The following is a 144,179-nucleotide window of genomic DNA, read 5'->3' on the forward strand; positions in this document are numbered from 1 at the left end:
GGGCACTCATTTCCCTTTGGAACAGTGGTTCTCAACCTGTGGGTCCCCAGATGTTTTGGCCTTCAGCTCCCAGAAATCCTAACAACTGGTAAACTGACTGGGAGACCCATAGGGTGAGAACCATTGCTTTGGAAGAAGACATGCAAAGTAGATGTTCAGCCATTTCATTCTTTCTCTATCACCTCTTAGCTTTTTTCTACCACTTTCTTGTTCCATTTCTCCATGAAGCAGACCCACCGCTGCCTTGTCCCATGTTCTTCCTCCTCTAGTGGGGGGAGAAAACCTTTTAATTATTTTTAGCCTCTCTTATAAGTGGGATATCATTCTGACAGTTAGCCCCCCTGACCTTTTCTCTACAGATACTGGCTGTTCATTTGAACTGTTCTTTGGGGGGTTTGCCCCTTCATCCATTTTTATACATGCCCTTTTTAAATCTCAACTCATTACAAAGCTCCTTACGCCACCGTCTTTACATGCTTCTCACATTTCCTTGTTTCAATTGTTTGTAAAAGTGCCTGTGATATCTCATCTTTAAGAAACTTTCATCCACCATGAACTCTGTCCTCTTTGAGTGTTTCTGACCTACATTCAGCTTTCTATTTCTTCTGTATAATAAATCACAAAAAGAACATGTCACTTATACCCGAGGTTCCTACTACTACCATTTTATTTGCTAGTTCTTCCTTACTCGTGACAATGAGGTCCAAGATGGTTGCCAATTTTAGGGAGAAATGGGATTGCCAGCAAAACAAGAAAGGAATTTGTTGGACCTTATATTCCTGGAGGAATTTGACTTGCAGATGGTATTAGGATATGAGAGTTCTTCCATTGCTACTATCTCTCTCATTTTTATTGTTTGGTCATCTAATTTAAGGAGGAATCATCCTGCTGAGCGAATAACATGTTGATGCTATGTATCTTAAATGCGCGCACATGCACGCACACACACACACACACACCAGGCATTTCTGAGATTCTCAAGAGTTAAGGAACCAATGGAAATATATTCAGCTCCTTTCATTTCAGAGATCCAGTATGATGCAGTGGTTTGAGCATTGGGACTATGACTCTGGAGACTGGGGTTTGAATCTTCACTTGGCCATGGAAACCTTCTGGGTAGGTAAAGTAAAGGTAAAGGTTTCCCCCTGACATTAAGTCCAGTCGTGTCTGTTCTGGGGGTTGGTGCTCATCTCCATTTCTATGCCAAAGAACCAGTTTTGTTTGTAGACACCTCAGTTTCAGTTTCAGTTCTACTTTATGTAGTTGGCCCTCTATATTTGCAGATTTAACTTTTGCAGATTGCATGATTTATGGATTCCATTAATATGGTCTCCCTAGGAATCTCAAGATCCCCCAGGATGACCCTATGATCAATGTGTGGCAGAGATTGAAAACAGAATTGTGCTAGAGGACCTAGATATAACTAAGGATGGGTTCTCCCAGATTAAAACAAAATGGCAACTTTTTAAAAAAAATCATTTTTATTAGTGAATAACATCAATACATATTGACAACATTGAACACAATAGACATAACTATGAATAAAATACTAAAAGAAAAAAGAAAAAACACACAGTATTGATTCCTTGTACAGTGAAAGTGGGTGAACATGATTGTAGAGATAGCAAGATTCTATGAATAATAGGAGGAGGTGAGAGGAAAGAAGTGAGAAGAAAAAAAACATAGACACATGGCAGCTTTTTATTCACTGTTTTTCCACTTTGAGGGGAATTGTCCTGTGCACCTAACTTCAGCCATTTTGTTGTTTATTCGTTCAGTTTTTTCCGACTCTTCATGACCTCGTGGACCAGCCCACACCAGAGCTCCCTGTCAGCTGTGGCCGCCCCCAGTTCCTTCAAGGTCAAGCCAGTCACTTCAAGGATACCATCCATCCATCTTGCCCTTGGTCGGACCCTCTTCCCTTTTCCTTCCTTTTCCCCAGCACCATTATTTTCTCCAAGCTTTCCTGTCTTCTCATTATGTAGCCAAAGTATTTCATCTTTGCCTCTAATATCCTTCCCTTTGATGAGCAGTTGGTATTTATTTCCTGGGGTATGGACTGGTTTGATCTTCTTGCAGTCCATGGCACTCTCAAAATTTTCCTCCAGCGCTTCAGCCAATGTTGAACAGCTTATAGCATTATCAGTATAATGACCAGGAAATAGGAACAGTGGTGATGAATAATAAATGTAGGCTGAAGGTGCATCTATACTGCAGAATTATTACAGTTTGCAATCACTTTAATTGCTATGATTAAATGCTATGGAGTCCTGGGAGTTGGGATTTGGTGACATACTAGGACTCTTTGGTAAATAAGCCTAAAGACATTACAAAACCACAACTGCCATGATTCCATAGCATTGAGCCATAACAGTTAAAGTGGTGGATTAATTCTACAGTGTAGATACACTTTAGGAGTATATTTGCACTGCACACCAGTAGTACACATTGAACTACCATGTTTCCATCTTACAGATTCCTGCGGTTTGAAGTTCAATGAGAGCTCTGCAGGAGAACTTGAATACTACTGGAGACCTCTAGCACTGTTCATTTTAAAAAGTCATAGGCCCCTTCTATACTGCTATATAATGCAGGTTATCAAAGCAGATAATCCACATTATCTGCATTGAATGGATTATTTGAGTCTACACTGCCATATAACCCAGTTCAAAGCAGATAATCTGGATTTTATATGGCAGTGTATAAGGGTCCTTAGAAATCTTCATCAAATTTTTCTGTGTACCTTTCCATACTACATATCTTTGACTTCCTTGAATAGGAGCCATAGCTACTAAAGTGGTATCAGACTGATGTAGGTTTATTAAAAAATACACTCTAACTCCCTCCAGATTTGCCTCTACATAATTCCAAAAGCATCTCCATTGTCTCGTTTTCTCCTGCAGTCATCTGTATGCAAATGCATTCCACCCAACATTTTATACCCGTCACTCATTCCTTCCAGACTTCCCTATTAGTCTTACAATAGCTAACATTATAATACAAGGACACAAGCTATAATAAAATTCATCTAACATCATACCAATGAACAACTGGACATGCACTGAATTGCCAGAGTTGAGATGCTTAGTCATGCAAAAGGCAGAATACAAACATCAGATAGGTTATATTGTATTAATTCATAAGCTGTCCAGCTTTGGGGGGGGGGGGGGGAGAGATAAAGTATAAATAAAGCAAATCAATCATGCTCAATCTTGCTTTGAAAATACTATTTTCTCCACACAGTCTCAGTGCAAATTTTCAGCACACAAATACAATGCATTTTAGTAGTAAATCACCCACTTTTTGACATTGACAGCATCTGTAGTATTATCAAAAATAATATAGACCAGAAATAAATTTACATGCATCATTATTTGTGCTATTAGTTCTTCCAAAGGCCAATCTATGGCTATGTGCCCCATATCTGGATGGTTTACATAGATGGACTATGGTATTCATCCTTGTTGCATGTAGCTTGAGACTTATGGTGGCACTAAAGCAAACCTATTACAGAGTTTTCTTAGCAGGATGTATACAGGGGCAGGTTGCCTTTACCTTCTTCTGAGGCTCAAACATTACCCATTGGGTTTTCATGGCTGAGCAGGGATTCACACCCTGATCTCCAGAGACATAATCCTAAAATCAAATCACAACATAAAAGGAGTATTAAATTCATTTCTCCTTGGACATCCATGAACATACACTAGTTCTATGGTCCAAGAGATTGAATTGGTTATTTCAGTCAGGCTTAAAATAGTGGGGGCTGACCAAGCATGCCCTTTCAAATGGACCAACTGCAGAACTCCTTGGGAACTCTTGGCTGTTGTGGGCACCACATGCTGACATCATCAGTGACACTCGTTTGACCAGGGAGAAGAAGAGAGCCATGTGAGTAGCAGACCAATCTGCATTGTACTCCCTCCAAACTATATTCCCCAGCTTTCCTTAACATGGGGCTAAATTGGATAAACTCCTGCAATAAGGGCCATGTGTTCCTGGACATCATGAAGGCAAGCAGAAGTGGCTTCATGGTGAGTGTACTATTGTTCCCATATACACAATACCTTAGATCAGTGGTTCTCAACCTGGGGTCCCCAGATGTTTTTGGCCTACAACTCCCAGAAATCCTAACAGCTGATAAACTGGCTGAGGTTTCTGGGAGTTGTAGGCCAAAAACATCTGGGGACCCCAGGTTGAGAAGCACTGCCTTAGATCCACCTTCCCTCAGCTTGTTACCTCTGGGCTCACTGAATACTGTGATGACACCTGGGCCTCCTCTGTTAACTGGGCTATGTGCCAAGCTTCTTGCAACTGCTCCTGACACAGTAGTCGCAAGAATGGATGCTGAGCCTGAAGCCTCCTAGTCTGGCCAATTTGTTTCTGTAGCCAAGCTAGCTAATTCTCTCCCTTCTGTTTGCTTCTCTGTCCCTTTTAATCCACCTCCTGTCACGCCTTTCCAAAGTAGAATGCTATAGCCACATCATTCCACAGCTGTTGCATTTATTGTGCTGAGGGCAATAGACAGGTGAGCTGCATTCTTTCTTTTTCACCATTGCTGGTTCTTCTGATTCCTCCTGACTGACACAGAAAGTTTCTAGATTCTCTTGGGTTCATCAGCAAGTGCTGTCCTGGTGAGTCTATCCAGTGTCAGTGGATTCCAGGCAGTCATAGATTCCATTTATGAGTTTTTGAAAGCTCCCCCTAATTTGGGATAATTTTTTGTAATCAGATTAAATCTAATTTTTTTTGTTTATTTACCTGGCTATGTATTTTACTATGATTCTATTGGGGACACAGCTAATTTGTAGGCTCTACTTCTCTGTAATATTCTATGTAATATTCTCGTAAGTACAAAGGACACTTGGTATCTTTTGAGGTTTGATTCTAGGGCACACACTCACATACACACATGGATACAAGAACCCATGGATGTTCAAGACTCATTGTATATAATGATTTAGTAAAACAGATTAATAGAATCATAGAATCATTAAGTTGGAAAAATCTCGTGGACCATTCAGTCCAACTCCTTTCTGCCAAGAAGCAGGAAGATTGCATTCAAAGCACCCCCGACAGAGGACCATCCAGATTCTGTTTAAAAGCCTCCAAAGAAGGAGCCACTTCCACTGCTGAACAGCTCTCACAGTTAGGAAGCTCTTCCTAATGTTCAGGTGGAATCTCCTTTCCTGTAGTTTGAAGCCATTGTTCCACGTCCGAGTCTCCAGGGCAGCAGAAAACAAGCTTGCTTCCTCCTCCCTATGACTTCCCCTCACATATTTATACATGTCTATCATGTCTCCTCCCAGCCTTCTCATCTGCAGGATAAACATGCCCAGCTCTTTAAGATGAGTCTCCCTTATTTAAAATGGAAAAAATTACATTTGCTTTTGGAATTTTCTTTTTTATAGGAATATATTTTAAGCCATAGATAGCAGAAATCATTGATCCAGAATCCATGGATATGTAAGACCAACTGTCTTTTTAAAAAAGACTAAATGTTATCTGAATTAGGACTCTTCAAATCTCTTCCCTTCCCTCACCTGGACTTGTTTCTCATTTGTCTAAGTCTTCAGGGACACACAGTGCTCATAATAAAACATAGTATTTCAATTATTGTCTCAGCAGTGCTGTGGAGAGCAAAATAATTATTTGCTTGGTTTATATGCACCAAACCCCTCTTCCTCATCTTTCTTGTCACTGACCTAGAATATGGTATCTAAAATCCATGTAACATTTGTTCCAGTTCACATTAAGGCATAATTGCTTTCTGAATCAATGCCAACCTTTTATTTATTAAAACTCAGAACTTACTTCTACTGGAGTTTTTCAGTTGTTCAGCGTACTGCAACAGGTCTCAAAATGGAACTGCCATACCTTCCTTATATCAGGATATTTTAACTCACTTCATGAAAGACCATAATTAAGCTTCTGACCATATAAATCATGTTGCTAAGTCCCAATGGTTCTGACAATATACATGTTGTTAAGCCCACTGGCAACAAAGATCCGCATAGTCAAAGCCCTGTAGTAACCTACAGATGTGAGAGCTGGACCTTAGGGAAGGTTGAGCGAAGGAAGATAGATGCTTTTGAAATGTGGTGCTGGAGGAAAGTCCTGAGAGTGCCTTGGACTGCGAGAAGATCCAACCAGTCCATCCTCCAGGAAATAAAGCCCGACTGCTCATTGGAGGGAAGGATACTAGAGACAAAGTTGAAGTACTTTGGCCACATCATGAGGAGACAGCAAAGCCTAGAGAAGACAATTATGCTGGGGAAAGTGGAAGGTAAAAGGAAGAGGGGCCGACCAAGGGCAAGATGGATGGATGGCATCCTTGAAGTGACTGGACTGACCTTGAAGGAGTTGGGGGTGTTGAGGGCCGACAGGGAGCTCTGGCGGGGGCTGGTCCATGAGGTCACGAAGAGTCAGAGAGGACTGAACGAATGAACAACAACAAGCCCCAATGGTTAGAAGAAGCTTGAGACCTAAAACATTGATCTGAATCCATTGCCATCCCAACTAAAGTCAACTGATTGAATCAATAGAATGCATGTACGTGTTGGATTTGTGGATTCCCATTGTTTGAATGAGGCTCCTTTAGTTAGGACTAGCAATTGAATTAGGGTACTTTAGCTAGAACTAAAGCTTAGATAGGCATACTGTCTCCTTAAATCTTATGGACCATTGTACTCTCTCAGAGTGATACGCTGTTCCATGACATCTTCCAGATGCCAGACATTAAGTATATAGGGACCAAATTTTAATTTTCCCATCATGTCCCTGAGTTATGTTTCATCATTTATTATAATTAAAATGGCCAGTGCCAGGAACTCTCAAATTCTAGTATCCTTGCTACTACCAACAATCAGGGGCTGTTTCACACTGCACAATTATAACACTATGATTCCACATTAACTGCCAGAGAATCCTAGAATCATAGAGTTGGAAGAGACCTCATGGGCCTTCCAGTCCAACCTACTGCCAAGAAGCAGGAATATTGCATTCAAAGCACCCCATGGTTCTATCCAATTAATCATTGGCAGTTCTCCTTCATAGCCTGGTGAGAGTCCATCACTGTTAGTGACATATCTCTGATGCTGTTTGTACAGTTTACCATTTTTTCAATGGAATGTCTCAGAATGTCAGCTGCCTTAGAGTGTGGTAGAGTCTCCTTCTTAAGCAGAGGATGGATGGCAGTCTATCAGGAGTGTTTTGATTGTGCATTCCTACCTGGCAGGTGATTGAATTGGATGTCTCTTGTGGTCTCTTCCAACTCCTATAATTCTTATTCTTGTTCAATAAGGATGAAAAACTTTTGTACACACCTAATACACTGCAGAGCCTTTCCACAACTGTTTAAGTTTTTGTGGGGTTTTTCCAAATCAGAAGTGGATGTCTAGACAGTTTCATTTAGGGAATATGAGTAGAGGAATTTACATTTATGGTGGTCCATATGACCCCTACAGTGTCTCCAGGGTAAGAAGTAATAGCTCATGGATCCATCACAGTTGCCATAACTTGTTCCACCCCCCCACCCCCAAAGTTCCTTTTGACTTAAAAGCCTTAAGCTTTTTTTGTGTGTGTTTCCAGCTGGCTTGCCTTCTTGGTCTTGACATGATGGTTCTACCTCTTTGGACAAGTCTTCAAAACGTATTCTTCTTATGAGAGATCCTTTGAAGATATGTATGTTGCTTTTCAGCATCAGTCCTCCTCCAGGAGAAATTAGGTTCTCTTCAATGCAATTCCAGTAAGATTGAATGTCTGAAAGGTTTCCTGGCACATCCATTTGCTTTTCTTCTTCTCCATCATTGTTTCCCATCCATGGGGAGGAAGAGACGACTCCATACCACAGGCATGATCGGCCAAGTCAAACACTCTGATTGAGATTAAAAATGAAGCAGATCTGCTTAGTCAATACACAGTTCCATGAAACATTACAATTATAGAGTGCCTTACCTGCTCAGTAGACTTAATTGTCCCCCTGGGTGTTTATCCTCATACATTTTCCATGGCTTGTTAAAAATTAATAACAATACCTCATTCCAGTTTGCTTTTGATCAAACTGTAGTTCTCAAAGTGATGGGGTAGAAATGTCTCTTCTGAACAGGAGGGAGAAATCTTTGAATCTTGCTTTCTTCTACTTTTTGAAACCAAAAGTTATTTCTATCCTACTTAGGGGTGAAATATGAATTTTGATAAACTGGTTCACAAATGTAAATGAAATTTCTCCCAAATTTCTTCTTCTTTCTAAGCTGTTTTCACAATGGAGGAATTAACATTGTGACTTTTGTTTCCACAGGGCTTTGTTTTGGGTATCCTTAGGTCTCAGGTTTGCAGCATACATATCTTTGTTGATGGTGTCCAACCATCTTTTCTTTGGCTGCCCACATAGTCGTTGTCCTGCAATCTCCAAATGCAGTGCTGCTTGTGCTACTTATGTTCATTCTCTTCTCATGACATGGCCGTACCACCGTAGTTTTACTTCCTGCATTTTCTTGTGAATCACTTTTATTCCTAGTCTTTGACGGATATCATCATTTGGCACATGGCCAAGAAATGTCAAGTCGAGTGTCATCTCAGCATTTTCATTTCCATTGTGTTAAAGGCTTTTTAATATTTCTTTGTTGCTGACCAGCACTCTGCCCCATAAAGGCTACTGGGTGAACAACTGTAGTGTAGATCTTAGCCTTGAGTTGCGACTTATGGCCAACGTATGAATGAGAGACCTTCCAGATGCACTATCATCAACAGTCCTGTTCAGGTCATCATCATTAAAATGGAATCATACTGCATCAGTTCTACAATCTAGATATAATTCTAATCATCTTATGATCAACAGACCTGCTCAAGTCTTGCTGTCTCTGCCCTGTGACTTCTTTGATAGAGTCCATCCATCTGAAATGTGGTCTTTCCCTACTGCCTTCTACTTTCCAAGCATTATTGTCTTTCTCTAGTGATCTAGTTCTTTTCATGATATGGTCAAAGTATAACAGATTCAATGTACTGTTGAAGACTTTCATGGCCAGAATCAATGGGTTGTTGTAGGGTTTTTTAGGCTGTATGGCCATGTTCAAGAAGCATTCTCTCCTGACATTTTGCCTGCATCTGTGGTAGGTATCCTCAGAGGTTGTGAGGTCTGTTGGTAACTAGGATAATTGGATTTATATATCTGTGGAAGGTCCAGGGTGGGAGAAAGAACTCTTGTCTGCTGGAGCTAGGTGTGAATGTTTCAACTGACCACCTTGATTAGCATTTGATGGCCTGGAAGTTTTTTGATGTGGCTTTTTAGTGCCTGGGGGAATCTTTTGTTGAGAGGTGATTAGCTGTCCCTGATTTTTTCCTCTCTGTTGTTTTATTGTTGTAATTTTAGAGTTTTTTTTTAATACTGGTAGCCAGATTTCATTCATTTTCATGGTTTCCTCCTTTCTGTTGAAATTGTCCACATGCTTATGGATTTCAATGGCTTCTCTGTGTAGTCCGACATGGTGGTTGTGAGAGTGGTCCAGCATTTCTGTGTTCTCAAATAATATGCTGTGTCCAGGTTGGTTTATCAGGTGCTCTGCTATGGCTGACTTCTCTGGCTGAAGTAGTCTGCAATGCCTTTCATGTTCCTTGATTCGTGTTTGGGTGCTGCTGCATTTGGGGGTCCCTATGTGGACTTGTCCACAGCTGCATGGTATACGATAGACTCCTGCAGAAGTGAGAGGATCCCTCTTGTCCTTTGCTGAACGCAGCATTTGTTGGAATTCAGTTTAGCCATCTTGGCATCTAGGGACAGTTCATACTTTATTTCCTCTAGGATCCATTTGTTTGTCTTTTTAAAAGTTCACAGTATCTGTATGATTCTTCTCTAGCACTACATTTTCTTTCTGCCAGCTTTTTTCACTGTCCAGCCTGCACAACCATGCATAGAAATGAGAACTACAATAGCATGGACAATTCTAACTTTAGTATTCAAAGATATATCTTTACACTTCAGCACTTTGTCTAGTTTGTACATAGCTTCCCTTCTGAGTCCTAGTCTTCTTCTGACTTCTTGACTGCAATCTCCGTTCTGATTAATGGATTCCATACTGAGCCAACCTTTGGACATTTTTGAACTATTTGATGGCCACCGGCTCTGTTGGCCAAGCAACTGTAAGGATCTTAATTCAAAAAAGCAACTTCCCTAAGCTCTGTACTAAACACCATCCCCCAACAACAGATATGCAAGTTATTCCTCCCTTTGACTAGCATTGCGTCTGCATTGCATATGAAATGGCTTTGGATGGCTGCAACTCAGTTAAAAGGGAGCAAACACATTTGGTTTTCAATAAGCAACATCTCCCCAGATGAAAACTGCAATAAAGATAACGTATAACAATTGCCTTTAAAGAGAGCAAATAAATGTCTGCTAAATAAAATCTATAGCATAAAAAGCATATTTGTTATCAACAGCTGGCAGGAAACATGAACACTCATGCTTGCAAATATACATTGCCTTTTGAGGGCTCGTTTACAGAGCTTATTTCTAATTTTTAATTTGCAAATGCTGTTGATATTTCCAGTACCTCATTAGCATAGACTATATGCTCTGTAAATTATACAGTCCCCAGCTATGGAGAAAAGAAATTGTTCAAGGACATTCTAGGGGGGTGCCGGCACATAAACTGATATTAAGCATCAAGGCGTTTGGATCCCTGGCTCCCGCCTCTGTTAACCAAGCTCTGTTCTGGTGCACTGAGATTAAGAAAAGCCTGGGAAGAAAATCTTGGGCTTGCAGTCTCAGAGTGGAGCGTGGAAATGGAACATCTAAAAAGCACAGACACTTTGAAAGAAATGGGGGTGAATAAATCTTCAAAGGAGATAGCATGCTATAGTTGTCTGAGTGTTGGACTAGCACTCTGGGAAGACCGGGATTTGAAAGTTCACTTGACCACAGCAACACAGTGAGTAACCTTGGAGAAGTCACATATCTCTCAATCTTAGAAGAAAGCAAAGACAAATCTGCTCTGATGAAAGGCAAACCCCACTATAGCTTCACCTTATAATCATTCTAATTCAAAGGCAGAGGCACACAAACAACAACAGGGAAAGCATAACATAATGTGAACAATTTTCAGTGTTTCACTCTCTGGAGTTTGGAACTGAAGGAAAATGTCAAGGAGGGGGTGCACAATTCTTATTGGGGCAATGATGAAGCTGTGGTGGCATAATGGGTTATACCCTTGTGCCAGCTGAACTGCTGACCTGAAGGTTGGTGATTTGAATCCATGAGATAGGGTGAGCTCCCGTCTATCAGCTCCAGTTTCCCATGTAGAGACATGGGAGGAGCCTCCCAGAGGATGGTAACATATCTGGGTGTTGCCTCAGCAACGTCCATGCAGACGGCCAATTCTCCCACACTATAAGGGACTTGCAGTTTCTCAAGTTGCTTCTGACACACACAAAAAACCTTATTTGTCTTCCATTTCATTGTCTGTCTCCTTATTGCCCCATCCTAGAATAAATTATGGTATAGTTTTGGAAGCTGTGAATCCAAGTCATCAACTACTTGAAGACACACAACAACAAAAAACAGATCTTGAAAGTGTGCAATCCCTCCCCCCGCACATACACCACTTTCACAGTGCTTATTCCCCACATTATATCAGCTTATAAAATAGATATAGTAAAGTTTTTCCAAAACATACATTTGCAAGCCCTGAATTCTTTGCTTGCTTAGACTAAATGCCTCTACCACCAGCACTCAATGCTTCCTTCATGGAATCAAAACAAGTCTTTTCTCATCTTAGAGAATTCCTCATTTGAGGTCCTGCATACTGTTTATAATGTGCACATTTACACTCACATAGTTGCACAGTTATTGTTCTTCACCATCCTTGGACTGGATACCTCTTGAACCAGAGAATTAAAGACCATTTAAGCAAGAAACTTAGCCACCATTCCTTGAAACTATATTGCAAATTCCAACTGGGATGAGTAGTGTGAACCAGCTTCCCTGAATGACAATTTGCTTATTATAATCTTTTCCTGATATTTTAGTCAAGATCCTACAACACGACACTATGAACGAAATATGACACTTTCACAGCATGGCTAAAACAGCATAACATGGAACTATTCTTATAAAACTATTGGGAACGTTGACCTTACAGACTGAGATCCATAGGCTTACATAGGCTTAAATCTGCATTCATATTCCCAGGAGGTTGTGGGATGCAAACCTTCTGATGAATATCTTATGTAATTTTCAGTGTAATTGTCTATTTAATGTCTATTCTGCAATGAATAATCCACAATGGCTATTTCTGCTGCCCTAGTGAATCAGAGTGGTACATTGTAGCACCTCATGAATAATGTATTGTCGAAGGTTTTCATGGCTGGAATCACTAGGTTCTTGTGGGTTTTTTCGGGCTATAGGGCCATGTTCTAGAGGCATTTCTCCTGACGTTTCGCCTGCATCTATGGCAAGCATCCTCAGAGGTAGTGAGGTGAATAGTTACAGATTTGATTACAATGCTCATCTAGGTGGAATCCATGGAGTAGTCTGAGTTGGACAGATTCAATGAAATAAGACAAAGAATCACAAAGTTGGAAGAGACCACCAGGGACATCCAGTCCAACCCCATCCTGACAAGCAGAAAAACACAGTTAAAGCACTCCTGGTCATCCTGTCTCTGTTTAAAAACCTCCTGAGAAGGAGACTCTTCCATTCATCAATTTTTCAATGGAAAGTCAACATATAAATAAATCCAATTGATTCAATGTCTCTAGTTGGAGCATATAAAAGAATTTAGACCCACGTGAAATGGCTACTTTGTTGAAACTCCAATTATGCCCCCATTGTGATGCCAACCAACAGGATTACAACCTTTTGCTTTGGCCAGAATGGAGCCAGTCATCTTTATTAGTATGGGAAGGAGGAGAAGGAAGAAGAAATAAGACAAAGAAAAAAGAAGAAATCACTTGAAAATAGATTGATTGCAGCTATAGCAAATATGAGAAGTTTCTTCCGCCTTTTTATAATAATATAATAATAATAATTTTATATAACAATATTATAATTCAGTTTAATAGAAATGAAATTGTTTTTTTATTCCTTCAAAAATTCATTGGAGAAGAAAAATTCAGCGAGAGTTTCAAGGGGGCGGTTTCAAGCTCTTGAACTTAACTTAGTTATGAGGTGACTGAGGCATTTGTGAGTGACCTTTCTTCTATTGTATTCTCATTTCTTGAGTAATTTTCAGAGTGCCCAGTTGCCTACGCTTTAATTAAAGTCCAGGCAAGGATGTCATAAGGTAAATCCCTCTATGGGGATTTTTTTTTCAATCGAGAATTACAGGTTGCTGAGGAAGCAGCCACGTGTTGGAGAGATGTGAATTATAAAGAAGTGCACATACCGCACCTTTGTTGGCCTCTCACAATGGGTAAAATAAGCTTGAAACACTGCAAATAGAAATTTAAACATTAGTGCTATTTTTCCCTCTAAGCCTGACAAAGGGATGGTTTGGAGTGGAAAGAAATATTGGGTAGGGATTGAGAGTACATGGAAATTCATTGGACTTGACAATCTCAATGAAATTTGCATTTTCATAGCTACTCAGATTTGTTACAAGAAAATGTGCACCTAGTTTAAAGATGCAATTCTTTGCCAATTTTCTTCTTGAAGGAAGCAATGACTAATTTTAGCATTTTTTTTCTCACCGTTCGAAAGTTTTCAAAAACCATACTGTTTTTTGGAGACCGTTCACAATGTGATACGAACTCTATGCAAAATTCATATGTGGTATTTTCAAACAGAAGATGTAATCTTTTCTGCCAAAAGTAATATTTCCATACATAAATAGAATTTTTCTGCACACACAATGTTTCTGTGCAGAAGATATCCTTAAAAAAATGTCCAAAAAGAGTGGGGGGGGGGGGGCAGGGCAACATATAACATTTCCATAGAATAGATCCCAAATTGCAAAGATTCTCATCACACCAAAATTCTTCTCGTCATAGTTTCTTATCATTCAAGAAACATGTTTTTCAACTATTCTTCAAATATTTCATATACTTCTCCCAGCATATCATAGGGTTCTGTTGGGGGACATAGAAATTCCTAAATAAGTATCCATGGATATGGATTCTGTAGTTCTGCTGGGACGGCTGTACCAGGAGCTCCAACTTCCTTTTCTTTCTTTGAGTGTTTGCATGTATTCCAATGTTCCATGCACTTTGCAATAAGGTGGCTTCCTTTGGTTTGCAATTATAGGGCCAATGACCCATCAATCATTGTTAAGTTTTTGGTTCCGCCCCTTTCCCCAGAGCTCTGGGAGGGAAAAGAAAGACTTCAGGCAGTCTTATAGTTTTGGAAGCCCAGTTACAGGACGTGAGCTTTCCCCACCTGTAGAGAAGCTTCGCTTCTCACAACATCCGGGGGAAACAGCCCTAAAGCTTCTAAGGAAAACAGTTTGACAGCACAACCCTTGTTGGGGTTAAAGAAACAGCTCCACATCATTCGTGGAAAAATTCCAAAAGGACTCCAGCTGGAAAATCTACAAAGTCTTGGCTGGTAGGTCTACTCAGTTAACCAGAAGCAATTGGAACCAGGAGTAGGGCCCACACCCACAGAGTCTAGAAAACAGATTGCCCCAGGGAGTGGTTAAAAGGGGTTTTTCTCATAAAGAAAAGAAACAGTTCACAAAGCCAGTTGCCTGTCCTTTGTGGGCAAGATAAGAAGCATTTGTTTGACTCATTGAAGATCTAAAAAGTATTTGATTGTTTGTTGAAGACCTAAGCAATAATAAAGAACTTTGTTAATTTTTTTAAGCTCCTAAAGACTTTTGTATAGGAAAATCCTTAGAGCCTCTCAGCTGAGGCACCCCGGCTTCCCGCTGGGCACAAAGAGCACGCCCTGTTCAAAAGCCAATTGCTATAGGCAACAGCACAGTAGTTATGAAGATCTTACTGTATTTAGTTCATGGTTTCCCATAGTAGAATTCTGCATATGCAATCTATATAAATAAAAATGTAATGTTTCTTTGTGGGATTAACATAACTCAAAAACCACTTGACAAATTGACACCAAATTTGTACACAATACACCTATCAGGCCAACGAGTGATCATCACTCATTAAAAACACTGAAAAACACAGTGGAAGAGACTTAAAAAGCCAAAAAATAAAAATACATTATAACACATGCGCAAAATCACATATATGCACATATACACAAATATACATACACTCAAAACACATATATACAGACTGGGCCACAGCAAAGATATTCCACACTATATCTTTTTTGACATTTTTGTGACACCTTTAATTGTTCTCTTTTTCTCTCCACCTGTCTTTCAACATCTTTTACACCACTGTTTGTTCTCTAATAATATTGTATTTTTGTTATTTTGCATCTATGAGTTGCTAAAAAATGTCATTTGGCAGCTTATCCAAAAGCAGACAAGAAAATAGGCTACAGCTGAACATTTTGGAAAAAAAAAGAGTGTAAGATGGATATTCACATCGATGAAGTTCAGGCCACCCAATGAGCACCTGAACAACAATCATCGCACTGTATTGTTTTGTGTTTCATTCTTCATCCCTTTTGCAATAACGGTGTGGCCTAGTATCAATGTAATACTCCACAGATAAGACTCCAATTTGTGAGCTTCAGCCTATCTAACTGATTTGAATTCTTTTAGGCCCAGTAGATAAATGAGGTTGTAGTACATTGTGACAGATATTTTAATGAGTTTCTATTTACACCCAGACTTTTGTTGTGGTTCATAGAGTGATAACAATTCTACAAGCCAAGACATGATGCAAGCCAGCTAGGACTTACAATATATTAATAGAATGGACATTGTGGAAGTGATTGCATCCCTTATTTTCTGCAGTGTAATAGAGGGTGGACAAAAGCAACAATGAACATTGCTTGGTCTTCTGCTTAGGCTTAATTTGATTTTTTTTTTGTTCACACTTTACATTTCTGTTCTGTCCATTGGCTTTGCCTCTGTTTTTCTCATAGTTGGATAGTGTCAGCACTTTTATCAGTTCTCTCAGATACAGATACTATGTGCTATCCCATTATTTTTCCACCGAGAGAAAATGTACTGTACATCTTTACTATAAACATGGACAGAGACCTTTCTTCATTTACTTAATTATGAAAGCATAATTAAGTAACATCTCCTGGCCCAACCCTCCAAACATACATCCAACTAGAAGTAACACTGAGCAATGGAGCTCTGTTCTGGCAACTGGGGTCCAGCAGGATGTTTCCAGCCCCCCCCCCCCCCCACACACACACACACGCATACACATACACATATACACACCAGCAAATGAGGTTGCAATAAGGGGTTGGGAGAGGAGTCCTGCTTCTGGCTACCACAACCTCACTCATTGTAGAAGGAGGCCGGAAACATCATATTTCTGCACTCTGATCACCAGCAGAAAAGTCTTTCCACTGAAACCAGGCATGGACAAACTTCAGCCCTCCAGGTGTTTTGGACTTTAGCTCCCATAATTCCTAACATCTGGTAAACTGGCTGGGATTTCTGGGAGTTGAAGTCCAAAACACCTGGAGGGCCATAGTTTGCCAATTCCTGACTTAAACATTAGGACGAACTTCACTGCTTATTAGTGGAGTATGCTGCCTCAGAGTGTGGTGGAACCTTCTTTGCTGAGGAGTTTTAAGACTGGATGGCCAACTGTATGGAGTGCTTTGATTGTGATTCCCTGCATGCCATAGGCTTGGACTGTCAGGATAATTGCAAATATTATATGTATGTTTTTCAATGTGTTAATAATGTAATTCAAGATGGTTTCAGTCATGTTCATTTTTGTTCATTCGTGTAGTAGATTATTATTGTTATAGAGAGTTAAGACCTTGGCTAAAGTTAGATAAGACTTTTCGTGAGAAGAAAAGGGAGTTAACTGGCTAGTAGACAGATAAGTCAGGAGGGCAGGATGTTTCTTTGTCTGTGTGTTTAGTCCTGTACTTTTTCAGTCGCCATCTTTCCTCATCAACATGTAGTCGTTTGTATAGAAGATGCTTCCAGTAAAGCTTATTATTTTGAAACTGAAGAAGAATGCTGTGTGGTAATTGAGTCTGTGTGTTTTGGAAACCTCAAGTCTGCTGTGCCAGACCGGAGGGTCTCTCTCTGACATGGACTGGATCCCCTTTGTGGTCTCTTCCAACTCTATGATTCCATCAAATGACATACCTGTAGGATTTGGCTTTGCAGTTTGCTGAATATGGGGCAATTATAGATCTGTAACTCTTGGTTAAAACTATGTGAGTGCAGTACAACACTGATTTTCATTTCTATAAAGCCCTTTCACATTTAACAGAAGGCACAATCTGTTTTAGAGTTAGTCCCATGGAATGCAGTAGGAGTTATTTCCAAATAGGCATGGTATGGAATGTGATGTTAATGTAGTTCATTATAGTAAACTAATCTACATTAAGAGTAAAATTAAAACTCTCTGAAGCAAAAAAAGAAAGAAAAAGAAGACATTTACATTATGACATTGTAAAAAAACTCATGCCTGGTAAAGCATTTTTGAACAGAGTTCAAATTTAATTTTAATGATTTCATTTCCAAATTAATTATGTTTATTATTTACATTGCGACTTGCTTTGCAAAGTCTTAAGTACAAAATAAGATGAGTCTAGCAGCTTTCCATCAATACACAGAATACGATAAACCAAATAAAACAATAGGGTAAATGATTGGCAAACAGAAGGCCCAAGTTTTGTTCATGGTCTCCAGCGGTCATTGTGTGGTTTCAAGTTATTTGTGACTTATGGCAACCCACATTCTCAGCCCCAGATATCACAAGGCTGAAAATGTGTGACTTACCCAAGTTCACCCAGTAGAAACCCACTGAAAGTTCCAGTGGACTCCATAGTCAAAGTCCATTGCTCAAACCATTGCACCACAGTGAGTCTAAGGATTGGACAGCAGATGATGCAAGGCAAATTTAAATGCACAAAGTGGGATCACAATAACACTCAGTGAAATATGGGGAGAATGTACAAATTTTCACTCGCATGTAAAGAATATCAGGTAAAATGGCAAGAAATATTTCAGAGAAGGAAGATTTGCAGTCAAGGTGCCACCATGAAAGTCTCTGGAAAAACTTGCACCTAGATCAGTGGTTCCCAATCTTTGGTCCTCCAGTTTTTGTTGGGTTTTTTTTTTACTTCAACTCCCAGAAATCCCAGATAGTTTACCAGTTGTCAGGAATTATGGGAACTGAAGTCCAAGATTCCTGGAGGACCAAAGGTTGGGGACCACTGACCTAGATGAACCTACCCAGGCCTTAAGACAGTGGTTCTCAACTGGGGTCCCCAGATGTTTTTGGCATACAACTCCCAGAAATCCGAGCCAGTTTACCAGCTGTTAGGATTTCTGTGAGTTGAAAGCCAAAAACATCTGAGGACCCCAGTCTGAGAACTACTGCCTTAAGATTTATCATAGTCACATGTCTCCTTTTAAGTTGGCAGAGCTATTTATGTGACAGCCTCATTCTTATGGAATGCCTTACCTAGAACTAATGCTCATTATATCTGCAGATATGCTCCTCTCTTTCTGTTTCTAAATGACTTTTAATAATCAGGTTATTCCAGGTTTACTTTTAAATGAAAGTCAGCCTATCTTGTATAGATGGTTATTTTATGTAATTTTATATTATTTTTGGTTTTGTGGCTATTTTAAATGACTTACATTTTCATTGATTGGGGCTTGGATTCTACCAGCTAATCCCAATTAGAACAGATAATTCAATCAATTGTTGTCTGGCATGTCACCGCCTAGGTGAATCCTATTTATTCAATGGATCTACTATAGTTGAGATGTACAATAAAACTTGAAAGACTTAAAGAGATATATTGGCTGGAATCCTGTAGGCTAGTCCAAAGTACAGATCCAGCCCATTGACTCAGTTCTTGAATAGTAAGCCAACTCATGTGTTATTGCTGTCACAATGTGCCTTCAAAACTTTTCCAACTTAAGGTGATGCCAAGGCACATCTATTACAGAGGGTTTTTTATGTGGCTAACTGTGACTTGTCCAAGGTCTTCCAGTGGCTTTCCATGGGTGAGCAGGGATAATACCCTAGTCTTTCATAGTCAAAGTCTAACATGCAAACCATTATGTTATGCTGGCCCTGAGCCAAAACATAGGCAAATCCAATTGATTTAACAGCTCTTCTCTAGTCAAGATTAACAATACGTCTCCATTTTCTTACTCCGTGAACCACTTTGTTGAGCCTCAGGTAGAAAAGTATGGAAATTATTTCAGTAATACTGTCCCCAAATATGAAAAAACCATTCATTTGTCCTACAGCAGTAGATAAGGCAACATGGCCCAAGGTTTTCCATTCATGTACCATTGAAATGGTTTTAATAAATAGTACAGCCCCCAAGTATGAAAATCATTTATTTCTGCTTCAGCAGTAGGCAAGGCAAATGCCCCAAGGTTTTCCATTCATGTACCATTCCCAGTAATAAGCCAGAAAGTTTATTTTACTTATGACTTTTCCCCCTTCTTTCTCCCCATTGATGATTTAATTACATTTGCTCCATATTTCTGAGCCAGACACTTTGACACTTAAAAAATATTAGGAGTATAAATTAGTATGATATTTTCTCTCTCCCTCCTGAACTTGTCCTAACCTATCTTTAACTGACATATAATTCTTCATAATCTATACGTGCCAAGCTGTCTCATCTTACAAGTTGTCACATCGGCTTGTTACAAGTGGCATAACAAGATGTTTTACAACCTGGAGGTGTTTCTGTTTGCAAATTCATCCACAGCTTTTTTTTAATGAGTCAAAAAAAGAATCAGACTAAGCAACTTTTCTAGGGCAAAATAATTTCCCAAAAATAGAACAAAAAGTTCTTTGCTACTTCTTGTTCCTTCTGAAGAAGGGTTCCATACGGATCTCAGATAATTGCACCACTTTTCATACCTGGTTGTCATTCTTGGTAATTTCTTTTCTGCTCTTCCATCCATTCTGTTGTTAAAATTTTCAGGAATACGTGCTCCAGAGGGCTCAATTAAATGTCTGAACAGACAGTAGGTCTTAATACAGACTTCCTTGAAATTCAGTCTCTGTACCCTACAGTTTTTCAAAGCATGTAAAAAATGCTGAATGAATCAGCTGGAAAAACACAGACTATGTAAAGTGGTGACTCCTATCTTTCATGTGAGTGGGACAATGTATCCTCTCTGGGTTACAATCCAAACCATATTGGGTCCAGCAACTCCTGCAGGACCCAATTCTCAAAATAGGTTCAATATTTCCTTTAAATACCTCCTTTAAAGTTCAGACAGAAACCCAGACTAAATGTGTGGCCTCAATGATGAGGAATCCACTATTTAAGTATAAAGTGTCCCCATTACTTTTGGGGACTACAATCCACAGAATCACCCCCAAAAGACTATGAAAGCTGTGCTGTTGCCTCATTGGCCTGCTTTTGTTGTTGCTAACACCATAAATTTTGACTTATGGTGACCTCATGAATGAGATCTCTAGGGTAACTATCCTCAATGGTCCTGCTCAGATCTTGAAACCGCAGGGCTGTGGCTTCCTTGATTAACTGTATTCATCTGGAAAGTGGTATTCCTCTTTTCCTACTGTCTTCTATATTGTCAAGAATTATTGTGATAGCCTGAAAAATCTCTCTGCAGTTGATAGGAATGTTTTTGCTGAGGGGCTCACAAATCTAATCAGGAGGACCTTAAACCAAGTTATGTGAGGGAAGAATACAATGTTCTTGAGAGCAGAAGTTCATCTAGTGCTGGATATAATAGCCGAAATGTTATAGAGAGAACTGTGTGATTAGTAGGGGAACACAACAGTGGGAGGGAAAAATAAATCAATATACAGCTAGGTATAATGGTCAGTGGTCTTACATGTATTTACATTAACGCACAAAATATGAGTGATAAACAAGATGAACTTGTACTCTTAACACAGCAATGCAAATATGATATAAGAAGTACCATTGAGTATAATCTATTTCCTTGGAGATAGTTTCATAGTCTCAAAGGGGAAAGAAGCAACAAGGGGATCAAATATTGAAGATCTGATACTAACCAATAGTGATGACCCTGGTTAATGGGGTGGAAGTGGCAGGATTCTTAGGTGATTTCCATGTTCTCCTGGAATATGTTATACAGCAGAAAGAGGAACCCAAGCATAGTTAAGCATGCATTCTATAAGAGACCTGATTTCATGAAAGATAGGGAAATACTATATGGGATCCTGTGGTCAGGAATACGAAATTAAAAGGAGTCACTTCTCACTTACAGTGATCACAAGCCAAACTTATCATGGAGTGTTCGTAGCAAGAATTGTTGAAAAGGGACTTGTCTTTGCCTTCCTCTGAGGCTGAGAGAGTGTAGCTGACTCTATGTCACCTAGTAGGTTTCCATGGTTGAACAGAGGTTTGAATCCTGATATTCAAAGTCACATTTCAATGCTAAACAACACCAATATGTTGGCTTTCTTCATATACATTAACAAACATGTAAATAGAAATATGATACATCTCTGCAGTGATCATGACTTGGCTCAATTTGCTGCCTAAGTGGTACTGACAGATAAGGCTCCTGCTGCCTCTTTTTGTCGTCCTTCAAGCAAACTTGAATCCTAAAGCCCTTTCAAATGATTACTTCAGAGTACTGTTCTCTGTAAAAAGCGTACACCTGACCACCATAAAGCAGACAGTATTAGAAACTTTCTGCACCAAATAAGGAGAGACATAACTGAAGTTAGAAAATTATGCATAGCATGAAAATGTCGATAGATGTACTTTCAATTGCCTCTTGAAATTCATCTCTTTTCTTCCGTTTTTGGAAATTAATCACAGTTATGCTAGAGCTGTGCTGTTTTTCTAAGCTGTACCGTACTATATGTTCCTTGTAGTATTGAAAAAGAGCATACTGCAGGTGAATTCTGGTTCCTTAGTTACCAGGTAGCTGTAAAATCACTGAGCTTCTTTGTCCAAATTCATAAAGTTCTTTGGCCTCAAGCCTTTTTTCTCCAGCTCTCCCATTAGCCAGTGCTATAAATGAATAAGATAAAATTTCACTCTTTTTGCAATGTAGCATTTTATTAGTCATACTGGAGGAGGAATACAAAAAGGTACATGTGTTTTTATAATGTTTTATGCTGTTTGTACTTTATATATATACTTATGCTTTTGTTGTTAGCCGCCCTGAGTCCCTCCATGGAGGTTGAGATAGGAAAGGATATAAATGTCCTAAATAAATAAATATTGTCCTAGGTTAAGGGGTAAGCTTAGGAGATAGGATGAGACATTTTTTCTTTCAACATGTATTTTTTTAATGATTTTCCAAAAGTAGGCTAGCATACTCTTCATACGTTACACAGATGTATGTCAGACTTACATCTCTGGAACTTACTTTTTTTATCATTGCAGAGATTAGAATAATGTATCAATCACACACTGAGCAAACATTGTTATTTTGTGCCTCCAAGTCATTTCAGACTCATAGTGATAATAAGGGGATTTCTGGGGCTGAGGGTGTGTGATTTTCCCAGAGTCACCCAACAGGTTTTCATGGCTGAGCAAGGATTCAAAATCATAATATTAATCCAACACTCAAACAACTATGGTTGTCTTTAAGCTGGCTGGCTATCTTTGAGAAAATTCCCACCTCACCCAAAAAACTACCTTTTAGCTATTATAACCAACATGCACACAAAGAGGGTCATTTACTTGCTGGAGGATAATGGAGCAACCCTAGAAGCACCTTCCTATATTCCTTTCTATGCTAGATGAACAGCAATGTCATCATCCTTTAGCACTTCTGAAAGACCCTGAGAGATCCTGGAGAATCCTTTATTTTTGCACATCCAGCTAGAGAAGCATACCTATCTCCACCTTACAGCTGCTCTCTACTGGCTGTGTAAAAGGAGAGGATGCCGCAGCTAAAAGGTCAGCTTGGAGGATGGAAAGGAATTGTGTAGTAATTCTACCTGTGCAGAATTTATGATCCATCTCTCAATGCAGTGCTTTTGCCATATTTTCCATTCCAATCTTATTTTCTAGAATTAATTTTATTCTGTGATGCAAGCAAGTTATAAATGGATGTAGAAAACTATAAATAAAGAGTACAGCAAGATTTTTCAGGCCAACCATGGAGTATATTGTGGCTGTTACAAACAAGATAGTTTTCTAACAGTAACACTAGTATCCTCTCAATCCTCCATGGCCACCTAATATTCTTATCTTACTTACTTTTGCATAGTCATTTGCCCATGCTGCCAATGAAGATGAGCTGAATGATATTATAAAACTGGTTCTCAGAGGTTGATGACTTGACGACTGTCAATCCCTACTCCATAGGTGGGTTACTGTGTGAAACCTGAGTGCCAATTTTTGATTTCCCACAGGTTGCATGTGCCCAGAAGCATACCAAAATGGCTCCTCTTTCATCAGTAACCCAAAACAGGATGTTTTCACATGGATGTACTATTATCTAGGGGCTTGGATTGTGGGTTTGGGGGTAAATCCCATCTGAAAATCATGCCAAAAAACATGGGTTACTCTGGAGAATAGTGGCACGTTTTGGGGCCGCAAAAATGGGGTCCAGACCTGCCTTGAAGCCCATATTTTGTTTTTCTGCCCTACTCATAAGAAGTCCTAAGGCTAATTCAGGACATTTTACTCCCTGAGAAGGACAAAATGGAAGCCATCAAGTTTGAAGTTGGATATTACATCGCTGGCAAATAAAGGGCCATCCAGTACGCTAAGGCATTGGTTCACAACCTTTCATCCTCCAGGTGTTTTGGACTTCAGCTCCCAGAATTTTTTACAGTTGGCCAAAATGGCTGGAACTTCTAGGAGTTGAAGTTCCAAACACCTTGAAGACCAAAGGTTGGTAACCACTGGCATAAGAAAAACTTATATGGACCTGAACACTTAATGTGTGTGCAGAACTTTGGTAGCAATTAAATTCACTCACAAGGAAATCTTGGAAATTTCTTTAATGCTAGGTTGCTACTATATAGCAAAGTTAAGAATGAAGAAAACACAGGCAACTCATCAGTTTCAACCCCCAAAACCCCACCCCATCAACTCCTGAAGGTTCTTCCATCCAGCCTCCAGGCCTTCTAGTCTGAGCCGGTTCATGTTATTAGGCTTCTTCCTGCTCAGGGCCCAGGCATGTAGCCGGGGGGGGGGGGGGGCTCAGGGGGCTTCAGCCCCCCCCCCCCCCGAAATTCTCATGGTGGTTCGCGAAAAGGCCTTACTGGTGCATTATTTAAACTGTTATGTTTGTTCATATCATGATCTGATCACCATACTCAATATATCCCATATGCATGGGGGTATTCGGGTAATGATACAAAAGGTTTGCTAGGCTAGACCCTCTTTCACTCAGACTCAGCCCCCCCCCCGAAACTCAGCCCCCCCCCCCAACCCCCCCCTGAAATTTTTTTACCCCCCCCCCCCCCGAAACGAAATCCTGGCTACGGGCCTGTCAGGGCCTCCAGATGTTTTCATTCCTTGACCTTGGCTATGAAACTCATGGTATGGAGGTGTTCCAGTGTCTCAAACACACCAGATATGGATCCATAACTACGTGGCTGAACCTAACAGCTATGGAATCCAGTAAAAACAGGTCAGAGAGTGCAATATCTACTCCCAGCTTGAGTTCCCCAGGACAGTGAACTCACTGTGCTTAATGCTTGTATGCCTCAGCCTTAGAACTGAGAAATCTCAGCGGTGGTGCTAGTGACTGGTAATAACAAAAGGTGAATCTCTCTGGTGATTATTTTTCTGCTTGTCATCTTTGGTGGCTGGTGATGGATGTTTCCGGCCATTTCTTCACTGAGCTACAAGATAATCCAGGCACACCTCTTTCCTCCTGTCTGACATGATGTGATCACAGCCAGTGTCCTTTCTCTGGGAGCCAAAATAATGTATTAAAATGGTAGAGGTGTTTACACACTATAGCACTTTGGGCTGTGCATGTCCCCAAGATGGATCGAAGGCCCAAGGTTATGGACAGCTGTAGCAAATGCAGTGGTTGTCATATTTCTCTGCAGCCCCAGTCATTTTGTGTACTCTCAAGTATTGAGTTCATTATTCCGGAGTGCTTTGGGACACCTTGAAAATGAAAGGCGCTAGATAAAACCATCTTTTATTCTGCTGAGACATTGTAAAACAAACTTTCTTCTCACAGAACAATCCCTACTGGCCCCTTTTCTGTCTGTTGAGTAAATTCAGTGGCTAATGTATCTTGTGTGCATTGACAGAATCAACACAGAAGCTATTGTTTCTGTCTTCTCTAGCGTGAGGTAGATTCTCCCCTCCTCCAAGGCAATCACAAAGAGTCGGACATGAATGAAAAACGTGTATCTGAAGCCTATCGCTTTCCTTTTTACATGGACAGGATGAAAACAGCATCGATACAGGACCCCAGAAGGTTTACTCATTCACTGGAAACAGAGAGAAAAATAAAGTCTTAGAAAATGGAATATACATGTGAAGGGGGGGGGGGGGAATCATTGCAAAATCATCTGTAGCCTTGTCTGGTGAACTACTGGTGGTAGAAATGCTTAAAGAATTTGTTTTTAAGATTCTGATATGAGCTTACCTGGTTTACATTTCCTGCTCCAATCTGCAATGAAGACTGGGCAAAAATTAGCATTACACCTCACAGCCTCTGAGGATGCTTGCCACAGATGCAGGCAAAACGTCAGGAGAGAATGCTTCTAGAACATGGCCATATAGCCCGAAAAACCTACAACAGTCCAGTGATTCCAGCCATGAAAGCCTTCAACAATAGCATTAGCAAACTTTGCACACATTCATCTACTGCAATGGTTCCCAACCTGTGGTCTGTGGACCTCCAGTGGTCTGCAAGAACAAAAATATGGTATGTGGCCTTACCATTATTACACCATTACCTTGAAACTACGCAGCAACTAGAGCGACTGGTCTCACAAAACTCTAAAATAAATAATACGGGAATATCAGGAGGGGAGAGACTGACTACCCATGAAAGATTATTACTACCACATCAGATCTAGATTATTAAATATGTTTTTCTTTGGGTGAACAGATGGTGACAACTGAATTGCATATGTTCTGTATCAGAAATGCAATTTTCTAAATCAGTACCCCAAATAACCAAACCAAATCAAAAGTTGACCAAAAACTGATTCGTAACCCTTTTGGTACTAATGTTGGAGAGTGGTCCCTGGTGAAAGTGGTCCCTGGTCAAGTGGTACCTGGTCAAAAAAAGGGGACCACTGACCTATTGACTAATAGTTCATAGACTTTCCCCACACACATTTTCTTACAACTTTAAGCACAAGCAATCCTTTATCTTCTTTCCTCTCTCTCCTCTACTAAACAGGTAGAATCATACATAGGATTCTAGAGCATTCTAGAGCACGAATCCACAAGGAAACCCATAATGGAAGACCATCTTACTCGTCCAACAAGGGATCGCCTAAGTAAGTCTAGAGCATGAGGAGACCACAAGGGCTATCCAGTCCACACCCACACAGGAATATATGTACCATCAAATCACTCCTAACAGAAAGCAATCCAGACCACTATACTCCAAGGTAGGTTATTCCACAGTTCAATAACTTTCACAACCAGGAAGTTCTTCCTAATATTTAGGTGGAATCCCATTTTCTGTAGTACAAATTCATTGCTTAGTGTCCTAGTTTCTGAAGTAAGAGAAAACAAGCATGTTACCCCCTCAGTATAAGATCCTTCCAAATATTTGAACACGGCTATCAAGTCACCAACCTAGCACTTTGAAAACATGCAAATGTGAGTACATCAATAGGTACCACTTCTGCAGGAAGGTAATGGCGCTCCTTGCAATCATGCTGGCTACATGACCTTGGAGGTGTTTACAGACAATGGCGGCTCTTCAGCTTAGAAATGGAGATAAGTACCACCCCCCAAGAGTCAGACCACAACTAGATTTAATGTCAGGGAAAAGTTATACCTTTACTTTATCATGTCACCTGTTAACTTTCTCCTCTTGATGCTATGTTTGATTATGAGCAAGGAATTTTGCCAGCAGAGCTACTGGTATTATTTATTTTAGGAGGAAGACTAAGCTTGGTTTTTTTTTCCTCCGACAAACCTGGGAGGGTGTGTCCCTGCCTTACCAAATTGATAACTATGCTTGATACATCCAGTACTATCTCTTAGTAAAGGTTTTCCCCTGACATTAAGTCCAGTTGTGTCTGACTATGTGGGTTGATCTCCATTTCTCAGGTGAAGAGCCGGCATTGTCCGTAGACACCTCCAAGGTCATGTGACCAGCATGACTGTATGGAATGCTGTTACCTTCCCACTGGAGTGGTACCTATTGATCTACTCACATTTGCATGTTTTCGAATTGCTAGATTGGCGCAAGCTGGTGCTAACAGCGGGAGCTCACACCCTCCCTGGATTCGGATCTGCTACCTTTCAATCAGCAAGTTCAGCAGCTCAGTGGGCTCTTACATTTTCTAAAAACAATTCAATGTCTTTCAAACTTGTGGATGTTCTCATATAGTTCTTACCTCTTCTTACCTGCAGTTTCATACCACATTAATTGCCATTAATCCATCCCAGGAGCTAGCACATGAATTCTCTTCCACAAGAGGTGAAAAACCATTCACCAGCTAATGAACTTTGTTATTCAAACAGGTTTTTAACTATCTATGCAGAGGGCTCTTTTAAGGGAGTGGCAAAGTACTGTACTTTCAAATACTTTGAAACTGTTTTAAATTAGTAGTGATAATGTAATAACATTGCTTATTTAATTATTTTTTAAATTTTTATTGGCAGGTTTTTAGCTTTGCTTTATTTTAATCTCTGCTGTGAGTCACCTTGGGTCCCTTGTTGGGAGAAAGGCAGATTATTAATTAAAAATGTTAATTAATATTAATAGTTAAGCCAAAAAAAGTCACACTGTCCCAGGTTCATGCCAGAGGGAACCTGAAGAAGCCTGCCCCACAGAACAAAACAGAAAGAAAATTCAGGAAGGAGAGCGTTCCAAACACTACTACAGTATTATAATTGTGGTGAAAATATCTCCACTCCTTTTAAATGTTTGAAATTATTATTCCAGCAGCTCACCCAAGTGGTGAGTAAATTAATCTTTTTTTCCCTAGGATAAGCCCTGAGCTGAAATTAGTAACCTTAAGTGAAATGCATTTATTATACTTTTCACTTTATATGAGATTTGACTTACTGAATTACTATATAATTTCAGGGATGTAATCCTAATATGAGAGGGAAAACTGGATGTCTGAATTAAAAGTATAGTTCTAAATTGAAAACATAGCAAAAAGATCAGCTGACCAAACATTCAGCCATCTGAAGCTGAGTTGGAACCCATGCCAACCTGGAGATATTAAACATTACTTGGAATACCTAGCCCTCATTCTACCCCTTCCCCCTGTTGTTGTTGTTGTTGTTGTTGTTGTTGTTGTTGTTGTTGTTGTTGTGTGCCCTCTTGTCATTTCTGACTTATTTCAAATCTAAAATGTTTTACAGTAAGTTGTAGCAGGATCAAGAGTGTGTTAAGGAAAAACCTTATGATGTTAATTATTATGTGCAGCTGGTAATGTAGGTCAGCCAGCATGTTTGGGCCATACCTGGTGAGGTATAACCATATGGATTTTAGAATACAGTTTGGAGAAGCAATATGCTGTAATGCTGCTATGCTCTAACAGCTATGCCCTTTGCTATGGTGGAATAGCTATTTACACAAGGTTTATGTTTTGCTCTCTCATTTGAATGAAGATGAAGAAGCCTTATTCTGTGTTACTTACAAGGAATATGTAAGTCCGTTGCACTGTTTGATTATGTATGCAACACTGCTAGTTTATGTTTTGCCTCTGCTGATAAGAGTAAAGTTTTTCTTTTCCTTTTTTTCCTCTTGCCTGTGTGTCTTTTGCATGGGATGTGGCTAAAATCTGCTGCTGCACAGCAAGATGAACAAGGATTTTGTGGGACCGAGAATTTTGTGGGGCCCAGCATGTTTTTGCAATCAAGTGAGAAATGGTCTCTAGAGTTTCACTCCAGTGCTTCATCCACTTGCTCTTTGCTTCTTCTCTACTCCCACTTTGTGGGTCTTTTCAATCTATAGAGCTCATTGCCCTGATTTCAGTTGACAGAGCAGCTGTGTGGTCAAATCACAAATCAGCCAAGAGTGTCACATCTACTCCTTTGCATTCCTGCTTCTTGTAAGCCGCCTTGAGTCCCCCTACAGGTGTGAGAAAGGAAGCAAATAAAAACCCTCACCATGAATTTTGCTTTTATGATTTCTGGGAATTGTATTGTACATCTGAAAAACCACACGTAATAACCTTGTCCTCCATTCCTCACCAAAGTACTGGGGCCTTAGTAATCACAGAAAAGCCACTGATCACAAAAAATCAAATGCTCGTGTTTTGAAACATGTTGGGCTTCTACCATAAAACTTGAGATCAATTACATTGTCAAGTAGACTTTATTTTAAAATCATCATGAAGTTCATTTTTTTAAAAAAATGCACTACTTTTTTGCTACAAACAAAATTAAAAAAATCAAAATCATAGCCAGCCACCTTGAGTCCCCATGTGGAGAAAGGTGCGATATAAATAAAAATGATGATGATGACAATGATGATACAGCTGCTGCGAGAAGATCGCACAGATGGACTACAAGCAGAGGCACAACACAGCAGCTCAGATGATCCATTGGAACTTATGCCACAAATAACATCTGCCTGTGACAAAGAACTAATGAGATCACAAACCTGAAAAAGTTATGGAAAATGAACACATCAAACTACTCTGAGACTTCCAAATTCAGACTGACAGAGTTTTGGAGCACAATACTCCTGACCGCACAATTGTGGGGGGGGAAAGCAAGTATGGATCGTCAATGTTGCAATCCCAGGTGACAGCAGGATTGAACAAGAAACAACTGGAAAAACTTACACAATAGGAAGATTTAAAGATAGAACTTCAAAGACTCTGGCACAAACTAGTAAAGGTGGTCCCAGTGGTGATTGGCACACAGGGAGCAGTGCCTAAAAACCTGCAATTAAAAACAAGCAGCACTGATAAAATTACCATCTGTCAACTGCAAAAAGCTACCCTACTCAGAACTGCATTCATTATTCACCAATGCATCACACAGTCCAAGACACTTGGGAAGTCTCCGAAGTGTGATCAAATACAAAAGCCAGCATAGGGATCTTGTTTGCTGTGTACTAATCTCGTTATGAATCTAATAATAATAATAATAATAATAATAATAATAATAATAATAACAAAATCCGGCATATAGATCTCGTTTGCTGGGACATACTGTGCTTTTGTGTCAATAATAATAATAGCAATCACTGAATTCACCTCAAAATGAAACTGATTTTATCAAATTGCAATTGGGGTTTTTCAGTCTATCTTAACATCTTTGTGGGTAACAAGTCTAATGATGAAGTTTGAAAATCTTATTATCCAAACACCTTTGAGACACTATTAGGTTTATGAATGGCCAACACTATCCTCCCTCTTTTTCTAACCATCTGACCAGACAGCAATGGAAGTGAATGTACCTCTTTCTTTCTCAATGTCTCTCTGTGTGTCTTAGCACTTCAAATGCTGGGACATTACTATCCCAAGTTGTTTTTAAATCGGGCTGCTGGGAAACTGTCACAGAAATGACATCTGGATTAGTATACAGGTAAGTACTGCAAAATAATTCATGCCACATTCATATTCCCAATCAAGTAAATATGAGTTTTAGTGTCATTGTTAATGAGATCTCTGCTTAGTGGCTAAAATCTGAATGAAGTACTTCTGAAAATCATTCCCCCAAATGTTGAGTGCTTATCTGTTTCAGAAATCTAAGCCCAGTGAACATGGTCATTGGCTTTATTATGAATTTAGGTTTAAAACCCTTGATGATTAATCACTAGCAGATAATTATGTCTAAAGTCTTCATTTACTCACTGTTTAATCTATGTGAGATTTTGCTATCATGTATTTCTCAACCAGATCAAGTTCCTCAACCCTTGGCTGGACTTTCCCATTCATCCATCATGTACTTGCAAAGCACTCAAAACTTTGTCAGCTCTAGTTTTTTGCTTGTTGCACATGGGCAATGGGGTGTAAATATTTATGTGTGTTTCTTTGCTCTGAAGAAACAGGTTGACTTGTGATATAGTAAATATATAAATATAGATATAGAGATATATAGACATATTGTATTTATTATTATACAGTGTACATATTCCATCCAAAGTTAAGTATTTATAGATCCCATTGATTTCGATAAGAGATATTTCCATTCAGATTTTACACAGAATTCTTGCAAACCACCTTCTACCCCTCTCAGAAGACACCATCCCAGAATCCCAGAATGGCTTCTGCCCCTCCAGAGGAACAGTGCACATGATCTTCACTGCACGACAGCTCCAAGAAAAATGCAGGGAACAAAACCATCCTGTACATGGCATTCATTGACCTTGCATAGGCATTTGACAGTGAATCTCAGAGCTCTCCAGACCACCCTCCAAAAAACTGGGTGCCCTAACAAAATTGTGAACATCCTGCAGCTCCTCCATGATGACATGATGGCAACATTCTTGGACAGCAATGGCTCCCAAAGTGACCCAGGTGGAATCAGGTGTCAAACAGGGAAGTGTTATTGCCTCAACTTTATTCTACATCTTCATTGCTATGATACTTCTTGTTGACGGGAAGCTTTCCACCAGAGTAGAAATCATCTATCGGACAGATGGTAAGCTATTTAACCTCAGCAGACTGAAAGCCAAAACCAAGGTTACTACAACATCTGTTATAGAACTCCAGTATGCTGATGACAATATCATCTGTGTGTATTCAGAAGAAGACCTACAAGCCACTCTAAACACCTTTGCAGAAGAATACGAGAAGCTCGGCCTGTCATTAAACATTGAGAAAACCAAAGTGCTCTTCCAGCAGTCACCAGCCAACCCCAGTCACCAGCCAACCCCTCTCCAATGCCAGAGATACAGCTTAATGGTGTAACATTAGAAAATGTTCACCATTTCTGCTACCTTACCTTCTCCACCAAAGTCAACATCAACATTGAAATACAACACCGCCTGAGCTCTGTGAGTGCAGCATTTTTCCGAATGAAACAGAGAGTGTTTGAGGACCGGGACATCCATAGGGATACCAAGGTGCTTGTTAATAAAGGTATTGTCCTCCCAACCCTGCTATACGCCTGCAAAATGTGGACTGTCTACAGACGTCATAACGAACTCACAGAATGATTTCATCTGTGCTGCCTCCGGAAAATCCTCAAATCTCTTGGGAAGACAAGCAGACAAATGTCAGTGTGCGGGAAGAAGCAAAGACCACCAGCATTGAAGCGATGGTCCTCCACCATCAACTCTGCTGGACCGGCCACATTGTCTGGATGCCCAACCACCTTCTCCCAAAGCAGTTGCTCTACTCTGAACTCAAGAACGGAAAACAGAATGTTAGTGGGCAGGAAAAGAGATTTAAAGATGGGCTCAAAGCCAACCTTAAAAACTGTGGCACAGACACTGAGAACTGGGAAGCCCTGGCTCTTGAGGACTCCAGCTGGAGGTGTGTTATGACCAGCAATGCTGCAGATTTTGAAGAGGCATGAATGGAGGGTGAAAGAGAGAAATGTGTCAAGAGGAAGGCGCATCAAGCCAACCCTGACCAGGACCGCCTTCCACCTGAAAACCAATGCCCTCACTGCGGGAGAAGACGCAAATCAAGAATAGGGCTCCTTAGTCACCTACGGACCCACCGCCAGAACACTGACCATGGAGGATTATCCTACTCGGACAATGAGGGATCGCCTAAGTAAGTAAGTTACACTGACATTGAATCAGCAGGAAATAGAAGTGCATTCCTTCAGTTGGACCATATGTTTTTATCTTTGCTTCACTAAGGCTGCCATCCTATACACATTTTCTTAGAAGTATGCTCCACTAAACGCAATGAGATGCACTTTTGGGTAGAGGTATATTGTTGATGGTGGTGTGTGCCTTCAAGTCAATTCAGACTTATGGGGACACTAAGGAGAAGCTATCACAGGGCTATCTAAACTTCATGGCTGAGTGGATTTTTGAACCCTGTTCTCCAGAGTTGTAGTCCTATGCTCAAACTATATATTGGGTCCATGTAAAACTGTACAGTCATATATTCATTTTTATAGTGCTAAAGCCATATGAACACAGCACTCAGCGGTATTGTTTATGGCTGCAGTTTAAGAATCTTGACTTCTTTTTCACATTTCTAATCTGTTTTTCCAAGTAGAAGAACATTCAAGGCAATTTAGAATGTCAATAAAGTCATCATATTAAAGCATAATTAAAATGCAATTACAATCATCAGAAAAGTAATACAGTACCATGGACTTATCCATCCAAGAAATTTATGGTCAGCATTTCTACAGTTCTTCCCATCAGTAAGCTTGAAAGAATCTGATTTATTTCTTTTTAATCCCTTATCTTCACTTTACAGAATGTGGATAAACCATGTTCACAACCTAGTGCATGGTGCCCCCATACTAATGCAATTTGTATTGTGTGTACATAAAATACATACTTTGTTAGCAGATGTCAAGTTCATCATTTGCTTTTAAGATGACTTCTTCTCCTGAAGGTGTCCATGTTAAGCCAGAAGACCTCAATCTTACTAGTTGGAGGATATATAAACTCCTGGGAACCTACAGAAGAGTATGCTGAGCCTACTCATAAGTTTAGGTTTTGGTGCAGGACAAAATCAAAAACTGCTATTCATAGAATCATAGAATCAAAGAGTTGGACCATCCAGTCGAACCCCCTGCCAAGAAGCAGGAATATTGCATTCAAATCACCCTGACAGATGGCCATCCAGCCTCTGTTTAAAAGCTTCCAAAGAAGGAGCCTCCACCACACGCCGGGTCAGAGAGTTCCACTGCTGAACGGCTCTCATAGTCAGGAAGTTCTTCCTCATATTCAGATGGAATCTCCTTTCTTGTAGTTTGAAGCCATTGTTCCTTGTCCTAATCTCAATGGAAGCAGAAAACAAGCTTGCTCCCTCCTCCCTGTGGCTTCCTCTCACATATTTATACATGGCTATCATATCTCCTCTCAGCCTTCTCTTCTTCAAGCTAAATATGCCCAGCTCCTTAAGCCACTCCTCATAGGGCTTGTTCTCCAGACCCTTGATCATTTTAGTCACCCTCCTCTGGACACATTCCAGCTTGTCAATGTCCAACTATTTTCAAGGTTGGGTCAGTCTGTGTATGCAAAATCTGTATTTATAGAGGGTAGAGTATTTTAAGTTAGCTGGAGGCAGATAGCAACTTCCATGTGAGTATATCCATTCTATGTTCTAGTCTAAATTTTAGAGAGGTGCTGAATCTATTTTTAAAGAAGCATCTACATTGGAAAATTAATTAAGTTTAAATACTACTTTAACTACCATTTTTAATATTAACAAATCCTGGGAGTTCTAGTTTAGTGAGGTAGAAAAGACTAAAAACCTTGTAAAAATACAACTCTCAGGATTCCATAAGATCATCATCATCATATTTATTTATATCCAGCTTTTTCTCTCCACAAAAGGAAACGAGCCATGAAAGTTAAAGTAGTGTCAAAGAACATTCAATTCTACAATGTAGGTACATAATGATATAAGGTTTGATATCTTTGGACTAAAATCTGGAGCAGAATCACCACTGATATAGAAATCATGAGATGTCACATATAAGGCATGAAGCATTCCTGGGGTTTCCAGCCCGAAAACCCCACAGCAACCCAGAGATTCTGGCCATGAAAGCCTTCAACAACACATTCCTGGATTTGTTGTTCTCTGTTTTCTCTCTTTCTCAAACTGGATCAAATGCATACATAGCAACCTAATGCTGTATGCAAAGGTAGTAGATGGAGACTGCTGTAGCTGGTGGCAATATTGATCTCTCCGTGCCTTGCTTTTCAACTTTTCTGAAATATTTATATTATTTTAGGTAGTCAAGGCAAACTACTTTGATGTTGTTGATGACACCCTAGCATTTCTGCAATACATCACGTTATGACAGCACTGATGAATAGTTGAAAGTAGGTTTAAATATCCAGGTGACAAAGACGTTATCTTTGCATCTTCAGACGAGAAACGTTAAATGAAAACATAATTAAATACAAGTCTATACACCTGGAGAGTGATGCTCAATTCTTTTTATCTCATTTAAAAATTGCATTGTTATTACTTTTTGCCCCTACCAGGAATCGTGGCAATGAAGAGGAAAGACACATGGAAAGGGAGTAGAATGCATTGCCATCATCATCAGTTGGATTGTTTGCTATTTTTCCATTTATTTATGCCCAACACATCTCACAATAAAGCAGAAAAGCAGCAATGTTTGAAAAGAAACTACAGCAAATAACCATTCTACCAAGAAGTAAATACAGAATATGTCTTAACTTAAAGGAAATGTGTATATGATGGTGCTTAGATGTTATCTAACCACAACTACTTGTCCAAAATGTATAGGAATGTTTCAAATCAATGTTGCAGCTGTCAAAACTAAGCGGTGGACTTGTAAGAAAGTAAAAAGTTATTGGCCTAAGATGTACATGCTAGTTCAAAAAAAAAAGGTAGATCTTGCAATGTCAACAGAATTTTTTTGTGGAGTATTAAGGACAAAAGATTGGATAGCAAATATGGACTGCTTTTTCAATATATAATAGTGGCAATATTTGCTGGATCCTGGAAATGGTCCAAGGCACTGACAATGAAAGAATGGATAGGAAAGTTAGGCCAAATTGCAGAACTAAAGGAGAAATCAATGGGAGATTTTCTGAAAGACAGGAAAGCAGTGATGGACCTTTTGAACAACGGGAAATCTAATAAGGGAAGTAACTAATGTATATGTATCAAAATGTAACTTGAAGGCAGCCATCTTTTATTTTGCCTTTTGGGCTTTAATCCTTTGTCTCACATGTAACCAAACACCTGAGTTAATCAGAGTTTCATCTGCATATCCACACTATCATTTCCTCATGGATTGTACCCCCTTAGATTATGTCTCTGCAAAGGATTGGTTCCTCAAAGAGACCAATCCCCAACTATCATTATTCTTACCCTGGAAAATGCCTCCTGTAACATCGAGGGAACCCCTGGCCAATCCGGGGCAAATACTAGCCTGCCTCTTTTTCAGCTGGAAGTCTGAATAACTTTCAAAACTATAGAAGACAGTGATTTTTAAACAGAGGCTGGATGGCCATCTGTCAGGGGTGCTTTGAATGCAATATTCCTGCTTCTTGGCAGGGGGTTGGACTGGGTGGCCCATGAGGTCTCTTCCAACTCTATGATTCTATGATTCTATCTATAGTTTCTGCAAGCACTAGCTGGCAAGCATAATCATTCAGGCACATATTAGAGGAAAGTACTGCAAAATAATGCATTGAGTATAGAAAAGTTATTTTCCGGACTGCAGTTCTCAGAATTCTCCCTGCCAACTTGGCTAATTCCAGTTTGTTGAAGAAGCTACACACTAACAGCATTGGTATATTTTTTAAAATGCTCTGACATGGACAAAAGCCAAAATGAATTTGTTCTTGGGAAAGGGGGGGGGGCTCAGATTAAGTGATTCCCCAACAATGCATAATCACATCAATATTAGTACATAAGCAATATTATATGATGGCAGGTCTCCCTTTCTGCAATTCATACTTTGAACCATTTAAAAAAACACAAAGGAAATCCCATAACTCGGCAGTGCAAAGCAGCTGCCTCGGGCATCAGATTCTGAGTGTTACAAAAGCATCAGTGAATTGATTTTAATATATTAGCTTATTTAATTGGTTTTTTAATTGTTCTCTAACATTATAACTGCTTGATTTTTTCACTCTTTTTCTAATAATTTATGTTGGATTCTGCACTGAAATAAAAGCAGCTGTTAGTAAACTAATGAATTAATTAGGACAAGTTAGTTAATTAATAATAATTATGTTTTACTGCCAGAAGGGAGGATAGGGTTTTGTCAGATTTTCTTCCTCAGTTCCCAAATAACTGCAAAACAATACATCGGGATTTATAAAGAATATTATTTTCTTCTCTGCTCTGTTTTGGGCAATAGGGATTGAACCATTCCTGGGAAAGAGGAAGGAAATATAACTTCCCGTCAAAACTTAATGTCCCACTGTTTTCTAAAGAGAAGCAACAGGTATGGTTGTACCTTGTGTTTTGATGAAACAGAGTCAAACACTTCTTTTCAAAAGATGACTTTGAATGAAAGAAAAATTACTTCAGTGAAATGAGATCCCTGAACGTTCTTTTTGTAAGGGGTTCATGGGATGCTTCTGGTTCCTTCAAGAACTTACTTCAGTCACTAAACAAAGAGGACCTCAATGAAGAGAAAGATTGAGAACTTCTGAAGTTTTTCATAGAAACATAAAGTTAGAAGAGACCACAAGGGTCGTCCAGTCCAACTCCCTACCATGCAGCAATACACAATCAAAGCACTTCGACCTCTCTTTGAAAACCTCCAAAGAAGGAGATCCTGCTATATTCCAAGACAGTAAAGTCTACAACTGAAGAGCACATACCATCAAAAAGTTCTTCCCAATGTTTAGGCGTAATCTCTCCGTACTGAGAACCCATCACTCCATGACTTAGGACTTTATCACATGAGGAAAGCAAATGGTATTGGGGCTGAACAATAATTTTGGGCGATGGTTCCTATCAAACAATGCTGTGTGCATCGCACTACCAGTTTGTATCCTCCCTGTTATTTTCCTATCCCTTTAATGCAGTTTTTCTCAACCTTCCTAATGCCATGAGCCCTTCCTATTGCTACCCAGGCCTTTGGGTAGCAGGCTTAACAAGTAATTGCAATGCTTTATGAGAAATGATAAGGGATAGGCTTTGGACTGGAACTCTGGACGTTGAACTGATTTTGGTTGTGGTTATATTGCTGTTAAAATGTTTTTATTGGATATTTTATAACTTATTGTTTTTAAATTCATGTCAAATTTGTGTTATATTGTTTTGCTGTGTGTATTGGCATTGAATTGTTGCCGGTTGTAAGCCAGACAAGATACAAATGTTTGCAACAATAATAAATAATAAATTAATACAGTTCCTCGTGTTGTGGTGACCCCTAACTATAAAATTACTTTTGTTGCTACTTCATAACTGTCATTTTGCTCCTTTTATGAATCATAACATGAATATGTGACATGCAGAATGTATTCTCATTCACTGGATCAAATTTGGCACAAATACACCCAAATTTGAATATTGGTGGGGTTGGGGGGGATTGGTTTTGTCATTTGGGAGTTGTAGTTGCTGGGACTTATAGTTCACCAAAAATCAAAGAGCATTCTGAACTCCACCAAGGATGGAATTGAACCAAACATGGCACACTAAACTCCCATTACCAACAGAAAATACTGAAAGGGTTTGGTGGTCATTGACCTTGAGTTTGGGAGTTGTAGTTCACCTCCATCCAGAGAGCACTGTAGACTCAAACAATGATGGATCTGCACAAAACTTGGCACAAAACCTCAATATGCCCAAATGTGAACACTGGTGGAGTTTGGGGAAAATAGACCTTGACATTTGGGAGTTGTAGTTGCTAGGATTTATTGCATTCTGAACCCTACCAATGATAGAATTGGGCAAAACTTCCCACACAGAACCCCAACAGAAAAAACTGGAGGGATTTGGAATGAATTGACAGTGATTTGGGGGAGATGTAATTCACCTACACCCAGAGATCACTGAACCCAAATTAGTATGCCAAAGGGATTCCTAAGACCATCAGAAATATGTGTTTTCTGATACTCTTTGGCAGCCCCTCTGAAACCCCCTCATGACCCCCCCCCCCGGGGTCCCAACCCCCATGTTGAGAAACATTGCTTTAATGGCTCCCAATTCTCCTAGGTAAACTCATTAATGACTCCCAATCCTGCTATGTTCCCATCACATGCCTTAGTGCTATAATAAGCTTTATTTATATCCCACCCCCTCTCCTTTAAAGGACTCGGGGTGGCAATAGGTCCTTTCCACTTCTGCTTCTGGGAGAGGGATCCTCCTCCTTTCCCTTTCACTTTTTACAAGCTGACCATTTTCCTTTTATTTTATGCCTTTGCCTTTTTGTTTGGAGTCTGAAATTGCACAATTGTGCTAAAAATAAAAATAATACTTTGAAAATAAAGGATTAGAGTAGTGCAGGAAGGTGAGGTTACAAGAGTGTCTGGAAGCATGATAGCAGGATACCAGAATGCCAAATCAGTGCAATTGTACTCCTGTGATTTTAAAATTGCTCAACTCCAATTTAGTGGAATGATTTTAGGCTGATCCCATATTGAACGTGTAATTGTGGAGCATATACCCAACATTACTTCATTTTCCATAAGGCCTCTTTCAGTAGATGGAGCATTCTGCTTTCCTGTTTTGTTTTGTTTTTCTTTTTAGCTTCTGGGATCAGCAAATTTGGAAAACAACCTGCTTCCATATCCTCCAATTTCAGAGGTTCCCAAATAGACATGGGTCCAAATCCAAATCTTGATTCAGAGCTTCAAATCTTCCTGTCTCCCATTGAGACTGGAAATAAACATATGACTATAATTCTGTCTGCTCCAGCCCCAGTTATTCCAAAATGCATTATGTTTATAAGCATAATAGTCCCTGGAGATGATGCAGGTATTTCTATGTGACAAATCTAGAATGCTTAATTACATTAAGAAGGAAATAAGAGCCAGAAATGAATCTTCTTTCAAATTTTTGGCAGGATTGGATGCATCTGCAGAGATCGTATCCTTCTCTTAGCGAAAGAACTGCCTGGTTTCAGAGGAAAGATACAGTTTGTTGTTGGCAAGGTGATGCGGAGCATCTTTTCCCCCCTCCCCCAAGTATTTGTAGTTCGCCAAGGGCCGGACAATGGATTCTGTTGCTTCCTGACCCAGCACACATAACTGGGTTCCTGTTTCCTCTCTGTGAATTCTCTGGTTTGTGCACTGGACCCTGGCCCCTGATCAGGGAAATGTAGTTTCCCAAAGGACACTGCTTCACAGATCGCAACCCAGAAGCCCCCTTTGAACTCTCTTGCTTGCCCTCTCCTATTGACTTTCTGCTCCACATCCCGGACTGTTTTCAGCCACACTTTTGGACACAAACCTCAGACCAGGCTAGCTTGGAGGGACAAGCAGCCTCTAGCCTACATGCGCCTTCACCAAGGAGACTATGATTCCAACAAGAATGAAATACATTTATTATTGTTGTCTTCAATAAACTTTGCTGGGTTGGGGATGGGGATTCATTTATGGAATGTATGAAGGATATGAAGCATGATGAAAAGTATATAATGGAAATCTATCATATGAAATGTACCCTGACCCTCTCCCCCACCTTTTCTCCCTCTGAACTTTGCCCCAAAAAGAATGTGACCTGAGGTTACTGCCAAAGGAGGAAATCCCATTTCCTCAAAAGTAAATCCATATTTGCATCTGCATGGCCGCAGTTGCTCTTATCTTGAAAGTCCATTTTCAGAGCAGACAATGGACTAATGGATAAGTCAACAGAAACCCCGGAAAAGAGATTGATTAACTCAACTCATGGTATTTGTGTAGCTCCTTTGTGTCAGGGTCTCCCTGTTTACAGAGTTTTGAGATCCAAATGCCACCAATAGCCCCTTTTTCATGTCTCTACACATCCCCAACCAAGGAATCAGGAAGCTCTTTGTTTCTTCTGTCTGCCGTGTAAGAACAAAGGCTCTCAATCAGCTGGCGGACGCCTCCCAGGCGTTCCGCCCCCTCTGAGCTGTCAAACCACATCCCGCCTCCTGGCCGCTGATTGGACCATCTTCGGAGGCGCTCTAAGGGCTCTGATTGGCCCCCTGGAGGCGACAGCGCCCGGCGATTGGAGGGGAGGCGGGACAAGCGGCCAAACCTCCTCCCAGCTGTTCCAGAGCCAGCCAATCAGGGCGGAGAAAACTGACAGAAGGCGGGCGGGAGTTTCAAACCGGGTTTTCTTTGTTTTACTTGTATAAATATGCCTGAAAATCACTGTACTGTATGCTTATGGTGGAATTATCCCTGTAACGCATCCTTTTCAGCTGAATCGCAGAAATAAACGCTTCGGTCGCTGGATACCTCTTCAGCCTCTGGTGGGATTAATTCTTAATATTTTGCGCTTTGGATTGGCTTTTGCTGGCAGCTCACCAAGGTCAAAGACCCCCTTTGCGGTCTTCTGGGGCCTTCCTCGCTGGGAAAGCCCCCCAAAAAGAGCTCGATAACAAAGGTACCCTTTACATTGTGATGCACTTAAGAAAAAAGACACACTTTTTCCTAGGTTTGTTGTGAAGTATTGTTATGAAATGACATAACATAACAGCATGGCCCGAAAGGGAATAGAGAATTTGGGGTAGATCCACACTATAATACCACTTGGAAACAAGGGACAGGGTCTTTTGCATGGTTGCTCCCAAATTTTGGAACTGCCAGGATGCAATATGGTGCTGCTTTGAAGATTATTAAAGAACTTTTATGTAGTTAACACATTTTGATAGCTTTAATGTTTCATGTTTTAATTTTAATTTTATATCTATACAGGCAGGCATGTAGCCGGGGGGCCCCCGAAATTTTCAGGGTGGTTCGCGAAAAGGCCTTACTGGTGCATTACTTAAACTGTTATGTTTATTCATATCATGATCTGATCACCATACTCAATATATCCCATATGCATGGGGGTATTGGGGTAATGATACAAAAGGTTTGCTAGGGTAGACCCTCTTTCACTCAGACTCAGCCCCCCCCAACCCCCCCCCAAAAAAAATTCACACACACACCCCCAAGGAAATCCTGGCTACGGGCGGTCCAAAAGTCACAAACGGGTCCTATATCTACTGTATTTGATGCTATGGCATTGGATGCCATTTACAAGATTTGATTTTTCACACATTATGTAAATTTATTTCCTATATATACTTTATATGGTGATATGCTATGGCATTGTAAATTAAAAACAAAAATAAAGGTGTTATAAAATTTTGAAACACTTTGTGACTTTATAAGCTGACTGTTTTCCTTTTATTTTATGCCGTTGCCTTTCTGTCTGAATGCTGTAATTGCACAATTGTGCTAAAAATAAAAATAAATATTTAAAATAAATATTTCACCTTATTTTTATTCCAATTCTGTATTGTTTTTAACTTATATTGTTTATCTTATGTTGTTATGCCTGCAAAACATGGACTGTCTACAGACATCACACTCAACTCTTGGACAATTCCATCAGTGTTGCCTCCAAAAAATCAGCAAATCTCTTGGGAAGACAGGCAGACAAATGTCAGCATGCTGGAAGAAGGAAAAACCACCAGCACTGAGGCAATGCTCCTAGGCCATCAACTCCACTGGACTGGCCATGTTGTCTGAATGCCGATCACCATCTCCCAAAGCAGTTACTATACTCCCAACTCAAGAACAGGAAACGTAATGTTGTTGGAGAGGAAGAGATTTAAAGATGGGCTTACAGCCAACCTTAAAAACTGTGACATAGATATCCAGAACTGGGAAGCCCAGGCTCTCGGGTGCTCTAACGAGGTTAGACCAGCAGTGCTGCAGAATTCAAAGAGATACGAATAGAGGGCGAAAGGGAGAAATGTGCCAAGAGGAAGGCGTGTCAAGCCAACCCTGGCTGGGACCGCCTTTCATGCAGATCAAGAAACCGATGTTCTCACTGCAGGAGAACATGCAGATCAAGAATAGGGCTCCACAGCCATGGACCCACCACCAAGACACTACACTTGGAGGACCATCATCCTCAGGCTATGACACTGTTCAGACTTGTCCAAGATCACCCATTCAGATTGTTTTGCTACAGAAAAATCACACACGGTGATAATGATAATTAAGTTTTTGAAATAGCCAGTTTACTATGATAAGCAAAACTTAAAATCTGTATTATGACTGCAATTTCCAGCAGTCTCCTCCAGCATGTATTATGAGATCAACAGTCTCTAAGAACATTGGGCCATCCTAATTCTGGATTAGACTGTAACATATATGCCATTTTTCCAGCAAAAGACTGTATTCAAAACACTTGAAATGTAGAGACAATACAATTCCTTCAAAGATTAGATTAGCATTTAGTAAACATTTTAGTTTGAAAGAATTTCCGTTCTGAGCCAAATAATACCCATTTAACCCTGTATCAAAGGAACACTAACAGTAAGTGTATCATTGTCACCTGAAGTGGAAACACAGCCAGGCAAACATAAATAATGTGTTAATGCTAGTTCGACAGCCTAGACATCCATACAAATGTCGTTCACAGAAGCAAAAACAAACAAACAAAATTCAGTTTCCTGCTCCAAAGAAAGTATGGTGAAAGGAGATGAAACCTTTGGAAACATAGCAATTGTTAGGGATCAGAAAGCTGACTATTCCACATAGCAGCTATGAATTTCTAGAACCAGGTTGGGAGGAATAAAATAAACAATATGATCAACTTTCAGTTGCATGCATTATTTTTATTAACCTATGCAAATGGCACAACTGACAACACAATTGCTGAATTAACATTTATTACAGCCAGCACAGTCAGGTGAGAGGTAATGGTAGTAATGGAAAAATGCAGCAGGGCGATTTTCTAAATTATGCCAAGGAGCAGTAATGTCAAAAACAGACCACTTGTGTGAATGTTGAAAAAGATAATTTGCAAGTATATTTTATGACATGTGACATTGTTTTTAAAGTTGCCTTGATCTCACTCTTGGTAAAAGGCAGCATATAAATTAAAAGAAAAGAGGCAGGGAGGAGGAGGAGGAGGAGGAGGAAGGAAGGAAGGAAGGAAGGAAGGAAGGAAGGAAGGAAGGAAGGAAGGAAGGAAGGAAGGAAGGAAGGAAGGAAGGAAGGAAGGAAGGGGCAATCCTGAGCTAGAGCTTACTAGAAGGACAAGAATCCAGTGATCTTATGGATGTTGGAGGACTACAAATGTGATGTGGCAGCTTAAAAAACCAATGTGATTCTAGGCTGCATCAACAGGAGCATGGGGTTTAGACTGAGTGAAGTTATAGTCCAACTCTGTTCTGCTTTGATTAGACCTCAGCTGAATATTGTGTCCAATTCTGGGCACCACAAGAAGGATTTGGATAAACTGGAAGGCCTCCAGAGAAGGGCAACCACAATGATCAATGTTTGGAAGCCAGGCTGTATGAGAAGCAGGTTAGGGAGCTAAGTTTGTTTAGCCAAGGGAAGACTAAGAGGGGACATCATAGCCATGTTTAAATATTTTAAAGGATGTAATATTGAACATGGGACAAGCTTATTTTCTTCTGCTCTGAAGACCAGAGATCACCTAAGCATTAAGAAGAATTTCCTGATAGTAAGAACTCTGAATCAATGAATTATATTGCTTCAAAGTGTGGTAGAGTCTCCATCTTTAAGCAGAAGGCAGTTGCTTTTTCCTCAGGTCAAGAACTAATGTTCAATTCCTAGACAACACAGCCAGACTAGATCCCTTTCAATCTGGCTTCCATGCGGGGCACGGGACAGAGACTGTGCTGGTCTCCATCACGGATCACCTTCGATGCCAGCTTGACCAGGGCGGGTCAGCGCTGCTCGTGCTATTGGATCTCACAGCAGCATTTGACACAGTCGACCACAATCTCTTGACCCACCGCCTTGCTGTTGCTGGAATCAGGGGGACAGCTTTAAACTGGCTGTCCTCCTTTCTTCACAATCGTGGACAGCGAGTGAAGAGGGGAGGCCTGGTCTCTGAGAGGTCCCCTCTATCTTGTGGGGTTCCTCAGGGGGCCATTCTCTCCCCTCTGTTGTTTAACATCTATATGCAACCACTTGCTCAGCTGGTTCGAGGTTTTGGGCTTGAGTGTTATCAGTATGCCGATGACACTCAGCTGGTGCTGAAGATGGAAGGCCGACCGGACTCTGTACCCGATTGTTTCCATCAGTGCCTCGAGGCCATTACTGGATGGCTGCGTGCCAGCAGGTTGAGGGTGAATCCAGCAAAGACGGAGATCCTATGGCTGGGTGGACCGGGCAGTGGGGACATCCATCTGCCCACCCTGGATGGCGAGGCGTTACGCCCGTCATCGTTGGTAAAGAGTCTGGGAGTCCTTTTGGACCCTCTGCTGACAATGGAGGCCCAGGTCTCCGCCGTGAGCAAAACCGCCTTCTTTCACCTGCGGCAGGCTAGACGGCTGGCCCCCTACCTGTCCAGGGTCGACCTAGCTACGGTGATCCAGGCCACGGTCATCTCAAGACTGGACTACTGTAACGCCCTCTACATTGGCCTCCCTCTGTCGGTGATTCGGAAGCTCAAGTTGGTACAAAACGCAGCTGCTCGGCTTCTTGCGGGAATTCCGATGAGATGCCACATAACACCAATCTTACTACAGTTGCATTGGTTACCAATTGAGCACCGGATCACTTTCAAAGTGATGGTACTCACCTTTAAGGCCTTGCATGGTCTGGGGCCAATGTATCTGAAGGATCGTCTCACCCCCTACCAACCCCAGAGATCCCTCCGTTCTGAGGACCAAGATCTATTGGAAGTCCCCAGTGTCAAGACCTTGCGTCTAACGACAACCAGATGCAGAGCCTTCACAGCAGTGGCACCATCAGTCTGGAATGCTCTGCCACCTGAAGTTCGTGCCCTGCGGGACTTACCAGCTTTCCGCAGGGCATGTAAGACATACCTGTTCCGACAGGCTTTTAATGTTTGATACTGTTGTTTTTAAATTGTTTTAAATTGCTTTTAAACTTTATTAGATTTTAGCTATTCTTGTAAGCCGCTCCGAGCCCCAGGGGAGTGGCGGCATATAAGTTTAAATAATAAATAAAATAAATAAATAAATGTTGATGGACAACAAAAGAGATGTAAGGATGGGTTTAAAGCTAACCTTTAAAATGTGGCATAAACACAGAGAACTGGGAGGCACTGGCACTCAAGCGCTCTAACGGGATGTCAGCTGTTTCTGACGGTGTTATGGATTTTGAAGAGATTCAAAGAGAGAGCGAAAGGCAAAACATGCTGAGAGGAAGGTGTGTCAAGCAAATACTTGTTGTGACCACCTTACATTTGGAAATATATGTCCTCAACGTGAAAGATCAGATGAATCTAGAATAGGTCTTCACAGTCACTTATGGACCCACCACCAAGACTTTACCCTTGGATGACAATCATACTCAGCCATGAGTGATTGCCTATGATTATAATGATGGATGTCCATCTATCTGTTGGGAGTGTTTTGATTCTGTTTTCCTGCATGGCAGGGGATTGGACTGAATGGTCCTTGTGGTCTCTCCCAGCTCCGTGACTCTATGATTCTAAGGACTTTTTCACATGGGTCATTTTTCCCTCATTTTGCCGCTTTGTTTTGCTACAAGGACGGGGTCTGCCATGCACCATCACATGATGCACAGCAGACCCCACCCACATTCATAACCAAAGTGGGACAGAAGTGCCAAAAGGTGCTTCCTTCACCACTATGGGGAGGAAAATGTATTCTGGTTAGCTCCAACAGAGCTACCAGCATTTTCCTCCCCTTTTCCTCGTATGATGGGGGAAAGGGCGGTGGGCAAACATGCATTGCTGTGCATTGCCACCCTTTCTAGCATCTGATAGGGACAAGGACAGGGTGCCAATGCACCCTGCTCTGTCCCCACCATGTGATGGGGTAAGGAGGAAGGGCACGTTGGAGCACCACAAGCTGCCCTATGCGCCTTACCTTTTGTTGGCAATTGCTGGCAATCGCTGGCACAACAGCATGGCCCGAAAGAGCTATGTGAAGAAGTCATAAGTCTTATCAGGCTTTGGCAGTGTTACCATAGTTGAGGAATGCTGGAAGTTGTCGTTCACAACTTCTGGAGGGTCACTGGAGTCCCACCTGTAGGCATTAGGTGGTTTTGACTAGTTTCCTGAGAGGTGTTGCTGAGATGTCTTTTGGCATGTACATAAAGAGACCTTTATATTTGAACTATGCTTAGTACTGGAATGAAAAACATGTTTGGCATGCCAAGATGAAACATCTCTCTATCAATACCTGCAGAAATGCAAACAAATCCGAAGGTTGTATCTACTCCAGGGAAATCCACGCAGGTCAACCACACATCGGTTGGCTTTCGTACCTTTTTGGCTTTTTCCCTCTGTGGATTCTAGTCACATCACTGCCGCTTGATAACTCTCTTACTGTAAAGTCACCTTCCATGCCTCTTTCAAAACCTTGCAGCTGGGTTCTTTTTATTTTCTTATCAAGCTGAAGGGAGGGGAACCAACTTTATTACTAAGCCTAGCTGTTTTCTCATTGTTGACAGATGAATTTTTACCCATATTTCAGGGGTGGGGTAAAACACGCTGACTAGCTATTTGCATGGGAAACCTTATGGGCCTTGTGAGAAAAAAACACATGATTATGTCAAATGAATGGCTGACTGATATCCGTTGCTCAGACAGAAGTGTCCATTTCCCACCCCTTCACTTCATTTTGAATTCATATTTGCTGATAAGAAAATTGAGCGTGTGAGAGTCAGTGGGATTGTGGTATAATATATCTGTGTCTGCTTTCCATCCAAACAAAAGACATGTAGATGAAAAATACCATATATTAGCAACTGAGCAGTCATCTCTTATGGTAATGATCACAGCCCTGTCCTCCAGACATTATGTTCAATGGAGAAATGTAGTTTGTCAGCTACTAAGTACATAGTTAGTTCTCCCTTCTTTATGTGTGTTGGCAGGCCAGATCCTTTAACTCACATGAAATCTTTACATTTATTGGGCTATTGATTGGCAGAATGCACTCAAAGGCAATCCTTTTACCTTTTTGTGGTTTTCAGGAAGCAATGCTCATCAGAAATCCATGTGGCTATTTTTAAAAAATAGATTTTTTTAAAAAAGTTACATCAGGTAGACACAATTTTTCACCATGGAGTTCTTTCTTCTGCCTGGATGTGATAGCTCAGATTCGCTTTGTCCTACATTCTGTTTTGTTCTTTTTTTATTTGACAAGCTGGAATGTGTCCAGAGGAGAGCGACTAAAATGATCAAAGGTCTGGAGAACAAGCCCTATGAGGAGCGCCTTAAGGAGCTGGGCCTGTTTAGCCTGAAGAAGAGAAGGCTGAGAGGAGATATGATAGCCATGAATAAATATGTGAGAGGAAGCCACAGGGAGAAGGGAGCAAGCTTGTTTTCTGCTTCCCTGGAGACTAGGACGTGGAACAATGGCTTCAAACTACAAGAGAGGAGATTCCATCTGAACATGAGGAAGAACTTCCTGACTGTGAGAGCCGTTCAGCAGTGGAACTCTCTGCCCCGGAGTGTGGTGGAGGATCCTTCTTTGGAAGATTTTAAATAGAGGCTGGATGGCCATCTGTCAGGGGTGATTTGAATGCAATATTCCTGCTTCTTGGCAGGGGGTTGGACTGGATGGCCCATGAGGTCTCTTCCAACTCTTTGATTCTATGAGTCTATGATTCTAATTCTCGAGGTCTTCTGGGTCCTTTTTGTAAAGACAGATAGAGATCTTGTTAAGTTACCTTCAAAACCAAATCTATCTAAGACCCAAATCCAATGTTTTCCCTCTTGATTGAGCTGCTTTGGGTCCAATGGGGAAGTGCCTGGCTGCTCTTCTCTTCCTCAGATGCCAGAACAATGGCAGTTGCAACATGGAAAAATGGCCTCTCATCAGCTGCTAGGACAAAGCAGGAAGGAGCTTAGCCAGGCTGCTCTTCTCTCCCTCAGAAGAAAGAACAGTGGTCATTGGAATAGAAAGAGGACCAGCACTGGTATATTCAATGAATACTTTATTCTAAGTTAGAGTTGTGTAGGCCCAATGGTTCCATTGAGGTTAAATGTGTGTTACCTTACCAAGTGCCCACTCTGGGGATCCACTGACATGGAAGCCACTAGCTACCACTGGTGTGTGGAAGCATTTTAAGTTGGACAAACATACAAACACACACACAATATTGATATCCTGAAGAGCCTAAATACCTTAATACCTTAATGCCCTGGCCCTTGAGGGCTCCAGCTGGAGGTCAACTGTGACCAGCAGTGCTACAGAGTTTGAAGAGGCACGAATGGAGGGTGAAAGAGAGAAACATGCCAAGAGGAAGGCGCGTCAAGCCAACCCTGACCAAGACTGCCTTCCACCTGGAAACCAATACCCTCACTGTGGGAGAAGTTGCAGGTCAAGAATAGGACTCCACAGTCACCTACGGATCCACAAGAATACTGATCCTGGAAGACTATCCTACTCGGCCAACAAGGGATTACCTAAGTAAGAAATATCTTAAGGCACCAAAACCTATCTAATCTTGCATGCTAAGCAGGGTCAGCCCTGGTTATATTTTGGATACAATAAATACCAGGTGCAATAGGCAAGAGCTTCTTTTCCACTTGCAACCCCTTTCTGCCTGAGAAATTTTTAAATGACTAAAGGTAATGGCGCTCCATGCAGACATGCCGGCCACATGACCTTGGAGGTGTCTATGGACAACCCTGGCTCTTCGGCTTAGAAATGGAGATGAGCACCACACCCCAGAGTCAGACATGACTGGACTTAATGTCAGGGGACTACCTTTACGTTTTAAAGGTATATAGCTATATAGGGTAGATGTAAAATCAAACACATACTGATAATTAGCATTTGCATGTCTTGCTAAACAGACTGATTTCCTCATTGTATGAAGTACAGTTGAAGTATTTTCTGCAGAGTCTACAGGAAACCATTGTTTATTTATTTACTTACTTACTATATTTATACCTCACCTTTCTCACCCCAAGGGGACTCAGAGTGGCCTTACAAGTAGGCAACAATTCAATGCCACATAAAACAGACATTAAAACTATAGTATTAAAAACATCTAAACATTACCAATTATGAAAACCACAGAATCCAAGATTGTAGTCAGGAGCCATTCCAACTGTCATTGCACATATTCCGTATCCATTTATTGCATTACATTACGGTCCAAAGGCTTGGTCCCACAACCACATTTTACTTTCTTTCTGAAGGCCAAGAGGGAGGGAACTGATCTGATTTCACTGAGCCAAGAGACCACCACGGAGAAGGCCCTGTCTCTCGTCCCCACCAACCACACCTGCGAAGGAGGTGGGACCAACAGCAGGGTTTCCCCAGAAGATCTTAATCTCTGTGGTGGTTCATAGAGGGAGATACACACCATACACATTGTTGCTAGTACATCCATGTAATGTCTAACACAACCACTCTAGGTGGCATTCAGAAACGTTTACAATTGCTTCATTTTTCATGACCCCAACATTGAGCTAAGTGGACTTCGTTTCAGGTCAAGACCTACAATTTAAGAAGCAGTGCTCTAAAACTTTGATGTTTAAGAGCAGGAGTGTCAATCTTATTTTCACTAAGTGTCACATCAGCCTTATGGTTGCCTTTGATGGGCCATTTGTAATTGTAAGATTATGTTGCCCTGGCACGGAAAGCACCATGGGCCACATAAAATGATGTGGCGAGTCGTATTCATCTCACAGGGCTTGCATTTGACATTAGTGTTTTAAAGGAAAGTACTGGCAAAACCACTTCTGCATCAACCTTGCTTAAGAAAACCATATGAACTCCACAGGTCTACCACAAGTCAACAAGCTACTTGAAGGCACATGTACACAGACATAGATATCCTGATCAGACTGAAAAGGGGAGAGTTTAAGTGGATAATCCTCGAGCATTTCTGTATCTTGGAATACTTTATACTTGGAATACTTTATACTTGGAATAGACATTAAAGAGTTGTTAAAAATCACAGTAGGTTTAAATTAATCTTCTTTTTTTAAAAAGGAAATGATACTTCAAATTTAAAATGTAAATTATTTAAAGTGGTTAATAATTGACTACAGATAACACTTTCCAGCTACTCTGCAGTTGCTTTTTGAGGAAGGTGAGGAGCTCTATCAAAACAGAAATATCATATCCAGGATGGCTACAGTACTAAGGAACGAGAGTTTGGAAAACATTTTGTCTCATCTGAAAATATAAGGATCCCCTCCAACCTGTCAGCTAAGGTATAAAATGTTGAAGAGCACTGATCCTAAGACAGAAACCCGAGGCACCTTGAGACTCCCTTCCACTTTGAAATATAGCTATTGATGAGTATTCTTTGAGCATAGATTTCCAACCAATAATGATTCCATCTAGAAGTGTTTCCAGCTATTCTTTATTTAATCCATTTGGTAGTCAAATATTATGGTTTTCTGAAATACTGACAAATGACACCCACAGCATTCCCACCATCTACTAAACTAGTGATATATATATATATACACACACACACACACACACACACACACACACTAGCTGTCCCCTGCCACGTGTTGCTGTGGCCCACATGGGGGTTCTGTGTGGGAAGTTTGGCCCAATTCTATAGTTGCTAGGGTTCAGAATGCTCTGTGATTGTAGGTGAACTATAAATCCCAGCAACTACAACTCCCAAATGTCAAGATGCTATTTTCTCCAAACTCCACCAGTGTTCACATTTGTCCATATTGAGTATTCGTGTAGAGTTTGGTCCAGATCCATCATTGTTTGAGTGCACAGTGATCTGTGGATGTAGGTGAACTACAACTCCAAACCCAAAGGACACTGCCCACCAAACCCTTCCAGTATTTTCTGTTGGTCATGGGAGAACTGTGTGCCAAGTTTGGTTCAATTCCAACGTTGGTGGGGTTCAGAATGCTCTTTGATTGTAGGTGGACTATAAATCCCAGCAACTACAACTCCCAAATGACAAAATCAATGTTTTTGAGTGAAGAACATACATTGGGTTATTAGGTGTCTTGTGTCCAAATTTGGTGTCAATTTGTCCAGTGGTTTTTGAGTTCTGTTAATCCCACAAACGAACATTACATTTTTATTTATATAGATTGCTGGCTGCTACTGTTCACAGTATTGTCATCAAGATATTTGCAGGCAGATTTCTATACAATCTTTCTGATATTTCGCCTGATATTGAAGTCAGGGTGATCCATCTATAGTTTCTTGGAATTATGTTTTTTTTTCTTTTTTCTTTCTTTTCTTTTTTGAATAGAACAACATTTTTTTCTATGATGCAGGATTGTATACAATGAATACCCCCTTTTAAATCTGCAAATCCCATGAATCCATAGAATAGTGCCATGGCAGTCAAAGTGAAATCACAGAGCAAGTGTGAAAGAATCCATGGTGAAGGTAAAGGTTTTCCCTTGACATTAAATCAAGTCGTGTCCAGCTCTGGAGGGTTGGTTCTCATCTCCATTTCTAAGCCAAAGAGCCAGTGTTGTCCGTAGACACCTCCAGGATCATGTGGCCAGCATGACTGCATGGAGCACTGTTACCTTCCCAACCGAGCAGTACCTACTGATCTACTTGCATTTGCTAGGTTGGCAGAAGCTGGGGCTAACATTGGGAGCTCACACCACTCCTGGATTCGAACCTGCGACCTTTAGGTCAGCAAGTTCAGCAGTTCAATGCTCAATTATAATTATGGACTAATTGTGGGGGTTTTTTTTCCTGATACAACATGGTTCTTTCTTGTGTTCTGACTATGGATGAAATGGAGCCATCAACTTATATAACAGAGCCTTATAGCTCTACTTATAGCAGAGCCTCCTGTCTTCTAGTTATCGAGAAAGGGCACTACCCATTTATATAATCACTAAGCCAAAACAGTAAAGAATTTGTTGTCGTCCAATAATGTAATGTCAGAATGGGAAGCTATAATCAGTCTTTCATGGCAGTTGTCCATTTTAACAGACTGGACTGCTAGAGTGTTTTTGGAAAGAGAACTAGAAGATGCAGGACTAGAAAAGGAAGAGGCAGCTGTATGAAAAGGCAATAAAGCAAGATAGAGTGAATATAGATTGGCAGTAAAATTTGTGATCTGCATTCAAAAGATCCCAGCTTCAAGTCCTGAGATCGGAGCTTTCGATGACAGTTTTTGCTGTTGCAGAATATAGATATACCTCAGTTTAAAAAAGATTTCAGAATACAGATATGTCTCAGTTATAAAAGTAGATATGTCCCTGGGTGTTATGTCTTTAAAAGAAGCTTTGAAACCAGAGGCAGAAATAGCATGGAAAGAAAGGAGTTAGCTTCCTATGCCACAGAAAGGAGAAGCAAGTGAGCATTTTTCCACAGACATTTTATTCAAAACTAACAGAATGTACATATGAAATGAAAGAAGCAGGCAAAGTCAGCGGTGCATAAGTAAACAAAATATGCTAAAAAATCTTGGGGGACTTCAAATTACTTGTCTCTTCTATCTTTCACCATTCTCCACTTCAATTATGTTTTCTATTCTGGTGGCCAATGTTATAGATCTATGCTTTTTTTCTCTCCATGTGTGTTCAGAAAAGGATTCTGGAGGCAGTTTCTGTTTACTTTGCCTGTTGTAGGCAGGCACACAGAGACATGATAGAATCAGCTAAAGTAGAATACTATATTTTCCCAGATTAAACTTTACTGCAGTTCTTACTGCAGAAACATTGCTACAAACCAACACTGAAAGTCTGGTTCTTCACCATTCTTCCTATGAGACAAGCTGAAATGTGTACAGAGGAGGGCAACTAAAATGATCTGGGATCAAGAGAACAACAACAACAACAACAACAACAACAATAATAAACTTTATTTGTACCCCGCTCCATCTCCCCGATGGGGACTCTGTGCGGCTGACATGAGGCCAAACCCAAAACAACAATTACATGAAATAAAACAAAACCAAAAATGCAAGTAATAAACAATAATAACGCAATTACATAAAACAAAAGACAACATAACAATATAAAATTACAATAAACACAATAAACACAATCACAGTAACATGGGCGAGCTACATGTAATTGATAAAAGAAAATGGGGTAGAAACAGATTAAAAACTCAGGCGAGACAAACACGAGATAAACAAAGACATATTATTTGCGGAGGAGAGCTCGTTTTAGTGGAGGTCGTGGAGCAAAACTTTCCTATGGGGGGGATGCACTCCAATAACAAAAGCCATTAAACTAAACACTAGTATGAGGATGTAGATCTACTCAACAAACCCTATGAGGAGTGGTGTAAAGAGCTGGGCATGTTTAGCCTGCAAAAGAAAAGGCTGAGAGGAGACATGATAGCCATGTTTAAATGTGAGGGGAAGTCATAGGGAGGAGGGAGCAAGCTTGTTTTCTGCTGCTCTGGAGACTAGGACAATAACAATTATTAGTTGTAATTGTCCTCAAGGCACTGAACATTTGCTTTTTTTTTTGTTTGTTGGAATCCGCCCTGAGTCACAAAGGGAAGACAGGGCAGAATATAAATAAAGTTATTATTATTATTATTATTATTATTATTATTATTATTATTATTTTACTGACACAAAAACACAATATGTCACAACAAACAGGATATATATGCTGGATTTCGTATCACAAAATCACAAGTCGAACGCCTCCCAAACGTCTAGGACTGCATGGTGTAGCATTATTATTATTATTATTATTATTATTATTATTATTATTGCCAGCTTCAAACTACAGGAAATTAAAATCCACCTGAACATTAAGAGGAACTTCCTGACTGTGAGAGCTGTTCAGCAGTGGAACTCTCTGATCCAGAGTGTGGTGGGAGACTCCTTCTTTGGAGGCTTTCAAACAGAGGCTGGATGGCCATCTGTCGGGGGTGCTTTGAATGTGATTTTCCTGCTTCTTGACAGGAGTTTGAACTGGATGGCCCACAAGGTCTCTTCCAACTCTGTGATTCTATGATTCTATGTCAGTGCTGCTAAAAATAATCTAACTGGACAGATGAAAAGGGGACTGGGTCACCATTTGTAAAAAGGAGCTTCATTGTCATACACTGGTCATTGACAGAAATAAGATGTTCATTCATTCATTGAAGAATGTCTGTTTGTTGGGTGTTCAGATGTTTTTGAAAAAAGCTGGGGTATAAACATTGTAATAGATAAATAAAAGCATTAACCTTTCAAGAAGCTAACACTCGTTCCAAATAATGACTAGGAGGAGGTTTAATTTGTTGTTTGTCAAGGCTCTTTCTTGATTCTGAAAAAGAAAGCAATTATGTTGTGTTGCTCATACCTTTTGATTAAGAAAGAGACATAACATGAAGTCAACTTCCAGCTTGAAAATATACCCTTGAATATTATTTTGAAGTGTTTCTATTGGAAGGCACTTAATTAAATGCATAAATCCTGTAACTGGTGTCAATGCTTGTAATTAAATGAGACAATAGGACAAATCAGACGGAGTTGAAATAGCAGACAAATCTGTGATTTTTATTTTAGAAAGAAAAAGAAAAAGAAGAAATGCTGCATTTTTGTTCCACAAGTCCAAATGAGTCACTCCTTTTCTGGCTGTGTGGGAGTAAGCTTATCGTCTCGACTTCATACATATGAAAATTCAATTAAATTCTCAACTGTGAATTACAAATATCAACAACAGATATCATGACCCAGTTATACAAAGTTTCCTTTTTATTAAGCTGGAAGCAGTCACATTTCAGACATCAGAATTCAGTGGATAGATTGCTACGATACGGTTTTTCTCCTGTTTTAGTTTTACTTGAAATGCATTTAGCTCCTTCAGTTGTAGGCTTTCCAGGTCTTTAGGATCCTGCCTTGAGTCAAAAAGGATGAACCTGAAAATGATGCTAGAAAGTTGCTGTTCAACAATATTGTCATTTGCCTGTGTGGTTCTATAAGGCTTTATTATATCTCCCATTTCTAGCACCCACCTAGAAGCAATATATTATGAAAGCAGACTGGCACAACCTGGAGATCACAACCAGACACAGTGAAGACATCCGCCCTTGCGCTGTGCTACTCTGCTGCTGAGTATGCATGCCCAGTGTGGAACACATCTCACCACACTAAAACAGTGAATGTGGCTCTTAATGAGATATGCTGCATTATCACGGGGTGTCTGCACCCTACACCACTGGAGAAATTACAGGGATTGCACCATCTGACATCCGCCAGGCAGTAGCAGCCAATAGTGAAAGGACCAAGGCAGTGACATCTCCAGCCCATTCCTTGTTTGGGTATCAGCCAGCACGTCAATGACTTAAATCAAGAAATAGTTTTCTAAGATCTACAGAGACACACCAGCAAGCGAGAGTCCAAAAGTGGCAGGCTCAAACCCAGAACCTCAATCAATGGCTGATACCAAATGAGAGACTCCCCCCTGGGCACACAGAAAACTGGGCGAGTTGGAAGGCACTGAACGGACTGCGCTGTGGCACCACGAGATGCAGAGCCAATCTTAAGAAATGGGGCTACAAAGTGGAATCCACAACATGTGAGTGTGGAGAAGAGCAAACCACAGACCACCTGCTGCAATGCAACCTGAGCCCTGCCACATGCACAATGGAGGACCTTCTTGCAGCAACACCAGAAGCACTCCAAGTGGCCAGATACTGGTCAAAGGTAATTTAATCAACTACTAAGTTTGCAAAATTTGTGGGTTTTTTATGTTTGTTTGTCTTGTTCTGTTAGAAATGTAATACAATGGTCTGGTTGCGGATGACATGATAAATAAATGACCCAGTTATACAAAGTTTCTTTTTTATTAAGCTGGAAGAGTCACATTTCAGACATCAGAATTCAGTGGATAGTTTGCTACGATACGGTTTTTCTCCTGTTTCAGTTTTACTTGGAATGCATTTGGCTCCTTCAGTCATAGGTTTTCCAGATATTTAGGATGCTGCCTTGAGTCCAAAAGGATGAACCTGAAAAGTGATGCTAGAAAATTACTGTTAAACAATATTGTTATTTGCCTGTGTGGTTCCATAAGGCTTTATTTTATCTCCCATTTACATTTAAAATACAATGGGCTCTCGGTATCCAGGACCTTTCATGGATACCAAAATCCATGGATGCTCAAGTCTCATTATATAGATTGGAGTAGCAAAATGGTGTCCCTGGTATGAAATTGCAGAAACCTAGGTTTGCTTTTTGGATTTTTTTCCCCCCAATATGTTGATTTGTCCCAAGTACAGGAGACCCAGGGCGCTTCCAGGTAGCGTCAAAATGCATGTTTTAAAAGTAGGGCAAAAAATCCTGGGATCTGACAGGAAGTCCACACACACACCTGTCAGTCCTGGGAAATTCTCCCCTGCTATCCTCAGGCCTTCCTTTGAAGTGGATTTTACAAGTATGAAAGTTGGAGTGGGGATAAGGAACATACGGCAGAATTTTTGTTTTAATCTCTCCAAGATGTACTGGACCTCGTCGTATGCGCTCATGCGGAGATTCCAAAGTACACACAAGCAGATTTCTTATTCTCTCACCCAATTCTAAATATGACAAACAGTAAAATAAAAGAATATTTCAGAGAGTTCTCATTGCTTTCTAACTGTACTTAGATTGAGCCACTTGTGTGTCCGTGGCTCCATTTTTTGCCATCCTGATCAGCTGTTTCAGGTTTTTAAAATGTGCACGTGTCCTGGAGCAGTCCATACAAGGATTCAGAAAGAAGTCATGTGTTTTGCATGACTGCAGGGATATACAGTCATGTGAATGCACACATATTGAGGGTGCAGTTTTTAAGCACACCTTTTAAATACATGCTTTTCAACTGTTAACCCAATTCCGCCCACACTTTCCCCAAACCTCATATAGCCACTCCCCCTTTTATCGTGGTTACTTCTGGGTTTTACTGCATGTGTAGACGGGTCCTCAGACCCATTGAACAAGTTCTGAAGGAGGAAATCGACAAAAGGTAAATCCCACTGCTTGAATAGTCCTACTCTACATGGAACAAACAATATTTATTTATTTTATTTATTTACTATGCTTCTATGCCGCCATTCTCAGCCCGAGGGCAACTCATGGCGGTTTACAAAATGGCGCAATTCGATGCCCACAACAGTACAAAAATAATTTAAATATTTTAATTTAATTTAAATATTAAATATAATTGATCTATGATCTAGATTCATGTGAAAAAGTCACATCTGTTGAGTTCTGCTGATGCTACCAATGGGGAAAGAAGTAGCTGTATTATTATTATTATTTGAAACACAAGATGAGTCCACAGCAGACACTCTGCTGGCTATACCTGATCACACGTCAGACGCTTCCCAAGTGTCTAGGACTGTGTGATGTATCGGTGAAAAATGCATGCAGATCCCAGTAAGGTGGCCTTCTGCAGCTGGCAGATGGTAATTTTGTCAGTGCCAATTGTGTTTAAGTGCAGGCCAAGGTCTTTAGGCACTGCACCCAGTGTGCCGATCACCACTGGGACCACCTTGACTGGCTTGTGCCAGAGTCTTTGCAGTTCAATCTTTAAATTCTCATATCGTGTCAGCTTTTCCAGTTGTTTCTCTTCAATCCCGCTGTCACCTGGGATTGCAACATCGGCAATCAATACTTTGTTTTTTAACACGATTGTGAGGTCCAGAACTCTGTCTGAATTTGGACGTCCCAGAGTAGTCTGGTGTGTTCATTTTCTGTAACTTTTTCAGGCTTGTGATCCCACCAGGTCTTTGTCACAGGCAGATGAAATTTGTGGCACAAGTTCCAATGAATCATCTGAGCAACATTATTATAGGGTTGCTGTAGGTTTTTCCGGGCTATATGGCCATGTTCTGGAGGCCATATAGCCCGGAAAAACCTACAACAACCCAGTGATTCCGGCCATGAAAGCCTTCGACAATACATTGAACATTATTATTATTATTATTATTATTATTATTATTATTATTATTTACCTGCCTCTCCCCATGGACAAAGTCAAGGAACAACCACAAATAATATTAACTAAAACAGAATTTAAAATCAATATACAGTATATTAAAATTCATCATACTTTTAAAACTATAGTTTAAAAATAATCTGGATTGTCTTGCTAGAAGCCGATTTAAATACAGACAGGTTTTCAAATCTCTTCCAACAAGTCCTTTCCCCACCTGGGGGCAGCTGAAGAAAATATCCTGTTGGTACAGTTTTCATAATTTTGCCATATTTGTGTAATGAAATTAGAACTCCATGTATAATGGGATTTACATAGGTATTGGACATCAGCCATATAACAAACAGAATCTTCTTTTTGGTATGCTAATGGCTTCCCAGGATCTCTATTGTTCAAAGCAATTGAGTAATCCGGAACCTCACTTTCAGCTCAGAGGAATATTGCTAGAGGCAGCTATGGACAGGATCAGTGCAATTGCTTGACCCTGAAAAGCTCTAACATCTGAAAATGTGTACATGAGGTTGGAGGAACAATGATACATATCACACATCACTTGAGCTATTGTTACCCAGGAATGGGGAGACAAAACTACAACCAAGAGGTATGTTAGAACTGGCTGAACATCAATCCATATGATATGATAAAGTGCTATTACAGGAAACCAGTTTCTCTCCTTTCAAAAACCTTGCTGAGTAATCATCATCATCACCACCACCACCAAAATTCAGAGATAAGTTGTCAACCGCAGCTGTAAGCTGTTCAGTGTTAACAATACATCTGAAAACCATCATGGGTTTTATTTATCACTTCATTTATCGTCAAACTTCTTATATTGCCTTGCATTTTCCATTAGGTGATCCACATATTTCAAGTCAGCGCACAGGTATGGATGGTGTTGCATTAGTGAGGATGATTGTTTATCCATGTCAGTTGGCCTGTTATCACCTACCCATTTTAGAAACTGGCTGAAGATATCTAGCAGGCTTGAGAAAGTTTCCTTTCTGTCACATAACTGGAGCTTTGCAGGTTATAGCCCATAATTGCTTGCTTTTCCTGACATCTCTGTCTTCTAAGGAAATAAATGCATGTTGGAAGAGTCATTTTCATCAGGGCATTTGGGAAAGGATGCCAATTTAAAATCTGCCTTAAAAGTCATGCTGCAGATGTAATAGCAAAGCCTTTCTGAAATGTGTTGTTTCAAGGGAAGCAATAACCTTTACTTATTTTGCTAATAGCTAAATACACTGTCTTAATGGGCATTGCTAGCTAATTGAATGAGCATTGATGGCTTTGGATGGCTGGTGGCTACTAGCTGAAAACATATCAATTAAATGACTTCAGCAGGAGCTGGAAGATAATAATTTGTAACTTTAGTGAGGCCAGTAAAAAGAAATAAAATTCAAGGTTTCAGCTTCTGGCATGAGGAAACCTTGGATGAAGAAGGTGGCTCCAAGGCTTGACTTCTTGTTCACTTTAAGCAGAAGCGGAAGTAATTGCCAAAATCCAAGATCAGCTATTTGTTACTTTTGTATAACTAACTAACATCTCCTGCCCTGATCCCTCTTCCTACAACATAACTTAAAATACAGCTGCTAAATTAGCCAAACGTAATTTGTTCAGATTCTGATCAGGGTGCAAAGAAGACTTTGGGCCCTTTTAAACAGGCCAAAATCCCAAGAGAAACTGGGACTTCTGTAACCACACAGCAGCCCCAAACCTCAGGATTTTGCAGGTGGGATGGCTTCATGCCTACCTAAGTCAAGCAGAGGTCAACCCGAAAGGGCATGTAGTTAGCCCCGTTTCCCCTGTAACTTTACCAAAGGGGCTGACCATATCCTCAGAAGCTTTCTCCCAGAGGCCTGAGGATGAAGCCAGGCTCCTCTAGGAAATTTACAGGGAAAACATGGGGAGGGGAGGGTGTGGGTGTGGGTGCCATCTCTCTTGTTCGGAGCCAAAAGAACCAGGATGGCAATGGGGATTGACCTTGGAGAAGCCGGTCCCAAGAATCAATCTCCACATGCCCACCACCTGAAAAGACTGGATCTTGCAGTAAGGATGCATTAAGGTCTGGATTTTTTTTTAAATCCATAGTAAATTGGGAAATTCTGATTTACTCTGGATTAATTTGAATTTAACTTGGGACATCATTTGGACTCCTCAGGTTAATCCAAAACCCATCACAGGTTTTGGGTCTGTATGGAAGGGCCCTATGTGTCTACCCTCTTCCCACTGTGAGTAAGCAAGAGACAAAGACTTACAACAGAGGTCCTGCCTCTGGTTGTTGCAAGATCACTCTTTTGGTGAAAGAAAGAGTAGAAACTTCATCTTCCTTGTACCCTAATCAGAAGCTGAACCTTTGCCTTAGTCGGTGACTGTCTTTTAAGATGGATAGGCATTTACATTGTCTTGCAGGAAGACTATGACATCTTGCAGGGCAGTTAGAGAGCCATAATTCTAGGTTACCAATCTGTAACTGCAACACTGAATACCAACTTATAGCTTTAATATATACTGGTTGTCTCACTTTGTATCTTGTTGTAATTAAAAATTCAATAATCTTACTTTGGAACAGAAATTGGGACTCTGTGGAGCACCAGTGGTTGTTGAACTTGGCTCAGGCATTCGCCAGGAGTCCAGAGACATCAGAAAGGCAACACATTCCTCATCCCTGTCTAATAATAATAATAATAATAATAACAACAACAACAACAACAACTTTATTTTTATACTTCACCTCCATCTCCCCAAAAGGACTCGGGGTAGCTTACAAAGGGACAAGCCCAAAAACAAAGATTAAAACATAGCACAATCAAATCAAATCAAAATGAAATCAACAAAACGAGGTAAAATTAACACCTCACAATAACAGAGCATAACATCATACAAACATAAAAACAACCCCACGGCTGAACAGTAATAAGAGCTGAGTTTGGAGGGCTCAGAGTTTGTGAAATAGTTTCCGGATAGTGCCAAGGGAAGGTGCAAAATTCAAGAAAGGTAGAGCTAGGAGAGTAATGTCCTTTGGCATTAAAATGTTAGGACTATAGGGCAGAGGGTATAATATAGAATATGATCCCCAAAAAGGTATCTTGAGGTCCTAGTCCTCATGTAGCTCAGTACACTGATGGTGTGACATGGAAATATGTATTTAGCAGATACATAATGGTATCCCCACATGTGAAATGATGGTGAGCAGGGAGAGGGTTATCAGCAGACTTATAAGCTCATCTGCCCTGACCCAGCAGTGTTTTTCATACAACAGCTAAATAAAAATGTTCACATTTGCCTGTAGTAAAATGTAAACAGGAAATTCTTTCCACCCTGCATAACAACAAATTTTTAAAAATTCAGATTTTTTTTCAAAATCAAATTAAAATGACCAAACGAAAATACCTCGAATTTGCCCTATCAATTCCAACAAGGACAACTGTTTTCTAGCCTTGTGGAGATGATCCTGATCCTCTTGTCCAATACGAGTTAAAATTAACCGTCTCTCAAATAAAATATGTGGCATCCCTAATTCAGCAATGACTGAATACACCCCTCCTTATCTACAAAACCAATCGATGCAATTCCACTTATCTGCAGTTTCACTTATCTGCAGTTTTGCTTCTTCATTTAGGGCCTCATGTACAAGTTACACCCTCCTTGCAGTATCTCTGTCATTCATCCCATAGACTTGCTAGGATTTGGGTTTGCTATTATCTATGGTTTCACATATCTACACAAATTCCCAGAACACATTCTCTATGGATACAGAGATTGTTCTGTAGTGCATGAATAACAAAAGGATTAAAAACCGGACTGTGATTTTATATGCATACTAGCTGCTCTGGCGTAGGCTGGTCCATGAGGTCACGAAGAGTCGGAGACGACTGAACGAATGAACAACAAAAGCTTTATGCACATTTGCTATGCAGCAGAAGCACTATGAAGCCATCCCAGGGCCCTTCCACACAGACATTTAACCCAGAATATCAAGGAAGAATAGCCCACAATATCTGCTTTGAACTGGTTTATCTGAGTCCACACTGCATATATCCAAATTCAAAGCAAATAATGTGGGAATTTATTCTGCTATGTGGAAGGGGCATATTGGAGCACAAGTAAGAGTGTAGGCTCTGGGCTCACTAGGCTCTGGGATTTGATACATTCTTATTGACAACAAATGGAGGTGATAGTATGATAGCTGGGACCCAGTGCCGCGAGTGTTATGCTGATAGCGCAACGGTGGTTGTGAATGAGGGAAGGGAACATGTGTCCGACCACATGGTCGTGAGAGTGGGCAGACTGAGAGACACAGAGGGGGGCCAAGTCGGGAAGATAGTTCATAGTTGTATTAGAAGGAAGGATAGAAAGTGGGGGAGAGAGAAGTAGGAGGAGTGGTGTAAAATGAATGTAATCCAGTTTATTGAGCAGTTTCAGACAATGGAGCTGCCCCTGAATTTTTGACAAGCATGTTGAATTTGTACCCAACACCCTCAAGTTTGTGGACAGCCTGGATGTAGGCTGGAAACAACATTGTACCATTTAATAATATTTTGGGTCAAATTGCTGATTTCTATCCCGCTTAAAGTCTTTCCAAACCATTTCCCAAACTGTTGTTTATCATTTCTCATTAAAGAACAACCCATTAAAGAACTGTTACATTCTTTCACTGTTATCTGTGTCCCCTGAATTAAATTACTTCAGTGGTATCGTCCTGCACCTGGGTTCTGCAGTCTGTGTACTCAAAGCGGAAACAGCTTAATGCTCGCAGCACTGCATCCCAACTATCATACTATCACCCAAATGGAAATGAATTTTTTACCCATTCCTAGATTTGGCTTTACTTTATTACAAATCCCACAAATATTGCAGCTCTCCTATTGAGATACTGGCTAACTGCAGCTCTTTTATTTAATTGGGTTTTGAAGCAAGTACCCACAAAGAATACGGCTACAGAGAAAGTTTAAATAAATGCACAATGAGAATCTTAACATCACAGTCTATAAACCCAATATTAGTGCAATTTCATCCAAAATATCAAACTGACCACAATATTCTATTTAACTCTCTCTTCCTTTACTGTAGCATGGCTTTCTTCAATGGAACCTGAAATCTCTATTTCCGCTGCCATTAAATTAATATTCTCAACTGGAATAGGCTTCTGTTGGTCATCGCAGGTGCTACCATTTACTCATGATCATTTAGTCTTAAAAATGGATTCTAAAAGGCACAAATATCCAGTTTAATTACAAATGAATACATCACCAAATGTGGCGAGTTCCATGAGTTTCTCAAATAATAAAAATGCCACAGTGAGACTCTTAAGTCTTTCTTCAGACAATGCATACTATCTCCTTATTACAATTTCCAGAGGGATTCTGGGGAAGATTTATGTAACTCATGTAGATGTCAATGGCGGGGGAGTAAATGGCCCTCTGATAACTGTTACTCCCATAATTCTTTACCACTGGCCATACTGGCCAGGGCTAATGGGAGTTGTGGGCCAAAAGATTGGATTAACCAAAGGTTTCACACCCCTATTGTCCATCAGATGTAGGACCAATTGTAGCCCAGTACATCTGGAGGGAAGACTAGACTAGAAAAGCTTTTACAAATTGGAGGTACTTGCTTTGCTGCTGCAAGGATCCTGGTTTTTCCCTGGCTTATAACCAGAGCTACAGCTACTTTTCAAAAGACTACGCTTTTCTTTACAGAATAAAATCTCTAAGGCACAGCAATGCCCCTGCACTGTATTTTTACCTTTTATTGCTCTTTTATCATTGTGGTACTTTCTGGGTTTGATCCTATTATGTTAGAAAGCCAGATCACAAGCATGGCAATAAACTAGCACTGACTTTTTTAACAAAGTAAACTGTGCTATAAAATGAAGTATCAACAACATTGCTTTCACTACATTTAATAGTTGTTTTTGTTTCTGTGGGTTCTTTTCAGGAGAGAGAGGGCTAGGTGACCTGCTCTCAAACACAGAATTCAGTAAATGGGTGTAAGTGTATGTGTGTATGTGTGATACACAGAACTGGGAGGAGAAAACTATAAGAATTACTGGCTCAAGTACATATAGTTCTTGCCTTTCTCCTTGATTCTCCTTTTTAAGGAATTGCCCTCACTGAGGGAGTTGAGAAAGCTAATTTTGGATGTGTATCTTTATTGACGATGGTAATAATAATAATAACAATAATAATAATAATAATAATAATAATCACCATTATCATCTTTATTTATACCCTGCCACCATCTCCCCAAAGGGGACTTGGGGCGGCTAACATGAGACCAAGCCTAAAAATAACAATACAACAAAAAAAAAATTCAAAGAAACAAAATAGCAAAGCTGGGGTGAAAATTGCTGAAAGAAACATTAACAACCTCAGATATGCAGATGACACCACTCTGATGGCCAAAAGCAAGGAGGAGCTGAGGAGCCTTCTAATCAAGGTGAAAGAAGAAAGTGCAAAAGCTGGGTTGCAGCTAAACATAAAAAAAAACCAAGATTATGGCAACAAGAATGATTGACAACTGGAAAATAGAGGAAGAAAACGTGGAGGCCGTGACAGACTTTGTATTTCTAGGTGCAAAGATTACTGCAGATGCAGACTGTGGCCAGGAAATCAGAAGACGCTTACTTCTTGGGAGGAGAACAATGTCCAATCTCGATAAAATAGTAAAGAGTAGAGACATCACACTGGCAACAAAGATCTGCATAGTCAAAGCCATGGTATTCCCTGTAGTAACCTACGGATGTGAGAGCTGGACCTTAGGAAAGGCTGAGCGAAGGAAGACAGATGCTTTTGAACTGTGGTGTTGGAGGAAAGTTCTGAGAGTGCCTTGGACTGCGAGAAGATCCAACCAGTCCATCCTCCAGGAAATAAAGCCCGACTGCTCATTGGAGGGAAGGATACTAGAGACAAAGTTGAAGTACTTTGGCCACATCATGAGGAGACAGCAAAGCCTAGAGAAGACAATTATGCTGGGGAAAGTGGAAGGAAAAAGGAAGAGGGGCCGACCAAGGGCAAGATGGATGGATGGCATCCTTGAAGTGACTGGACTGACCTTGAAGGAGCTGGGGGTGGTTAGGGCTGACAGGGAGCACTGGTGTGGGCTGGTCCATGAGGTCACGAAGAGTCGGAGACGACTGAATGAATGAACAAGCCCATCCTCTTGCTGATTTAGATTTTCTTCCATGCCATGGTCTTGTGCACATATTCATCCAAACCAACTGTGAGAGGTCTGAATGGTGTGATCTCCCCTCTCCACACATAGTTTCTGGTGGCCTACTTGCACACAGCTGAACATGTGCAGATCCTAAATGGAAATCCTGTTGGTTGAAACCATTTGTGGGCAAATTTTGAATGGTGAGTTTACATGTAGGTAAATCTAATAGATACAATGAGACTTTCCTGATTGAGAGTAACTGTCTGAGGCCATCCTTCCCACTCCAGGTACAAAAGTTGAGTCTTTCTTTCCCTCGACACAAGTGCTGAGACAGGACTCTTCACCAGACTTGAACCCATCAGATCATTGTGCACGTAATTTTCTCCTTGCTGCTATTTTGTGGCTACATCTCAGCATCCTGTATCAGATGTGACAATCTCATTATGCCCAATAGTAGGACCAGTCTTATCAGCTAAATTCTAAATCAGTGATGAGAATTCATGGGCCACATGCTATATGAGCCCCTGGGGCGCTGGTTTTTTTTGGGGGGGAGGGAGTTGCCTCAATTGCCTCTCACAGAAAGGTCCCAGCCCATGCCCCCATTTTTTTTTAAAAAAAATGAGCCAATTCTCAGCCCAAAATGTCTCCATGCCAGCAAAAATGAAGAAAAAAACCACAACCGTTTGGATATTATTGCCTTCTTAAACACATCAACCATCAGCAAAACCTTTTAAATCAGTTACAGTGAGAACAATTTTGCAAGCCACAGAGGGTAATGGTGGAAAATGTTTCCCATTCAGTTGCCAACCTCTGTCCTTAATGTATAACATTTATCCTTGCAATACTGACATTCACTGATATGCCATCAGTGAGGGCATATTGAAAAGAGGCAGCCTAAGGCAGTAGGGCTCTACCTCAATCTCTCAAGGATGTTGACACAACAATTTTCAGGTGTAGTTTACTTTTGGTCACACAGTATCCCCATGGAGTTCTTTGTAGAGAATGTGTTGGATCTAAATTTAGATCCATTAAGATCAATGGGACTTACTTTTGTCCTGATGAAACCTGCATCCAAGCTAATGTTATGTTCAATTAGAATAAACATTTGCTTTGATTAGTTCAAAACCATAATCACATAAAAGGCCCTTTTGACTGCTTTTAGAGGTAAATTTTCACTTCATGGCTAATTGTGTTCTTCTTTTTAATGACTTCAGACAGTGAATAAACCCCATGGGTGGCTTTGCACAAAAAGACAGGCTACAGAAATATCTGAATGCAATAAAAGAAAACAAATAATGTGGTTCTGCATTCCTAGTGTGATGTGAAGTCATTAAACTATGACCACGATCTTACAGTGTGCTGCATATTGTAAATCCCTAATTATATAATTTATTTATTTATCGAGTCAAGAGCAACCAGACATTTGTATTACATTTTTAACAAAACAAACAAACAGACAAAACACAAAGTTTGCAAGTTTGGTAGTGTGGAAGGGGCCTCCATCATGTTCCAAGGTACCAAATTCTGCTGGTAAACAGTTCCTACCACCAGGACAGTCTTTTTCCTGTAGTTGAATCCATTGGTCCAGTTCCTGGAGCAGCAGGGAATAGGCTTCTGTCCTCCTCAACCTGACATCCCTTCAAATATTTAAACCTAGCTATCAAGTCCCCTGGAATGATAATACAAAGATTGTATTATAAGGAACCTCATTCGTATAATTGTAAAAGGAATGAAGACACTACTCAATGAACAGAAAAGTACTCAATGTGGTTGTTATTTCACTGCAGAATGAATGAATGAAGCTTTGGGTTGCTGTGAGCTTTCTGGGCTGTATGGTCAAATTCCAGAAGCATTATCTCCTGATGTTTCACCCACATCTATGGCAGGCATCCTCAGACGTTGTGGGGTCTGTTGGAAACTAGACAACTGAGGTTGGAATGTCCTGGGTGGGAGAAAGAACTCTTGTCTGTTTGAGGCAGGTGTGAATATTTCCACTGGCAACCCTGTGGGCCAGTTGTGTGGGCAAAACATCAGAAGATAATGTTTCTGAAACATGGTCATACAGCCTAGAAAACTCACAACAACCCAGTGATTCTGGCCATGAAAGCCTTTGAATGAAGCCTTATTTACAGATTTTTTGCAAAAAGTCCCTGAAATGCATCCAATGCACTGTAATTTTTCCCAATGTGGAGAACACTTTTGAAATTAGTTTGGTCACATTTGCAGACAATGCAGTAGCATGGAAGAAGTATTGTATTTCACAGGTATTCAGCAGCATGCAGGGGCGGCTCAACCCATTATGCAAAGTAAGCTTTTGCAGTATAGTTGATTTTGCCCAGGGGCGCTCTTGAGGCACTCTTGGGGGAAAATAGACCTTGACATATGTGAGTTGTAGTTACTGGGATGTATAGTTCACCTACAATCAAAGAGCATTCTGAACTCCACCAATGATGGAATTGAACCAAATATGGCACACAGAACTCCCATGACAAACAGAATATATATATCAGTGATTGGTTGAGGCGAGGCGCCAAAATACTGTTTGCTTGTTGTTGTTCATTCGTTCAGTTGTCTCCGACTCTTCGTGACCTCATGGACCAGCCCACGCCAGAGCTCCCTGTCGGCCGTCACCACCCCCAGCTCCTTCAAGGTCAGTCCAGTCACTTCAAGGATGCCATCCATCCATCTTGCCCTTGGTCGGCCCCTCTTCCTTTTACCTTCCACTTTCCCCTGCATAATTGTCTTCTCTAGGCTTTACTGTCTCCTCAAGATGTGGCCAAAGTACTTCAACTTTGTCTCTAGTATCCTTCCCTCCAATGAACAGTCGGGCTTTATTTCCTGGAGGATGGACTGGTTGGATCTTCTCACAGTCCAAGGCACTCTCAGAACTTTCCTCCAATACCACAGTTCAAAAGCATCTATCTTCCTTCGCTCTGTTTGCTTACACTTGAAAATTACCTAGGGCCGCCTCTGGCAGCATGAATATCATTGGAAGGGTTTTTCTTACAACTTGCTTTTCCTGATGTTCTGTAACTCACTTGAGTGCTGATAGGTGTTTCCATGTCAGAGTTAACAAATTTTCTGCCCCCCCCCCCCATTTCACCCCCCCCCCCAAAAAAAAAACAATCAGCAGAATTTTTGCTCCACAGCAGTTTTTAAAGATGGAAAAGAAGAAACTGAGACAGCTGGAAACGCTTTCTCTAGATGACTATTGACATGCTTGAAAATTCAACACTGTGCCTTAAGTTCATTTGACTGAGCCCGGAGCTCCATATTAGAAAGACAGCTTTCTTCATATGATCCTCTGGTTGCCAAGGCACCTCTTTAATTCAGGTTTTGTCCATTTGCTGTGGAAAAGGACCAGGAGCCAGCTCAACTAACTCCTAAACTGATGGTGCTTTTACATAGCCTGGCAGAAGAGAGAGGGAGAGATCATAAACTGGGATAAAAAGTGGATAAAGTCACTGGATACCTCAGCTGCTTTCAGCACCATTAAACATAGGCTGTTCTTTTACCTTGGCGTAAGCTTGGCTGTCTTCTCCTAGTTTTCATGATTTTTATCGCGTTGCACTCCTCACAGTTTAATGCATGTTTATCTGTCCCCTTTTACTTCTACAGCTGGTATCCTTCTTAAAAATATTTGTAGGGGGTTATGTTACTCATAACAAAGTGGATGATGATGGAAACACTGGAATAGCCAAAAAAACTTTCTATGCCTTGGCTCATTCATAAACCAGGAGGGAGACAATAGTCAAGAAATCAGATGAAGACTAGTTCTTAGAAGGGCAGGTTTGAAAGAAATAGGGTAGTTCCTTAAATGTAAAGCTACAGCATTAAATACCAAAGTCAGGACAGTCCATGACATCCTATTTCTGATGTCTATAAATAACTGAACATTAAGAAAACATAAAAAAATGACCATAGACGATTTACATGACTTTAAAGCAGACAATAAAGACACTGACATAGTTCAAGATTTTCCATACCTTGGCTCAGTAATTGGAACAGAGATGGCAGTCAAGAAAATGGATAAGATTTATAAAGGAATTAGGCGAGATCCTCAAGTGTAAAGGAATGTCCATGAACTCCAAAGTCAGGATTGTCCATAGCAACCAATTTTTGATTTCTATATATGATTATGAAAAATAGACAGTGAAAAAATCTGATAGGAAGAAAATTAACTTCCTTAGAAGCCAAAACGAACAACCATAAGTTTGATCATTTGATGCATCTTGAGATAACATGACTCATTGGAAAATGTGGTAATGCTTGATAAAGTGGTATGTTATATCACAATGGTAATTTTAATTTAGGATTACAAATATGGTTGAATACAAAGGTGTGGATTTGAACCTAGATGACTTCTTCTTCGTCACGTTCCACAAAGGAGACTCTTAGTACCCATGTACCTGCTAGCTGGCATTGCCCCCCCCCCCCCCCCCAGATATGCAATGGGAAGTTGCTGCCAACTGAGAGAGAAATAAGGTTGAACACTGTGAAAGCCATCCATTCCATAGCTATCAACCTCTTCCCAGTAGACTCAAATCAAGGAAAAGTTTCATGAGAACCATCTCTCTCCTTAATGTTCCCCCAACAACAACAAGAGTATCCCTCTGGGCTGCTAAACCAGGAAATCCGAATAGGAACAAACTCAGGAGTGGGACGATCAAAAGACAACTTGACAAAATGGCACTACCTAGAAGAATCCTCCACCTTGTGCAACTGTGGAGCAGAACAAACAATTCTGCATCCGTATGCTTGCCCACAATGCCCTGCCTCATGCACAGAGGAAGAATGGTTTAAAGCTACAGACAATGCAATTGCTGTTGCCTGTTTTTGGTCCAAAATTATTTACCGCTTGTGCTTCCACTTTTTTTATCAATTTTTTATTTGTTTTATTTATGCAATGCTTTTGTCAGAAAATAAATAATAACCCATGTACCTGCAGATCCACTAATTATATATGAAAAATATGTTTCATATTTTCCAGTGATATGCCATGGTAACTTAAATAGGGTTCACTATCATACATAGTTTTCTGTTTCCATTGTAAATTCAGGAATGTATCCCTTGTAGATATTGGGATCATCTATATATATATAAAATGATCTGTACATAATGAGTACCTTACAAAGTGGCCAGATACTGGTCAAAGGACATTTAACCAACTACCAAGTTTGCAAAATCTGTGGTTTTTTTTTCTTTTTCTTTTTCTTTTTAATCTGTGTGTTTGTTTTGTTCTGTTAGAATTGTAACACAATGGTATGGCTGCTGATGACACGATAAATAAATACCTTAAAACCAAAAGAACCAATGAACGAAATCACACCAAATTTGGCAACAAAACGTCCCACAACATAAGGAGTGACCATCACTCAAAAAATTATGATTTTGTCATTTGGGAGTTGTAGTTGCTGGGATTTATAGTTCACCTACAATCAAAGAGCATTCTGAACACCAATGATGGAGTTGAACCAAACTTGGCACACAGAACTCCCATGACCAACAGAAAATATTGGAAGGATTTGGTGGGCATTGACCTTGAGTTTGGGAGTTGTAGTTCACCTACATCCAGAGAGCACTGTGGACTCAAACAATGATGGGTCTGGGCCAAAATTGGCACGAATATTCCATTTGCCCAAATATGAACACAGATGAAGTTTGGGGAAAATAGTCCATGACATTTGGGAGTTGTAGTTGGTTGGATTCACAGTTCACCTACAATCAAAGAGCATTCTGAACCCCACAAATGACAGAATCAGGGCAAACTTCCCACACAGAACCCCCATGACCAACAGAAAATACTTAAAGCCATCCAATCCAACTCCCTTCTCCAGGGCAGGAAAACCTAATCAAAGCCCTCAAGACAAAGAGCCATCCAGCCATAGATATAGATAGATAGATAGATAGATAGATAGATAGATAGATAGATAGATATTATTCACACGCACAGATATAGTATCCTAGATTTGAAAGGGACTCTTAAAGAAGGACAATGATATGTTCCAGGGTAGGCAAACCACACAGTCTCTACATCAACCCTGACAAAGAAACAGCAATAAATACTGTTTCCCCACAAGCAGAAAGACAAAGCAAAAGGACAAAGCAAAAGTGATAGGTTTGCCTATCCTGATGGAAGGCTTCACCCATTTTATATCATACTAGCTGTCCCCTGCCACACGTTGCTGTGGCCCAGTCTATATATATTAGAAACCAACACTTTCTCATTACTTTATTTTCCAGATCAACAGACTGGGCCACAGCAACGTGTGGCAGGGGACAGCTAGTATGATATAAAATGGGTGAAGCCTTCCATCAGGATAGGCAAACCTATCACTTTTGCTTTGTCCTTTTTTCCCATTGAAGCTATGACCCAGATATAATTTTCATCTGCTTGGAATATCTATATAATCTGCTTGAGCAATATTAAGGCATGAGTGGGGGAAAAAACCCACTTTATTTAGCCTCAAGTGTCCTGACCCAGACCTACTTTGCCAACAGCTTAGTGGCTTCTTCACTCTAAACCTTTCTAAGCATTTGATGCATCCTTTCCCCCTAAGCCTATGGTGGAGAGAATTCACTATCTTATAAGGGCCAATATCAAAGGCGCCTGCACTCCATCTATCGTCAAATGCAAGCCTAAGGGAGAATCCTGGAAAGAGGAAAACTTTCTCACAAATATCTACTGTCAAGTTCCTTTAATCTCTCCGAGAGCCCTGAGGCTATCTGAGTCCTTCTACCACATTTTAGTCTCTAGTCTTTAGTGTATGCACTGTCTTCTCCCTTTTCCCCTGTTTTCCCTGTAGCTTTCCTGTGGCCTTCTCACACATCATTAAAAGAGCAGAAAGAAGGAGAGCTGAAGAGAAGGACATCTGTATTAGGGAGCACGAAAAGTAACACAATAATTATTTTTTTTACAAAATTTAACACGAAATAAACAACCCTTGTAAATGAGGCCTTAAACAAAGACATGGTGACTCCAGTCTGTGTTAGCAATTGTTGGGAAATATGTATTCCGGTTAGTTTTCTGGAATAAGAGAGTGTGATTTGACAAAGTGCTCCCAGTGTGAAAGTTATTTCTTGTCCCTTTAGACCTGGGTTAAGGTTATACAATCATTTATGGCAGACGGAGTTACCAATTAGGGCATATCTACACTCCATACTTGATTTAGCAGCCATTGCCTCTCTCCAGGGAATTCTGGGAATAACAATTTCTGTGACTGAGGTAGGAGTTCTCCAAGAAATAATGTCCAACATCATTGCCATTTGCCAAAGTACAAGTTCCAGGCTTTTATTTTATTTTTTAATAGAAGCTATGACAGATAAGCAGAAGCTATAAATTCAAAATATATTGGCCAAGAAAAGCCACTAAGTGCATGTCTACATGGTAAATAGCAATGCCTCTCCCGGCTTTTCCATTTTCTATTGAACAAGCTTTCTCGTAAAAGAGTGCCAATGGTTTTATATTTAATAGGGGAACACCGTATGAAAAAATGATTTTTTTCTCCTTGTAACTATTTTCGATTGCCTTAGGCCTGTACCTTCATATATATGTGTATATGTACCTTCAAGTGTCCTGTCAACTTATGGCAACCACATTAATTTTATGTTTTTTTAAGGCATCAGAGCTTGTTTGCTATTTCCTTTCTCTGAAATACAACACACAGCTTAGCAGTCCCATCCAAGTACTAAGAAGGTCTAACCCTACTTTTCTTCAAGATCAGCTGTGTTCCTGGAAGTGCCTTCAGGCTTTCAACTTGTTCTAATGGCAGAATACATTTTCGGAGGATTTAAAAGTTCAATTTTTCACTGGAGTGTTATCTAAGCATTCTGGACTAGTGCTGTCAAAATATGTGAGAAGGAGGAAAAATAGTGGTTTTCTCAAGTGTTTCTATTGCTTTTTCATTTGGAGGATGTCAATCTGTAGAGGAGAGACTTGTCGGCATGTAATAATAATAATAATAATAATAATAATAATAATATACATCACACAATCCTAGACGCTTGGGAAGTATTTGACTTGTGATTTTTTGATACGAAATCCAGCATATAGATCAGTGGTTCTCAACCTTCCTAATGCCGCGACCCCTTAATACAGTGCCTCATGTTGTGGTGGCCCCCAACCATAAAATTATTTTTGTTGCTACTTCATAACTGTAATGTTACTACTCTTATGAATCATAATGTAAATATCTGATGTGCAAGATGTACTTTCATTCACTGGATGAAATTTGGCACAAATATCCAATACACCCAAATTTGAATACTGGTGGGGTTGGGCGGGATTGATTTTGTCATTTGGGAGTTGTCATTGCAGGGATTTATAGTTCATCTACAATCAAAGAGCATTCCTACAATGGAATTGAACCAAACTTGGCACACAGAACTCCCATGACCAACAGAAAATACTGGAAGGGTTTGGTGGGCATTGACCTTGAGTTTTGGAGTTATAGTTCACCTACATCTAGAGCACTGTGGACTTCAACAATGATAGCTCTGGACCAAACCTGGCACAAATACTCAATATGCCCAAATGTGAACACTGGTGGAACTTAGGGAAAATAGACCTTGACATTTGGGAGCTGTAGTTATTGAGATTTATAGTTCACTTACAATCAAAGAGCATTCTGAACCCCACCAGTGATAGAATTGGACCAAACTTCCCACACAGAACCCCCATGACCAGCAGAAAATACTGTGTTTTCTAATGGTCTTTGGTGACCCCTCTGGCAACCCCTTGTGACCCCCCCCCCCCCGGGGTCCCGACCCCCAGGTTGAGAAGCACTGATATAGATCAAGTTTTCTGTGACATACTGTGCTTTTGTGTCAGTAAAATAATAATAAATATTTGTAATCCGCACCTCTCTCCCTGAAGGGACTCAGGGCAACTTCCAAATATAACACAAAAACTTAGTAAACATTCAATGTAGCAAAAATCAAACACATTCAAAAACATTTTAAAAACATTCACACATAAATTAGCACAGAGAAAGCAACTTTGGAAAAAGTTATAAAACAGTCAAATTCCACTGTTTATATTAAACAGTTAAAATCTCTATAAAAATAAAGATATAGCTCTTCAATAAACTTAGCCATACATAGACTTAAATAGTCATTGTCCACTTGGTCTACTGGGGTTCTTCTCTCTGTAAACCAATGATCAGAAATAAGTTTTGAATTCCTTCTTGAAGGAGAGGAGTGAGGGAGATGTCCTAATTTCTTTAGGGAGGGAGTTTCAGAGGGAAAGAGCAACCACAGAGAAGGCCCCCCTGTCGTTTCCACTAGCCACACTTGAGACATGGTGGGACCAAGCGAAGGGCCTCCTATGATGATCGCAGAGTACAAGCGTGTTTACAGGTGGGGGTGAAGGATGTCAAATTGCCTCGGCCCAAACTATTTAAGGTTTCATAGGTATTAATCAGCACTTTCTATTTAGCCCGGAAGCAGACTAGCAGTCAGTGGAGCTGCTGTAACATGGGAGTTGTCAGCATCCTGAATGGTGCTCCAGTTAGTAATTTGGCTGCCAATTTCTGAACCAGTTGAAGCTTCCGAACTGTCTTCAAAGGCAGCCCCATGTAGAGTGCATAGAGGTTCTTCAAACAATTCAGAACACTGGAAAATCAGAGGGTGATGAAAGTGTTGTTGTTTTTTCAGGAGCAACTCAACAAAATTCTGGTGTGAGAGAATTAGCCGTCTGCAAGGACATTGCCCAGGGGATGCCCGGATGTTTTTTATGTTTTACCATCCTGTGGGAGGTTTCTCTCATGGGAAGCTAGAGTAAGACGGGAGCTCACCCAACCTGTTGGTCAGCAGTCCTGCCAGCACAAGGGTTTAACCTATTGTGCCACCGGGGGCACCAATGACAGTGTTACTGTACAGCCGTTATTCAACTAGGGCAGGGGTTCTTAAATTTTCCATTTGGGTCCCCTTTTGGGCCAAGAATTTTTTAAGTGACCCCAGATATGTAAAATAGGCATAGACATTAAACATTTATTGACAAATCAGCATTTACAAGGCTGTCTAAACAGTCTGATTTTCCTTTTTATTGAGTATAGCTGATGCACCTAACACAGAGTCAACTGTAAACACTGCACAACAGATTCCTATACATGTCTCAAACAGTCCCTAGGTGACATTTAGAAATTATGGGACTCCAACACTGAGGTAAGAGGACCTCATTTAGGGCTGGGCCCCACAGTTTAAGAAGCAGTGAACTACGTATTATAATGGCCAAATTGCTATAACACTGGGACATCAGAATGTCCCAGTGGTGTAAATGATATGGTTGATTCCCATAAAATTGATTTGTCTTATGGAGACCTTCAGGAACGCTTGAAGTCATCAACTGTCCTGCTCAGGTCTTGCAGGCAAAGGGCTGTGGTTTGCTTTATAAAATAAATTCACCTGTAACAAATCTTCCCAGTTTCCCTTTGTTGTCTCCTTTTTTTCCAATGGGTTGTGTCATCACATGATATGTCCAAAGCAAGATAATCTCTAAGTTCTTGTGGGTTTTTTCGGACTATATGGCCATGTTCTAGAGGCATTTCTCCTGACGTTTCGCCTGCATGTATGGCAAGCATCCTCAGAGGTAATGAGGTCTGTTGGAACTGATAATCTCTATTTAATAATTTTGGGTTCTAATGCAATCTCTGAGTTATTTTAGTGCCCATTCATTTGACTTATGAGCAGCTCACATCCATAGACAACTCCTCCAGCATTTCAAGTGATTTAGATTTAGAATGTAGGTGTGTATGGTGTGTGTGTGTTGCTTGCTGACTTATTGTGACCTCATGAATTCCATATGTATTCTTAGACGAGGAATACTCAGAGGTGGCTTTGTCAATTCCTTCGTCTGCATAGATCACTTGCCATTCATTGGCAATCTCCCATCGAAGTATTAGCCAAGACTGACCTTGTTTAGCTCCCAAGTTCAGATGCAATTTGGTACATTCAGAGTTTTTTTGTCTAAGGGCCTTTCCACACAGCCCTATATCCCAGAATATCAAGATAGGAAATCCCACATTATCTGAGTGTGTGGACTCAGATAACCCAGTTCAAAGCAGATATTGTGGTATTTTCTGCCTTGATATTCTGGGATATAGAGCTGTGTGGAAGCCCCCCAATAAAAGGATTAGAAATACACAAAGTTTTTTTTTGTATTCTAGTTTATCTTGTTTGGTTTTGATTATCTTTTAAAAAAAATCACTGATGCATTTTGACACCTCCAGTTTCACACTGGGAGCTTGAAAACTTCACAATCCTCTTGGTGATGCTGAAAATGACACCAGAAGTGTGCATCAAGGTGATAATCTTTTCTTTGCCCTTTTGTTTAGACAAAAATAGTTTTAAAAAATCAGCACCATTCATCTGCGTCAGCAGGAGAGATGAAGAAATCACCGTCATGCCCAAAATGACCTGGTTGAAGAATTCTGCAGTTTGTAATCTACCCCCATAACATTTTGCACCATTATTTGATTCATTATTTTGATGTTCCTGGCCATTTTTATTTCTATACCTTTCTCTTCGAGAAAGTTTGAACACCAGCGATTAATGTGTTGCCTAATAGCTCTCCATCAGTTAATTGGCACAGGAGCTTTCTGTCATACCTGAACCAATCATCCATTTAACGGCAGTAGGTCTGCAATAAGAAGAGCAAAGGAAATGACTAACCATAATTTTGACAGTTGGAGTTTAAATGGAATTTTAATTCACCCTAGTTCTCAAACTAGCAAGAGCAGGCCACATGATGTTTACTCATTTTAATGTTTATATGTTTTATATGCCTAACTTTCACATAATTTTATATTGATTGTGACATTCTGGAGTTATATTCCATCTTATTTACTATGACTTCTTTGGTGATGTAAACCAGGGGTCCTCAAACTTTTTAAACAGAGGGCCAGGTCACAGTCCCTCAAACTGTTGGAGGGCTGGATTATAATTTGGAAAAAAAATGAATGAATTCCTATGCACACTGCATATATCTTATTTGTAGTGCAAGAAATACTTAAAAACAATCCAATAATTAAAATGAAGAACAATTTTAACAAATATAAGCTTATTAGTATTTTAATGGGAAATATGGGCCTGCTTTTGGCTGATGAGATAGAATTGTTGTTGTTGTTGTTGTGTACTTTCAAGTTGTTTCAGACTTAGGTTGACCCTGAGCAAGGGCCAGGTAAATGATCTTGGAGGGCCGTATCTGGCCCCCGGGCCTTAGTTTGAGGACCCCTGATTTAAACTGTTTGACTTGTTATATGTTTTATTAATACTTATTGTTTTGTTGTAAGATGCCCCAAGTCCCTTTGGGAGATGGGGAGGGATATAAATGATTTTTGAGCATTAAAATCATGGTACTTTATGAAGGAAACCCCGGTGGCATAGCAGGTTAAACCGCAGAGCTGCTGAACTTGCTGACCAAAAGGTCAGTAGTTCAAAGTGTAGTGGGGTGAGCTCCCACTATTAGCTGCAGCTTCTGCCAAACTAGCAATTTGAAAACATGCAAATGTGAGTAGATCAATATTTAAATATGTATTTATTTATTAGGAGCATTTCTATCCTGTCCTTCTCACCTCCAAAGGAGGGACTCAGGTCAGCTACCAACAGGCACCATTCAGTGCTGAACAATAAACAAACAGATTATACACTTAACCTACATTAAAAACACTTATAAATACATTAAAACAGTTCGCCATTTCAAATCGTCTTCCAAGTCAATACATTGCCATCAGCTAAAAGCAGTCCATTAAAACCATCTATTCAGGGAATACTTGATAACCGGGATTTGAGTTTCTTCCAGAAGGTCATGAGGGAGGGGGCAGTTCTGATCTCTTTAGGGAGGGAGTTCCACAGCCGAGGAGCCATCACCAAGAAGGTACCGCTCCAGCAGGAAGGTAACAGTGCTCCATGCAGTCATGCTGCCACATGACCTTGGCTTAGAAATGGATATGAGCACCACCTCCCAGAGTCAGACATGACTAGACTTCCTGTCAAGGAGAAACCTTTACCTTTACTTTACGAAGAATCTGGAATCTTCTTCAATATTTACAAAAATATCTGCTAATTTTTGAACAATTATGTGTACAGTGGTTAATGACTGACTGTGATACTAAAAACCTAAAAAAAAGGGATTCCAAAGCATTACAGATGAAGGTGCTGGGAAATAATGGTCCTAGTGCTCTCCTACTTGTGGAACACATTGAGATGAGCAGATGCAGCAGGAACTTTGGGGGTCTCTCCAGCTACCCAACCACTTGGTTGTGGAGTGGGGGGACTTTCGTTATCACTTCCAGGTTAGACCACACCTGGAATATTGTGTCCAATTCTGAGCACCACCATTCAAGAGAGATATTGACAAGATGGAATGTGTCCAGAGGAGGGCGACTCAAATGATCAAGGGTCTGGAGAACAAGCCCTATGAGAAGCGGCTTAAGGAGCTGGGCATGTTTAGCCTGAAGAAGAGAAGGCTGAGAGGGGATATGATAGCCATGTATAAATATGAGAAAGGAAGCCACAGGGAGGAGGGAGCAAGCTTGTTTTCTGCTTCCTTGGAGACTAGGACGCGGAACAATGGCTTCAAACTACAAGAAAGGAGATTCCATCTGAACATGAGGAAGAACTTCCTGACTGTGAGAGCCATTCAGCAGTGGAACTCTCTGCCCTGGAGTGTGGTGGAGGCTCCTTCTTTGGAAGCTTTTAAACAGGGGTTGGATGGCCATCTTTCAGGGGTGATTTGAATGCAATATTCCTGCTTCTTGGCAGGGGGTTGGACTGGATGGTCCATGAGGTCTCTTCCAACTCTTTGATTCTATGATTCCTAGCATTCTAATCTCTAGCACTTCAAAAACACTTCAGTTGGGATGCTACTGCAAAAGTAGCTATGATGATGGAACTCCATTATTATAGCTACCTTTACCAATGCAGGATCTCAGCCACTGTGATCTGTAACCAATAAGTTTTTTGTTTTCTTTTTTTTGCACATAATACTTTTTGGAAGATGAGTGGACAAATATACAATTTTACAGTGTTGGTCTTTTCGCTTATGGCAGAAGCAAAAAAAAATCACAGCATGGCTGACATTTTTTTCCAGCAAGGCCTCACAACATGCTGAAACACATATTCTTACCAAGAATAAAAAAAATGTGTGAATATTTTTTTTGAAAGATTAAGTGATTTATTTTTTCGGGAGATAAGGGATGCACTTTCTGGCTGCAGCACAAAGAGATGCATTACATCCTCTCTCATTCTACATCTGGCGTGTTGTGCTATTTAGAAAGTAAGCGGACACGCATCTCACAAGAACTGAGATGCAACTAGAGAACTGGAATGCTGTATTGATTTCCATGCATTTTGTAAGTTTAAAGGGGGCTGTCTATTCCAATGTATTCATTCTTAGATGTATTTATATTCTACCTTTTATATCATCAGCTCCAAACATAGTGCATGGCTCTTCTTCTCACTTTGTAAAAGTAGGTCAAACTGAGAAAGAACAACTTGTCCAAGCTCACCGAGTGAGTTTCAGGGCTCAATGGAGACTTAGATCTGAATCTTTTCAGTCCTAGGCCAACACTTTGACCTAGTGGTTCTTGATCTTGGTTCTTTAGTTGTTTTGACATTCAGTTCCCAGAATCCTTGACTATTGTCGATGCCAGTAGGGATTACTAGAAGTTGAGAGCCTAAAACATTTGAAGGAGCAAAAGATAAGAGCATTTATAATACGAGGCAGGCAAACTGGAATAACAGCTTGACTATCACATGACATCATTTGTATCCCATTGCAATTCCCCCCCCCCCCCCAAAAAAAAACCTGCCCTGTCCCTAGCTGTTTGTGGATAAAAATGATAAATAGCTCCCAAGCCCACAATATTCCCATCACCTGCCTTGGTGCGACGGGTCCTTTCCACTTCTATTTTGGCATCCCTGCAATAAAATGACATTAGGGGTAGGATTTTCTTTCTCCCCCACTCTCTCTGCTTCGCCTTGTTATTCCAAGGCTGTCTGTTTCCTTTTATTTTATATTTAAATTTGCCCTTTATGTTGTTTTTATAGGCTATAATTTTGGAATTATGCTAAAATGATATATAATTTAAAAAATAAGGAACAGCAGTAGTGTGGGAAGGCAGAGTTATAAGAATGTGGAGAAGTATGATTAAGGGGCGATGGATTTCTAAATGGCACTAAAGAAGAGAGGAGCAATATCAAAGATTGTCAAGACAGTGTGCATCTGTTATGTTAATTTGACCATAGTGGAATAGCAGGTTTGTGGGATAAAGGCTTTCCTCTAATTACCATACTACCTTATGCTTTAAAACAGTGTTTCTCAACCTGGGGATCGGGACACCTGGAGGGGTCGTGAGGGGATGTCAGAGGGGTCGCCAAAGACCATCAGAAAACACAGTATTTTCTGTTGGTTATAGGGGTTCTCTGTGAGAAGTTTGGCCAAATTCTATCATTGGTGGAGTTCAGAATGCTCTTTGATTGTAGATGAACTATAAATCCCAGCAACTAGAACTCCCAAATGTCAAGGTCTATTTTCCCCATACTCCACCAGTGTTCACATTTGAGCATTCATGCCAAGTTTGGTCCAGATCCACCATTCCTTGAGTCCATGGTGCTCTCTGGATGTAGATGAACTACAACTCCAAAATTCAAGGTCAATGCTCACCAAACCCTTCCAGTATTTTATGTTAGTCATGGGAGTCCTGTGTGCCAAGTCTGGTTAAATTCCATTGTTAGTGGAGTTCAGAATGCTCTTTGATTGTAGGTGAACTATAAATCCCAGCAACTATAACTCCCAAATGACAAAATCAGTCCCCTCTCCAGCCCCACCAGTATTCAAATTTGAGCATATAGGGTATTTGTGCCCAATTTGGTCCAGTGAATGAAACTACATCCTGCATATCAGATATTTACATCACAATTCATAAAAGTAGCAAAATGACAGTTATGAAGTAACAACAATTAATTTGATGGTTGGGGGTCACCACATCATGAGGAACTGTATTAAGGGGTCATAGCATGAGGAAGGTTGAGAACCACTGCTTTAAAAGATACTTTGTCATGTCCCATCTTCAAGGAGTCCAAAAGAACATGAGCTCCATGTGGCCTCCTATCTCAGTATTATCTATTATTTATTAACTACATTTCTATGCTGCTTTTCTCACCCCTGGGGGGACTCAGTTGGTGCTGTTGTCATTGTTTTGTTCTGTACCTCCAAGTCACGTCCAACTTATAGCAACTAGACTTGAGTGAAGATCTGTTTTTAGCCATTTCCTTTGACCAACATGGCTTCTTCGGTTTGTTTGGGTGTCCATAACAGCAATAGCTCAGCCATCATGGTTTCCCTTCTGTAATAGGACCACGTGGCAGCCGATCTTGGCTCCTCCTACCCTATCCAGCATCACAGTTTAATCTTTTTTATTTTCCTTTACTTTCTTTTCTTTTTTTTAATAATCTTTATTGCGTCTTCAACTATTTAAATGAATCACGGGTATACAAACACACTAAGACACCACAACATTAAACATAGAAAGTACAACAAATACATACAATATTGACTAATACACCTAACATCCTACATAGTTAAAAAAGACTTCCATTTTGCATCCCATCGGGTATATTACTTGTTCATTATCGTTAACCCCCCTAAAATCTTTATTCGAGATTGGGGTCCTAACGATCTTTTGACCCTTGACCTTAATTCTTTACTTTCTTGATTCTTTTTATTTAGTGGGACTGAGTGGGAGTTGGAGACATTCAGTATGGGTGGGGTACATGCACATTTGGGGGGCTTGGGAGAGTCACCCTTTTAGCTGTTTTCTCCTTCCCCCTCCTCTCCTTCAAATACTTCTAGAAGATAAAAATTATTATTATTAATCCCAGCAAACAAAAAGAAAACCCTCATTTTCTGAAAACTGCTAACACCTAGTAAGCTTTCCTCCAGAGTGAAAAGTAGAAACAGTTTTAAGGAAGCATTAAACCCAAACAAGTGAAAAAAGTTTCAAGGTATTGACTATAACCCTGTCATCTCTAATCTACTTGTTATTCCTCCGCTGACAGATGCATATGAAGCATCTATTTCCTGTTTGATCATTCACGCTTCTTAAGCTTTCCCAGCACATCAATACATCACTTTAGAGGATCAATAAATGCTTTAGAATCTCAACTAAAACAATGCATGGAGAACTGCTTTGCCAACCTAGAGGAAGAAATGGGACGGATAGATTTGCCTATAAGTCAGCCAGTAACCAGAGGTTACAACCTCCCTTTTTTGCAATACTTTAATCATAGCATGACCTATAAGCATATATTTTTACAGTTAGGTGAAGACACAGAAGGTAAACATTATAGAAAATATTCCTTAGGTGCGGATAGGGATAAACTCAGTTCATAAAGCAGGAGTAGGGAACAATTGTGAGGGTAGCAGATTCCCCCTTGTACCCTGTACAAACAGGATAGCATCAGTACTGTGGCATTTTAGATGGTTTTTAATATGTTTGATTGATTAATATGTATTTTAATTGCTTATATTTTAAGATTGTTTTATATTTGATGAAATGTGTTGTAGCATGGTTGGTGGGGACGAGAGACAGGGCCTTCTCAGTGGTCCCCCCACGTCTTTGGAACGCACTTCCCGGTGAGATTAGGCTGACTCCCTCTCTCCTCGCCTTCAGAAAAAAGCTCAAGTCTTGGCTTTGGGACCAAGTGTTCAGGCAGTTAACTGAGCAGCAATTTCAATGACTTACACCAATGAATAGATCTGGACTGGAACTCCAGATTACAATTTGGATTTGAGTACTTAGGCTGGAAGTACTGCAATATTTTAATGGCCAACATTTTAATGTATTTTAATTTTTGTTCTTTTATTTAATGTCAACTGTTCTTACTGTTTTTTGTGTGATGACATCTAATAGTTGCCAAATTGTGAGCTGCTCTGAGTCCCCCTTCAGGGGTTGAAAAGGACAGGGTACAAATGTCAATAATAATATATAAATAAATAAATAAATAAATAATAATTTGAAAAAGGAGACGGAAGGCCTGATTCTGGCAGCCCAAGAACAAGCCATAAGAACCAATGGCATCAAAGCCAGAATTGAAAAGTCGATAACCGATCCCTGGTATAGGCTCGCCAAGGAAGCAGATGAAACAATAGATCACATCCTCAGCTGCTGCAAGAAGATCACACAGACAGACTACAAGCAGAGGCATAACACTGTTTCTCAGATGATTCATTGGAACTTGTGCTGCAAATACCATCTGCCTGCGACAAAGAACTGGTGGGATCACAAGCCGGAAAAAGTCACAGAAAATGAACACATCAAACTACTCTGGACTTCCAAATTCAGACTGACAGAGTTTTGGAGCACAATACTCCTGACCTCACGATCATGTTAGAAAACAAAGAATGGATTGTCAATGTTGCAATCCTAGGTGATAGAAAGATTGAAGAGAAACAACTAGAAAAGCTGACACAACATGAGGATTTAAAGATCGAACTGCAAAGACTCTGGCACAAGCCAGTCAAGGTGGTCTCAGTGGTGATCAGCACACTGGGTGCAGTGCCTAAAGACCTTGGCCTGCACTTAAACACAATCAGCACTGACAAGATTACCACCTGTCAGCTGCAGAAGGCCACCTTACTGGGATCTGCACACATTTTTCGCTGATACATCACACAGTCCTAGACACTTGGGAAGTATCCAATGTGTGATCCAATACAACAGCCAGCAGATTGTTTGCTGTGGACTCATCTTGTTGTGTTTCAAATAATAATAATAATAATAATAATAATAATAATAATAATAATGTTTATCTGTGCGGCATTGAATTTTTGGCTAATTTGTAAGCTGCCTTGAGTCCCCTCCAGGGTATAGAAAGGCAGGGTAGAAATGAAGTAAGTAAATAAATAATAATGTCCTCTAAGTAGAAATTTCTTCTTTCTCCCTTTTCTGCATGCAAGGAAAGGGGAGGTATTTTAAAACAGCAACTGAGAGCAGTGGAAACCTGAGAGAACAACTTTCTAGAACTATCTAGGTCGTCTAGTGTGACTTGATGGCCAATGTAAACCAGGTAGTTGATCATAGAATTATGCTAGAGGTCTTAGACATTCTGAAAGAGAACACATTAATCACACCTACAAATAGTGAAATCCACAAAAGTTAAACCTGCAGATACAGAAGGCTGACTGAACTGCTTTATCTAAACTTTAAAGGAGCTGTCCAGTGTGCTGAAATATTTTAGAGATAATTTAAGAATTTTAAATCCCCCCCCCCCCCCACAAAAAAAAAAGCTTTTGTGGATTAATTGCCCTGGTGACACAATAATCATGATTAACAATGAAATAGCAGTGCAGATTGCCTGTATATCCCCTGCTTGTAATATGAATAATGAATAAATGGGTGGCTGTAATTTTTGGGGGCTGTATGGTCATGTTCCAGAAGCATTCTCTCCTGACGTTTCACCTGCATCTATGGCAGACATCCTCAGAGGTTGTGAGGTCTAATATGCCGTGTCCAGGTTAGTTCATCAGGTGCAGCATTTTGTTTGAGAACACAGAAATACTGGACCACCCTAACAACTACCATGTCAGACTACACAGAAAAGCTATTGAAATCCACAAGCATCTGGACAGTTTCAACAGAAAGGAAAAAAACATGAAAATGAACAAAATCTGGTATTAAAAACTCTAAAATCATAACAGTAAATAAAGAACAACTTTCAAAAACAGCGGAACTTCAGACAAGAAACAAACAAGCACAGCTAATCACCTCTCAGTAAAGGATTTCCCCAGGCAGTAAGAAGCCAGACCTTGAAAATTGTTAGGATATTCAATGCTAATCAAGGTGGCCAATTACTACATTCACAACTGCTTCAAACAGAAAAGAGTTCTTTCTCCCACCCTAGACATTCCACATATATATTAACCATATTTTCCTAGTTTCCAACACACCTCACAATCTCTGAGGATGCCTGCCATAGATGCAGGCAAAATGTCAGAAGAGAATGCTTCTGGAATATGTATGGTCAAAAAACTTTCAGCAACCCCAGTGATTCCAGCCATGAAAGCCTTCAACAATATAATGAATAAACGGTTCCAGCCCAGCTTACTTGTCTGAATGTATCTCCCTCTGTGATCCACCTCAGAGGTCAAGATCGTCAGGGGAAGCCCTGCTGTCGATCCCACCACGATTGCAGGTGCATCTGTCAGGGACAAGGGACGGGGCCTTCTTGTTGGTGCCCTCCCCATCAGGCAGGGATGAGGGACAGGGCCTTCTCGGTGGTGGTCTCCTCTTCAGGAAGAAACTGAAATCATGGCCGTGGGACCAAGCTTTCAAGCAGCAGTAACAGCAGTAACAATTATAAAGGAATCATGTGATTGTCAATGGGTTGGTTTTGAATTATGACTCTGGACTTGGACTTGTATTTCTCTCTTTTAAATTATCTTTTTAATTTATGATGATGTTTTAATTAATGTTTAACTGTGTTTTTATTGTTCTTGTTGGCATCTAATGGTTTCTGGTTGTAAGCTGCCCTGAGTCCCCCTCCGGGGGTGAGAAGGGTGAGATATAAATGTCTGAAACAAACAAATAAATATTACTTTGTATTTGGGATTTCCACAGATTGGATTAAGTTGTAAGCTTTTTCCCAAAATTAATTTGCCCCTAAAAGCCCACTAGATAACATGGAGATAATCTTGCCATTTATTTTATTCATTTGTGCCCAAAACAAAGCCCTTTTTAAATAGTAAATGATCCAGAAGTCAAATACCTGGCCACTTTCTTTTGAGAACCCCATACCCTGCCCCCCCCCCCCCCCCGTCTGAACTTCTAAAACAGCCCAGGTAAGGGAATAATGAAGTTGGCCCAAAATCTCTAGAAAGATTGGGGGCAAACTCCCCCCCCCCAAAAAATGGGTCACATTTTCTTCTCCTGTGGTCTAATTCAATAGTAATGATTTCTTGACATCAATAGGAGCATAGTGTCTAGATTTAAGGAAGTAATGCTACCCCTCTATTCTGCTTTGGTTAGACCACACCTGGAATATTGTGTCCAATTCTGGGCACCACAATTGAAGGGAGATATTGACAGGCTGGAATGTGTCCAGAGGAGGGCGACTAAAATGATCAAGGGTCTGGAGAACAAGCCCTATGAGGAGCAGCTTAAGGAGCTGGGTATGTTTAGCCTGAAGAAGAGAAGGCTGAGAGGAGATATGATAGCCATGTATAAATTTGTCAGAGGAAGCCACAGGGAGGAGGGAGCAAGCTTGTTTTCTGCTTCCCTGGAGACTAGGACGCAAAACAATGGCTTCAAACTACAAGAGAGGAGATTCCATCTGAACATGAGGAAGAACTTCCTGACTGTGAGAGCCGTTCAGCAGTGGAACTCTCTGCCCCGGAGTGTGGTGGAGGCTCCTTCTTTGGAAGCTTTTAAACAGAGGCTGGATGGCCATCTGTCGGGGGTGATTTGAATGCAATATTCCTGCTTCTTGGCAGGGGGTTGGACTGGATGGCCCATGAGGTCTCTTCCAACTCTTTGATTCTATGATTCTATTACATTAGAAAGAGTGTAGGGATATTTTCCATGGGTTAATCAGGAATAAGTCTGGGTACAAGACTAACTATAAAGTGATAAGGAGCTGTATGACTCTTGAATGGTCCCTCATGAATGGTGGTAGTAGACCTGCAATGAAACTAAGAAATACACAGCTTCCTCATAGCTGCAGGAAAATCTATAGAAATGCTGCTCAAACTGATGAGCCAATGACTAATCTATGAGCCATTGACTGCAAGCTGGGGCAAGTTTCCAAGAAAAACCTGTAAGTCATGAGCCTTAATTTAATGCCAGTCCCTGGTACATGGACAGGAGTAACCTTGCTGTTTTTCTTTATCAGAAATCTTAAGAAGCACTATGGGAAGCTGAAACTTAATCAAAAATGTGGAATTTCCCTCCAAAAAACCACAGACGCACAATAACTCAAACCTTTGAAGAGCAGAAACTATTACGGAGGGGGAAAAAACCAAATTACCCACCAGAAGAGGGGGAAAACATCTACTCCTGTTCAATCTCATTTAAATTTAGACTATCGCATTATTATCTCACACACAAATTTTACTTCTCACCTATTAAATTACATTCACTGGGAACACAGCCAAGCAACCATTTCTGGCAGCGTCCCTCTTGCTACGAATCTACATTTCTTACATTTTGAGAGCATCTCTGCATTCTTTCCATTTGGAGAGGGAAAATATCTTACAAGCAATTAAAGAGGCGACACAGATTAACAGAGAGCCAAGCCTGTAGATGCATCATTGGGGGAATCCATTCATCCCAGAGAAGTCAAGCTAAAACCTGTGGGAGAATTCCTTTGGATGCCTGACAAATGGTGCGAAAGCAGACCCACTTAGGAAAGATGAAAGTCCCTCAAGTTAGGATCAGCACCTTCTATGTAGTCACTTCATCTTCTTCACCCGTGACATGGGGCAGAAGGCAAAATGGCAGGGAACAGGAGTCTGGCTCTTGGGATCATATGCCAGGCAAAGAAAGAAGAGACATCACATTAGGCTTCCCAGGACATGAAATGCATTATCCAAAGGAGATGACCGCTACTTAATTAATCAAGGATACTTACAGATGAACAGAACTTTTTATTTCCATAGGATATGATCTTACACATCAAGAAGATGAAACATAACTTTATAAGAAGTTATGCAATACTGCTTTGCTAATAAATTGCGATGTTGTACAACTAAATTTGCCTTGCAAATCAGTCTTTAATATGCAACAGCCTCACATGCAGTACATTGGGGGGTTTTACCTGGTACTGAATATGACCATTGCACATCTGACAAAAGTATCCAGCCACATCAGTAGGAGAGGTGCATGTTTAACTCATCCATGGTTTTTGTTTGTTTGTTTGTTTTTGCTATAAATAGTATAGATTAGTGGTTACCAACTTTTTATGACCAGGGACCACTTTGACCAGGGACCACTCTCCAACATTAGTACCAAAAGGCTTACGAATCAGTTTTGGTCAACTTGGTTATTTGGGGTGCTGATTCAGAAAACTGCACTGCATAGACGACATCAGCTCTAGTTTCTGATACAGAACATATGCCATTCAGTAGTTGCCATCTGCTTGCCCACAGAAAACCATGGTTAATATTTATTATTTTATTTATTTATCGTGTCATCCGCAACCAGAACATTGTATTACATTTCTAACAGAACAAAACAAACAAACAGATTAAAAACAAACAAACAAACAAACAAAAACCCACAAATTTTGCAAACTTAGTAGTTGATTAAATGTCCTTTGACCAGTATCTGGCCACTTGGAGTGCCTCTGGTGTTGTCGCAAGAAGGTCCTCCATTGTGCATGTGGCAGGGCTCAGGTTGCATTGCAGCAGGTGGTCAGTGGTTTGCTCTTCTCCACATTCACATGTCGTGGATTCAACTTTGTAGCCCCATTTCTGAAGGTTGGCTCTGCATCTCATGGTGCCAGAGCGCAGTCTGTTCAGCGCCTTCCAAGTCGCCCAGTCTTCTGTGTTCCCAGGGGGGAGTCTCTCATTTGGTATCACCCACGGGTTGAGGTGCTGAGTTTGAGCCTGCCACTTTTGGACTCTCGCTTGCTGAGGTGTTCCAGCGAGTGTCTCTGTAGATCTAAGAAAACTATGTCTTGATTTAAGTCGTTGACATGCTGGCTGATACCCAAACAAAGGATGAGCTGGAGATGTCTCTGCCTTGGTCCATGTTTAATAATCTACAGTTGATATGGTAGTAGTAATCTTTTGTGGGTAGTCAGCCTCTCCCCTCCCAACATCCCTGTTGCCTCGGCACTGTAAGAGGGTTTCGTGAGACCAGTCTCTCTCATTGCTGCATGGTTTCAAGGCAACGGTGTAGTAATGGCGAGGCCGCAGACCATATTTTTGTTCTTGCAGAGCACTGGTGACCCATGGACCAGAGGTTGGGAATCACTAGTACTGATGTTGTTGCTGATGATGTTGTTGACTTACAATCACACAATGTTCATGCAAAGATTTATTCAGAGATTTTTTGTTGCCTTCCTATAAGGTTGAGTGTGCCTATGGTCAGTCACACAGTCCTATTTAAATAAAAATGTTCTGTCAATAAAAACAGAATGGAAGCGGGGATACCAACCTACCCTACAAAGCCTGGGAACAGCCACCAAACAAGTGTCTTGTGGTAGAACAAGGGATATCACTCTGCTAAAGATATCAAAACTCAAGTGGACTCAGGCTGGTATGTCCTCTCAGTAGTTTGAAATCAGCCATGTAGATCTTTCTATTAAAATACTTATCTCAAACATCTCATTCATTCCTCTTCCTAATCTTTAGATGGGCTCACTGAAGTTTCATTGGGATGTCAGAAGTTGGCTGCTGCTATTTCTCTGTCAATTCTGGACTGGCAGCATTTAGATTTGCCTGCCAATCCGAATTCATTTAGGTCAACTAGGTGATCCCTGTGTATCTCCTTGTCAATTTTGATTTGCAATCCGGAATTGCAAGGTCTCTGCTGATGCCTGGAAGTATACAGTTCTATTTTTGGGATAAAACCGCAGCAAAATAAGTATCAAATAGTTCTGCTTTTTCATTGTGATCAGTTAAAAGGTGGTGCATACAACACTCTTTCATGTACACTCATACTAGCTGAGTGACTGAATGGCCTTAAACCTGACCTATATATATACTAAATGAGGTGGAGAATGGAAGTGTACTGTTTCAAGCTATCAAGAGCTTGTGTCACATATATTTTAAGGTTTTGAATCTTTTAAAACAAACTTACTGAAGAAATAAACAACTCTATAAAATCTGGGGGAAGGTTTATTGCTGAGTCTGTTTCCTGCACTGCTCATGTCTATGGTTTTAGTTGTTGTTTTAAGTGTGGAGCATTGTTTAAAAGGTGTGTAATTCAGAATGCTGCAGTCTATTCTGTCACCGGTGTTCATTTTTTTATTGTGGGATATGGATGCAAGCTATTACTTTTCAAGGTATTCTTGAACTATATCAGTCCTACTTTGCACAGCCAATTGTGTGGGGCGATATGAATAGTAGTACAACAGTATCTGGGTTTTTTAAGTTGCCCAGAAATGATTTTTTTTTTTGAAAACCAGAATCTTCATAACCTTTTGAAGAAAAATGACATTCACTACCATTTGAAAATCATAACCTTTTGTAAAAATTTGATCTTCCAGAGAAGAGCCAAAAAACCTGTTTGAGCAAAATCTTCTCTTTAGTGGTTTATAGCCACATGTACTTATGCAAGGCAATTTGGTTTTCAGTTATTAGATTGATAGCCTGGTTGTCTCTGATCTATCAGGAACGGAGATTATTCAAATGCATAAAATATTGCAGTTCTTCAGAAGTGTTTTTTTTCCCCCAGTGGCCAAAAACATCAACTCTCCCACAAAACATCTTGTTTCTATATCATGCTCTCAAGAGACAAAAATCAAGTAGACTTTATTAAAAGTAACATATTTGGTTTACTTACAACCTTCATGTATTCAGCATAGAGGTACATAATTTGTCAATCCAGTTACAGATAAGTTTGGAGTAGTTTCTCTGTGCAGATAACACAGGGCATCTTTCTCACAATCAACATCAACATTAGTTGGTTCTTCTGGTCGCTGCTGGAGCGAGAGAATCAGCCGTCTATGAAGACGTTGCCCAGGGGACGCCCGGATGTCTTGCAATCCTGTGAGGATGCTTCTCTCATGTCCCCCAGAACCTCAATCAATGGCTGATACCAAATGAGAGACTCCCCCCTGGGCACACAGAAGACTGGGTGACTTGGAAGGCGCTGAACAGACTGCACTCTGGCCAACCTTAAGAAATGAGGCTACAAAATGGAATCCATGACATGCGAGTGTGGAGAGGAGCAAACTACAAACCACCTGCTGCAATGCAACTTGAGCCCTGCTACATGCACAATGGAGGACCTCCTTGCGGCAACACCAGAGGCACTCCAAGTGGCCAGATACTGGTCAAAGGACATTTAATCAACTACCAAGCTTGCAAATTCTGTGTTTTGTCTGTTTGTTTGTTTGTTTTTGTTAAAAATGTAATACAAATGTCTGGTTGCTGATGACACGATTAAAAAAAGTTTGTTCTTAACAGTCCAAAGTCTAAGCTAGTAAGAGACAGTCTTAACAGTCTGAGAGTCTAATGGAATCTGAGGTCCAAGCAGTCTCAGAGCTGATCATGTGATTTGCAGCCCCTCCCACAACTTCAGGAAACATAGAGTAAAGGGAAAGCTGCATACCAAAACATAGATATACAATACAGTAAGCAAACAGAATCATATACAAACAAATTATTAGAGGAGGCTTGAAGAAGTTTGCTATTTCCAACATTTTTTCCCCCAAGGTTTTGCTTATCTCTTAAGTCCTAGCCACAATATGGAATCTATTGTTTATAGCCTTCAAAAGCCACAACTTGTTTATATTTATTGTTACTATTGTGTGCTTTCCCATCATTTTATGCCAACTTTCTTATGCCAATCTTACTATCAAAACTAAAAGTTACCAGGCCATTTTCTTTTCTCTCTCGACAAATATGTCACCAATTTAAGCACTGGTATGTTATAGAACTCCCTTCGATGGATTGTCATTTTGCCATGGTGAAGAGGCTTGTGTGTTTCAGTGACCCTGCGAGCTTAAAACTAACCTTTAAAAATATGCCATAGACACCAAGAACTAGGAAGCCGTTACCCTTGAGTGTTTTAAGTGGAGGCCAACTGTTACCAACAGTGCTATGGAATTCAAAGAGGCACAAGTGGAGGATGAAAGGGAGAAATGTGCCAAGCCAATCCTTATTGGGATTGCCTTCCATCTGGAAATGGATGTCCTCACTGCTAAAGAACATGAGAATCTAGAACAGGTCTCTACAGTCACCTATGGACCACCACCAAGAGTCTACTTCTGGAAGGCAATCATACTCAGCTGCGATGATAGCCTAGGATTATGATGATGGTTATAGAACTTCAGAATTATGCAGACAATGACAAAGTGTGTTTAAGCAAAATGTTTTTTTTCTCTATCTAAAACATCTATGGCAATCCTTATCTGAAATCTATATGACCTCATGTATCAAGAATTTTATTTTTGTAAAGGATATTTCCAGTGTATGGTACTTACTGTATGTAACCTTAACTTCTGGTTGTTGGCCCTAGGCATATGATATTGCTGTTACAGCATCTCTAGCATAACACAAATGACACAGCTCTGCAAACAATACAGGCCATGGGGAGATGTCAGCTATTGTCAAACTGATCGGGCTCACTAAAACAGATCAGCATCCAGCTGAATCTTTAATTCTTATTTTTTGCCAACAGCATCCCTCATATATGAACTAGTAAATAAATCATAATCCTCTTTCTGCTACATGTGACGATCTCATTGATGTGAAACCCCTTGATGTAGCTGTCATTAAATGATAAATGTTTTTGTTTGAACCAGCCTTTCCTTTAAAAACAGCATTTTTCTGAAATTTCATAACCATCAATCCACTTTTGGCAATCTGTGCTTGGAACATGAAAGCATTATACGATACCTATGGAATCCCTTTGCAGGAATGCATAACTTGATTTCTGTTTTTAAGGAGGATTTGTTTGCTATGGCATTGGACTGGTAACTCTGCATCTTTAAGGGTCAAGCTCAATGTAATGTTTCCTTCTCTTTGGGATAAATGCTTCTGAAATAATCCAAATGCAAGGATGCAGGTGGGAAAGAAAATCCACAACTGAGGACCTATAAGTTCAGCAGGATTTATGCCCTGATAAATGGACTTAAGATGCATGGAGTTTGTGTATTTTCAGTAAAGAGTTGGTGACCTTTTCCAGAAAATAAAATGGTTTGAAGTCCAAAAATGCTGGTAAACACTTTCATGTTGGTATTGTTTCTCAGAGAAATTATATAGATCAAATACTGCTACACAGAGGTTGGAGAAAGCATATTATAAAGCATTTGTAATAAATGCAACAGTCTATAATTTTGTGGCCTTTGGGGTTATTTTCTGCCTCTAGTGGCAGAGAAAATGTACCTCCCATGGCAAAAAAAAAAAAAAGGAAGACCTTTAATCCCACTCTAAGATCTAGTGGAAAGTCCTGCTTCACTTGGCTTCCCAAACTTACAGCTCAGATACCTGGGACTTTATCACACAAGGCAGCAGAGGCAGCCCTAGGTAATTTTCAAGTGTAAGCAAACAGTATTTTTGCCCCCCCCCCCCCAACCAATCACTGATATATATTTTCTGTTCATCGTGGGAGTTCTGTGTGCCATATTTGGTTCAATTCTATCATTGCTAGAGTTCAGAATGCTCTTTGATTGTGAGTAACTACAACTCACATATGTCAAGGTCTATTTTCCCCCAAGAGTGCCTTAAGAGTGCCCCTGGACAAAATCAACTATACTGCAAATGCTTACTTTGCGTAATGGGTTGAGCCACCCCTGCAAGGCAGGCAACCTGGCATTGAAGCTGAACCATCACCAATGGTGAACAGCCCCCAGTCTCTTGACACCATGCAAATCTTGCTGCCAGTCTGCCTCTTCCCCACAATTAATCCAGCCTCTGCTATTGACAGGCAAAACCCATCAATAGTTTGCAATCCCATTACATCCCCTTGTGCAAAGAATCCATTCCACTTCTGAGATGGCATGATAACAGTAAAATAATACTGCAGTGGCGCAATGGATTAAACCATTTTGCTGCTGAACTGCGGACCTGAAGGTCGGCTGACCTGCTGATTTGAAGATTGGCAGTTTGAATCCACAAGACGGGGTGAATACCTGTCTGTCAGCCCCAGCTCCTGCCAACCTAGCAGTTTGAAAACATGCAAATGTGAGTAGATAAATATTTGTTGCAGGACTTACTGCAATAAAGCTACTGTCTGGACCGGCTCTATGGCAAATATTGGTAAGAAATCAAATTGCTGCTGCCCCTGATGATGATGATGAGTCCAAGGATCAGTGCAACTACATGAATGAAGACAGTCACAATATTTATTTATTTATTTATTATTTACCATATTTGTACCCCGCCCTTCTCTACTCCAAGGGGGACTCAGAGCGGCCTCACATATTGGCAACAATTCAATGCCTTAAAATAACATACAATTGATAAACATCTATATTAAAAACCAGAGAGCTAAAACATCTAAAAAAATTACACCAATTATTAAAACCACGTAATCCAAAATCGTAATCCAGGGCCATTCCAAATGTCATTGCACAAATTCTGTGTTCATTTATTGCAGTGCAGTTATTCTCCAAAAGCTTGGTGTCATAGCCATGTTTTAAAGTTATTTCTGAAGGCTAGAAGGAAAGGAGCTGATCTAATATAACTAGGGAGGGAGTTCCATAGTCAAGGGGCTACCATTGAGAAGGCCCTGTCTCTCATCCCTCCCCATTGTGCCTGTGAAGGAGGTGGGACCAAGAGCAGAGCCTCCCCAGAAGATCTTAATCTCTGTGATGGTCCAATAAGGAAAGTGCTCATCATAATATGTATCCAATATCAATGATAGCACAAATGCTTTGCTATAAAGACCTGGGAGAAGTAAACCATCTTGGCTATCCAAAGCTATCCTAAAGCCCTCAACATGAGGGAAAAAATATGCCAACACTCCACTAAATATAGATAATGGAACCACACAAGATGCATATTGTGTCAAAACAAAGTTGAGTGAAAAACATGCATACATACAAACTGGAAAAAATCATTAGATCTACAAGAGGCTGCTCATTACATATTTTCCCCAATGTAATGATCTCAGCCTTACTTTCCCTCTTACAAGGTAGTGTAGAGGAACATATGAAAATGGCACCTGTCTCCTGCAATTTGAAGGAGCCCAGATCTTTCTCTTGGTCACTCAGATGCTTCATTTGGCTCTATGTTTAGCCAGGCTGAATCATTATATTCTGTCTGTCACAAGCAGAGCATTCATGCCACCTCTCAGACCACATTCTTCAGTGGAACCCATTTGCACATTCCATCATCTAGAGTAATGCACACTACATGCAATCTGTTTTTATGTGCCACACTAATGAGGTTATGCTTCAAACTGGCGTTCCTTAAAAATGCATTTTTGCAGGTTTCCCAGCCTGCATGCAAAGGCCTCCCTGTTCTCTAAAGACAAGATATTAAGTTCTATGTCCTCAGAAAGCTTCCTTATCTCTTCAGGTAGAATTGCTTTTGCATATCACTCCATAGCACAGCGATGTTTCTCTTAAATGTTTAGATACCTACAAGTGGACTAGAGATCAAGGAAGAGGTATGCTATGGAAGATAAGCACCTAAATAGATGGGCATAAGTTGCAGGAATAAACACACCCCATTTCATGAAATGTAGCTTGAAATCTCTTGGATAATTTTATTTTGTGAGATTGTAATAAACATAGAATTTGAAGAACCGCAAGGGCTATCAAGTGCAACCTACCACCATGCAGGAAAATACAATTAAAGCACTCCTATCCATACTCTGATTTAAAACCTCCAGAGAAGAAAACTCCATCTCACTCCAAGGCAGCATATTCCACTGCTGAACAACTCTTACTGTCAGGAAATTCTTCCTAATGTTAAGGTGGAATCTCTTTTCCATTTGAATCCATCGTTCTATGTCCTAATGTCTAGAGCAGCAGAAAACAGTGTGAACTAAACATATCAAGCTCCCTAATCCACTCTTCACAGGGCTTGCCTTCTAACCCTTTGATCATTGTGGTCACCCTTCTCTGGATATGTTTCAGCATATTCATCAGAACTTGCATTTTTGTAAAGGCCACAGCACGTGTCTTGTTCACTATATAGCTCTGCTCGTGGCATAGCAACCTCTCTGAGTGCTCTTCCAGACAGGCCCTATATATAAAAATATAGTTTTTATTGCTTTTATGGTCTTTATATGTATTTATGATGTAATTTAATTGCTTGTAACTAAGATATTTATGTATGTGTATACACACACACACATGGCATCTAATTGTGCCAGTTCTGTATGCCACCCTGAGTTGCCTTCAGGCTGAAATGGGTGGGATAAAAATGGTATAAATAAATAAATAAATAAATAAATATCCCAAGATCTGATACCAGGTTTTCTGTTTATATCAGGTTATTTGGCAGTGCGGACTCCTATAATCCAGTTTAAAGCTGAAAACTTGGGATCAGATCCTGGGATATAGGGCATATCTGGAAGGGCCCTGGATCACCAATCCAACTTTGCATATATTTTCCAGTGAAGTTCTGCCAAATCAGTCCTAGAACTAAACTATGAAAGTTCATAAAAGCCCTTTTCCAAATGTGCAACATGTCTGAACCACAACAGAAAACTCAGCTTCCTCCCATCTATCTCCTCCATTCTACCAGATCCTGTAATTTCCAAACTATAATTGCTATCCCCCATGCCCAATGTTTCAAAAAGTTACTTATTTACACTAAAGCTCCCAGAATCTCCCAAGCTAACTGAGTCAGTAGTCAAAATAGTAACGTTTCCAACTACCAGTCAACAGGTAAATACCTAGCCAAATACAGCTTACAAACTCTTGTTCCACTGCTAAATAGCTCTTGTTAGGAAATTTCTCATGAGTTTAAATCTACTTCAATTTCATTTCTAATCCCACCCTTTGGAGCAAGAGAGAAAAAATCATTCAACTTTTGACATGACAGCACAGACTGAAGGCCGCATTACAGACAGACTTGGTGCACTGCAAAAATGTGAAGGACAACAGAAGAGCAGAGGATATGAATCAGACATTCAATGGGCATGCAAAAAAGAAGTGGGGACGTGACTACTGGATGCCATCTCTATTTCATGTTCCCTTTGAGCCTATGAGATTTCTCAATTCAGATAAGAACAGAGGTTGGCTATATACAGCAACTAGATCTGTATAGATGCAGTGAATAGATCAGTCTTAAAAGTAGAAAACTTCACTGGCAACCCAAAGATTACCCTATTATGGGTTTCCTGGGGCTGAGAGAGTGTGACTTGTCCACGTTCACTCCAATCCTAGCCTCCAGAAAAAAATGGAGTAGTCCAATGGGCAAACCATTACACCATGCTGGCTTTAGTAGCTCCCATAATGGCTCTAATGAGAGAGATTTCATTTTTCCTGTTGTATTTATTTATTTTAATAGAGTCAATGAATAGATTTTTTAATAGAAAAAAAACATTTATTGATTGACAATCCAGGTCATATTGTTTTCATTATTCTAACTCTTAAAGAAGGAGACAGAAAACATGCCACTCTTTCCTATTGATTATTACGTACTTGTTAATGCCAAACCAGATAATACTATTTTTAACATCTTAAACATAATTGCCGTGGTTCTTCCTTGCCTCCTGAAACCTTGCTTTTGGAGCATATTTTTGGAACTGAAAGGGGAAAATATTAGCTTAAGTTTGTTCAGATACTCAGTTTTGCTATCACAAAAATATGGACTAACTCAGCCTAAAATAATTGTTATGGTACTTATGGACAGATCTCCTAACATCTCAACTGTTGATAGAAATGAACAGATGGCCAAATCTTCTTAGAGGACACATTGAGCCTTCCATAATTTCCCTCTATCTGAAATTTCAACCTGGAAACTCTGTGGTTACATATATCTTCTTTAGTACTTTATACAAGTTCCTAAGGTCAAATCCCAATTATACCTAACTTGACAAATCTGACACAAAAGAGAAAGGGTTAACCCAGGATTGCATTTTCTGCTCAGCCTGTTCAGGCTAGAAGGCATTCTTCGCATAACTTTGCTGTGTGCATATATTTTTCCCTTTTAAAAATTATCATGAAGTCAGGGAGAAATATAGCAAAGAAGGCATTTTCCTGTTCTGGGGGAGCTGTGTATACTTGCCAGAAACAGGATTTTTCTCCCCCACCCACCTCTGACTTCAAGAGTCATATTGCTGTCCTAGATCCCCTGAATGTGAGGCAGAAACACTTAATGGTGCTTAGCTAAAATGCACTACTCCTGTTTGAAGACTATGAACCTGGGAGGAGATGCAGAAGATGTTCAGTCCACCAAGCAGAAGAATTATCTACAGTATGTGCTCTGCTATATCATTTAATTGGTAGACTTGGAATACACTTCATGTTTCACTATATCCAAACAGTGTTGATGCAGAATGTCCACAGTTAAAATATCCAAAGAGATAGCTATCCAAACTTTGCTCAAATAACAGTACACCTTGGGTTGAACTGGTCCATTTAGTTTTCTTGGCAAGAATACTGGAGTCAGGCATGTAGCCAGGGGGAGGGGCTGTGGGGGCTTCACCCCCCCCCCCCCAATTCTCATGGTGGTCTGCGAAAAGGCCTTACTGGTACATTTTTTAAACTGTTATGTTTATTCATATCATGATCTGATCACCATGGTCAATATATCTCATAGGCATGGGGGTATTTGGGTAATTATACAAAAGGTTTGCTAGAGTAGACCCTCTTTCACTCAGACTCACCCCCCCCCCCCAAATCAAAATCATGACTACGGGCCTGACTGGGGTGGCTTGCCATTGCCGTCCCCAGGGATCGCGCTTGGTCTGACCTCTCTGCCATGACCGTCCCATCTTGGGTGGCCCTTCCACGGTTTCGCTCGTGACATCATTGAGGTGCTCAAGCTCCAGCACCAGGACAAGGCGGTTAATCCTTTGCTGGAGATTCTTTGCTGGAAAGCTTAGAGAAGACAATTATGCTGGGGAAAATGGAAGGAAAAAGGAAGAGGGGCTGATCAAGGGCAAGATGGATGGATGGATAACATCCTTGAAGTGACTGGATTGACCTTGAAGGAGCTGGGGGTGGTGATGGCCAACAGGGAGCTCTGGCGTGGGCTGGTCCATGAGGTTATGAAGAGTCAGAAGCAACTGAATGAATGAACAACAATAACAACAACAACAACACAGTACACCACCTGCTGAGGTAGGCCATTTGGAGGTCCTGCCTAATGTTTACTTACAAACTAATTTCTTTCTAGGAGTTATCTAGAACCAGATGACAATTCTCAAAATATGTAAAGCTGTGGTTCTCAACCTGTGGGTCCCCAGGTGTTTTGGCCTACAACTCCCAGAAATCTCAGCCCATTTACCAGCTGTTAGGATTTTTGGGGACCCACAGGTCAAGAACCAATGATTTAAAGATTGTTAACATTTCTTAATCATCTCTTCTCCAAGTTAAATAAAACCAACTCCTTTAACCATATTGAGAGAAATATAGGAAATTTATATTATGAATTGAGACATTAAAAGATGGGCAGCTCTGGCCAGCTGCTGACAATAGCAGGCAGCAGGGTCTACCAATTTCTTTAACTCAGGCCACTTCCAGAAAGCATTTAAAGAAACCCACTTTGACCTGTGCTTAAGTCTACACTCCTCCACCTAAGCTGCGCACTTCACCTAGGGGTGTCTAGATGCCTTCCCAGTAGGGCAACGAGACACCCAACCCCAACCCACCTCCAAAAGGGCCTTAAAATAAAAAATAACTTACCCAGCTACTATTATGCCTTTCAGAACGTACCAATGTAGTGCTAAGAGACAAGGTGGCAGGAGCAATTTGCACCCCTCCTTCTCCCCTGGTCTCTTATCACTATACTGGTATGTTCCAAAAACCATGCTGAAAGGCATAATGGAGACCAGGTAAGTTTTTTCTTTTACTTTAAGGGTTTTAGGGGGATTTGGGGAGGGAGTGGGTTCTCTCTTTGATTCTCTGTGCCCACTGGGTCCAAAGAAGCAAATTGGGTTGTGCAGACCGACCCCTCGATAGTCCCAGGACTACTGAAGTGTCTGTGCCCACAGGGCCCATACTCCATTAGACCTGGGACTTTCAGGAACACTCAGGACTAATGGAGTATCAAATGAATTCTGGACAAAGTGGGGTTTTCCGCTTTGTTACAAATTAATTCGGTTTTACCGGAGATGTCATTATGACTCCTCCAGTAGAAACATGGGAGCTTTGGCATTATGGGCCCAGTCTGGCTGGGCCCTTAAATATTAGTACCAACTTGATCAACCAAACCCCAGTGGAAGTAGTATTGTGTGTTTGTGTTGTAACCAAAATTTTGCCAAATTTGAGTGAGGGACAAAGGGGGGGGGGGTTCTCAATGTTTTGGATTAGATTCTCAAGGAACCTAGGTCTATAGACCACAACACAGTGGCAGAATGGATGCTTTATTGGTGGAAGGTCACAGTCCTGAGTAATGCCAAATAAAATTGGTAAAACTCCTTCCTGAAAACCCCAAAGCTCTGCTGCAGGAAAACTGGTCTAAATGCATCAACATTTTCAGTTAGTATAAAACTGCAATCCAATTGTGGAGTTGCCATAGGTATGAGGCTGGGTAGTGGATTTTAGCATAATTCCCAATCCCCTCCCATGAGTGATTCCTGGTGAAATAGGCAGACTCAGGATCCCTGTTGCAATTTTCACTCATACACAAGGGATAGGTGTGAAAGGCAGTCAACTCTTTCCTCAGGAACAAGGATGTAACCTTAATCATTAGCAGTGGCTGGTAAGTGGGCTTGGAAGACAACATTTCCCCTAAATTAAGCAATGTCTAAATATTGGGAGTACTGCACACTATAAATACATAGCTTCAGGATATGTATATGTAACTGTCCAACTGGATTCTGGCTACTGTTCCTAACTTAATATCTTCAATAATTTTAATACCATGAAAAATATCCTATTTTTTCTAAGGAAACTGAACATCATAATTACAGGTTAAGCATACCTTATCTGGAGTCAGAAATACTCCAAAGGCCAAAATTGTTCACATGGGTGGTTTACAGCTCAGTGAACACAAACATTGTTTTAAAAAATGCCATCAGATCATGTGCATATATTGATTAAATATGTTTAGATTTTGATTCTGTCTTTGAGATATCTCATTATATTCATTATGGAAATACAAGAATTTTAAAAAACTGAAAAAAAATCTGAAATCCAAAACTCTTTTGGTCCCAACCATTTTGGGTAAAGGATACTTAACCTGTATATATTTCTGTTAGACAATCCCAATGCTATAGGGCTCAGTTCAGTGATAAAACCCCATTTTACATGTAAATAGGTCTCAATTTCAATCTCCATCATTTCCCAGGAAGGCTGAGAAAAACTCTTTTCTAAAACCCTGGGGAGCTACTATCAGTTAGTATAAACAATGCAGAAGTTGGTGAACCAATTGTCTATTTTGGTATAAGGCAGCTTCCTAGTATATGCCATACCATTTCATTGGAATGCTGCCATCAAAAAGACCTCTCCGATACGTTTCAAATGAGGTTGCTTCCTGCAGGGAGAGACCTTTAAAATAGGTGAATATAAGATTTTACACGGGCATACGAATGTGGTGACATTTCGACTTAATTAGGAGCACTGCTGTGCAAACAAGTGTTGGCTATATCAAAACATCTCCATTTCCAGATTGCAACTCACAGCAAAATTGAGGTAGGGTTCAAAGATAATTACCTTGGATAGACCATTTGTGTGCTGGGTTCCTTTTTTTGAAATTGGGATGAAGCAGAAGGATTACACATAGGCCAAATTCCCATTCAGAATCTGATTTAATTCATGCCAATGTCAGTATGCCTGCATAGCTGTCAGAGTTCACATCCATGTGAAACCAATTACACAAGTTGCAGGGCTTCACATTTTCCTGTTTTGCAGCAGATACAGGACTTAGACCAACCTCATTAGTACAACACTTTAGACAACACAGGTAGGTTGAGGCAAATGTGACCCACAGGCCATTTTGCAGTTCTCAAAGCAGTCCCAGATCCCCTAAGTTTCCAGAGCCAGTTCTTTAAAACCATCCAAGAATTTGCCCCCACATGCTGGGGAAAATACCCAACATGCCCCCAAAATATGGCTGGGCAAGAAAGTAGCAGTGGTGGCCAGGGGCAAATGGCATCCTGAGGCATCATTGGTACTTCCCTCTCTCTGTGAAATGAACTTGCTCTAGTTACCGCCAGGTTGGATTACTACAATGCACTGTATGTGGGGCTGCCTTTGAAGATGGTCCAGAAACTACACTTGGTTCAGAGATCGGCGGCCAGGTCAATAACAGGAGCTGGTTACAGGGAGAGGTCAAATCCACTGTTTAAACAGCTCCACTGGCTCCCAATAAGTTTCCAGTCCCAATTCAAGGTGCATCTACAGAGCCCTAAATGGTTCAGGACCTGCCTATCTTTGACATAGCATCTTCCCCTACAAAGCAGCACGTGCTTTAAGATCATCTGGGGAGGCTCTGCTCTCGCTTCCACCACCGTCTCAAGCACGGCGAGTGGGAATGAGAGATAGGGCCTTCTCGTTGGTGGCCCCTCGGCTCTGGAACTCAAAGAGATCAGATTGGCCCCTACCCTTTCCACTTTCTGCGAGAATTTAACAACCTGGATGTTCCGCTTCGGATTTGAGTAGGCAGTTTCACCAGAGAATTGGATTGATCTCACCATAACTTTTTGCACTTTCGTTGGCCCTCCCATCTGTAATCCTGTTATTGTAGATGCCTATGGACATTACCCTTCCAGCTGTGACCTTAATTTGATTTGAAGCACATCTTGCACATTCCCTGGGCTCTGTCTAGGAACAATTGTACATTCCCTGATCCCTCTGCACTCGGCACTTATTCCTTCAGCCATGGTACTGTTTTTAAAATGTGTAATGTGACTGTATGTTTTGCATGATGTTGTAGTTGATTTTATTTTGTCTTATTTTATTTTATTGTGTGTGTTTTAATCTATTTTCTTGTCCCCTTGTAAGCCACCCTGAGTCCCTTCTGTGACGGGGTATGAGAATAAAGTTATTATTATTATTATTATTATTATTATTATTATTATTATTATTATTATTTGAAACACAACAAGATGAGTCCACAGCAGACAAGATTACTCTGCTGGCTGTTGTATTGGATCATACGTCGGACACTTCCCAACTAAAGATGTGGATGTTTCGTTGTGCCTTCGACTGATGACCTCTATGACAAACGATTGTACCATGATCTGTTTTCACCATTTAATCTGAATTCCTATATTACATCATTATTCATATATGTAAGTTTACTGAGATGATCCTAATCCTGTTTAATTGCTCTGTTCTCATGATATCTCCTGTGCCATTTATGTTCCTATCCACCCTATTGAATTATTTACCCTTTAATCAATTTGTATGTTGGCCTCTAAAATTGGTTTGCTGTTGCTTGATACTTGTTTATTACTGTTATGCTGTTCGTGCTATTTTAATTTGTAATTTGCTGTTGTCTTTGCTTTTAATCTGTATGTTGTTTGAGCTTGGCCCCATGTAAACCGCCCTGAGTCCCCTTGGGGAGATGGAGGCAGGGTAGAAAAATAAAGTTCTTCTGGGATTTTGCCCTGCATTAATAGGAGCATAGTGTCTAGGTCCAGGGAAGTAATGCTACCCCTCTATTCTGCTCTGGTTAGACCACACCTGGAATATTGTGTCCAATTCTGGGAACCACAATTCAAGAGAGATATTGACAAGCTGGAATGTGTCCAGAGGAGGGCGACTAAAATGATCAAGGGTCTGGAGAACAAGCCCTATGAGGAGCGGCTTAAGGAGCTGGGCATGTTTAGCCTGAAGAAGAGAAGGCTGAGAGGAGATATGATAGCCATGTATAAATATGTCAGAGGAAGCCACAGGGAGGAGGGAGCAAGCTTGTTTCCTGCTTCCTTGGAGACTAGGACACAGAACCATGGCTTCAAACTACAAGAAAGGAGATTCCATCTGAACATGAGGAAGAACTTCTTGACTGTGAGAGCCGTTCAGCAGTGGAACTCTCTGCCCCGGAGTGTGGTGGAGGCTCCTTCTTTGGAAGCTTTTAAACAGAGGCTGGATGGCCATCTGTCAGGGGTGATTTGAATGCAATATTCCTGCTTCTTGGCAGGGGGTTGGACTGGATGGCCCATGAGGTCTCTTCCAACTCTTTGATTCTATGATTCTTCTTATCGGTGAATAATGCTTGCACATCCCAATAAGGTAGCCTTCTGCAGCAGGCAGATGGTAATCTTGTCAGTGCCGAATGTGTTTAAGTCCAGGCCAAGGTCTTTAGGCACTGCACCCAGTGTGCCGATCACCACTGGGACCATATTATTATTAACTTCAACTTATTTGCAAAACATCTCAAAATCCATAATTGTCCCCTCAAAACATGAGATAGACTTATGCACAAATATATACAGTAAGTTAGAGTTGTCCATGACATCGCAATTCCCATTTCTATGTATGGATGTGAAATGTAGACAGTGAAAAAAGCTTATAGAAAGAAAAATAACTCATTGAAGAAGAGTTCTATGTATACAGTAGACTGCTAAAAAGACAAATAGCCAAGATGACTAAACTGAGACTGAGAAATGATCCTCTAGAAAAGACAGTCATGATTGGTAACATAGAAGGCAGCAGGAAAAGAGGAAGACTGCCTTTCAGATGGAGTGACTCAATCAAGGAAGGCACGACATGAAGTAGAATTATTAAATGCAATCTGGATTATTAGTTGTATAACAACAGAAGAATCTGATGTCTCATGCCCCTAGTGCTGATTTATGCTGACTAGGTGTGCATTATATTCCCTGCTTCATCGGCTCTGCCAGACTCTGAACAATAAATCTGGCCAATGTTGCAACTTGTAGGATTGCAGGACATGTGCCTTTATATAGACAACTCAACTTTGTTTGGCTCGGCCAGCTACAGTCTTGGCCCCATGCCTCGCCTCGAAGGCCGAAAGAATGCTATTTGCACAAATCCTTGCCTTCTTTTGCTTATACGCTTCCAATATATTGTTTCCACACTCTGTCTCTTCCCCTCCCAACTCCCAGAGTTGTAGACACTTAATTGTTTTTAAGAGGCACACTTTGTAAACTCACAAAGAGTGAGCAGAATCTATCAAAGGGACAAGAAGGGAGATATCCATAGAGTTTAAGCAACCATCAAGGAAGTGTTTTATCTTTTGCTTGTAGCGTACATCTGATCTAATTACTGCCACTAAGGTGTTGGCATGGCGCATCACTGGAAGGAAGGAAATAGTTGGCGGTGGCAGCAACACAGGGGGAGAGGAAGAGAGAGAAAGAAGCAGCCCATATGCTATTGTATAGCAACTGTGCTTTGAAGCATCCTCACGCTGAAACATCACACGATCAATACTGCCGAGAATTCTACTCTGCTGTATTATTATTGTGAGCATCCTGCTGGCGCCTGGCATTCCAATCCCATTTAATTGCACTCGCATTTAAAATTCTGCTGCACCTGCAGAGGCGCAGCCAACGTCTGCTCCTTGTTTGCGAGCCCAGTTACAAACAATGAAAACTTTTCCCCTCCAAAATGTCAGGCAAGAGGCACGGGCCATAAATCACCCATCGATAGTATCACGTGAACTCACTTCCCAAGGGAAATGGCCCTGAAGATGGAAGAGGGCTGGGTTTATCAGTCTGGCAACATCTCTCACTGACGCCAGACAAACCAGAAAGATAAGGAAAGCTTACTTTCTTCCTCTTATGGTGGGTTTCTTCATGTGCAGGCCCAAAATGGTTTGCTGCCTTCTTATTCTCATCTCCTTGACAGAAAACTAGGAACCAAGCATCATCATCGTCACCATCCTATTCATTTCAATGTCTATTTATTTATTTATTTGACTTGTATACCGCCACTCCCAATTTGGCTCGGAGCAGTTTACAGCAGTAGATTAAAACAATACAACCAACTTTACAATACAATAAAAACACGAAACAGACATAGTCCCGAGTTATTCACCCATCGAAAGCTTGTCGGAAAAGAAAGGTTTTACAGGCTTTCCAAAAAGCAAGTAGCTCTCGGATGGTTCGGGTTTCAACTGGCAAGGCATTCCATAAATAAGGGGCCACAATCGAGAAGGCTCTCTGCCTAGTAGAGGACAGATGATAAGTCCTGATGTTGGGGACTTCAAGCAAATTTTGGTCCTCGGTCCGAAGTAATCTCGGGTTGGTAGGGGGATAAGCGGGCCCTCAGGTACGCCGGCCCTGGACCATATAAGGCCTTAAAGGTTAGTACCCGGCCCTGGACCATATAAGGCCTTAAAGGTTAGTACCCGGCCCTGGACCATATAAGGCCTTAAAGGTTGGGGTGATACGACACCTCGCCCGCACCCCGGCGAGAAGACGAGCTGCCGCATTTTGCACCAGCTTCAGTTTCCGGATCACTGACAAAGGAAGGCCAATGTAGAGGGTGTTACAGTAGTCAAGCCTCAAGATGACCTCGAGATAGCAGGTTTTACTGATTGGAATTATAAACTATCAGTGATCTGGATTCTGTACCAGAACCTAGGAATCAGTGAGCTAACATTAGATAATGTGGTGTGTTTAAAGCAGGGTATCTTTTTGAAATTTTGCTCTTGAGATAACTTTTTGTGAAATTTATCACATGGAGCAAGCAAACAGGTATTGTATCACTTTACCTGTTTGCCTCCCTCAACCCTTGCGATTCCTCCATTCCTAAGTATTAATGGATAAAGCTTCCAATCAAAAGCTTGTGTGATGAGTCTGCTGTACTTCTGTGATGGCGTGCCAGTAGTAAAGTGACTTTAAAGTGGTGTGGTCTTTCTACAGTGTAGATGCACACTAGAATTGCAGATAAAAGATTGGCTTCTGTTGGCTAGTCCCATCTTCAGTAGATCCGTTGATTCAGTGGCTAAGTGATGAGTCACTCCAAAGTTAAATTCAGTGGTTCCAGTTGAATCAAGATGGATAATACAGGCCATGGTCTGTTTCCTTTATTTTCTTTACCAATCAGATTAGAGCAACAAAAACAAATAAATAGCTCAAAGTGTGGGAAGCTTTCCTTTGATTCCCTAGGATCCTCAGCACTGAAACGTTACAAATCAAAATAAAGGATTTCCACGCATGGCAGCCTTTGGTTGTCGATTCTCCTTCAAGCTGCATGTGCCAGTACATAAGTTAAGTGCCCTTGGAGCCAGACAGGCGGCAGAGATCTGTTATTCTTAACTGCCATATTCCAAAGGCTCTAAAAGCTATTTTTCCTTCCCAAAAAAGGGAAGTGTGTAAGAAAGCCAAGAGGTTCTGAAGCAGCAGCTAGTTGTTGCTTCTTCCCACCCCCAACCAGCCCCAGCCCCCACCCCCGCCATGCTCTCATTATTTGTGAAGAAGATTGGCAGCTCTAGCAATAACACTAACCTTTAGCTTTGCATTTATGACAAGGTACTAATGATCGTAGCTGAAGGTTTAAAGAAGCAGCTCGCAGCAGCAAGGAGAGGTCATCCTTCCTTCATTATGGGCTCATATTTTATCTGTTCTGCATTTATGTTACTTGAGACAGCCAGTGGTGAACAAGCCAAGTGGAATGCAGGCATTCCTAAGCTTATGAGGAGAAAGAAGATTGCTGCACAGAAAGGACAGAAGAGCTTAGAGAGAGAAGAGCATGGGTGAAGCACATAGAGCTGCCACTGAAAAGGGAAAGCCTACCTGAAGATAATGAAAAAGTCCTTCCAGATGTCTTCAGACCACATCCAATGGTATCAGTCAGCCAATTGACCCAATTCAATAGATCTAGTTGTTATACGGCTGCCTCTTACGACATGGTTCTGAGAACCCTTTCTCTACCATCATCACAACCTCCATTACTAATCTTCATATCACCATGGTCCAGATGAACCTCCACATTTGAGTATTTTGTGGATTTGATTATTTATAGATTTGATGAAAATATTCTCTTTAAGAATCTCTAAATCTTACCATGTGATTGTATGGTCAGCTTTCAATGGAAATTGACCATAAAGTTGTGCTGATAAATCTCCCAGTATAAAAAGTAATATTTTTAAATTCCTGGTTTTCTTCTACTTTCATGGAGATCCTGGGCACCTAAGCCTAGCGAAATGTGGAGGGCTTACTGTACTTTCCTTCTGAAAGCAGCATTATAAGGACAATAAAAGAACCAAAACAGAGATAACTGTCTGATAAAGGCCAAGGCAACAGCAAAAAAACCAAGTGGTAGTGGAGGTCACCAAGTAAATTTTATATGCTGAGAGATGAAGGCTGGAGAGGGAAAGAACTTCCCTGGCTTGGAGACACTGAGAACATGTTAAGCCACCTTGAGCCCTTAAGCGGGAAAGCAAGGTATATGTTTTTTAAATAAATAAATAGGAAAATGTATTGTCGAAGGCTTTCATGGCCGGAATCACTGGGTTGTTGTAGTTTTTTTCGGGCTATATGGCCATGTTCTAGAGGCATTATCCCCTGACGTTTCGCCTGCACCTGTGGAAAGCATCCTCACTACCTCTGAGGATGCTTGCCATAGATGCAGGAGAAACGTCAGGAAAGAATGCCTCTAGAACATGGCCATATAGCCCAAAAAAAACCTACAACAACCCAAATAGGAAAATTCTGAGAGTATCTTGGGCTGCAAGGGGATCAAACCAGTCCATATTCCAGGAAATAATGCCCAATTGCTCACTGGAGGAAGGGATATTAGAGGAAAAGATGAAATACTTTGTCCACATAATGAGAAGACAGGAAAGCTTGGAGGAGATAATGATGCTGAGGAAAATGGAAGAAAAAGGAAGAGGGGCCAGCCAAGGGCAAACTGGATGGATGGTATCCTTGAAGTGACTGGTTGACCTTGAAGAAGCTGGGGGTGGCCACGGCCAACAAGAAGTTCTGGCGTGGGCTGGTCCATGAGATCACAAAGATGAACAATTAAACAACAACAACAATTCTATGGAATCCTTGGAATTGTAATTTGGTAAGACACCAGATATCTCGTTGGCAGAGTGGTGTGAACCGGGTCACAATAACAGGAGCTTAGGTTTCAACATACAATAAGAGGATAAGCCAAAGTCAAGAGTCTACTAAAAGAGAAGCCCAAATTCTTGATTCCCTGAAAGTCCAGCCAGAATAACAGAAGTACAAACCATAAACAGATAAAGGTGAGACAATGTTGAGTTCCAAGTCAAGTCAGAAAAGCATCAGAGTGGAGCCAGGAACAAACAAAATTCAAGGCCACAATCCAGGGTCAAAAATACCAATACTGTAGTCCGAAAAACAGTAGAATCAGGTTCCAAGCCTAGATACAACAACGTTAGCCAAGGTCACATTCCAGATTCAGAAACGCAATTGTAAGAGTCCATAAGTCAAACACCAGGAGTTCTTGAAAACAAACTGAGGGGTCCAGAACAAGAATACAACATTGTCTGCTACCTGGAGCCACTCCTCTCAAGGCTCTTTATCTTGAGGTCTCAGCTGGTTTCATCATTCTTTCACAACTAACCCCTCTGATCTGTGATACCTTCCACAGAGGATATGGTATGGTTAACCCTTCACTGGATTGCTCCAAACACTGGGGAGTGTTTTCTTCTGCCAAAGGATTACTATGCAAAAAAAGCACAATCAAAGTGTCCCTGACAGATGGTCATCCAGCCTCTGTTTAAAAGTTTCCAAGAAAGGAGCTTCTACCACACTCTGAGGCAGAGAGTTCCACTGTTGAACAGAGAAAGCTAAAGACTTTGTTGCCATAAGTTAGAAATGACTTGAGGGCATGCAAGAAGAACAAAGTAAAATGCACCAAAATATTCACATTGCATTTCTAAAAGATAATTAAAGTTTGGGATGACTGGAGTTTGAGACTGGAAAGATCCTCAATTCCATGAGCAATTGAACCTAAGATCAGAAACATGAAAACAAGTGAATCTGAAAGTAATAAAACCAATAACTGCTATTTGCAGCCAAAGATTGGAAACTACTGACCTTCTGTGTTATTCTTATTCATTTCAATGTGCAATATTATTTTTGTAGGTATGTCAGTGGAGGTTCATTATGTTCCCCATAAGGCATAGAAGAAGTACAAGGCTAATGCAAAATAAAATAAAGCACAATGCCCACAGAATTAAGGCCTTGACAAGAAGCAGAACCCAGGTTGTCAAAATATCCACAGTTAATCATTAAAGCAATCTGTCAACATACACCCTGGTGGAGCGTGCCCAATGCTTGTTTTGTCCAAGTATGGTCTCTTCGGCTAGCTATTCCAAGCATTTTAGTAATCCGTCCTTATTATATTTCTCAGTGATTTTTTAAAAGAACCTTTGGTGTAATTTCCTCAGCTATCCCTTTCATGCTCTTCAAGAGTTCCAAGAAGTATTCTAATATTAATAAAAGCTGAGTGCAGGCAAACACACTGGAGCAAGATTATTCACACAGGCTAGCGTTCAGAATTGTGGGTGTACACACACTATAAATTCAGCCAGAGACGCACAGCAAAATAGATTGCAGTGTCAACTTAATCAATTGTTCATCCTAGTACTTCTCCAGTAGTTGGCCCGTATTACAATTGTGGGACTGGCCTACCATGGTGCAAAAAAATCAATCAGCAGAATTTTCAAAGCCCTGAGAATAACAGCAGAAGCATAACAAGAAAAGCCAATAGCAAATAACCCTATTACTCTGCCAAATAACAGGGGAAAGTATGTTTTCCACTCAACAACATGCCAGAAATCCATTCAGGACATTACTGTAGATGTTTCAAGAAGACAAAAGCAATGTAGCAGCCATTATAGAACTCCATTTCTAAAGAGACCACCTCAATTTCAATAGTATAACTCTTTAAATGAGGGATGGGTACAGTACAGCATATGGGCTACATGCAGTCCCTGGGCCCCACTTTTATGACCCCTAAAGCACTCTTCCACTCCCCCAAACCCCCTACAGACACTGTCATTTCAAAAATTTGGCTGGAAGTTTGTACCATTTTTGCTATAATGCAAAAAGCTCAGAGATGCATGAATGCATGTGAAAATATGACTACAAAGATCTCAGACTCCTCAAAAGTTTCCATTTTTCATTGTAGCCCCTCTCAAAATGGCTATGTCACTTCCTGGCACCATTTTGAGAGGAACTACGGGGGGTAAATGGTGGCCTTTGAACTGGATGTGGAGGATACAGTCCACAGGGGTTTAGGGAGGAAAAGTGGAAGCCCCAGCCTAATCCCATGACATAGTCAGTGGTCATCATAGGCAATGACTTGTAGTTGGGTTGATTGTCTTCCAAGAGTAGGGTCTTGGTGGTAGGTCTGTAAGTGACTGTGGAGACCTACTTTGGATCCTCATAGTCTTTCACAATGAGAACATAGATTTCCATGTGAAAGGCAGTCATGATAAGGGTTTGCTTGATGTGCCTTCCTCTCTGCACATTTTCCCCTTTCACCCTCTGTTCATGGTTCTTCAAAACACATAGCACTGTTGGTAACAGCTGGCCTCCAGCTAGAACGCTTGAGTGCCAGGACTTCCCAGTACTCTGTGTTTATTTCACATTCTTAAGATTAGCTTTAAACCCAACTTTAAATCTCTTTTGCTGTCCACTGATATTCCATTTTCCATTATTGAGTTGAGAATAAAGTATCTGCTTTGGGAGACGATGACTGAGAGACATGACCAGTCCAGTGAAGTTGATGGCGGAGGATCATTGCTTCGATGCAGATGTTCATTGCTTCTTCCAGAATGCTGATGTTTGTCTGCCTGTCTTTTCATGAGATAGCAGGATTTTTCAGAGGTGACACTGACGCAAGACTGCTAGAAGTCAAAAGTGACGTTCGTAGATGGTCCATGTTTCACAGACATACAACTGAAAGGACAATAGTTTCATAAACAAGAATCTTGGTATCCCTATCCTCTATTTACTTTCTGCTTCATTTGAAAAACGTGCTGCACTCACGGAGCTTAGACGGTGTTGTATTGCAACGCTGATGTTGACTTTTGTGGAGAAGTTGCTGCCTAGGTAGTCAGTGGTTATGTTAATTTTACTGCAAAAAAGTCTGTAAAGTTGTCTCTACATTTTTGTTTTTGTTTTCTTAAAGCTTCTGATACCTATGCCTCCCCACACCCCACCCCTCCCCATTCCCACATACCATTATGTATAATGCCATTTTGCTTACTCTGGGGTCCACATTTAAAAAAAAACAAGTTTGCAATTAATAATAAATAATAAATGTCTCAGTGATATGGATATAGATGGTTCTATACAAATGATATATTATTACTATCAACAATGCTTTCTGGGGCAGCATGAAGAACAGACAAATGCTGACCTACATTCCCAAAATACTTCAGAAAGAATAAACAGGGTGGAAATGCAGCTAGATTTACATAGATTTCAACTTTTTGGGAAAGGCCTTTGTCAAGGCAAAGACTCCATGGGAAAAAAAAAAACAGAGGATAGAGCCTTTTTTTAAAAAATCATGTCAGAAGCTGCTTGAGAATATACTGCAAGTCGCTACTGGTGTGAGAGAATTGGCTGTATGCAAGGATGTTGTCCAGTGGACACTCAGATGTGTTACCATCCTGTGGGGGGCTTCTCTCATGTCCCTGCATGAGAAGCTGGAGCTAGCAGACAGGAGCTCACCCCATCTCACGGATTCAAACCACCGACCTTCACATCTTCAGGTCAGCAGTTCTGTCAGCACAAGGGTTTAACCCATTGCGCCACCACAACTTCAGAGAATAGACAGAGGAGAAAAAGATACAATTTCATCCAAATTTGAAGAAGGGATTTAAAGCACAAAAAAGGACTACAAGGCAAAATGTGTACAAACACTTAAGTGAGCACAATGGTGAAGTACTTACGACAAAACATAAATGCATTATCAACACTGTATGTGTTTGCTACAGGCGTGATGCCTAAGGTCAATCAGTAATCATTTCTACTACTTTAATTATTTGTTGTTGGCAGAGATCCTGCATCAGACATGTAGCTGTAATGTCATGGAAACATTCAATTCCCCATCTCACCCCACAAAATTTGCCTTAAAATCCAGGTCTCCAAGAAATGTACTGTTGTGTGTGAAGAAAAGCAAAAACAACAGATTAGCTGGACTGGAAGTCTGAATAATTTGGAGATGTTAACCTTTCAAATGCAACCCCATTCAGAATGGCCAAAGCGCATGCTGGCTGGGGATTCTGGAAGTTGCTGTCGTAAATCAGACCAGCACAACTTATCAGTTGTAAAGGGCAAATATTTTTTTAAACTTCTGTGGGCCCATCCTCCTCCCTCTCTCCCTGTTTGCCTTCCTGGTCAACAAAGTCAAGAAAGCAGAAGGGCCAACCTGTGAAGGAGAGGTCCAGTCTCCTCATCCCTTCCACTGCTTTCCTTGCCTAGGAAGGCAGTAGACGAACCACCCAGGGGCAGTCCAATGTCCTCAATCCATGGGAATTGCATGCTCTTTTTCAGGTCACTTTTCTCCCTACCTGACTTCCCTACCAAGAAGGTAGTGGAAGGGTTGATCTGTGAAGGAGCAGCCCAGCCTCCTCACCCCATGGAGACAGCACATGTAGCTGACCCTTTCCCTGCCTACCTGATCAGGAATGACTGACCAATGAAGAAGCCCAGCCCCTTCCATGGACCACAGGGAAGCCCTTGTTTGGGCCGTATCCAGCCTTCAAGCCATATGCCATAGTGTGCAGGCCTGCCATAAAGGTAACTCTTCAAAAAGCTGCACCTCATATCTGTAAGAAAGATACTACTACTATTCATGTTGGTGCACCTTATAGTCAGCAGAAACAAACAGAAACCCTGGCTTTTCTCCTATTAAATATTTCCTTGCTGAACAGAGAAGTAACATGCAGATAAACCACATTGATCCAATGGCTTTATTTTGATAAGATTTAATAACAGGATTGCAAATTTTCACTCCTTCATTCCATCCTTCCTTTATGGAAACAGCCAGGGCAGGTCTACAAGGGACAGTTTTTCTTTCATTTTAATTTCAATAAGAATGTGTAAAATTCTGCAAATGTCTTCATGTATCTGCTCAAACCTGCCAGAGCCTGACTGGCAACCACCACCCAGAGGACTTTTTTATCATGTGCCCCAAGTCTCTGGAATGACCTGCCGGAAGAACTCCCACAGCTAAATGAGATGTCAGAATTTAAAAACCATGTAAAGCCCTATCACTTCTGGCAAGTCTACCCAAACAGTCTTTAACCATGAATTTTTAATGTGTGTTCTTTGTTTAATCTCTATTTTTACTATGTGTTTTATAGAAACACATTTTAATATGTAGCTTTTATAGAAATATGTTTTAATATATGTACTTGTAGTGTTTTTCCAATGTTTATGTGTTTTAATTATTCTCTAACCCACTTCAAGCCACAACAAGATACACAACAAGATTAGTACACAGAAAACTAGATCACTATGCTGGTTTTTGCATTCAATCACATGTAGGACACTTCCCAAGTGTCTAGGACTATCTGATGTATCGGTGAATAATGCATGCAGATCCCACTAGGGTGGCCTTTTGCAGCTGGCAGATGGTAAGCGCCGATTGTGCTTAAGTGCAGGCCAAGGTCTTGAGGCACTGCACCCAGTGTGTCGATCACCACTGGGACCACCTTGACTGGTTTGTGCCTGTTGAGATTTATTTCACAATTCAGCAGTAGATCAGTTGCACAACTTCAGCGCTTTCCAGTAGCTTCTTCCTTCACAATATTTTCAGTCAACTGCTCCCACAAACTGCAGTCACTCTGGAACTCTTTTACAGACACTTGATCACATGCCCGGCCATTGTCAGTTTTACTATTGTTTTCCCCTCCAATCTAGATGACACTACAAACTTACCACAGCACACGGTTATATCTTGTCTTAGCAGACAGGTTCTTTTAACCAATGACATAGAGCCTTCGACGAACAGCATCACAGCACAAGGAGAGAGTATACACTCTACATGACTTCCTTATATACAATTCTATACAATTACGCATAGCAATCTCTGATTGGTTCCCAACTCATTAACTTAATTCAGACCCAGGATTACATCATTCACAATCACTTGGACTAGGCCAGAACACATTCCCCAAATGATTCCCTATATACAGTTAATGCATGACTCAGCATTTCCAATAAAAGCCTATTAGCAGTGCATGACTCAGCTATATTACATTACAATACATTGTAAAACCTGACAGTGCCAGAGACTTTGCAGTTCAGTCTTTAAATCCTCATATCGTATAAGCTTTTCCAGTTGCCTCTCATCAATCCTGCTGTCGACTGGGATTGCAACATCGACGATCCATACTATGTTTTTTTATCATCATCATCATCATCATCATCATCATCATCATCATTATATATCTTAAGATTTTAAAACTTCCAGTGTGGGAGAAACATAAAGTGAAATATGTTTCATTCAGCATGAGCATGGGTTTTGAATATTTAACTTTCTGCATATCACATGTATGTATAACTCAATCCCAATCACACTACACATGCTACAATACCTAATGATTACTAATGGGTTGGATAATTGGCGCAATATAGCCACTTCAGTAATGGAGATACTAGTGTATAATTTAACCTCATGTATTAGTCGAGGGCAAGTTTTAGGTCAGAAATATGCATTTTGATGTGACCCATGGAGAAAGGACTCTATGGAGAGGGGAAAGGTCCACTGTCACCTCAGGAACTCAGCAGCCTCTGGCCACCAGTGTCATTTTCCCTCCCAGACATTCAAAATGGTCAGAATAAGCACTGTAATGAAGAAAGTAGAAGGGCTCAGGGCTTTTGTGAGGTTTTTCCAGAACAGGCTAAGCTCTCACTTTGCTCATAGAAGGGGATACTTCCTTTTTTTGTTGTTAACATTTGAGATACAGCACTCACATTGAACCTTGGCCAGATTTAGCCAAGTACTTTGGCTTTATACATTTAAAAGAGAACTGTGAATAATATGGTTGGAGTAGGACTGGTTTAAAAACAATGGGATTTGAGAAACGGCAGTGGGTGGCTTCCATGTCATTATGGCAAAAAACCTGCCGCAGGTTTTAGTCTGAACATTAAAAGAGCTCTCTCCGAGACATTGAACCCAATTTAAGTATAGGGCTGAGAAACTTGGATGTCTTCTTTTAAGTTTGGGCTAAAGCCTAGAACAGTCCCACTGCCCCACTGAGAAGAAGACCCTGGCCGTCTTTGGCTATAGGGCAACTTTGCTAAGGCTTTAGTTTTCAGAAGGAACCCTATGCTACAGTTGATATGTATTTTTGCCTTCAACTACAAATTCCTGCTGCTGATTTTGAGTTTAGCTTTACGTAGCTTTGGAGGGTTTTGCTATGTAAAGCTTCTGCTGTTATGTTTTTATTGTACGAGTGTTTGAAGGCCCCTGGCAAGCTGAAGGGTGAGATACAGCTACACAATCCATCCATCAGAATAAAAAAAATAAAGCAGATATTTGCTGGTGTTTACTCTCCTGTGGTATTTGATATGCAATGCTTAGCTGTGCTACAAATACCAGCTAGGAAAAGAAAGCACATTCTACTGTACAAGCTGTTTTCCACAGCTATTGACTATCAAGCAAAGAAGGACATCTTCACAGATACACTCTCTACGTGGGGCTGCCTTTGAAGACTGTCCGGAAGCTTCATTTGGTCCAATGGATGGCAGCCAGATTGTTAACAGGAGTGGCACTCAGGGAGCATACAACTCCTCTGCTGCACCAGCTCCACTGGCTGCCAGTCTGCTACCGGTCACAATTCAAAGTGCTGGCTTTGTTGTTGTGTGTGCACCTTTCAGTCCTTCCTGGCTTCTGGTGACCCTAAGACAGGCCTGACCAAACTTGGACCAGGTGGCCCAGAGGTCTCTTCCAACCCTAGCATTGATACCTGTCTGAATGTATCTCCCCTTATGAACCATCTATGACCTTAAGATTGTCCGGGGAGGCCCTGCTCTCAATCCTGCCTTCATCACAAGTACGGTTAGTGGGAACGAGAGACAGGGCCTTCTCAGTGGTGGCCCCTTGGCTAGGGAACGCTCTCTCTAAGGAGATCAGATCAGCTCCCTCCCTCTTAACATTTCGGAGACAAGTTAAAACATGGTTGTTTGAGAAGGCGTTTATAAATGCAGAGTAACTGATATAGGAAATCAAATGACTTGATGATGGAATTGGACAATGTTTTTATAATAAGGACATGCTATTGCTTCTGTTGTGTTTTATATTGTTTTAATGTTTTAACCTGTATTATGATATTATGTGTACTGATTTGTTGTAAATTGCCTTGAGTTGCCAACTGGCTGAGAAAGGCGGCATACAAATACAGTAAATAAATAAATAAATAAATAAATAAATAAATACCTGTATTTGATATAACTGCTATGGCTTATTTCTCAACCCAGCTCTTCTACGCCTCTGCTAAACACCATTCAGCCAAAACAGCACTGGTTGGGTGTTCTGCGCTCACTGCAGTGAATTATTACTAAGTCTCTCACTTTTGTGATTGCAGAAGAAAATCTGGAAATGCCATGATGCGTTTGCTGTGACCCATGAACCCAATCTTCTTCATAGGCAGGAGGCAAAGCTTGTTAAGGTGATTTTCTGGCAAATACTCCAGCTGCCCCTCCACATTACTGACTTTGTAATCTATGTTTGGGCAATCATCCTTCAATTATCCTCCCCTTCCCTGGGGTCTACTGGGTTGGATCTGTAATTTGGAGTGAAAAACCCCCAAAATACATTCTTGAACACCCACTTGGAGGATAAACTTAAGGTATCCCTACCCTTTAATTCACTTGATAGCAGAACACCAAATGCTTTTCAGGATGGCAACATTTGAGATAACCCAGTATATTGTCACGACTCTTTTAGGTGATTTCTTATGCAAGTTGCCCATGGGATTTGATCAAATCTCAAAATGAAATGAACAGATGGACACCTCCTGACCCAACACAGGAAACAGTTGTCCACAGATTTCTGTGTACCCTGCATGTTCTGACACAGTTCCTAGTTCAAAAGAGAAACATCACAGTACATTTTAAATGGGTATTTTGACAGAAAAATGTCTGCTACAAAGGCTTATTTCATGAGCCTGTCTTCTTTTTGCAAAAATCCAGACTAATGTGGAAAAAGGATGGAGTGGAAGTATGAGTCATCATAAGAGAGAATCTGAATTCAAGATAACTTTTAAAAAATTGAAAGCTAGGCCAAAAATAACAAAATGAATTTCCACAGGGAGAAATGTAAAGTACTATCTTTAGGCAGGAACAGCAAAATGCACAAAAATAAGATGTGCAACACCTGTCTTCACAGCAATACACGTGGAAAGGATCTAACGGTCTTAAAAGTTTACAATCTGAGCATGAGTCAACACACAGTGTGATTCAGTAGTGAAATAATCCAATGCAATTCTAGGCTGCATCGAGGGGAGCATAGGTTTCAGATGGAGGAAAGGAATAGTATCATAATATTCTGCTTTACTCACACCTCTCCTGGAAAGGTTTTTTCGCAGGGCTAGGATTCTACTTCTTTTACCATCTTGGTCATCCTTCTCTGGACATAATCTTGTCCATGTCTAAGTACTGTGTTCTAAGTAACACAGTTCAAGAAGGACATTGACAAGATTATGTCCAGAGCAGGATGACCAAGATGGTAAAAGAAGTAGAATCCTAGCCCTGCGAAAATACAGAATCTGGATATGTCAAACCACTGGGTTATATCATGAACAATGGATTCAAATTAGAAGAAAAGAGATCTTGATATAACTTTAGGAAGAGCTTCATGAAGGTAAGAGTTTTTTGACAATGGAATAGGCAGCCCTAGAAAGCAGTAGACTCCCTGACTGGACAATTTTAAGAAGAGGTTTAATGTCCATCTCTTGACAATCCTTTAGTTGTGAATTTTCACATAGTAGGATATATGGCTATTCTATGATTATGCAATATTCTAAAGTTACAAGTACATGAAGTACTGTAGACCGTTTTCCGAATTCCCTGCATGCTTTCTTGGAATGTTTGAGGGTATGTTTGAATTCTGGCCACTGGGGGAGCTGTCGCTTCACTGTCCACTTGTGGCACCAATGGAGTACTTCCTCATTCTTTTGCACGCTGCTGGAGATTTTCATGGTATCGTAAATTAGTTAAATTAGCCTCCCCGCATAAGTTTATGGTTGACTAAGTAGATGTCCACAAGTACAACTTGGATCTAAAACCTGATTGTTAGTCCCAACCACAGTAGAGTCATTGAATCAATTGGATTCACTGATGGTTATCTCACAGTTCTACAACTTAATGGGTCCACTCTATCTGGAGCTAACCAAGTGTTGTTCCAACTAGGTAATTGCACATTCCTGGATGAATAACATTTATTAGTGCTTCCAGCACCACTTCCTTCATTAGGATTGCATAAACAGTCTCCATATATTTCCCATTGTTCAGTAACAGACATATTGGCAAATGTACAACCAGTGGCCAAGAGTGATATATGTACCTAAGTGAGTGTAGACTTACACTATAGAAGGACAACGTAGGATCTTGGCCATGGACGAAATTAATATCTCTTTTGGAGAGCAAGAATGTGTAGTTCACGTTTTGATCAGCCCACACACTGCCTTGCTAGAGAAAGAAAATATGCCATGCAGATGAACAATGAATAACAAATAGTTTACTCTTTGTAGTTCAGAACAACATATGTTACCTCTGAGGATGCTTGCCATAGATGCAGGTGAAACGTCAGGAGAAAATGCCTCTAGACCATGGCCATATAGCCTGAAAAAAGCTACAACAACCCAGTGATTCCGGCCATGAAAGCCTTTGACAATACATATGTACAATGTGTTCAGTTGTATCAACTCACATGTCTTTTTATGAGAGATTTAAAATGGTCTTTCTTTGTCTATAAACTCCTTCAGCAGCTCATGAAGTGAGAGCACACTCTGTCTCTCTCTGATGCTCTCTCTCTAGTTCTCCAAGCACATGCATAGCTCAAGCCTGAATCAAAACAGTATCCAAAAGTCCCAGGCTCAGCCTGCTCCCTGGGCATAGCCCGACCATTGAGCTTTCATGCATCTTATTTTACAGTTGACATACACACACACACTGATTCCTTACATGTGCCAACAAGCCCTACCAAACTGAATAGAACGGACTACTGGGCAAACATATATGGAAGAAGGCAGTGTGGTATTTCTCATTTCAGAAAATATACACTTCATTTCACCTCCCAATAGTTCTGCAGCCTCTTTACTCTGTTTGTTTCTCCTGGTGCTGTATTCCATGTATTTACCTGTGTTTATATGTGTGCCTGTGTGTAATAATCCCCCTTAAACTCCTCAAAGCAGTTCCACTCTATCTAAAGTACTTATGTGTCCCTGCTGTTTTTGTCGTCAATGTGAGCTAATAATAACCACCCTGGTGGCGTTTATCTTTTCTGCTCTCCTTGTGAAATTTTGTTTACCTTAATGAGGTCCTCTGTTCAGCTCTTGATTTTCAAAGAATTTATTCCCTTCCTTCCCCCGTTATGCTTCCTGGAGAACCAAAGACTCTTTTTCGTGAAGAGTGCCTTCTGTTCTGTGTTTTCCATTTTTAGCATACCATTTGTTAAGCAGAACTGAGTACAGGATGTCAAACTTGGCCTCAGCATTCTCCCTTGCGTTGGGTAGACTAAGGTATTTTCTTCCAAGTCACATGCAAGACTCCACTTTCTAGTATTAGATGCCTGCAAATGTGTCTTTCTTCCAAAAGATCTGAGAGATTTATCTGCCAGTTCTTCACCAGATGGTTTGTGACAATCTCTGCACAGTTCCTTTGATATCGGAAGATGCCAAAATTGGAGTTGGGGGGGGGGGGGGAGAACATTGGTCAACCAGCATTTTGACAGTTTGGTTGCTGATGTGAAATGTTTTAGCTACAAGAGGAGATGGTGCCAGAAGCAGACAACATTTCATTATGACAAGAGATGAAGAATGCAGTCCTCTGTGTGTCTGCTTAGATGTAAATCCTGTTGAATAAATTCTAGGCAACTTTGAAAAGGAGCAGGACTGGCCCAAGATATTTTGTGCCCTTGAAGGAATTGGAAATTGTGACTTCTCCTCATAGAATCATAGAATCATAGAATCAAAGAGTTGGAAGAGACCTCATGGGCCATACAGTCCAACCCCCTGCCAAGAAGCAGGAATATTGCATTCAAAGCACCCCTGACAGATGGCCATACAGCCTCTGTTTAAAAGCTTCCAAAGAAGGAGCCTCCACCACACTTCGGGGCAGAGAGTTCCACTGCTGAACGGCTCTCACAGTCAGGAAGTTCTTCCTCATGTTCAGATGGAATCTCCTCTCTTGTAGTTTGAAGCCATTGTTCCGCGTCCTAGTCTCCAGGGAAGCAGAAAACAAGCTTGCTCCCTCCTCCCTGTGGCTTCCTCTCACATATTTATACATGGCTATCATATCCCCTCTCAGCCTTCTCTTCTTCAGGCTAAATATGCCCAGCTCCTTAAGCCGCTCCTCATAGGGCTTGTTCTCCAGACCCTTTATCATTTTAGTCACTTTCCTCTGGACACATTCCAGCTTGTCAATATCTCTCTTTAATTGTGGTGCCCAGAATTGGCCACAATATTCCAGGTGCAGTCTAACCAAAGCAGAATAGAGGGGTAGCATTACTTCCCTGGTCCTAGACACTATGCTCCTATTGATGCAGGCCAAAATCCCATTGGCTTTTTTTGCCGCCACATCACATTGTTGGCTCATGTTTAACTTGTTGTCCACAAGGACTCCAAGATCTTTTTCACACGTACTGCTCTCAAGCCAGGCATCCCCCATTCTTTATCTTTGCATTTCGTTTTTTCTGCCAAAGTGGAGTATCTTGCATTTGTCACTGTTGAACTTCATTTTGTTAGTTTTGGCCCATCTCTCTAATCTGTCAAGATCGTTTTGAATCCTGCTCATATCCAGTTCCAGCCAAGTATCCGAGTTGTGTTCTGGTTTAGTAAACCAGCTCTGCCCAGTTGTTTTGGCACCATCACACCAATAATTTGATAACTAAAACATCTTATTTTTCCCAGTGGGAACGGACTCTAAACCTGAATTGTGAACGAGAAAGCTTTAATCCGACTGATTAGCCAAAATTAGATTCACCAAAATGTTGGATCCTCATTTGACAGTTAATAGGGTGTGCTCTCATTGGGATCACTAGTACCAGAAACAGGAATCAGATGCTGGTGAACTGCAACTCCAACCAACACCAAACAACGTACTGAGCACTGCAACATATGGAGGTTGTATTAATTTCTACCCCTGATCAATATGATTCAAACTGAAAACTGTGTAAGATATTCTCTTAGGCTGTAGAATTAATGCAGTTTGACAGCCTTTTAACTGCCATGGATCAATCTTGGGGGTCGTAGTTGGAGAGGCTCCAACACCCTTAAAGATTAAAGATCTTGTAAAACTACAATTCCCAGAATTCCATAGCATTGAACCATGGCAGATGAAGTGGTCAAACTGCATTAGTTCTACAATGTAGGACTCTTCCACACAACCTAATAACCCAGAAAATCAAGGAAGATAATCCACAATATCTGCTTTGAATTGGGTTATCTGAGTCTGCACTGTCATATAACTCAGTTTAAAGCAGATAATGTGGGATTTTATACAGCTGTGTGGAAGGAGACATAGATATCATGCTTAGTTTGATTCTCCACCGTCAATATTACAGTCCTGATATCAACTTTAGGCCCCTTCTACACTGTCATATAAAATCCAAATTATCTAATTTGAACTGGATTATATGGCAGTGTAGACTCATATCTACTTCAAATCAGATAATGTGGATTATCTTCTTTGATAATCTGGATTATATGGCTGTGTAGAGGGGGCCTTACTTCCTAAAATTGTTTTAAGGATTACAGATATATGTAGGCATTCGAGGTGGAAAGAATCTTTGCAATGATTCATTCCCAACTTTAAAAGTGGTTCTTGCACTGAAAATTTTGTTCACAGAAAACACTGTTTCTTGTGCAAAGATCCCATTATATGTGCAATAAGCAGGTTTTTGTACAAAACAAAATGTGCTTTTCTGCATACAATTATTTTCAGAATATTCACTATTAAGGAGACTGCGGTAAATGAATATTTGTTTTCTTCTGCAGTGAATGGAAAACTACCATAATTACTCATTCTTCAAATGAGAATGCAAGAAAAGGATTTATATTCCTACTACACAGTAGGTATCTACCTATCTACTTAACTTTTCACCCAGTCTTAAATCACACACTTCTTGTCAAAGTTTGGATCCGGCCACATACCCACCAACATTGCACAGATGAGAATCAGGTCATCTATAGCCAAGCTACATTGGCAAATGATCAAGATGGCAAAAGTTATGAATGTGAAATAATATCCAAATGAGGAGAAAGGGGATTTGACCCCTTCTTCTCCTCTTCCCTTTCCTAAAATAACTGAATGCAAATCTCTTTTGCTCATTGTAGCCAGTAAAGCTGCACCTACACTGCCCTATATCCCAGGATCTGATCTGCTTGTCTCAGATTATCTGCTTGTCCCTGATTATCTGGTAGTGTAGACTCTGGCCCCTTCTATACTGCCATATAATCCACATTATTTGATTTGAACTGGATTATATCAGTCTATATTACCATTTAATCCAGTTCAAAGCAGATAATCTGGACTTTATATGGCGGTGTAAAAGGGGCCTCATATAATCCAGCTCAAAGCAGGTAAACTGGGATCAGATCTGAGACATAGGGCAGTGTAAATCCATCCAAAGCATGCTGACAACAAAGGGGAAAGTGAAAGGAGGAAAATAGAAATTGGGATATTTTATAGGCAACTGGAAAAGTGAGAGCATCAACTGGGATCCCTCCTGTCAACGGGGATATTGGAAAGGAACATGACCAATTCCTCCTACATCACTATTCAATATTTTCTCCTGCCTGCTGATACAGTGCTAACAAACATCTTAAAGGGCACTGAAAGGATGATCAAAACATAACGAGTCTCATCACAATATGCTAAAAGCCACTTTATTTGGGTTCATGTTGCATATCACCTTGCCTCTGGTTCTAAAATCTCTGGAATGCCAAGTCAAAAAAGGCTCAGGTAACATAATTCATCAGAATTTACAGTCACTAATTTAACTAATGAGTTTAAAAGACATGGCTGATTCAAAAATTCTAGAGGCTTAATGGAATTGTTTTTAATCATTATATGTTTCACTTCTCCCCTCATTATTACCCACACAAGCCTAAGCATTGTAGAAATGTTTTAAAAGGCATAGATTAGTCATAATAATGTCAATGATAAATAGTTATATTCTTATTCTTTCTAAGTGGCAAGCTATAACTCTTTCTTTTGTTGTTCTTCCTTTGTTATGTGCATATTTTACATATTTTTCCAGATATACTTTCCAGCCAACCAGTTCTCAGAAGTGGGTGGCACCTTGTCAGTGGAGCAAGACATCAACTTTGGATCTTAGTCCAAACTTCTACAGAATCATAAAGCTAAAAAAAAACTACAAGGGTCATCTAGTCCGACCCTATTATGCACGCAGACATACACAATGAAAGCACTCCCAACAGATGGCCAATCAACCTGTGGTTAAAATGCTCCAGAAAAGGAGACTCAGCTGTCAAACAGCCTTTATCTTCCTAAGGTGGAATTTCTTTTCCAAGAGTTTGAATCCCTTGTTCCATGTCCTAGTCTCTACAGCAGCAGAAAACAAGTTTGTTCCAGATTCCACATGTCATTCTTTCAAAATTTTAAATATGACTATCTTGTCACTTCTTAACCATCTTTTATGCAGACTAAACACCCCCAGTTCCCTAAACCACTCCTCACAGGGCATGATTTTCATACTTTTGACTGTAATCGCTTTCTTTCGCATACGATCCAGCTTGTCTATATTAAAGATACTGCAGATATTTTTGGGTACGGCTCTGCCCTATCCCAAAGCAGATTCATTAGACCATGGCTAGTTATAATCTTTCAGTCTACATTATTGGTCATCAAGTTGACTTTGACTTGATGGTGATCCTATGAATGATTGGCCTCCAAGAGTCTCATACATCAACTGCTCAGTTCACATATTGCCAACTTATGGCTACGGTTTCATTGATGGTTCCAATCCTCCTATAACATGCATCCTCAAACTGTGGCCCTCCAGCTGTTTGGGGCTCCAACCCCCAGGATTCCTGACCACTGAACAAGCTGGCTAGGGTTTCTGGGAGTTGAAGACCCAAACAGATGGAGAGCTAGAGTTTGAGGATGCCTAACCTATAGTGTGGTATCCCTCTTTTCTTTTCCTATTGCCTTCCATTTTACCCAGTATCACTATCTTTGCCAATGAATCAAATCATCCCATGCTATGCTCAAAGTAGGATGACTTCCGTTTAGAGGCTTCTAGTAAGAGTTCAGCTTCGATTTGTTTTAAGGCATCTGTCTTTGGCATCTGACACTATCTTGTTGATAGTTTCTGCCTTCAAGGAAACATTTTTTGGTTCAACTTCTCATTATTAGTGTAGATCCTCATCATGCATTCTGTAGAACTCCTGAGGATTAGAGACAGTTTTGTAACACATTCTAGGATACCTAATAATTTTAAGCAGAGCTCTAAATTGGCTTACTGTTCTTCCACATAGCTACAGGAAAAACTGAGATCACACTTTGGACTATACCCAACCTCCCTTGTCCCATCATCAGTGATCCACCCATTGAGGAGTCCTTGCTAAGCTTCTAGGGTTCACTAAAAACTATATTGAAAATCAATGTGCTGGCATGTATGTAGGACTCCAACTGAGACATATTTATCCACATACTCCTAGAAGACAGATTTCATAATGCAACATGTAAACTTGAGAGAACGCAGAGGAAATAGTGTCAAGCAGAACATGTTAAACAACAGACATGAATGGAGTGTAGATCCAACCGCTTTCTTAGTAATGTTATAGTATAGTGTATGTTCACATCGACAAACATTGACTAAATTGGTTTTACATACATATTTATTTAGCATCCAACAATTGGATCAGTAGTCTATTTAAGCAGCCCAAACCATTGATTTCAACTACAATTAAAGAATATTTACTCCTCTTTACTGAAACCTACTCTCATAAGCAAAATAATTTCCCATTCTTTCTAACCTTTGCACTGCTTTGTATAAACATTTCCTTTAATAGATATCACAACAATTCTCTTCCACATCTACACATACCATATACCTCCTAAGGCATATTTTGAAAGCCTGACATTTGGCCTAATAATTTTGTTATGTGGTTAGTAAAAAAAAATCAGCAGAAAAAAGGAAGGAAGGAAGGAAGGAAGGAAGGAAGGAAGGAAGGAAGGAAGGAAGGAAGGAAGGAAGGAAGGAATTTGGCCAAAATTAATTCATTTCTACCTGCAAATAAAACCCAACATTCTGTGGGAGCTTGCCAATTACCTGTGTATATCTCCCAAAATAGGAATGTTTGAAAGTGACACTTGCACAAACAATACAAAATCATCTCTCAATAATCTGGCATTGCAATCTGTTCTCTCAGCACATGGCTAATGCTTAAGTAAAAAGAAGTCAAATGTCTGCTTGGATTCTTTACATACTTCTCAGCACAACCCAGCTGTCCCTGTTTAGCAGTAACTACCCTTATTTTTCATTTTTGTCTTAATTAGTAATATATTAACACTTTTCCTCCCACTCATTCCCTCCAATCTATTCTGTAGCTGCTATTGTATTTGGGTAGGAAGGAATGAGTATTCCCCAATCCACCTCAGACAAAATCTTTAAGACAAGTCGCTTTTATAGCTTTAGCATCTAGTTTAGCATGGGGGGAAACTGAACTATTCATATGCCAATTTTCTTCTTGTCTTTACACTATTTTCCCCTTCACAGTCCTGGCCCTTTTGACACAGCTTTCAAGAAAACAGACACAGATTTATAGCCAAAAATGGAATTATTACTAACAACATGCATAACATCATGAGAACAATAAGGAAAAAATGTATGACAATACAGTCAAAAACATAACAAATAAAATATGCAAATAGGATAGTGTAGAATGAGATGTGACATGTCAGCATCTCAACTACTCTGTTCCATTCCCCTTCCTGCTAAATTTCCATTTCCCTTTCTCCAACATGATGTTATCGTTTTGTGGCTAATGAGCATGCTTAGTCCTCAATGAGTTAATTGTAGGTTCCATGCTTCTGCCAAATTAGTTGTAAGAGACCTCGTGGGCCATCTAGTCCAACCCCCTGCCAAGAAGCAGAAAAATAGTACTCAAAGCACTCCTGGCAGATGGCCATCCAGCCTCTACTTAAAAGCCTCCAAGGAAGGAGCCTCCATCACACTCCGGGGCAGAGAGTTCCACTGCTGAACAGCTCTTACAGTCAGGAAATTATTTCTAATGTTCAGGTGGAATCTCCTGGTGTTTAAATATTTGAATGGCTGCCACATTGAGGAGGGGGCAAATTTGTTTTGGTGTTTTTTGTTCTGGGGAGTAGGACATGAAGCAATGCATTCAAATTTCAGGAAAAAAAGATTTCACCTAAACATTAGCAAGAACTTTCTGATGGTAAGAACGGTTTGGCAGTGGAATATGCTGCCTCACAGGGTGGTAGAGTTTCCTTCTCTAGAAGATTTCAAGCAGAGGCACATGGCCATCTGTCAGGTATGCTTTAATCCTGGGCTTCTGCATAACAAGAGCTGGATGGCCCTTGTGGTCTCTATCTACTTCATCATACTAGAGCAGTGTTTCTCAACCTGGGGGTCAGGACCCCTGGAGGGGTCATGAGGGGTGTCAGAGGGGTCACCAGAGACCACAAGAAAACACAGTATTTTCTGTTGGTCATGGAGGTTGTGTGGGAAGTTTGGCCCAATTCAATCGTTGGCAGGGTTCAGAATGCTCTTTGATTGTAGGTGAACTATAAATCCCAGCAACTACAACTCCCAAATGTCAAGGTCTATTTTCCCCAAACCACAGTAATGTTTACATTTGGGCATATTGAGAATTTGTGCCAAGTTTGGTCCAGATCCATCATTGTTTTGAGTCCACAGTGCTCTCTGGATGTAGGTGAACTACAACTCCCAAAACTCAAGGTCAATGCCCACCAAACCCTTCCAGTATTTTCTCTTCGTCATGGGAGTTCTGTGTACCAAGTTTGATTCAATTCCATCGTTGGTGGAGTTCAGAATGCTCTTTGATTGTAGGTTAACTATAAACCCCAGCAACTACAACTCCCACAGGACAAAATCAATACCCTCCCCCAACCCCACCAGTATTTAAATTTGGGTGTATTGGGTCTTTGTGCCAAATTTGGTCCAGTGTATGAAAATACATCCTGCATATCAGATATTTACATTACTATTCATAACAGCAGCAAAATGACAGTTATGAAGTAGCAATTAAACTAACTTTATGTTTGGGGGTCACCATAACATGAGGAAGCATATTAAGGGGCCGTGGCATTAGGAAGGTTGAGAACCACTGCACTAGAGAATTAATCCACTTTAAATCCGGTTTCTGCCTCCTGTAGAATTCTGGGGTTTGTAGTTTAGTGGGGCTGTTAATGGCTCCTCCCAGAACTACAAACCCCAGAATTCTGCAGGAGGGAGCAACCAGATTTAAAGTGGATTTATTCTCTAGTCTAGTGTGATGAGGGCCATGATTCTGTGAAATGATCAATACATATTTTTCCCAATGAGGGGAGACAACAGCATGCTGCCACAAGAATTAGTGGTCTGGCAAAGGGCATTGCATGACATTGTGAAATAGGGACCATCACCCAAAGTGACAGTTTGGCTTCTGTGCCAGTTTCCACTTCTGTTTGATAAAATCCTCAGTTCAGCTCTTCCCCCTTAATTTACTTTTTTTGTGGGGAAAACGATAGGATTCTCTACTTTTTTGTTATTCTTCTGGCCTCTATGTTACCTGACTTCTCCTTTCTTACTGCTTTTCTATTCATCCTGTTCTATTTTTTTTCCTTCTCTTTTTATCTGTTTCTAACATGTCCTGTCTTGACCTGACTCTCTCCTTTCCCCTGGGAGGAGTTGTCACTTGTCACTGTCCTTCAATGATTGTGCCTTCTTAAATTCTACACAATCCCTCACTCAAGAGTGCCAAAGTGTCATAAAAGTAGCAGAAGAAGAACTCTTTTAAACTGAACACACACATACACCAGGTTATTTTAAATGGCTTCTTATGTAGTTTAGTCCTGGCTAGTAAGTTTGCAGAAACAAGTCACTGGATGTTGATAGTAGGGCTGGGCGGTTTCGTTCGTTAATTTCGTAATTCATTATTGATTTGTATATAAATTAGCTTACGATCCTATATTGAGCCATGCAGGAGCAACTAAAAATCGAAACGAATTTTTCAATTTATTTCGTAATTGTTTCGTAATTGGTTCGAAATTGTTTCGAAATCGTTTCGAAATCGTTTCGAAATTGTTTCGTTATTATTTCCGTATGTCTGGTGCAAGTTTTATAGTTGTTGTTTGTTTTATCAATGATAAAAAAATAAATTATCACACCAACAGTCAACAACAGAGGGAGAGGGAAGCTTCAGAAGTTCCCCCTGTCCCATTTGGAGGTTTTTTTAGCGTATTGCGCAATTGCGTCCGCCATTAACGAATCAATTCGAAATTTATGAAATTTCATAAATAACGAAAACATTTTAAAGAAAAATTCGGAATTCTTTTAAAAAACGAAACGCAATGGACCCCCTAAAAACGAAACGAGTTTAGAAACAATTTTTTCCGTTGTTACCCAGCCCTAGTTGATAGCTTTGTACCCCATATGCTTGTGTCATGTGCTCCCTATGCTCTTGTATTTTAGTCATCTCTCCTCAACAGCTCAACTCTGCCCAACATGGAAACCCGAATGCACCCCTCTTGCTAATATGTTGCTGCCCATTTTGAAGAGGAACTCTTGCAGGCAAGCCTTTTGTTGTATGTATTCCCTGAGAACCATTCACACTGAATAGTAGCATTGAATTTTGCAAAACAGGTATATTTATAAAACTAGGATCTCTTCCAGATGAAAGAATAGTAATACAATAGGGCCTCTGTAGCCATATCCAGAAGATGCATTCTTGGACTTCCCATTGGCATTGACCAGCAGATAGTAACAAATCCTATTGAAATTAAAGACCTAGGAAATCCCAAGAGAGAAGATATGTTTTTCAAATGTGTGTAAGTGAAACCATGGTACTGGCCTCATTGCTATCATTCTTCTTCCTCTTCCTCCTCCTTTTCTCTTCTTCCTCCTCTCCTCCTTCTCCATCTTCTTTGCTTTCTTTCTTACTTTGGTGGATGAAAAATTGTTAAGAAAAGAATGAAGACTAATTCAGACAACACAAATACCCCATATGTAATCAAAACTGTCAATTCGCCAATAAAAAATGATTGACAGGAGTGTCACAAATTGCAGAAAGGAAGTATATCACACAGCATATAATTATCTTAGGGAACCAACTGACACCTCTATACTGATGGTTGCTGAAATAAGCTCAGACGAGCAAGAAGGACATCTATGTGTCAATGTTTTGATCAGGGGTATACATTTTTCCCTTCCTTTCATCCATCACCATAAGGAGGAACAAATTCTGAACTTTTCTTCCTGCTAAGCAAGTTTAAAAGAGTTTATTATAATTTGGGCATTGGCAATGATGTTTCGCATTTTGGGGAAATTTTGATGAAAAATTGTGTGTTGAAAGAAAGGTTGCATTTTTCACAAATGCAACACTTTTTTATTTTGCACAATATCACACCTGGAATATTGTGTACAATTCTGGGCACCCCAATTTAAGGGATGTTGACAAGCTGGAATGTGTCCAGAGGAGGGCGACTAAAATGATCAAGGGTCTGGAGAACAAGCCCTATGAGGAGCAGCTTAAAAAGCTGGGCATGTTTAGCCTGCAGAAGAGAAGGCTGAGAGGAGACATCATGGCCATGTATAAATATGTCATAGTGAGTCGGGAGCAGGCTTGTTTTCTGCTGCCCTGGAGAGTAGGACGCAATGGAACAATGGCTTCAAACTACAGGAAAGAAGATTCCACCTGAACATCAGGAAGAACTTCCTAACTGTGAAAGCTGTTCAGCAGTGGTACTCTCTGTCCTGGAGTGTGGCGGAGGCCCCTTCTTTAGAGGCCTTTAAACAGAGACTGGGTGGCCATCTGTGGGGGGTGTTTTGAATGTGATTTTCCAGCCTCTTGGAAGGGGGATGGACTGGATGGCCCATGAGGTCTCTTCCAACTCTTTGCTTCTATGAATACATGTGGGTTTTTTGCACAGCTTTAAATTTTATTTTATAATTTTATTTTAGTCAAATCCCTTCACTAATTTAATTTTCTTTAAATTTTTACTTTTTATATGTTTTAACTGTATAATTAATAAGTTGCTAGCCACTTTTCATCCCAATTTTGGGGGAAAGCAAGATATAAATAAATATCATCATCATCCTCAAAAAAACTGCTCAACTAAAATCATTTGAAATATGCAAAACTTTTGTGTAACTCATGACATATTCATTCTCATTGAAGAAAAGAAAAATGGAATTTTTTTATTTCTAGTCCTGGAGATCTATTCTAATGTTCAAAAGCAGCTGAGGGATTGTGAATAATCAGGTCAAGGTTGTGGTGTTGTAAAGCAAAGGATTAATTCAACTTTCCCATTTAAAGCATTCTTATATCTGCTATTTATTACATAGGAGATGCCCCACAGTTCATAATGATTTGACCCAATCTGACCCAACCGTTCTATGGTTGCCTTTGATCTTTTCACAAAATGTGCAGCGTTTCCCATCAAAGATGTTTTTGACCCCTCAGGAAAACTCAGACCCAATCCTGGATATTCAGAAAAATTACAAAGATATAGAGATAGAAAGTACATCAGACATAATCTGGTCAAAATAAACTCCATGTGCAGGAGTTTACAGTTAAGAGGTGATCATCTAACCTTTGTCTAAAAATCACTAATGAATGAGGGCCCATCCACACAGTACCTTTATCCCAGGAGCTCCCAGTTCAAATGGAGAGTGGCCAAATAATGTTCCCTGAAAACGCCGAAGGAATTGCTGCAAAGTGCTAGAAATGTGTGATTTTCAGTTGCAGTAATATCCTAGTTCTGACCAGAAAATGTGGATATTTGAATCTCTGTATGTCCCTATACTTGGAAAATACAGGATTTTTTATGTTAGTTTGTCCCTGGGCTATACATGTTGGTTCCTGGTTGGTTGTATCCTAAAAACATGACAACAGTTGACTAGAGGGTGAAAACTTTATCCTCCACACGTTTAATGAAGTTTGTGACACACAATCCAAGGTTTTGCCATGTAATCAAGTTTCCCCATGTTTTAGGATAAAAGCAATGAGGAACAGACATGTATAACCCAGAACATCACCCCTTTGTTCTCAGGCATGAATAAACAACCAAACTTTGTCTGGACAGATGGCCATGCAGCCTCTGAATGTTCTGTTCCTAGCTTGAAAGTTCCTGTTTAATAGTGTAGTCCTAACTTTGAAAGTAGTGGTCCTACTCCACAGACTTTGTTTGTGTGCCACAAACTTCATTAAATGTATGGATGATGAAGTTTTTCATCCTGTAGTGTAGACAACTTTCGCCATCTTTTCGGGATAAAAGCCATGAGAGACAGATATGTATGACTCAAGAATAAAACTCATATGAACAATGTGCATATTCACATCTGGGGCTGGGCATTTAAAGTTTTCTTTTTAAAAAATACCAAAATTTCCAGCGGATATCCCGTGGCAGTCATCTTGTGGGCTTCAAAATCCCGTAACAAAGCAGTAAGTCTGGATGTCCCAGGCATAAATCCCAGGACCAACAGGTCCGTGTGTGGACCTGCTCTCAGGTCCCAGGGTTTTTTGTTCTAATTAAACCCACATTTTGCTGCTGTCTCTAAACACCCTGAGACTTTGTTCCAACATCCTTTTCACAGTCTTCTCAATCTATTCGTCTCTAGACTAAAGATATTATGGGCCTTTCTTGGCAAGGTTTGTTCAGATGGCTTTCGTAGTAATGATGATGTTTTTTGATGATGATGTTTTTTGTTAATGATGGACTGTGGATTATTTTATATTGTGTCTTGTATTTTGAACCTTGTTCTTTCTATGTTGTACACCGCTGTGAGTCACCTCTGGGCTGAGAACAGCGGTATATAAGCAAAGTAAATAAAAATAAATAAATAAATAAATATAAATAAATAAATAAAGATAGGGATTGCTTTTGCCTTCTTCTGAGGCTGACAGAGTGTGACTCACCCAAGGTCACCTATTGATTTCCATGGGTGACCAGAAATTTGAACCCAGTTTCTGGAATCATAATTCAATGCTCAAACAAATTATATAAAATGTTGTTTTATAATTTGATATCAGAACATCATAAAGTCCCAAGAGGGTTGTGGTCATTCTGTTGCAATATCTCCTGGTTTAGATGGCTTTAAAAAGATCAGACAAATCAATTATGAGTATCACCATCAATGGCTATTACACATAATGACTATAATCTCCATTCAGATTCAGGAATTGAGCTATTGTCCTTCTGTCCTCCTGCCCTGCTTCTGCGCATCCCTGAAGAAAATAATTGTTCACTGCGGAAACCAGAATGCTTTTGGCCTAATCCACTAGTGTTTTTTTAATGTTACATCTCATCCAGTTCTCCTTTAATTTAAAAACTACCAGACAGAAACTACCATTTGCAATTAATTATCTTGTCTAAATGGGTCAGCAGCTAAACAGAGGTGTAGAATCTGTTTGTAATTCACATTTATCATGAAAATGTTGCCAAAACATGTCACTTGTGTACAGCAGACTTGGGGTAACCCTATGGCAGCACTGCACAAACTGTAGTCCTCTGGGCGTTATGGATCTCAGCTCTCCGAATTCCTGTCCATCAGACAGGTAGGCTAGGGCTTTTGGGAGCCTGAGTCCCAAACATCTGGAGGGGCACAGTTGTGCAAGCCTGCCCTATGGTTTGCACGGGTGTCAAAGGAAACCCAAGAGGGTGAAAGGTTAAAGGAGATGTCACAAAATGTCCACTAAGGATTTACTAAAAGAGACTTCAAAGCCACAAGCAAAGAAGGATGGAGAAATTGTCACATAGACATAAAAAGTATTGACCACCCCATTTAAGTTATTTTCATATTTAGAATAACCACCTCATCACAAGGTGTTTCTTCTGCAGAAAGAATGATGACAGTTATGATTAAGGGATATCCCCTTTATTCAGGGGTCTTATGTAAGTATAGTTCTTACTCCTTCTTCTCTTTCTTTCATTGGGAATCCATTTGGAAAACCTCAGGGAAATTGGATGTGTGACTAGCCCTCTTTCCACCATTCACTATACATATGCAGTCTGGGAATGATCCTGGACTCATTGCTGACCCTGGAACCCCAAGTGTCGGCGGTGGCCGCTCCCCTTTTCCGTGGCTGCTCCTCACCTCTGGAACTCCCTTCCTAAGAAGTTAAAGATGGGCCCCTCCCTCCCTGCCTTCAAGAAACAGGTGAAGACATACCTTTGCACAGTGACTTATGAGGACAAGGAGGAGTTGGTAGTATTACCACTATGCACCTGATTTATTGCTACCATTTCTGTCCATGTCCTGTTCTCCCCACCAGTTTTATAGCTATCTTGAGTAATGATCAATCTATTTGCCCCTAGGAACTGGAAAATAAATGCTTCTGTTTGATGTTTGGTGTTTTGTCTTATATCTGATATAACAGGCTGCGTTCTTTTTTTTTATTTAGATTTAGCTGTTAAGTCATAATTTGTTTTTATATGTTGGGTTACCAAATTTCATTACTATGGATGTATTGTTGTTGTGTTAGGGCATTGAATGTTTGCCTTTTATGTTTGGAATCCACCCTGAGTCCCTCCAGGGAGATTGAGCAGAATGTAAATAAATTGATATCGTTGTTGTCGTTGTCATTGTTATGCAAATAAAAGTATTCCAAAATTTAAAAAAACAAATCCAAAAAAGATATGGTCCCAAGCATTTTGTATAATGTGGAGTTAAAGCAATGTCTTAAAGCAATTATACTAGCCATGTATTTTATACACACACACAAATAGAAGAAGACACCAAAACAGGTCAGTATAGATCCATATGTCTAGGAGCATGGAAAGCTTACCCTCTGTTGCATTCAACAGTTTTTAAAGCTAGGCACGAAAACACACCACCTTATAACATGTTGTTACAGTGGAATTCCAGGGAGTGTTTTCAGTGAAGGAATTGTGTTGGTAACAGCCACAGAAAAAAAAAACACTACTACTGACATGCCCTGTTTATGATCCTGAAGGAGGTGCCTGTCTCTCTGTTGTTGAAAAAAGAATGTAAGACCAGGCTCAACTCAGTTTGACCCAGCAACACAATTCTTATTTTCTTTGCTAATACATTTTCAGGATGACATTGAAACCACAAAGACTAGAAATAACTTTTTTCTGAAAGCATGAAAATTTAGATATTTAGATTGTTGTATAATTTCTGCATCAACCTTCCCTAACAGGCCAATTCAAACCTGATGCCATTTTGGGAAGTACTAACAGCAAAACAGTTTTCTAAATTAAATATGTGTTCCCGTCTCCATACACCATGGAAAGCAGGACACAACCTTCTTGATATTGTCAGAATGCAGCTCCTATTATCCTCCATCATCTACCGATCTGGTTAGAACTGATGGAAGTTACAGTCCATCAACATCTGATAGATCATAACATAACATTTGTGGTTAGAATCATGGATAAAAATGTTTTACTTGGCTAGGAGGAGAATATCATTTAGATTATTTTCTATCTCAATTAATTAAGATATTTTATTTAAGAATCCCACCTGAAAATGTGGCATCGGCCTATGAAAGAACAATTTTTCTTTTGAGGCACAAATATTTATTTTGTCACCCCATCATATTTTGTCTAATAGGGTTAGCTATTTCTGACAAGTCACATGCTCTCAGCCTCAGAGGAAGGCAAAATCAACCCCCCTCTGAACAAGTCTTGCTAAGAAAAGTCCATGATAGATTGCACTAAGGGTCAGTAATGACTTGAAGGCACACAATAAACAAACATTATAAAAATAATACTGGACTGATGAGAAAACTACTGGAAATGATTTATCTTCGATATGGATCTGTATTATAATGGCATTATCTGTCCAACCAGGCAGTTCAGATATTAATGGAATAAGTATGTCCTGTAATCAGAATGATTTCTCTACCTTCTAAGTGCAGAAATCAAAAGATAGCTTTCAGCATTAATACTTTCTATCCCATCAGAGGGGGAGGGGGGGTGATGTATATATCCAGCCAGTTCACACACACACACACACCCCACCACCACCACCCACAACAACTGCTCTTAATTATATCACAAGTGGAACCTTTCGCAGGTAATCAGAATGCAGGACTAATATGTAATTATTCCCCCATCAATATATAATGGACACTATTAATCAAATTTAAGAGTTTCTGGTGGGCAATGATTATTTTTCAGGGGCACATTATTCACCTTTTTAAAGAAGGGAGCGTTGTTTATCATTTTACAAATGGGCTCCCTTTGTTTATTAGCTACATAATTTAACAAAATTATTCCCCCCTATCAAGATGAATAATAAGAGGTGTTGGAGGCAAGCTTAGGAAGGAAGGCCGATATTGCTTTTTCACTATTTTTGTATGCTCAGACCAGATCCTTTGGTTCAGTAAAAAGAGATAGGCCTTAGAAAGAGATCATAACATAATGATTTCAGCTAGAACCTCGGATAAAAGCTTTGTGCCTGGTGAGTATAAGCTAAACCAGATAGGACAGGACAGACAAACAAACTCGCCAGATTGAAGATAAGCCACAGAGGTTTGTTACAATTCAGACATAAAGGATGCAAGTACATGCAATTTGCTTCAAAAGATACAGACATAAAAATACAGAGACAGGCAAGACATCTTATACCATTCTGACAGCTATTCAGTCTTCCCACTCCCTTCCCTGATTGACTTGAAAAGAGGCTGGCCAGGATCCATGCCAGGATTGAGTAAGGATCCAATCAGCTGTAGAGATGCCCCCTGGGAGGGCACAACCCAGGAGGAAACAATGGTACAGATATGCTGATAAGTTTTTGATTCACTCAAATGTCCAGTTCTGTGATAAACAAAAATATAGAGCTTAAAAGATAAAGGTGCTGAACTTAGGCAGTCAAGGACTTGTCTGTCAATATAGAAAGTCAATGAATGCACATACTCTAAGCCCCCTCTTCCATGGGAGCAGCAGACTCTCAGCCTCAGATTAAATGGACAAACATCCCAAGCTCATCTGGCTGGTAAAGAAGATCATCTATCTTTACATACACACAATGATTCTGATAGTTATCTAATCTGGGAAACAGCTGGAATGATTTGGCCAATGTCCCCGTTCCCGAGGGAATATGCAAATGGGGTGACAAAGAGGTAGCTGCCTTTAAGTTACATTTTGATACATTTAAGAAACAATCTAAACACGTCATATAAGAAATTGATACAGTACACTGTATGAAAGATACAAGTTACACAGACATCATCAAATTCATACAATTTATTAAAGGGTTAGACATGATAGATTTTAAGGGGTACAGGTGTTGCTAGGTCTGCTCCCAATCCTCTAAAGCTTCAAAATTCTGCAACTTTGGATCTTCAGAAGAGGTTTTTAAATAAGAAAAATTATATCTTTATTAGTAGTCTCTTAATGAACTATCAATCTTTCGGGGGGGGGGGGGGGGTTACCATGGCTCAATAACAATACTTTTACTATTTATTCGCTAGTGTTTAGATTTTTCAGTTCAGGATCATCCCAAGCCCTGAAGTTCTGGTCCAAAACCTGAGATGGGATCTCATGATGTCATTAAGCATTAAGCAGTAAGTACCAACATAAATTCAAGCTCATACATTCACATACACACATAAATTCAAGCACATGCACACATCTTATTTTACTGTTTGGGAATGAAAATAAGAAATCTCATATAATATAATAATTAAAAAACTTTATTTATATTTTGCCCTATCTCCCCTGGGGAGAGAGTTCCAAAGATGAGGGGCCATTGCTGAGAAGGCCCTATCCTTCGTCCCCACCAATTATGTTTGCGATGACAGTGGGATTGAGAGCAGGACCTCTCCAGATGATCTTAAACTTCTTGATGGTTCATAACAGGAGATACATTTGGACAGGTATCCCAAACTAAGCCTTTCAGATGCATTCCTCCTTTCGATTTTAGCTTCACAATGATTCCTCAAGTTTGACTGGGCAAAGAATGAGCAGCTTTCCATGGATAAATGGGGTGCATGGAAATTGTAGTTTTATAAAACATTAGCCTTCTTTGCCAAAGAGTGCTTGTGCCCCACCAAACTGCAGATCCAAATACTCCATAGCACTAACTCATGGGAATTAAAGAAGTGTAAACTGCATTCTACAGTGTAGATGCACCCCCAATGGGGTTTGTAACTTAATGGAAATTTGAATGGAATGGAAATATGAACCTGATTCTATACAACATGCTAACCCATAATTAAATTGCAAAACTGGAGAAAAATATGCAAAATATGCTTTGGGGAATGAGGTGTAAAGCCCTGTTAGCCCTCTGTATCCAAATTCTTTATCCACAGATTCAACCGTCCGTATCATTGCAATATCATCAAAATATCCCCTACCCCCCACTTTGATTTTGCCATGTTATATAAGAGATACCATTTCACTATGCCATTGTATGTAATGGGACTTGAGCATTTATGGATTTGATAAAAACCAATTCCCAGTGGACACTAATGGCTCAGTGTATACATTCATCGATACACAATGGGTATTTGTGTTCAAAATGTGCACACATTTCCAGGAAAAGGAAAACTGGGGTTCTATGTTGGGAGAAAAGCAAGATACTATGTAAATAGGTAAACTATACAAAATATTGTCGAAGGCTTTCATGGCCAGAATCACTGGGTTGTTGTAGGTTTTTTCCGGGCTATATGGCCATATAGTCCGAAAAAACCTACAACAACCCAACTATACAAAATGTCACAGCCCAATAAAAAAGAAGTACAATAAAAGTGGTGGTAAGGTTCCAAGGAAGACAATAAAATCAAAAATGAGAGATTTCCACATACATTGTAATGACAGAGTAAGAACCAACATGATATAGAATTTTGAGTGCTTTACTAGGAATTTGGGAAGCCAAGATTTAAGTTCTGTACAGCTATGGGAAACCACTAGACGACCTTAGTCAAGTCACACTCTCTCAGCCTCAGAGAAAAGCAAAGACACCCCTCCCAGACAAAACTTGCCAAGAAAACCCTGTGATATGTATGCCTCAGAATTATAAGTCAGAACAACTTGATGATACACGATAGCAAGTAGCAACATAAAAGGTTTTCAGGGGGAAAAATGGAACATAGAAGAATGCATTTGAAGCTATCTGCACAGAGCCAGGTTGATTAATATTCATAACATGAAGTCTCATGCCACAGCTAAGCAAAGTTAGGTTTAATAGGCCCAAAATACATACAAAGAGAGATGATATGTGTAATTTCAACGGCTCTGGAGAGAAGAAAATGATGTTCTGTAGCAGATTTCGAAATGTGAAGTCTTCTCCAATTCTTGAAGGGCACCATGTACAAGACTCAGAATTAGATTGTTCCACGTACTGTAACCAATTACATCCGTAGCCTTTCTTACAAAATGTGGTGTGAAGATTTTTCTTCTACGAGGATATCATTCTGACCTAAAATGCTTGTTAAATTTCAGCGGCTAATTGATAAGGCCTTGTAAAATGCTAGCAGCATATTGATTAAAAGTATGTTCCGCTCGAAGCCATATGTGCGGGTTTTTCATTGTTTGAATCATGTCTTCATACAGTACTCTCTCTTTTTGCATTAATAGGGCTAATATGATCTTCAGTCAAAACGGAACATATTCTTAGCAATTTGGAATGGGGTTAAGTTCCAAGAAATGGATCCTGATCTCTAACCAAGATTATAGCAACCACAACATGCTTTAATGCCAATTCAATGATATAAATAAAAAAAGAGATCCACATCCTTTCAGTTTTGGCTGGCACATTTTGGTCATTTAGGTTGCTTTCTCTATGAAGATATATGTAGAAGAATTAGCAAAGATCATTAGCTTGTTGCTGTTGGCCAATTATTGTCAAGTCAGCTTTGATTTTATGGCAAATCTATGAATGAAGGATTCATCTTGTAATCAAGAGTCCTGCTCAGGTTTTGCAAATTCAGGGCTATTGCTTCTTTTACTGCATCAATCTATCTGTAAGGTAGTCTTCCTCTTTTTCTACTGCCTTCCACTTCACCAAGCACTCTTTTCCAATGAGTCATGACTCTTTTCCAATGAATCATGTTATCTCATGGTATGTCCAATGTTTTATAACCTTGGTTTCGTCATCTTGGCTTCCGGAGAGGTCATGAACTGAAGTTGTACTAATTTGTATCAATTAGTGCTAACCAGTGGCTGCTGTCTCAACAGAGCGGTGAAGGTACTCTAGGTTTTAATCCATACTTCAAAGGAGTTCTCCAGAATCCTGAAACCTGATCCTAAAATAATTGGTAACCTTGGATAGTTCCCATAAAGTCAGTCAAAACTAGACTGGACTCACAGCCCAGCTAATATGGGGGCCACCAGCTCCCACTGGTATCAATGTAAACATAGCCCTACATGTTCTTTGGGCATGATGAACATACCTTAACACCTTTCTACTATGAGTGACAAAGAATGTGAGTGGCTTCAGAGGGGTCACCAAAGACCATCCAAAAACATAGTATTTTCTGTTGGTCATAGGGGTTCCATGTGGGAAGTTTGGCCCAATTCTATCATTGGTGGGGATCAGAATGATCTTTTATTGTAGGTGAACTATAAATCCCAGCAACTAAAACTCAAATGCCAAGGTCTATTTTCCCCAAACTCCACCAGCGTTCATTCACATTGGGCATGTTGAGTATTTGTGCCAGGTTTGGTCCAGATCCATCATTGTTTGAGTCCATAGTGCTCTCTGGATGTAGGTGAACTACAACTCCAAAACTCAAGGTCAAAGCCCACTAAACCCTTTCAGTATTTTCTGTTGGTCAAGGGAGTTCTGTGTGGCAAGATTGGTTCAATTCCATCATTGGTGGAGTTAATACTGCTCTTTGATTGTAGGTAAACTATAAATCCCAGCAACTACAACTCCCAAATGACAACATCAATCCCCTGCCAACCCCACCAGTATTAAAATTGGGGCATTTCACGTATTTGTGCCAAATTTGGTCCAGTGAATGAAAATACATCCTGCATATCAGATATTTGTATTATGATTCATAACAGTAGCAAAATTATAGTTGTGAAGTAGCAACAAAGATAATATTTTGGTTGGGGGTCACCACAACATGAGGAACTGTATTCAGGGGTCGCAGCATTAGGAAGGTTGAGAACCACTGTACTACAAGATCCTGGATCTATAGCTTGGTGAAATGCACAGTATTATTTTGTTGTTGTTGTTTATTCATTCAGGAATTGTAAGATTTGGACCTCATCGTAAGTGAAGACACCTGAGTTGTAGGTTGTTGTTTATTCGTTCACTCGCTTCCAACTCTTTGTGAACTCATGGACCAGCCCACATTAGAGCTCCCTGTCAGCCATTGCCACCCCAACTCCTTCAAGGTCAAGACAGTCACTTCAAGGATAACATCAATCATTCCTGACCTTGATCGGCTCTTCTTCCTTTTTTCCTTCCTTTTCCCCCAGCATCATTATCTTCTCCAAACTTTGCTGTTTTCTCATTATGAGGCCAAAGTACTTCATCTTTGCCACTAATATCCTTCCCTCCAGGAGTATGGACTAGTTTGATCTTCTTGCACTCTCAGAATTTTCCTCCAACAGCACAGTTCAAAAGTGTCTATCTTCCTTCGCTCAGCCTTCCTTACAGTCCATCTCTCACATCCATAGGTTACTATGGGGAATACTATTGTTTTAACTATGTGGAACTTTATTGCCAGTGTGATGTCTCTACTCATCACTATTTTATCGAGATTGGTCATTGCTCTCCGCCTAAGAAGGAAATGTCTTCTGATTTCCTGGCTGCAGTCTGCATCTGCAGTAATCTTCGCACCTAGAAATACAAAGTCTATCACAGCCTCCACGTTGTCTTCCTCTATTTGCCAGTTATCAATCAGTCTGGTACCATCATTTTGGGTTTTTAATATTTAACTGCAACCCAACTTTAGCATTTTCTTTTTTCACCTGTGTTATAAGGCTCCTCAGCTCCTTCTCACTTTCAGCCATCAAAGTAGTATCATCTATATATCTAAGGTTGTTAATGTTTCTTCCAGCAATTTTTACCCCAGCCTTGCATTCATCAAACCCCGCACATCACAAGTTGAATAGGTTGGGCAAGAGTATACAGCCCTGCCAAACTCCTTTCCCAATCTTGAACCAGTCTGTTGTTCCGTGGTCTGTGCTTACTGTTGCTACTTGGCTGTTATACAGATTCCTCAGAAGATAGACAAGGTGCACGGTATTAGTGTCTAGAAAACACAACTACCCTGAACATCAAGCATCTAGAGTTATCTTCCAAATAATTATGTATCTTGAAAAGAATTTTCGTAGAATGGAATCAAGACACAGATATCAAAGCAGTTATAACTGTGTGATGCAGATACACTAAAGTAGTTCTAAACCTCAGAAAGTCACACCTTTTTAATGCTTGCACTACTCTTTGACAAATTGCATATGACATCATGCATACATTTTAAAAATGCATGCAGTTGAAAAATGTGTACTGGCATGTCTTTAAATCATTGGGGAAAGTAAAGAAATGCAAACATCCCAGAAAATGGTGCAGTGGGTTAAACCCTCATGCCAGCAGGACTGAAGACTGACAGGTCAGAGGTTCAAATCTGGGGAGAGTGCAGATGAGCTCCCTCTGTCAGCTCCAGCTCCCCATGTGGGGACATGATAGAAGCCTCCCACAAGGATGGTAAAACATCCAAACCTCCAGGCATCCCCTGGGCAACGTACTTGCAGCCAGCTAATTCTCTCACACCAGAAGTGACTTGTAGTTTCTCAAGTCGCTCCTGACATGAAAAAAAGAAAAGAAAATGTATATAGGAAATGTGGATGAATTTGCATGGAGAAAGGGAAAAAAACCCAAATTTCAGAATTGGGGGTGGGGGTAGGTGAGGTATGCAGGTTGTATTTGGAGAAAGGAAACAACATTGCAAATAAATGTTTAATAGCCCTTCCTTGCTCTCCTTTGTTTCCAGACAGCACTTCCTTTCTTCCCATTGCTCTCTCCTCACTATTGAATATTCATCTCCTCCTGGCTACCACTGTGCCTTAGTTTTCAAATATCTAGTAGGGATAGATTGCTTTCTTTCCTACACTTCAAATTACAGAAGAGCTTAGTTGCCTACAAGCACTTTTGGCAGTAGGTGCTGCAAGGTTTGATTGTCGTGATGTGTAATCTGTACTTAGTACAAGAGGTTAGTGTTAGGACAGAATATGAAACTGGATAGTTTCCAATTGGCAAGGGGATCAGGCAAGGCAGCATTTTATCATCCTATCTGTTTAACTTGTAAAGTGAACTTTTTACAT

The sequence above is a fragment of the Anolis sagrei genome, chromosome 3 (assembly GCF_037176765.1).
Source record: "Anolis sagrei isolate rAnoSag1 chromosome 3, rAnoSag1.mat, whole genome shotgun sequence".
Classification (NCBI taxonomy): Eukaryota; Metazoa; Chordata; class Lepidosauria; order Squamata; family Dactyloidae; genus Anolis; species Anolis sagrei.